This window comes from Rhea pennata, chromosome 12 (assembly GCF_028389875.1).
Source record: "Rhea pennata isolate bPtePen1 chromosome 12, bPtePen1.pri, whole genome shotgun sequence".
NCBI lineage: Eukaryota > Metazoa > Chordata > Aves > Rheiformes > Rheidae > Rhea > Rhea pennata.
In genome coordinates this window covers 12,666,475-12,810,653 of record NC_084674.1, presented here as the reverse complement: position 1 = coordinate 12,810,653, position 144,179 = coordinate 12,666,475, and the positions used below count along the sequence as shown (strand labels likewise).

General features: G+C 43.9%; 1 non-coding gene across 1 annotated transcript; it reads left to right on the top strand.

Annotated features, from left to right (window-relative positions):
* The first annotated feature begins 44,989 nt into the window (after positions 1-44,989).
* On the top strand, positions 44,990-45,072 carry TRNAL-UAA (transfer RNA leucine (anticodon UAA)). The gene has a single exon. It is a non-coding gene; the product is annotated as a tRNA-Leu (tRNA).
* The last annotated feature ends 99,107 nt before the right edge of the window (positions 45,073-144,179 follow it).

Below are 144,179 nucleotides of genomic sequence, written 5' to 3'. Positions count from 1 at the left end.
TTTGCAAGGATCATCATATCAGAGGAGCCATGGACACTGGGCAAAACAGCCTGGAAGTGCTTCCCAAGAAAATTTCACTTTGTCAGTTTCCTACAGTGATATACATCGGTATCAACCTTGATGAGCCTGATTCACTCATCACAGCCTCTGGGCTGCTCTATCCTAATATCTACTCATTTTCCCCCTACCAACTGCAAATTTTTGGCCCCATTAGACACATTTCAGGTGAGATATTCTCCTACTTTTCTGCTTCCTTCCATTCAACCTCATTTCCCCAGCCTCCCTTCTTCTAAGAGGCTATGACATGCAGTAGGTCACAGTCAAGACCCAGCTCTTCTCCAAGACTTTGCCTTTATTCCTAATGGAGGCCTGGGGCAGACCTGTGCTCTAAAGCAAGCCATTCCTCTGTGCAGGACTTTGTGTCTCCTGTTTTCATCTTGGAAGCTGTATGCTCCCAAGGCAAAGCTAAGGAGTATGGCCACACTGCACTGTGACATGTTTTGTGAGGTTGCCCTCAAAACCTGGCTCTCTGTAGGACAAACATACAAGCATGACTGGGGCAAAGTTCATAGTCACTATCTTGCCAGTTTGTCTGGAGAAAATGTCCATTTGCTTTCTGCAGGCAGTGGGACCATTGCTTATGAAAGAATGGAATGTGGAAACACACCTATTACTACCACTCAGAGACAGATACAGAGAGGCCAGAAAGATGTCTGGATGTATTTTTGCTCTGTATCTCCTCTTCCGTTCCAAAAGCTTATTCCCTCACGTGTCTCAAAAGTTTCATCTTTTTTATCTGGACTGTAGAGACAGGAAATATGTCTTCCTCAGGGTTTTGTACAGCACTAGGCTCACTGCTGAAGGTGTATCTCAAAACCTGTCCTACATTGCTCCTTACAGACACAATCTTCACCAATTCACACCTTCACAGACAGTTTCTGGACATGTGGGTGTCAGCGGTTCACTCACAATGCTCCTTTTTCCAGGAGAGACTTGGATGGAACTGTGAAAAGGTTCCTGACTGATGTTGTATCTTGGTTAAATAGCACTTCATGAGCTTGTCTTGGACCGGCTATTGACAGCCATCCTTTCTGAGCGAGAGAGAGTAATTCTTGTGCAGGAATTAGCAGTCAGTGCACCTGTTACTACAAGAGACTCCAGCTGAAAAGAGAAGAAGAAAAAAAAAAAAAGAAAAAAAGAAAAAAAAGAGGCAGTTCAATTTAGTGCAATTATCTCAATTTTCCCAGGATAAGGATCCTTGAGATATTTATCTGATTTACAAGGGTATGCTGTGAGGCAGCAGACACAAGGCCTTAAAGAGATATTCATCAATTCCCTGTGTGTGGTAGAGGAGAAGAAAGAAACTAGTGAGTGAGAAAGAGACACTGAAAGGAGAACCATTGGGGGCCTGGATCGGGGAGGGGAGGGATGCCTGCCACTCTGATGTTTACCCTTGTGATGAACAATTGGTGGAAACCTGTGCTGGCCATAAGAAACGCTGAAGGCTGAATACTTCAGAGAGGCATCTGGGCAGAAAGAGGCGTAAACTTGCAGGGATGTAGCAGTGGCAGAAATCCTGCTGCAGACTGGAATGCCTTTAAACTTTAAAAAGTTTACATTCCAGAACACCTGTGTTAAGTACTTCCTGCAGAATTCCTTTTGCTTATTTTCCTTTGGGAAAATGGTAAAGGTTAGATTCATATCAGGCCTTGGGAACTTGTTGGAGAACAGAGTATGACTCTGATGTTGTGTCAATTTGGCTGCAGTGAAACAAGATTTTGGTAGGATTCATTTTGTCTAACTGCAGATGTTCAAGGCTCAGGAAGTGTGTAACTGTGTGACTCCCTTTTAGAAAAGGCATAAAAATAAGCAGAGAGCATGATTCTCCAGACACTGTTAGATGTTTGCCTCAGACTGGTAGAATATGCTTCTCTCCACTGTCAGGACAGTCGACCAGTAGCTCTCATCACGAAGTGCCGCTGGACATTAGGCTTTGCCTTTCTTGCCAGTGCCGCTGCTCTACCTTTTTCTCCAGCCATCCAGTCTTTCTTCTCTGTTGCTAAATTGTGTTACCTCATCCTCTGCTTAAACTCTTCAACTCTCACCATTTTCTCATCACCTTTGTAGCTGAAATGATTCTGGGGGTCCTCTGCACTGTGGGGGCTGCAACTTTGCTCTCACCCTCATCCCTATTTTCACATTAGTTGTATAGGGAAGCAGCTATGAAAATCTTCCTTCTTTCCTGAGACCGTAGGCACCTTGTTGCCACCTCTGCAGCTCTTGATACCTCTCTTTCCTTGTGATTTGACAATAGAGAGACAGAAAAAAAAAGAAGGGATTCAGTGGAGAGGCAAGTGAAAAGGGGAAGTGGAAGAGGAGAAGGAGAGAAAGAGGAGATCAGAGAGGATGAGAGCAAATGCTCGTAGCTTAACTCAGCTCAGGAAGTCACCTAGGGGAGTCATTGACTGAAAGGTCACTGACCCTTGTGAGTAAATTTCTGTAATAAACTGGAGAAAGTACTGGCAGGCCCAAGTGATTTAGTTTAGAAATTACTGTAGTTCAGCTCCCCTCAAATGCAATTCAGCGGGACTGTTAGCAGGCACAAAACCCTTGCCAGCCTTAATATGGATTACTTTTCCTTGTCCCTTAAGTTCATCTCTTTACAGCATTGTTATGTTCTCATAAATTTGTTGCGGCATGTTTGCCGGCAGCTGGCCCATCGGAAAGGATTTGTGTACACCAGAAAAGCCTCTTGGATAAAGCTCTCTTTGGAAACATGCCTTTATAAGTCCCTTCAGTAGCCACATTGCTCTGTGAAATAATGGCTTCGTTAAGGACCACAAATTTCACTGTCAAAGATCTGATTGAAGCAGGACCCTTCATTGCTGCACATGGTGGACACCTGTATGTCATTGCTTGTTGTGGTTCTTTCGTCTCCAGCCCAATTCTGTAATAGCTGAGTTTTTGATAAATGAAGAGCAGCCTTAATATGAGGGGAGAGGTTTTCAAATCACTGATGTCAATGAAGTTCCTCATGCCATTAGAAAGCCGGGCAGCTTACCTGCCTATGGCACATTAAAAAATTCTCATCTGGGATCTGCATGCTTATAGAATTACTCACTCAGTTCTGTGGGTGGACCTTGCTGGCGTGGAAAGGGAATTCTTAAGTTGCCCTTGGGTTGAGGCGGTCCATTTGCTTTGTATTGTATTGCATGTTGCATTGTATTGGTATGATGTTGTATTTTGGTTCTGCATATTGATATTATGGGTGTGAGCTATTGGCTGTTAAAAGTCCTATAAGGGTGAATGTGTGTCAGATGTATTTATGCTTTTTATGGGTCTGTGTAGTATGTTACATTGTAATCTTGTTTGTGTAGTGGGATCCTGCTCTGTGAATAGGAGCCAGAATATTGCAAGCGATAACACAGTGAGATACAGAGGATTTACACATATATCTATATTCACCTTCATTTTGGCCCATTTACCCACCATGTCCTCTAGTACAGATTGGAAAACCCACCCACACATTCATCTCCATACATCCTCGCATTTAAATTAAACTGTCCCTATTGCCGATGTATGGCACTTTCCTTCTTATCTGCATGCTCATACCTGTCTCCAAGCAACTCATGATCTACAACGTTTGATCTATGAAAGAGTCATACTTTCCAAAGGTAGGTAACTCAAATACTGGAGGCATCATGCTCACCTTAGAAATGATAACATCCTGGAGTGTCCTCATGAACTGTGTTGTGTAGCAGCTGTTGAGTCATGATTTTATATTATTTTGGACCCTGCAAAGGGTAAGAGGGCTAATGTCAGTCTCTTTGGATGTGAATCTCTATAGCCTGACACATGTTGTTAACATGATGCTGTTTTGATGAGAGTTGAGTGTGAACACTGGGATGGCTGAATGGAGAGGTTGATGAAGCAGCATTTAATACCCTCGTTATCCAATTTTGGCAGTGATCCAAGGGGTATGGCAGTGGGGAAATAACCCCACCAGACCTAAGTAAGCATTGTTCAGCTCCTAGGTAAAGACTGCAGAATCAGGCAGAAGAGAAAAGGCCCTTTGCATCAGAAGGAGCCTTGCGGGGCAGCCCTGGTGTACTCTGGCAGGGGCAGTTAATGTGAGGAGCATTCTTAGCCCTATGTATCAGGAGTCTGCTGACTTCCCATGCAGTTTCTAGCTCCCTTCCCTCTTTCCGCTGACCATCCTTTTATTAATAAAGTTGTACAGTATGCTTAAAAAAAAAAAACCCAAGAAATTAGAAAAAAGAGGAAAAAGAGGAGGAAAAAAATCAAAGAACACTGTGTTTCTTGTTGTTTGATCTTTGAGGAATGTTAAAGAAATCTCTTAGGCCTCTGTCTCCCCTGGTAGTGCTCGTAAGGAGATTATGGGCCTAGCGTTTTCACAGGAAAACACCCGGCCGCTGGGCCTGGCACACTAATCCAGACAAAGGATAACAGCAGCCTAATTAATTCTCACGTCTCGGAATCTGATAACAGCGCTGTACACAGACGAGTCCGTAAGGACTTAATGAGTTTAATCGACTGCACTTGATGATTTTATTTGAAACCTTGTGCCACAAATTAAACTATTAAAAATGCACTTGAACTTGATTGGCAGCTGTAATCCAGACAAAGTCTACTTAATCCACAGAGGCAGGGAGCAGGGCTGCCGTGCACCTTCCCTGGCACTCTGGAGTGAGGTGAGAGGGAAGGTAGGAGCTGAGGTTTTGGACAGGGCATTTGGCTGGTAGGGAGGAAGGAGCTGAGCTGGAGAGAGGCAAGAGCAGGAGATGACATTTAAAAAGGATGCAAAGGAGTGGAAAGGAGGGGAGTGGAGGGGACAGCAGCCGAAATGTGCACATGGAAATACTCAGTCACCCTTCTTCTGGTAAAACTGAAGGCACTCTGCAAAAAGTTGCCTCTGTCCACACCTACTGTCTCGTGCATCTGTGCATAGACAGATTTCCATTCATATACAATCTCAGTAAGCTGCGCATGTAAGCTGTCACTCACATGCATCTGGTCATGCTCATCCCATACTATTCCTATATATAAATGCCCATATACATAACAGACATGTATGAGCATTTATTTTCTCAGAAAAAGGCATTAGCTGAGAAAGGAAATAGTGTAGAAGTCTGCTTTGAAAGTCCCTTGCCCCCCACCCTCTTGCACTTGGAGTAATTTGCTAAAGATTTTCAAAATTATAAACCAATTTGGAAATAAATGATCATGATTAATGGCGTATTCTTTAAGAGGTGTCAGATCTGTAATAGATCTGTAATCCTCCTCATTATGCAGGAATCATTAGCAGCAGTAGGTGTTAAGAGACTACATTAAAACCAGAATAAGCTCCAGCTCTGTCTCCGGAGTGGAATAGGTCAAGTTTTTGTTGCTATGGCTTCTTTACCTACAACTCTACTCATAATTGGTAGAAGGCAGCATATCTCGCTGCCACTTGGGTTTCACAGTTTACACATCTCCCTTATTCCACAGTAAAACACATGCTCTTTGGCAGAAAAGTCTTCATCAACTGAGTAGTGAAGGCAGCAGAGCAGCCCCCATCCTCAGAGAGGCTGGTGGCTCGTCTGTTTGGATAACTCATTTCCAGCTCTACTGATATTGACACTCTCCTGACTGTCCTAATCTGCGGTATGCTGGGACTCCTGGGGGTGATGTGAGTGAGACGGGATTTCTTTGGAAATCAGCTCTTTGGTCTGTGGGAGGCAGATGAGGAGTTAGTGTGAGGAGTGGAAAGGACTGTGCAGGGCAGATGAGGGCAAGGTGCTCAATGGAGAGCACCTACTCTGCATGCCACTAACTTTACCCAACACAGAAAGCAAAACTATGCAAACTAAAGTACTCCTAAGAGATACCAAGAGTAGTGTCAGTGTCCTTGATCTCTGAAGTAGCAGGGATTTGTTAGGTGGAAATAGGCAGATGATCCTACAGTCCAAAGCGCACATCTTACTGTGAAGAAAAGTAAAAATTAATTCCAGTGATTCCCCTCAATCAGAGAAAATACCCTCCTGACCTTAAACCTTGTGAGTGGTTTAATGCATTGTACATGAACAGGACAGGCCAAGAAGGTGCTTGAGAAATTTTGTATACCCCGCTGAGTACCAACACATCCTGCCCAGAGCAGAGGGCAACCTACTCATGCTTCCTCCATACAATTTGAATAACATGCTGTGATTTTTTTTTCTATTCAAAAATAGCTTAACTCTTTATGTGATTACTCTGAGCTTGCTTTATTTCATTTTTGTATTTAATGCCAAGCTTTCTGCAGCTGCTGGCAGAAGTGAGTATCTGAAGCTACTGGGTTGCAGCATGCTGTGATCTTGTGAGATCCATTTGTATCTAAGCAGGTTTGGATCTGCTCAAAGGCTGGGACAGGAATGTGAGCAGTGGAAATGGGTGCTGCAAGTAAGATTATTGATTAGTCATTTGGTGATGCTCTTCCTAAAAACACTGAAATCCTCCTGCTTCTGTTTCCAAGGGCTAGCCCTCTGGAAAGTATAAAAACTGATAATTTAAGCTGCTGTGCATCCTGACTAATTCCATCAGTCCTGGACATAGTTCCATAGTTGTTTTTTTGCATTTCTCACCTTAGAATGCACTGTAATGTTGCTATTCACTGTTAAACAGATGCCGTATGCGTTCCCAGTAGTGGCTTCATTTTAATTTTTTACTGAAAGGAAAATAATTGGCATATCTTTGACAGAAGAATGCTTGAGGATATTAATGGGGGAGAGCAGCTAGGGAATGGCAAAATATTTTCGTCTTTTCAGTGTTCTTAGTGCTTTGATTAAACAGACTAATATTTCTGAGTCTGTCACTTAGCATGAACAGCAGGGTACTTTGTTATCAGGTAATTCCCTGCCTACAGTGGCTACACGAATGGTTGTATGTAAATCATATAGTTGATAATACTCCAGTATGGAAGACAGATGCAATTGCTAATTATGGAGTATCAAATGCTCTGAAAGGCCGTGGAACTGCAACATGTTATCGGCCCCTGTCAAATCACTAGGGATCTCCTCCGACCTCGCAACTTCCACCATGCGGGACATAGCTGTTGAGGGCAGGAGGAGCAGCATAGGAGAGAGCCTCCTGCTTCTGCGGGTGGGTATGCACAGACACAGTCAGCAAACAGCTGGGCAGCCACCGCACGCCGCGCACTCTCGGCAAATATTTACCCTTTGTTTCAATCCTGACCTCCTCGCCTCTCCAAGATAAATAATTTAGTGTGGAGGCCTTGAAGGTTAATCTCGCATTTATTTAATGTTACAGGACACTTGACTCACTAACAGCTAAAAGCCCTGTATGTCAGTTGTTAGTTTATTTAATCCAAGTGCCATTTTCTTCACACTCTGCATTGCTGAAAGGAAGGAAGGATGGAAGAGGGGGAAGGAAGAGTTATCTTTATGCGGCTTTGAGCTCTGGCTGCTAATCCCGTCAGGAGCAGCACCCTGGGGAAACCGTCAATCTGAACTACCTCAGCCCAGTCAGGCATGTCATCCACCAGTCAATCCGAGTGGCTGGCTCCGAGCATGAGAGAAGGTGGGAATGTGGAAAAGTGGGGGCTGTGACACTCCCAGCACACCGGCTGTGAAAGAGCTGCCTGCCTTTGCGCAGAGCTGACAGAAACGGCTAGTTTGCCCAAAAATGAGAAAGTGAGGTGGGAAGAGGTGAGATGGAGGGAGGAATAGTGGCTGTATCTTCCCTGCTGAGATGTTTTTTCTCTCCTTTGTGTGAAAGCATCAGGTTGTCTTTTCTAGGAAATCTCTGCAATGTCCTTGGAAAGCTAATGCAAAGGGGAGGGTGGCTGAGAGAGGTGCTGGGTTTGATTTACCTGGCTTGAATGACATTCTTAATTTCTAACAGGCCAGGCAAGAAAGTTCAGGAGAGTCGCAGGTGGTTCATCACTTTGGGGCTCTCCTGGAGCATGGCTTATGCTGCACGGCACCTCTTTCTGCTGCCAAAATCTTCAAGGAGAGAATGGCCCAACTCTTGGACTTCAGTAGAGGAAGGAAACAGCTCATCGTCTAAGAATCTCACACTCAAGATTTTAAAGAAAGATTTTAAAGAAATTGCTTGACAGTGACTTTCAGAGAAACAGTAGTGGCTGGAGGAGACATTTCTGCCAAATCATTCTTTTTGCTTCTTCTCATTTCTTGAGACACATGAAAACAAATGCACACTCCTTCCTGAGACTCTAGTATAGCTATGCTCTTCAGACGTAGTTGGGTAGCTGGAGTAAAAGCCAAGCACATGGAGCAGTCTCACCACTGAAGTCAGTCTAGCTTTTATAGTCTAGTCTGCCATTTTGATTCAGAAATTTGACATTAACTGCTCATTCCCAACCAGTAGATGTAGTCAGTAACTTGGGAAGGGAGCAGATGTGTGATTTCGGAACAGGGTACCTTTATGCTTTCACAAGTAGACTGACTCCATCAACGGGAAATGAGGGAGCAAGTCTTCTCTGATTATCATTAAGTAGGCTAGTGGCAATATCATGAAAATATCGTGGCTCAAGGCTGCCCTCCAAAGGTCTGGTAGGAGAAGTCTCCCTCCTCGCCCCAGTCGTGCCTTGCTAGCCTTTGACAGTCTCTTTGGAAAGCTCTGTGTTTATTTGGATACACTCCTCACCTCTTGCAATAATAGCTATGCTCATCTTCACTTCAGAGCCTCTTGTTAACTTCTTTCTCACCCCCGTTTCTAAAGGCTTCCTAAGGACAAATTGCTCCAATCTCTCTAAAGCAAATAATCCTACATCTGGTAGCATTAGGGCTAGCTAGGGAAGAAGAGGAGTGTCAGAGGATGCTGGCAGTGCAATCACACCCTAGCACAGTCATATTTTCACCTGCTCATGTGGTCCAGCACAGCTGTGACTTGCTGGTAATTACTCGCTTGTAGCTGGTGCGAGACTCCCAGTTTTAAAAGCCATCTGCTTACCTCCAGGTCTCTGTTGTGTGATCTTGCATTTGGAGTTCACCTCTGCAGTTTATGGCAGTTTCCAGAATAACAGTCCAGCTGGAGTTCCTCTCAACTTCCATCCTGGGCTGGCTGTGTCTCCTTTGAAAGGACATTTTACATCCTTCAGTAACTGCCAATGGGAGCCTTAATGGACCCTGGCAGGATTTGACCCAAAGGGAACAGCCATGTGTGGTGGGCGTGAGATTTGAGTATCTCGGTGCTCATTTGTGCAATACAAATCTCTTCAGGTAGAGATGTGGTCAGAATGACCTTTCCCATGAGATTCAAGTGGTTCAATATTAGATGGGAAATAGCACAAGATCAATGTGTCTCGTGGCTTTTAATGCCTTAGTCTGAAACAGGAGAGGCAGTAATATATATATATATATATATATATATATATATATATATATATATATATATATATGTTTGAGTCTTTTTTTCCTGCTAGAAAGGATGCTAAGATGTATTTGGATTTGTGAATAGGCTTGGTTTTGTCTGAGGCACTAATTTGGTTAAATTCCTCACTCATTTTGATTCCTGTGGCACACGCTCATTAGCACATGAACACGGAATCTCTCCGGGGATAGATTCAGAGCACCTAAGTTTGGCTTCTGCCTGAATTACCTTCTGGAGGAATCCCTTTCTGTACACTGTTAAGAAAGATCAGTTTCAAACTCAGGTGCCTAATACTAGGACAGGACAACAACTCTCCTTCTCACGTACCCTCTCTGCCCACCTGGTCTTTGGAAAGGTTTTACCTGGGCATTCAGTCTCTTGAGCCAGAACTACTGGAAAAAAAAAAAAACATATCGTAACCTCTACCTGCTTAATATATCCTCTTATGTTGGAGGGTGTTTGAACTGAAGGTTTTCCAGGACAGCTGGGGAATTCACAACCTTGATCTGTGTTTGGATCCCCAGACCTTTGAACAAATACATACGTACACATACACGAATGTGTTATTCAGAGTCTTTCATGTCAGCCTTTATATACCACTTCCAAGATTTAACACTTTAAGTCACGACAAACACATGTCAACACCCTTATAATCTAAACAGCTCCCATCAAACTGGCACTCACTCTCATAACATCCTGCCACCTACACTGGCGTGCATAATGCTGCCAACCTTTTGGCAAGCTCTTAGCTTTTGTAGTAGGATGAGGTGATTGACACTGCTTTATGTGTCTCGATAATGGAGAAATGCACCATTTAGAGCGATCAAATTCACATCAGTGTCTCCCCAACAAGCCTGTTCTGCCACCTACCTTTTTCTTTTTTTCCTATATTTAAAAATATATCAGGCCAGTCAGAGGCAGTGACTGAAGGAGGTGGCCAATTCCCCTTACAAGCTTCTTGTGGAGGGAAGCACCAGGCAGCCTAGCTCTGAACTGGAGACTGGAAGTATTCATAGGATTAGGGACATATCTAGTTGCCCAGATCCCAAAAGCTAATTAATGTTTTTTACAAAAGGGGGATTTTCTTTCTGAGGTTGGAAACGCATCCTTGAGTCGGGGAAGCTAGAAGAGCTCAGGATTCAAAGGGAAAGTTCAAAGTTGTTTTTTCTTTTCTTTTTTTTCTTCCTTTTTTTTTTTTTTTTTTTTTTTTTGTAGTAGTTGGAGTTCAGAGAGGGGTATTTATACATCTCTGTGTTTTTATACAGCTCTGCTCCCTGTCCTGACTCTGCTTTTCCTTATTGATTCTGGTTGTCATGTGATTTCTCTCTTCTATAACTGAGGAAGAAATGATTGATAGTAAAGTCTTGTAGGGATGCTCTCGAGTTAGTGCTAGCCTTACCCCAGACAGGGGCTGTAAACCAGTCCAGATGCCAAGTGGAGCCACTGCAGAGGCACTGAAGTGGCTGTAGGTACAGGGCTGTTGATGGTCAGGGCTGCTGAACTGACCAGTAAAACTTGCCTGATTTTTTCCCGTCTTTTTCTTCTTTTCTCTTACAACCTAAAAGCAGAAAATGCAGAAAGTAATAGCAGAGAGCAAGTTTCATGCTTAGCTTTACAAACTGTCTCTTCTTTGGCTTCTTCTTGAAAAACTTTGGCTTCTTCTGTAGACCCAGCTTGATGTGACTGAACTTTTTTTTAACCACTGGTTCTGCTGTTATGCCTGACCTCAAGGGCAAAGTCCTTTCTGCGCCTGTTTCCCAGTCAGCAAAATGAAACACACCATAAATAACATAAATAACTTATTGTGGCAAGGTCAGTCATGGGTCTTGGGGAGTATCGGGGACCTCAGTGTTATTTTGCAGAGTTACCAGTGCTCCTGTAATGACCCTAGAGGGACAGTTTTCTAGCAAGAGTCTGTGTGAGCTCTCAAATGTCATGGTACAGGTGAGGTGTGACTGTGCCTGGCTTGGCGGGGCTCCGTGGTACCCACAGGTCAGCAGCCACTGTAGCCAGCTGCCCCGGTAGTGTGCAGCATCCTGCTGCGTGCAGCATCCCTGTCGCTGTTTACCAAGAGCTTTGGGCTCCTCTGAGATGGAGGCATGCAAGCAATTATCACCAGAGCTGAGACAGAAGGGCAGAAAGCGGAGGGTTGGTTTGTTTCTGTGGATCTAGGGCTGTTTGCTCAGCTGCATCTGTATCATTACTAATTATTAAGACATTTATTACTATACTTTATTTATGTGTGTGAATGCTTGTTTAGCTTTCTCTGAAGCCTCTAGCTTTAGTTGCTCTTGGAGGAGTGTTTTTGGATCATAGCTCTCCTCAGCAGGATGTTTGGTGATTCCTAATGTTCCAGTCAAGAGGTAGGGAAGTGGGTTATCTTGTTCAGGACTTATCCACTTCATTTATATTCTTTTCTTCCCAAAGCTGAGATTTTCAAGTTACCTAGCTGAGTCTGCGTGTATAAAATAAGATTTGCTGAGCCTACAGGACAGCTGATGTTCTCTTCATTTTTTGATGTGTCCCTCACCTTATCATCTGTTTTAATCAGGCAGTCCTGTGTTTGAGGGGCTTCACTCATCTCTAAATCCTCCTTAAGTGCTGGAGCAAAGCGGAGCTGGCTGGTGTCAAGATGCTTGCAGAGGGCTGAGGAAAGGTATGGGATTAATGAAAGAGATTTGTTCATACAAACCTTTATGAAAAATAGAATTGAGGCTTCTCAGGTGCTGCGCGGACTGGGGAGATTAGCCTGGGAATATCCGTGCTGAGGCTCATGGCTTGCGCCAGGGCAGGAGCGGCTGTCAGTGGGTAAATAGAGAAGATGCAAGTTTGATATTAGAAAGGGAGTCTTCATGTGGAAAAAGGTTTGCAATATATTCACTTCCGCCCTAGCACTGCCAGAAATTGTCTCTCTACTGCCACCACTCACTAGGGAAGCGCGTGCAGGGGAAGGGTATTTTTTCTCAGGGACTTTCTCCCTGGTCATGGCTTGTGAACTATTTCTACTGGACTGGTTTAGTGATGTCCTGGTGAGAAATGGGTGACATCATTAAAATAATCTCCATGGCAACAGCCAAAAAGGATAATGATAGAATGGCTAAAACAATGGTGCCAGAGTCAGGACTGCTGTTTTCCATTTCTGGTTCTGCCTCTGAATCACAGTGTGACCTTGGGTAAATGACTCTAATGTCTGTGGTCTGGCATTTATCATCCTGTCCCCTAAAAAAGTATTTAGAGATTGAAGATTAAAGACATTTGCAGGCAGAGTGGGGAAGCAGCTCTAAAAACTCTCTCTGATATCTGAGACCTTGGTATTGAACGTGTTCAAAATGGGCTCCTGGGGCACTGTTAAAGCTGGAGGTGCTTCAGTGAGGAAGGGCAGTCAAGAGCCCAGGGCTGGAGTCTTGAGGCTTTGCCCCAGAACTGTGGCCAGAGCTTGTGCAAGCAGCAAGCTGCTATGTGGCCAGGAAGAAGTGGCAAAGACCCTGTTAGGTGGCCTGTTAGGTGGCCTGGTGAGCACAGCGTGGCTGGGGCACTGATGGGGTGGGCATATTGGCTATAGTTCCCCTTGCCATCCCTGTAAACCTGTCTCTGGCTCCTGCGCAGAGTGGCTGGCTCAGAACGGTACTTGCGCACAGGAAGGTGGGTCGTGTTCCTGGCAAGGTCTGCTCAGCACGTGCTACTACCTGTTGTTCTGCTTCTTCCTGACCTTTTTTTTTCCTTTACCTTTTAGTATCTTTTGCCTCTATGGGACATTTGCTCCTGCAAAAAGCAGACAGCAGCAGTACATCACTGTGCCTCCCTCCCAGGTTCGGAGGTCTCTCGTATGACCTCTGGATTCTCCTCTGAAGCCAGATGTTTGGCTCAGCATGTGGGCTCTTGGCAACTAACAGCTCCAACCCTGGAGATGGGATGTCCTGCTACCAAGTGTTGTGGCATTCAGCTTGATGACTAGGTGCCTCCTTCTCTCTTTCTTCACTCTCTCTTTTGCCTGGTGTCTTCCAGCCCCTCTTCCCTGATTTGAGAAGCTCTAACAGGCCTGACCTCACCAGAGTGTTCGGAAGCTTTGCGGCTGTGAGGTGACATTATTCAGGAGGAATAGGATAATTCTGTGCATGTTTACATACATCTGCATTCCAAATTGGCTCCAATTTGTGCATTTGTCAAAACCAGCATGCTGGTATTTTTCAGAAATTTTGCTAGCTCTTCCTTTCCCTTAACCTCTTATGCACAGAGCAGAAAAAGGCTTCAGCCCTCAAGAAAAAGCAGAGCTCACACTCTCAAGCCTCTTGCCTATCCTAGTGACTGGAGGGACGTCCATTGAAAAACTTTCAGCTAGGTGCAGAAAGATGGTCTTGGGGCTCCCCCACAGGAGTTTCTCAGCTTCTGACACAAGGAAAGAGCTGTGGTAGTCCTTGCTCCATTGTGAGCATGAACATATGGGACAAATTACAACTGCAGTGGAGCCCAAACAGTTCATACAGTAAGGAAGGTGATCCTGGCTGGTCCATTCATTTCTGCATCCTGCTCTATCTTGATCATTTAACAGCACAGCAACCAGAGGACTAAGCTGGCAGAAATGTGTCGAGAATCTACAAATAATTTTCCCTGATCTTTTTTAAGCAAGTGTTTGAGCAACGGTTTAGTGACTGCCTTTTATTATTATTATTATTATTTGCTTTATCATTTTGAAGGTGCTACAAATTTATTGTGGTTAAAAAAAAGGAGCAAAAATAGGCAATCTGGAAAGATTTGGGGGATCTCAGAGCTAGTGAACGTGGTGCACCCAATTCCTTAGCATGTAGCCTGAAGAAGCTGTGCTTGGGCTGGGATTCTTGGTGCTCCGCTATAGCATGTCACCAAGAACTAAGGTGTCCCTGTGGGATCTTATGGCACGAAAACTGTTTCAGGAAGGCTGGGCACCTCAAAATCATGGTCCTTCTGAGAGCATGAGTGGAGTTCTGTAAGTGTGGCATGTGATTCCTTTGGAGTTCAGCTCTGCTTGGGTTACACTGTGAACTTGCAGGGGAGCTCTGGGTTGGGAGGATGTGATCCTATATACACAGACTTACCAGATATGGAAGTGGGAAAAGGCCAGGCCAAGATATAGTGCTGGAGCTCTGCTCTCAGGAAAAATGATTTTGACTGGTAAAACCAAGTTGCCATTACAGTATGGCTCCTTCTAACTTTTGGTGCTAGGTACTGGAGAGGTTACAAGACATAATATGCAGACACCACTCCTCAGCTTTGATTTACTGGGATATAACTTTGAGAATTGAACAATAAAATAACAGGAGGCCAGTTCTCAAGAAAGAACGGGTTGAGAAGGATAAGAACAGCCTTTCCTGTCAGGGCAGGAAACAGAAAAAAATAGATCTGGTATCTTATCCCCTGGAGAGCAGAGCTGAAACTACATCCCTTCTCTTTTCTTTTACTGCAGTGTTGCTCTGATTGTTGTGCTGATTGCCTTGATCCATAAGGACTGTAGGAAAATTTCCTTTTGATTAGCTCTCCCCAGCCTAGTTCAAGAAAAGCAGGAGTCCTTTGACAAGCTAAGTAGGTATGAGCAAGTTCACCCCAGGCTTTTCTAGCCTGCTGAGGGACGAAGGTGTTCTGTGAAGCCAGCCCTAGCCCCTGCGAGGAGGAGGGGGGCAGGTGATGGGGTAGAGATGGCTTTGCTTGGAAGCTGTTGGTATATCAGTTGTGCTGTAAAACACTTGAGAATGGCCAAGTGTTAGAAAGAGCAAAAGGTGAGTGCTAAGTGGAACGCAAGCTGATACCAAAAGTGATACCAAAAGCCATGTTTAGGTGGCACTTTTTAAAAGACCCCTTCCTAGAAAGAAAATTGCATTAGCAAATAAGTGCTGGCATTTACCAAAGACTTTCCTTAACATTAGCTGCTTTCCAGTTGCTTGTGTCATTTCTTCTTCACTTTTGTGGAATGTGCTGGAGCCATCCTTTAGTACGTCTGACCGGTAATTAATTAAGAGGGGATCAAGACTGATAATGCTCTGTAATCCCTTCTCTCCCATCATTTTGTTCAGTAATCCTTTTAATACTAGCAATTCTGGTGGTGAGGAGTGGAGGGGAGCTGGAAAGAAAGGGAAGCTTGAATTGTGGTGCTGTGCTAAAGATGGCAGAGCTCTGCTTGCAATGCCAGAGCATCTGCCTGCCTCCCTCCAGTGTGAGGCATCCTGAAACGCAGGGCAACTCACAGACAAGAATGGGATAGGAGAATTTACCTGTGTGGAGGAAAAGCAAGGAACCAGAGCTCCCTGTCACAGTGGGACCTGGAAAAGGCAACTACCATCTGAGGAGATCTGATGTCTGCAGTGGTTGCTGGTGTTGGCAACATGTAGGATCTGGGGAAAGGAGCCCTGGGATATAGGGACTGCGTGGGGCTGTGGCAGCTGAGAGGACCTGGCAAGGTGGGGAGTGCAGAATTGCTGGTGGCTTTGACTGTGCAGGATGTGTGAGGTCAGAGACCATGTGTTCAGGGGCAAGCGATTTAAGAAATGAGAAAGCCAGTGTTTGAAGAGTTGTGACACTCCAGTGACAGCTCTAATAGTCCTACACTTTCATATGAATTAGCCAATAAAAGTACAGTTACTATTGGCCCTCCTCTCCTGTCAGGTCAGGAGGAAAATGGAGGGTGTTACCAGAGCCCATGACAAAACATTTGGGCATTTCGAAAGCCCATGGCTGCCAGCACCGCAGCAACATCCAATTTACACAAAGTCTTTCAGGTTCCACAGCCCAACATCCCCATCTCCCTCTGACTCAGCCTCTTTAAGTGCGCTCTTCCATGACAGCTGGAAGAGGAGATGTGAACCTGCAGATTACAGGGACTAAGTGGGTCTGAAGGGCCTTTTGTTTGATCAGAGCCATGGTTATTACCCCTGACAGTCACAGGCAAGGAAGTCTCCAATGTGTGTTTGACTGAGTTAAGGTGCCTTTGATGCAAACTTCTCTTCATCCCATTTAAACTGCAGATCATTTCCATTCACAGTGAGGGGAAACTAAATAATTCAGTGCCAGACAGCAGCATCAATGCAGATGGGATGCCTTTACCTAGCAGGCAGTGCAGCTGTGTCTCCTTCAGAGGGAGTTTTGAGAGCCACAGCATCTCTCTGGGCTGGGTGGAGGCTTTGACCTGCTCTAGTACTTCTTGCTGGAGCAGTTAGAAAAATCCACGTGATGCTTTATAGACTGGTCGAGGACCATTTGCTGTCACAATCCCTGAATCCCCTTTCTCTGTGTTTAATAACACAGATGTTTATAAAGTAAATGCCAGCTGATTATTAGAAAACATATTTGCTGAGCATGAGCAACTTTGTAATAATCAAACACCACAGATAAACACTGACTATATGGTTTTGTAACTTCAAAGATTGAGTTTATAATCTATTATGTACCAAAATAATACATTCTCAAAGAGTAAACCCTTCTGCCTCTAGATGATGGTTTAAATCTGAGTTGACACTCTGGAGTTGTTGATATCTGGTGCCTCTTGCCTTGTCCGAGCTAAGGATGGAGATGTAAACCCATTTTCTAGGTGCCAGGCATTTTATTCAGGCTGCCTACTCAGGGGTTTCTAATTCTTCCCTCCCCCCCCCCCCCCCCGTGACTGTTCAGAGTGTTAGAGTTTGGCCCTGTTAGTGATAATGTCTGCAGGAGCTTTGGCACTCCTGCCACTGCCTGTGTCAGGGTAATTGCTCTCTGCTGACAGGACAGACAGAAAGTGTAAGAAACAAGTGCTCTTTCTCCCTGTCCCCAAGATGTGGAACCCTGTGGCTTTTGAGGACCCTGGCTTCACAGCACGTGATCTACAAAGAGCCCCCACATGTGGATGATTTGAACCACTGGGGATTTGGAGACAAATCTGAAGTTGCATGTGGGTGACTCAGAGTCCTAATCTGTTTCCTGTGGTCTGTGGCAGGACCAAGTTAGCTCAGCTCTTAGGGAAGTTCTCATCCAAGCCTTTTCTTCAGTGATGGCTGTGGGTACCATGCTGAACAGCCTTAGTGGGGTTTTTGGCAAAGAGTTTATCAAGCCATGAGGAGAGAGATGACTATTCAGATTCATGTAACTATGAAGATCATGCAAACTCAAGTGCTTTACTGCAGCTGCATCAAGGGATTTTCATCTCTGTGTCATGAGCCCCATTTTAGCCTAACTTTCTGTTTATATTATAACCTCAGTCCAATTCACTTGCAGCCTACCTTCATTGCACGTGGTTTTGAGACAAGACCACTGGCCAGCACGTGATCTTTTCAGACTAACTCATGTTCACCCAGAAAGGTCTCACAAGATATGTTCACATTCCCAGTGAAATAAGTGCCAAGCCCTGTCTATCCTCTAATTTGTCACTCCTGTGGCAAGGGGCCACCGCAGCCTGAGTCCCATGGAGGACAGTCTTAAGCCCGGTTCACACTGTTGAGACAAACAAGATCCTATTGCTGCCTTCCTGCCAGAACATATCTAGAGTTTGGCATTTCTTGAAAGTTTTGCCCAAGTTACAGCCTAGCTGCCAGTCCGCAGCATGGACAGAACCACATGCTGTGTGTAGTGCCCAGCAGCTGGGACCTTTCCCTGCATCCTGCTCTTCACCTTGCAGTAGTGTAGTTCACAGTGTTTGGAGATGAGCAAGGGTATTTGCTGACCAGCAAAACCTAACTAACTGAGCAAGCCTCTTGCAGGTTTGCAATTGCTGAATGGGCATTTTCCGGCCCAAGGGGAGCCATTTGCTTCAAAGTAGTCACCTGTGGGTCCCTTTCACGAAGACCCCTTTGTGCACAAGCAGGAGCTCAGCTCTCTCAGTCTTTGGGCAAAACCGTGGCTTTGCTGTGGGCTTTTCTCTATGCATCATTTAAAATAGCACAGAGAGTTAAGCATCTGTTTTTAAAATAGTTTTGTTAAAAAAAAAGAAAAGCTTTCTCCCTATGGCAATCAAAGAAAGAGAGAACAACCTCCCTCCAGCACCTGCGAAGTTATAGACGAAGGGGGTTGTGTGCAGAATAAATGCGATGCCTCGGCTTGACACTTCTGACAGGGTCAAGTTTTCCCTGCACCATAATGAGATCTTGTTAGGAAAGTGAGAATGGTGAGTGATGCTCTTTTCTCTTGGATCTCTACATTTCAAGGTACCTGTGGAAGGAGTGTGGTTGGGGATAGGAAGGAAAAAAATTGACATGTTAGATATTTCTACCTTGGGCTTCAATGTTCTGAGAATATAGCAGTGGAGGAAAAAAAGAAGGGGGCAGAGGTAGCACGAAGCCAGACAATCTCTGAGAACAATACATGTCTCTCCCCTTTCTTTTCTTTTTTTTTTCTTTCCTTTTTTTTTTTTTTTTTTTTTTTTTTTAACCAGTCTTCACCGGTGCCTCTGTTAGATGTTAGCTTCAGTTTCCATGATGAGGAACCCAGGATGTGTATTGGCAAAAGCCTTGCTTTCCTGGCAATAAGAATGCTATAAAGATCTGGGGGATCTTCTGGCATCTAAGTGGATGAGGAGGGGGAAAGACTCCAAACTTTCAATCAAGGCTTGCCAGCTCTTTTCCATTTGAGAGGAATAAGGCTTGCCTTGTTAAAGGCAAAATGCAAGTGAGAATGGGCAGCATGCCAAGAGCCATTTGAGAGGCAGGTGAGACTTTCTGAAGTAAGAAATATCCATTCCACTTTAAATTGAAGTGTGTTAAATAAGGATGCTGTTTAGCACTAATAAGGCAGGCAGTGAACTGGAGAGCACAGCTGGGGTTACGGCTCTCGGCTAACACAGAAGCCCTGGATTCAGATTCGGCCATGGGTCTTGCTGTGTGCATGGAAATGAGCTTCAGGCAGGTGTTGCCCTAGTTCCTCGGGATGCACAACAGTAAGCAAAGGCATGATTTGCTTGACTTAGCTTTTTCTGAGTAGTTCACCCCTAGGATGGGAGTCATGGGGGGTTGTGGAGGTCAGGGCTGAGAGCTGTGTGGGGAGAGCTCAGAGAAACAGGGCTGGGTTTGGGTCTGGCATGACAAGGAAAGCTGCAGGACCGTACTGCAGGAGTCGAGCTTCCTGTGCTGAGAAGGGGAAAGCTGGCAGAGCACATACTTATATTATTCAGGTACTTTTCTCTACCTGAAGGCCCTAACCCTCAACATGAGAACTGCTCTCCTTCTTTTGTAATTTCCCTGCTTTTCCAAAGTGCTGGAACATAAAAGAATACATGTAAATTAATACACAAATCCAGGTTGGAGATTGTCACAAAGGGACAGGTATTGCATAGTAATTAAAGAGCAAGAAATTCTCCATGAGATGTTTGTGAGTTTACTCTAAATAGTCGATTGTGTTTCTTAAATATGCTGTAATTACTGTAACTTGTGCCAACTGACACAGCTTGGCTTAGAAATTAATAACGCCTTACAGGAGAGTCCATTAGATCACCAGAAGATCGGTGGGATAATTTAGCATTTTAACAGTAGTGTTTGACTGTCTGTTTATTGATTTTGTCCAAGAAGTCAGCTCGGTGGTGTCCAGTCAATAGGGCATTAGAACAGGGGCATGAGGCATGACTCCCGTCTCCTCTGCCAATGGGGGCAAGTAGCTCAGCTGGTACACGCAGTGACATCCTCGACCATGCAGTGGGCTTTGTCTGGGACAGAACTTATTCCCCTGACTGCTCCCTGAATTTTACAGGCATAGAAGTGAGGTGCCAGGGCAGATGTGACTTGTTGGGGTCATGTAGCTCTGCCTGAGCTGAGAGTAGAAGCCAAGGATCTCATGTCTCACGTGAGTGTGCTTGCTCTCTGTATCCTTGGTGCATCATCAAGGGGAGCTTGCAGTAACCCTCTGGCTGGCCTATGTGCTTTATCCTGATATAATAGATCCCTGAGATCTCTTCTTTGCTGAATCCTCCTACCTCCATTGTATGAAGCAGCTTTTCATATTAAGTGGGAGGAAACATCCGCTGGCTATTTAAGTACCTTTTCTTTATCTCATGTTACTGTACAGAGAGAGATTCTTTGGAAAAAAAAAAAAAAAAAGCTATTTATTTCCATCCTTGCCGGCATTCCAGAAAACATTAGCTGCAAAATATGTGTTTCCTTTGAACAATACAGGGCCTAGAAAATTACACATGAGAATAGGAGGTTGGCTGGGCATTATTTTGCTCTGAGTCAGGTTCTTAGGGTGAGGGAAGTTGGGTGTGACATGAGGCAGCTCCTCTGGGTATGCCTGTAGAGCTGTAGGAAAGGGCTAGGGAGGACCCTGGAGAATGGGCCCTGATTGTCCATGCTACTTTATTATTTTGCTTCCTGGCTTTGTCCTGGACAGTCTCCAGTATGTCTCTGGGCAATGCTCAGAGGGTAGCTCAGTCCAGGAGCTATGCCCTAAAGGCAGTGTAGGTCAGACTGCACAGTCCTCTGCAGTCTTCCAACACTGTCCTGGCTCTGCAGTCTCAAGAATGCCCAGAGATTTTCTTGCTGTGCTTCAGGCCGTACAACTCACACCCCATGTTTCCTATTGTAGAAGATACGCCTCTGGCAAGGTTCTGTATAGCCCTCACATTGTCTCAGGCATTTTGAATTGCAAGAGTATGCACAAAAAATAATTATTGTCTTAGGGTGTCCTGGAGGGGACAGGTCCCAGACAAGACTGAATGCCAAGTGCTACACAGAGAACATGTTGCCAGCTTGAGGTAGAAGGACATGAGACACAGACTTACCCATACACGCTGGCCTTGCTTGACCTTCTGTTATTTAGCAGCATAGAGGTATCCTCAATATCTGCACTGACATTACCTTAAAATGTAAGCTAGGGAGAACTGCTCTGCTCTGAGACTGGAAGGAAAGAAATGCCTTTATTGCAGCTTGGACCTGTCCTGCAGGCTTGCAACACCAACTAAGATAAGGCTCTTACGTCTAAGTGATGGTTGCAGCATCTCTTCATGCTTGGTTTAAGCCCTGATTTAAGACCATGACAAGCTATTGGATTTGAGATCTGTACTTCCAAGCATTCCTTCTACAATTAGGTATTTTTGTATTGCCTGCCTCTCCCTGTGAACAGAAAAAAAAAAATCATTTTTTTTTCTTTCAGAAGTCGCTGCCCTCCAAAATGGAAAATTGGACCTGGGGACTAAAACAATTTCAGTTGTTCTATTTATTCCATGAGGTGTATGTGTGTCCTCTCTTACGTGAGGAACAGGAACTTCAGAAGACTGCTTCTTTTAATTGCAAATCTACTGTTCATGAGAATTTATTTCTTTTTCCTCCTGAACAAGATTTCATTCTGCCTTCAAAACCACAGCCTTTTGGATCATGCAGGCAGGATGTCACAGGATTATTTTTACTCAGGAAGGGAGGCCTGCTTCTCCAAGAACACTTTTATCTTCCCACCCCTCTTGCTGCACTTCTCCTATCCTTCAGACATAATCTAAGAGGCCCTGCATCGCTGGAGCTCAATTTAATGCCAAGCCATAAATTGAAGAATCATAAGTGCCTATCACAATGAAATCCTGTTTGCAGATTAGGGAGTCCTGGCTGAGGAGCCCTAGAAATGGAACTAGGGGACTGGACTAAATCAATTTGATTCACCCAAAAGGCAGAGCCACTACTCAAATGCTTAAAACAGGGAAGAGCAATATCTTCCATTACCACGCACCTAAGCAGTGGGCTGAGCTGTTCAAAAATGCAGCCTGACCCTTTGTATCAGGAATGTCACGTGCTCTTGCTTGATTCCCTACCTGCTTCTTTTATTCCTTTTCTTTTCCTCCCCTTCCCTTTCCTCAGTTTGGGTAGTATTTTTAGGCTCCAGACTCTGGAAGAAGTAATGATGGTCTTGAAAAAGAAATCCTTATTTCTACACAAATCCTAGAGCAGAGCTGGTCCAAATCCACATCAGGTCCTTTGCATGCAGGCCTGAAAAGTTAATGCAACCTAAGTTCTCTTGGGAAAGGGAAGGAGTCATCTAGATTGGTGCTCTTCTAGAGAAATATTTTATGCGGGGGATTTCACTGGAGCCTCATGGAGGAGAAAGGTATCAGAATTAAAGGCTATAGAAAGAAAGAGAATGTATTGTGCCACCCTTCTGCCTAGTGACTTTGTGGATTATCTCTCTCTCGCAGGAGAAATCAGTGATGTGATGCTTGGGCATGTGTTAATTTCATGCTTCATGTAGCAGCTCCGGAGTGGAGGGCGATGAGGAGGAAGGCAGACCAAGCCACAAGCCTTGCACTCCTACGCTTCAACTATAACTCCAGCATTTGCTCATGGGGTAAGACTCTACTTGGAATAAGAGGAAAAGGAAGCTCCCCAGAGGCCCACAATGTCTCCGAACAGAAGTACTTTGGAAATACATGCAGCAATGCAGCTTCTCTTTGAGCAAAAGAATTCCTGCAAGAGGACAAAGAATGCAAGAAGCTATGAGGAAGTGCCTCCCACCGCAGCGTGGGACACTATTCTACTACTTGACCCAGAATTGCCTGCATACAGACTGGGAAGAATATTTCTTTTTTTTTTTAAGGCCAAACAGAGTAACAAAAGGCACCCATACAAGACGTACAGAGGCAATTTTGCATATATTTCATGAAAATACTCTAATATTTTTGTCATTGTTAGCCTCCAGTATATTGAGGACTATCTGCCCAGCTGGGAGGTGCAAATATATCTGTTTTTATTATATCTGTAATCTTTTTCTTTTCAAATGGATTTGGATTATTTTATTCTCAAATGTAGGTCTAAGCTGGTGTTAGGAGTAGCATTTGGTAGTCTAGCGGCCTGTTTTATGCAGAGAGTCAGACTAGCTGCTCTCTTTGATTGTCTTGTCTACAAGCTAGGCAGATGGATCTCTAACACAGTCAACAGCTTGAACCTCTTTCCTGAATCTGTGATCTTTTCTGTTCGAAACCTGCATTCACATTGATGTTTTCTTAATTTGTTTTTGTAGGTATCCTACGAAGAGAATAAGCCTGACATACTCGTTGCCCAAGGCACCTCTTAGAGATCCTCTCTCCAGTATAGCGCTAAGTTCTTGTACGGATAGAAACAGCCTCCAAACTCGCTCCTTCTGTTCCCCCTGCAAGAAACAGCTGTTATTCCAGGAAGGTGAATTTGTCATTAAATCAGGCAAGTTAAAAATCCTTCCCTCCTGAAATGACTAATCCTTGCAAAAACCTTCTTTTCTAATCAGTTCACTCAGAAAAAGTATTCGGTAGAAGCATGTTACAGGACTCCTCAAGCTATGATGTTACATGTGATTTAGAGGAATGTTCATCCTATGTCTCAGAGCTAAGCATATGCCTAGTCCCTAGTCTTCCACAGTCCTGATGATGGAGTTTTCAAGCCTAAGCAGAAGAACCAGGTGGAGCACCCTATAGGCCTCCCATATTCTTTATATTACCCATCAGCTTCCTGGCCAGCGTGACAGTTACCCCTCTATGCCTGATGTAACTAAAAGACCAAGGGAACAGTATTTCCATGTCAAGACAAGCACTTCTCCGCCAACCCTCCTTGACCTAATACATGAGTCCTGCTAGATCTTGAGACAGTGAATGATTTTTCTAAGTAGTATCAACTGTATGGAAGAAGCACAGGGTAAACTTCTCAGTTTCAGTGATACTGCAGCTGTGTCCTCACATGTGCTTTAACAGGGAAAATCCTTGGCTGTAAGTGTCCAGCTGTAAGGGCATAGCTATAAGTCCTTGGAACAGCAGCATACTGGAGATGTGTCTGGGCTCTAGTGGTTGAGCTGTGGAAGACTGGAGCTCTGTGTGGGCTACCTGTGTTTCTACAGCTGTTTTCTCAGTCTTCTTTGAACTCCAAGTTGTCCTGGTTACCCTGCTAGTGGTACCTGAGCTAGTTGGTTAGATATGTCTAAAAACACTGTTTTGAGGTCGGCTTATGACTGCAGCATGACTAGATTGTCAAGTGTAAGCAGGCTGGGCCTGGGTGTCCCAATGCAGTGGTAGAGCTAAGGGATGTGCAGGCTGGCACAGTGTGTGTGTGTGTGTGTGTGTGTGCGTGCGCGTGTGTGTTAGAAATCCATAGCCCATGGAAGATCCTGGAGCAAACCACAATGCCTGTGCTTGCCCAGGATGGAGTTCCACAGAAAGCAGCACTATGTACACTCCTAAATAGGCTCATACAGCTGGATCTTTGATGGAGGAAGTGCAGGGAGTTTAGCAAACAAGCTGTGTATACATGCACATATATATCCCATACTTTGGAAAATGCTCTTCAAAAGCATCCTCTGTTGTGTATCTCAAACCACAATATCCTTGGAAATTGCCCCTCTGCCTGAAGACTTTGCAAACAATAAATAATGGCCTTTACTCAAAACATTAACCATAGCTAGTAGGAGATGCTTCACCACAAGGCAATCAGCAAAGCAGACTATCACAATTCAGATGTGGCTAGATCAAATTCTAGGCAGTATGAGATGTGGAACAAATTACAGACTAGATCACATAAACCACAAGCCACATTAAAAGTATATGAGCTACAATACATATTCTGCTCTCACACTTAAACACAATCCTGAAAGAAAGGATTTCCCTTGCTTCCAGCCCTTCTTCCCCTAAAAAAGGATTTCTGTCTCCAGAAAATGCAATCTAGCTGCATGAAACATCTTGGGTACTGCAAGCAACTTTGCATAACAATGTCATGTCAAACAAATGCCTGCCTGCTCCTTGTCTACTGCCTGATGTATTGTGCCCCAAAACAGTTTTGACTACCTGCCACCACAGCAACACCTGATGGCTATGAAATTAGCAATTGCAGAGGCAGCTGTGAAAATGAAAAGTAAAATGGGGTGGGAAAAGGAGGGGAAAAGCCAACTGATAAGGCATGGATGTACTGGGAGTATGGAGGGAAAAGGAAAGTCAGGTGGGAACAGGTTTTGTCTTCCACTCCCTTGATGAAGGATGATGTCTCTCAGATGACATATAAACGAGCAATGTTGGAAGGGCGTTCTGACTATTAGAACTGTTAATTGATTCATTAATGATGCTGGTCAGCACTCTATAAGGAGGAAGATTGCTTTCAATTCAGCTCTATTGGTAGCTGTGGATGTGCGTGCAGAGAAGAGGAGGAAATCAAAGGTATTTTGGTACTGAAAGCCTGATGTTTGGGCAACGTGAAGATTCTGGTAATACCTTCTTTCTCATGGGTGCTGTGTTAGGCCACAGGGAGATGGGGAATGAAGGCTTTTCAGCAAGTCTAGTGTAGATGTAATTAAAGTCTTCCCTGCCACTGAGCATATAGGACATGTTAGCAGAGTAATTAAATTTTGTGGAGTGCCTCTTTGCTGGGAAGCTGCAGGGTGAGTTGGTGGGAGGCAGGGAGAGCGGTGGTACTGCCATATGCCTGCCTTTGGGAGGGAAGGTGCTGCCACTCACCACCTTGGATCCTCACTCCAAATTGCTCCTTGTGCTACAAGCTGAGAAAATAATTAAGTGGTAGTTCATTTGCATTATTTATTGCATTTGTACATATGAAAAGATAACAAGGGAGCTGGTCAGAATGTGGAGATGTAGCTGATGCAAAAAGCATTGCGTTTGTACAGGAGGGGAGACAGCGAGAATGACTCTTGAGGGAAAGAAGACAGAAGGGAATGCAGGGAACAGAAAAGGTCTGCTCTTGCAGGCATGAGTGAAATAGATATGGTAAACATTTGAATTCTCCAGTTAGTAGAGTTGCAGGAGGATGGAAACTGCTTATGAATTTGAGCCAGTGAATATCACTGGTGGGAAAAATAGGGAAGAGGTTAAGAAAGGCTGGAAGAGTTGGTTAATCCTCATTTAAAAAAAGAAATTAGTAAGGTTAATAACTCTGATGAAACACCTTTTTCAGGATTGAATGAGTTATTTCTTGCTGCCACCTTTTTTCTTCTGCTCAAGATACTCATAGAGCAAGCTGTGGCTTGGGAAGGAGGAAAGAGTTACTGTCTAATCTCTCTGCAGTGATTTCTAGCTCTGAAGATATCGTTTAGGACAGCAGTGAGCAGAGGGGGTAGTTTTGCTTCTGTACTGGAGGGCCACGGCCTTCCCCATTCAGAACAAGCACGTGGCAACTTTTGAATGGCACAGGCAGCTGTGTTTGAAGAAGTGCTCTCTAATTAGCCTCCTGCTTGATGGGCATGACAGCCCATTGTGCTCGCCCCAGCTGTATGACTGTCAGTCTCCTGACATTCTTTGCAAGCTCAACTGTGTGCTAGGAAACGGGTTCCTCCGGCAACTCCGTCTCCCTCCTTAGGGTGCTGCCCCAGTTGCATATTACAGCACTGTCAACTGGTTGTGTGGGGAGTAATGTGCCTCTCTAAGAAGGGCTCATGGGCTTGAATCTTGGTGCTGGGGTCATCACTGATAACTTTGCTTCGTTTGAAGATGTAACTTTCTAGATCAAGAGGGGTGAACTTAAGTGGATGTACCAAGGCTGGATAAGAAGAGTTAGAGCTCCTGTTCCTCGTTTGTGTGAAGCAGAAGCTTATTCTTCCCTGAAGAATCATCTTTGGTCTTGCCTCTTCTGCAAAGCCTGAATGCTGGCATCTCTGAAAGTTATAACTGATACTTTATTTTTAAATATTCTGGTCTGCTTAGAAATGTAAGGAAAAGGAGAAGGGTTTAGACTGAGACTTTGCATTTTGAAAGTCCTCTTCTAGTATAGACACATTGGAACTGCTTAGGCATGGGGAAAATACCTCTGCAACAACGTTAACTTGATGCATTGGAGAAACAACCCTACCAATTTGTCTATGTGGCCCAGGATCATCTCAACCAGTTTTGAGGCAGAGAGGACCTACAATATTCTGGCCATCTCCTCTTTTTGCTCCCTTCTGATGAAGGAGATTGGTGTTTTAAGTAAGATAATGATGCTGAAAAATGGGCTCATAGCAACTGTCTGCAAGATGAATTTTGCGTGGCTTCATAGTTGCTTAGCATCAGCCTGAACATCTGAGCTAGTCCTCTTCTGGAGATTCCTGTGCTTCAGCTGAAGGGAGTAGCTGCAACTGACAGTGAATCTTCATGCAATCACTCCAAATTCTCCCCTTGTCAAAACACTTTTTCACTGAGGACAAGACATGCATGCCTCAAATACTCTCGAGCTAAAAAAGCCCTTATAGCTTTTCATGGCAGAAAGTTCAGAAACTTCTGGTGTTCTTTTCTCTTCTGTTTTAATTAGAATTTATAGACTAGAGACTCCCAATAAGTCATTAAAGCACCTACATTTAGCATTGAGTCTTCCAAAATACGGTCTTCCCCAAAGGGCTTGCTCATCTTTTGAAAATGTTCCCCTTGATTGTTTCTCTTGCTTCTCCTGACAGCTGCTTCTTTATCTAATTGCTTATCAAGAGGAAAACTTCTCTTGCACCTCATCTCAGCTGTCTGGAATGTAGTTTAAGGTCATCAGTCTCTGTAAATAGGCAGTAGTATGAGTGCTTTAGAGATTTGGGATGGGAAGGAATCCAGATCACAGATGCTGCTTCAAACCTCCTGGCTTTCAGAGATTGACCAAGTCAGTGTGCATGGGCTTCCTTGGCTGTCTGGGGTACAAAAGGGACCAAAAGGCACGAGGACCATCTTGCCTGCGGGCTCTGGCAGCCTGCTGCAGCTCCAGTGCTCACTTTGGGAGCACAGTGAGATTTGTGTCAGCTTAGCCTGGTGGGTGACTTGTGTGCCATTAGGTCTGCCATGTGTTGGGAAATCCAGGTGCGATTTTTTAGGGTGGGATTTTAAAAGACACTGTGTCCAAATGTAAAAAGAGACTTTCAGAGGTCTCATACCTGAGAAGTGCTGCCAAAAGCCATTGCCTCATATGAGATGCCTGTATCCCATAGCATTGTTTAGGGTCCTCCACCCCAACACTTGCTGGCTTAATAAAGGCAAAAGGCAATACTTTGTGCAGCATCTCCCCTGAAGCAGGATATAAAAGGCCCTGGCAGTGAAGAGAAATTCCCTTGCTTGAACTGCAAACCTGAATGATGGTGATAGGCTGTTTAACTGAAGTGTGCCTCTCTCTTTGCTATGTGCTCAGGAGGACTGAGCTGCAAATGTTGCTGGGCTGTGGGCCACTTCCCAGCTGTGTTAGAGATGACATGCAGCTGCTGGCACATGATGGAAGGCTGGATGGGAAGGAAGTGATGGGATGAACCAGCTTGGGTGGGGTGATGCAGCAGAGGTAAGCCCCTTTCCTCCAAAGAGGTCTGAGGTGGTGTTGCTGGACATGCCTACATCTACAGAACTCCCCATTTCCCCTTTGCACAGCTTGGATGGTGAAAACTTCACTTATAATTTGCTTTGCAACATCCCAGCCTGGTAACTGCAGCAGTGAGAGAGAGAAAGAGAAATATGTAACTAGGTCAGTCTGCTCCACATTACAGCTTCATACTTTACCCAGGGAGGAGTTGTGGTCTTTGCCCGCCTCTTACTGTTCCCATTCAGTCACTTGATGGGGTTTCTAGCTACTTTGAGCTTGCAGCCTTCAGACTGAGACTTTTTCTTTCTTTCTTTTTTTTTCTTCTTTTCTTTCTTCTTCTCTCTCTCTCTCTCTTTTTTTAACTTAGCTTCCATGTTCAACTCTGCCTCTTTCAACCTGTGTTCAGAGGCTCAAAGTGGAGCAAACCTTTTGCTGTATTTAATTGTAAAAGTTCCTTCCCTATAAAAGTCTTGGCAAACTGGGCTGGCTCAGTGGTTAGTGCTTTGCTCTCCTCCTTGCAGGGGCAAAGTTCAGTTATTTAGCGTCTGTCTGCTTGTTCCATTGTCCAAGAAGGAGTTTTTAATCACAGTAGGACTGCACGGTCTGGCTTATTCACAGCAGGGTTATAATGCCAATTGCCATTAGGTCTCTTGTTCAAATATGGCCTGGATCATTAGCAGAGTTTTAACCATTTTGTGGTTGGGGTAAAAAGAGTTGTTGGGCTCAGCCTGGTTGCTAGCAGGTGCATGTGTCTGTTCTGTAAAATGCACCCATTCAACGAGCACCAATTGATTTCCCATTCTTCCTTTTGTGTTTCGCCCCACGTGATTATGCTAGTCAGCAGGCTCTAAGGCATGCACGAGGTCGAGCTCTCACAGGCATTGTTGGAGGCAGTGGAGATGCAGTCAGGAAATGGTGTGACCCCATGCATCCAGAGGTAGAAACAGCCCTGGGTGAGTATGCTCTGCTCAGAATCTTCCCCTCTTTTTGGAGCAAGCAGAGCCTCCCCCTTGCATACCCACCTCCCTGTGACAAGCCCCCCCCCCCCCAGCATTTTGGGTACCCATCCTCATGGTGGTTTTCACTGACGTCTTACTGCTGTGGTGTCATTTTCCCTTTCTTCTGCCTCCTTGTGCCAAAGTTAGCGAGATGAGGTTACCCGACTAAGCTTCCTTAATTGGCTCTGAAAACGCTGCCTGTTCAAAGTCATTGATATTATCAGTATGAAAGTAAATAGAGATGGCACATATGGGCTTTTAGTAAGAAGCATGCTAGTTATGGAGAGGTGTTGCACTACTCATTCTGGGCTGGATCTTGCCCTCTGGCAAAGAGCACCATCCTGCCTGCTGACATCAGGGCTGGAGATAGATGCCACGTGCAGGAACGCTGAGAGCAGAGCAGTCCTTAAATCACTTCATAGATGTACGCGGGTGCATGTGGGGAAGCTTTTTCCTTACCATGAGATTGGATCTGAGGGCAAAAGACAGCGCAGGTTAGGGGAAAGCAGCAGGGGTTATTTGGAAGAGGGGTTCTGCTCATCAAATATTAGCATACGTTTTAGAAACACTTTTTTTTTTTTGTTCTTAATAGATCTCTTACAATTCAGGCTCTGACAGTATTTGCAAACCGTGGGGAGAAAAAGATTTAAAAACAACAACAGCAGAAGAGCATTAGCAGGAAATAATCTCATCAGCCCCAACTCTCCAGCGGTGCTGGAGACAGGAAAATGATGCCTTTTTATTAGCCTTATTGTCTTTAATTAAAGCATTCAGCAGAACCCTCTGATAATGGACTGCAAGTGAGGTCGGCAGCATTTTAATAACACAATACAAGGTTCAATTAAGTTCTACTTTTGTAGCTTTTCATCTCCAGTTTAAACAAGCTAGTGATATATACAGAATGATTACCTTTCTGAGCTGGGTGAAAAGCAGGAGGGTGGGGGGCACAGAGACTTGGGAAAATAAATCACTCTCTGCTATATACCTGATGCTATAAAAACATTGTTTCCCCACATTGTTTTCACCCTCAGTGGCCTGTAGTGCCCTACAGACACCTCAACTAAGATGGGCTGGCTGTAATTTGACTGCTAGACTAGCGCCATTAAGTATGGTGCTCTCTGCCGTGTTTCTATATAGGCTTCCTAAAGCTGAACCGTTAAAAAACACTTTTGATGGTTGCACTGCCTAAAGAACTCCAAAAACCATGGAGATCAGATGGGGTGAGGGGTGGAAAAAGATCAAAGATCCAGGTATAACTGTTTAAGCAGAAAGACCGTGAATGGTTGACAAGCAGGTGGTATTTGCTACTTCTTTTCTCTAATCTTTTGAATTATTGGTCATAAAACGCCCTGCAGTCACACTCTTGCTGTGTCGGAGAGAGAAGTCAAGAAAAGACCCACATGGCTAACACTTAACTTTATCTTCACCATTAAGTAATGCTAAATTAGAATGAAATCACTCTGGTAATACAGGTGACAGCTATATGAAGACCAAATGAATTCCCTATGATCAGTGCCATTAAAAAGAGAACACTGGCAGAATTCATGAAGATGGGACACTTAGCATGTGTATAACTCATGCACTCACAGAGGAAGCTCGTGGTAAATCTGGCCAGTGCTTTATGTGAGGCTAAAAAAAAAAAAAAAAAGTGTCTTTTAAAGCTTCTGTTCAGATTCTCATCTCTCTAGCCCTGATGTAAATTTGCAATAACTTAATTGCACTTATAACCCACCTTGGGGGAGAGGATGAGACATGAATGTAAAGCAGGTGCTTTATTGAGGCTTCTGGATGGAGATGCTGGGCTCTATTGGAGCTGCCAGGACTCTGATAGATTTTTGCTTGGGCTGCGCAGCCAAGCATTACCACCCGGAGATGCTCGTCTACAGCCCAGAGCAGGTGCTGAGCTCGGGCTGGTGTGACTGCTCCCCCAGTGCCAACTCCCAGTGTCAGATAGGTCCCTGCACAAGAGATGCCTACAGACACTATTTGCCAACAAGTCAATATAGAACTTCTGTGAGATGTGCTACTGCTACCAATTACAAAAACCATATATAAGAAAGCAAACTAAACTGCATTTGATCTCTGGCATGGCTGCCCTTATACTGATACTAGGGCTGGGTCACTTTTTGCTGTGATTGTCAGATATAGTTAATTAAGCAATTTTTGGATAGAGTCTATTTGGGTTTTTCTTGCTGGGATACTGAAACTTACAGAGTTTGCGTTAGTCTCTCTGAGTTTACGGCACAAGAAGGTGCTGTGGGGAAGGTAAAACCAAGGTCCTTCTCCCCTCTACGCTCCCCAGGGCTACCATCAGGCTATGGTACTCCATGCTGGTACAGTCATCACAGAGAAGTGATACCCTGTGTGCATAGGCAAAATTACAATTTGAGATAATTACTTTCTACCTCATTACAGCCCAGTTTTACCTGAATACAGTTCATTTTGTATATTTTTACTATATGCTCTGTTAAACCAGCTGTTCTGCTCCACTCTAGAAGAGCTTCAATAAAGTGCATTTCCCATACAGGTCATATATTGCTTAATTCATCCTTTTGGGAGAACTTCCAGACAGGAAATGTGGAGGCAGTGAAAGCTCTCCCAGCAGAGCACAACAACTTTTAAAATTAAATCCAATTCTGACTCCCACTACCTGCCATGATAAAGTAAATAAAAAGAAAAAGCAAAGGACTATGTTTCACCGAGGACGTTGTTTCAGCTAGTGTGTTGCCACTGCTGTGGCGTGTTCCATCTGCCCTGTTGAGGCAGGTAGCTGCCTGCTCTTCAAGGAAATGAGTTCTGCAGGGTAACTTTTGTGGTTCAACAGCCAGTCTCTTCTGTTTTGTTTGGCTAAAATAGCAGGGCCGTGCCATCCGTAAACTGTCTGCCTGATGTATGAAAAGCAGGTATGATGTTCTGGGTTCCTGTCACTCCTGATGTTAAAGGTTGTTGGAAAGGAAGAATGCATTGAAATTACCTACAGGCTCAAATGACCTCTGATAGATTTTATAATTAGGCGAGGCACAACAGGGATCACCTCTGGCCATTCCCCTTGAATCACATACTCCACTGAACTTGTCTGGGCTTGTAGAGTTAGTTCTGTACAGTTATGGCAGAAGTCACTTCTGTGGAGACCCAGTTTGCAGTGTGTTCCACATGGCTTTGCTATTATTGTGCCCTGACTGCTGCTGAGACAATTTCTTGCCTATTAAAATGCAGTTATGGCCTGGAAACTGATAGTATAAGAATGGCTTATCAGTGCTCCATAGCTATTTGCTCTAATCATCCATACCAAAGGCCTGAGAATGTTCCCAGTGAAGCCAATAAGACTTTTACCATTGACTTCAAAGGCAACAGAGACCAATTTAGCTGCTGCCACCAGACAAAGCAGGTTAGGATACAGCTGATACTTCCACAGCTAACTTGGCTCTGAAATTCTGACTGTCTAAATGTATTTTTGCTACGTGGGATGTTTAAAAATAGACAAGACAAGGTAGTAGGGAAAACAGATTGCTGGGGATATTCTTTCCTTGGTTGGAGAAATGGACCAGCTGAATCTAGCAAGGCTTTTCCATCTCAAATGTGTGTGAACGTATGATTTTTTTTTTCTTTTTTTGTTGGTAAACTAAGCACTTCCAAGCCAGAGGCAGCACAGAAAGCCGCTAAAAGCAATTTAGAGGTGCTGGTATCATAATTTTTCAATCCAAGAGGAACTTTTATTTTTGCATATATCGTAGGGCTCTGAAAGATTTCTCTGGATCCAGTGAGACAGAGTGTCTGAGCGGAGACAATTCCATTGACAGGAATCATAAGCCATAATAATGCAAATGTCTTGATAGGGCTGTCCCCCCAGTCGCCTCATAGGAGAAGGATATTGAATGAACCACATTGGGGAAGATCAAAGAGGCATCTAAAGCTGATAAATCACCAGTAATGAGCGACTTTGCCTGCCCACATATAAGCAGACCAGCAATGTTTAGTAGATCAATGTCTTGATCCTTTAAATTATCCTCAGAACAGTTACTTCTAAGGCAGGCAAGGTGAGGCTTTTTGATTTTCTCCTCAGCAACATGGAGGATGTGGTTCAGGACAAATGGCTTCCTGTGCAGCAGTGATCATAGTATAGCTCTGTTTGACACTACCATGGACTTTATCAAAACCTGATCAGGAGCTCTGATCTTTGGAAAGGAGAAATTAACGCAACTGAAAAGTAATAAATATGACCAAAAGTCAAACGTCTCAGACTCCACATAAAGATAGTTCATTCAGCCCACCTATATTCCCTGAAGAAAGCAAGAGGGCTATGTGAGTGGTAGAGGGAAGGGACATGTAAGCTGAACAGATAACTTTTGATAAATGTGAAGCTAGCCCAGGAGAAGACATGAGGAAGGAGCACAGACCTGGGTGGTGATAACATAGAGGCAGGGGCTTTCTACACTCCTTGTAGCATGGGATTAGGCATGGAGAATGCACTGCCTTATAAACTGAAGGTACCCCACACTTTCCTTGGGAAACTGTGGAGAATACTCACTCATTGATGCCAGCTGCTGTGCCTACTCAGCCCTGCTCTCGCAGTCCAAGTAATCCAGGCTGCATCATTACCCTTCACGAGGAAAGACTGTGGCATTCACCTCCGCTCCTTCAAACACTCAACTGATGCATTGAAGAGGACTCAGTATCAATGTGAGTGTTTCATTAGCCAGGTTTCCTACCCAGGAGGAGAAGCTACTACTACACTGACCTTAATGTGAAATTAAAGCAGTTTAAGCAGGTAACAGCTAGACAGCTGGGTGCACCCATGTGATGGAGACGTTTGTCTCTATTTGCAGACAAGCTGTGTATGTGTTTCTATTTTGCTCAACTTCTGCTGCTTGCTTATTTAGTTAATAAGAGATGGCAATCTGCCTCTTACAGCCATGCAAACAGCAGAGCAGAGAGAGCTTGAAGAAAGGCTTTTGTTAAACATTCACAAGTCATATGGTGCTAGCCCTGTTTTGTCTGCTGCCACTAAGCTGGGAAAGAGCTGTAAGAAAGACCTTTGCTGCTAACCCAAGCTTCTGCTTTAGTAGGGTATATCACAGAATGGCTGAGGTTGGAAGGGATCTCTGGAGATCAGCTATTCCAACCCCTCTGCTCAAGGAGGATCATCCAGAGCACATTGGATAGGATTGTGTCCAGGCAGGTTTTGAATATCTGCAGAGAAGGAGACTCCACAACCTCTCTAGGCAACCTGCTCCAGTGCTCTGTCACTCTCACAGTGAAGAAGTTTTTACTCATGTGGAACTTCCTGTGTTTCAGTTTGTGCCTGTTGCTGGGCACCATTGCAAAGAGTCTGGCTCCATTCTCTTGACACCCTCCTTTCAGGTATTTGTAGATATTGGTAAGATCCCTTCTCAGTCTTTCCTTCTCTGGGCAAACAGCCCCAACTCTTGCAGCCTTTCCTCATAAGAGAGATGGTCTAGACATCTTCATAGCCCTACCCTGGACTCTCTCCAGTAGTTCCATATGTCTCTTGTACTGGGTGCCCAGAACTGGACACAGTTATCCTCTTCTCCATCAGTCTGTATACAGGACTAATTTTTTTCCATCTCTGACTCTCACAGATGTGGTATAGGTTTATTCTCAAAAGACTGGGCAGAGCATTGCCAGCTCCTCTCTGCAAATATATCCATGTCTCCCCAAATGGGTGCTCAGAGGAGCTGGATGGGGACAGCCATGATGCAAGTGTGGCTGTCCCTCAAACCAAACAGGAGAGAGGTGGAAATGGCCAGACCTCTCTGTCCAGGCTAGTGCTTTAGAGAAAGAAAAGAAACCAGACTTAATTACAGAAGAGTACAGCATGGACAGATGCTGCAAAACATCTCCCACTTTTGTTTGTACAGGGAGACTAATGTGATGTTCAGGAAAACACTTTGCCACTGCTTTTCCTTCTGTCTCTGTGCCCAGCAATGCTTTCTAAATTTTGAAGTATTAGTCTTAATGCCTCTTGCTCTTACCAGTCAGCCTTCGGGGCTCCAGATGCTACCTGAGAGTGAAGCACAGCTGCTGCCTTCGAGCTGATCAGTCTTTTCCTTTTGTGGCAAAGTTGCTGACCGTGATCAATGTAGGGCCAATCCTGCAACGGCTTTGTGCTGCAGGCGTTTACCAAAAAAAAAAACCACAATGGGCTGAGATTCATGGACTCATTTCAGGGACCATCAAGGAAGCAGGAGATGCTGACCTCTAACTGGTTCTGGATCTGTATCACAGGCATGTGTTGTAGGCCTGCAACTGTGCTTCCTCATTATAGTGTAAACTGTTGTCTCCTCACAACATCTCAAGTACCAGTGTCTTACAGCATACAATGTGAATGTGTGAATTGCTGCCCTGGGTGCATAGCTCCTAGCATTCTCCCTGTAATCCCCTTTTTGCAGAACAGGTCTTAGTGTCTAGTTCTTGAAGACATCTGTGTTTTTTTTCCCAGCCCCTTCGTATCTGGATCATTTCTTCCCATGGTGCAGGAGACTTGGATGGTAAATGAAAGAGCAATGAGAAGGAAACTCCTTGGGAGCTTTGTAAAATTAAACAGGTAAGACAACAGTGAACATCTCCCAGCAGACTGTGACCCACAGCGTTTTGGGGATAGCAGAAGTCTGACGAAAAAGAGTATTTATAGCGGTATTTTTTAAATATAGATCCCATTTTTTTAAAGAATCTGTTAGGAACCACAGTCCCTCTGTGCTAGCTGCTGTACAAACACAGAACAAGAAATAATGTGCACCCACACGAGCATGGCTTCTTGCATGTATACACAGTAAGATGTGTGCTTTAGGATCTTAAGTTTAACAGTCTGTTATGGATCCATAGGTCCTTCTGGAGCACGCAGGAGCAAATGCTACCTCGTTTATGCTGCCCTTAGCTGCTAATTAGGAGTTTTTAGGACATACAATTTGAGGTGTTACCAATTAGCTCAATTGTGAACTGAGACCAAAACTGTTATTTGCTTTGTCATAGGAATTGAAAGCTAAGGAAACAAATACTAGTGTCTTTTCACTCTTTCCCCTGTACTTTAGCACGGCTGTGCAACAAAATAATAATAATAATTTCATTGACTACTTTCCAAAACTCCACATCTTCAGCAGCTTTTTTTTAAAAAAAAAAAAGAAAAAAAAAGAAAAAAAATTGCCTAATTATTACAAACTCAGGCTGTAAATCCCAAAAGAAAGACTGTCTTAAATACCTCCAAAACCACAGAAAAAGAAAACAAATGAATAAATGAAATATGCTAGGATTTGCCTGTCTGTTGTTTGTGATCAGGAGATCTGAAAGAAGATACGGAAGGTAAGTGCTTAATGCCCACAGCATTTCATAGAGGCTTAGTATGTGTTTCTCTGTGGCTCCTTGGAAAACAGACTGTCAAAAAAAATTTAGTCATAGAGAAATGGCAGAAATCTGAGGAGCATTTTTTTTTATATATATATGGAGGTTTGGTTCCAAATTTTCCAGCATGCCATGGGCACATTGGATTGGGGTAGTCCCTGCTTTTATTCTGGGGGAAGCTTCCTTTCTTCAGCTGTGACCAGCTGGTCTACAGGTGACCTGTAGACCAGCCTCTCAAAGGTCCGTGCTATTCAGGATGTGGACAGCTAGGAGTGAAGGGCTGGAAGGACAGGGAGCTGAGAGGATGTTTTAAGTGAAACAGGCAGAGCACAGAGAAGGGTCTCAAATGCTGGAGACAGGACAGGCACTGGTGCTGCAAGTGTGCAGGAACAAACAGCTCATGAAATTCCCCCCCCTACACTTTCCTTCTCTTCAATAAGCCTCCATTATTCCACTGTGGTATTAATAAAATAACACCCTCCCCCCCCCCAAATAAACACACAAACAGACAGTATCCAGTTTCCCACTACCCACAGGAGGTAGTGGGAAGCCCACTGAAGCTTCCCTTTCCCACAGGAGGTAGTGGGAAGCCCACTGAAGCATGTGAGCTCTTGCCCTTCAATGGCTTCCTTCAAAGGTCTTATCCAATGAGGAGCAATCCTGGATTTTGTCCTTGTTGATGTTTTTTAACAAGATGGTCTCTTTCAAGTCAGCATAGAAGTCCAGCTGGGAACCCATATGGAAAAAATATATATATTCTATAAACTTGTTATCTCTATAAAACTTCTTGCACATTCTATGTGTGAGCTCACTCTGTACACCTACTCTTCACCATAACCTGATTTTAGACATCGCATGACAGATAGTCCCAGTGATACCTGTCAGTATTTCTATATATCTACTTGTAAGTCCTTCGCAAGGTATTTTGTGCTGTCTTTTAAGGAGAAAAGTTTTTCTTGATCTTTTGGTAAGTCTTTGTTCACCCATTGTGGCCTCAGTTATCACTGATCTCTGTATGATACTGTGGGTGGAGGCTCAAACTGGCACTTCTCTGATTTTTTTGGCCTAGATCTCCAGAGATCTCTTCCAACCTCAACCGTTCTGTGATTCTGTGATTATTTGTTGGAAAATACAACCTAGTTACTTGTAGACAATTTCCAGTGGCTGCCTTTAAAGCTCTGGTAATGGGAAAACCTGGAGGTATTCCAAGATTCGATGTTGTGTTGGACTTAAGTCGTGTTAATGTTGGAGCTATGTGCCAGCAGATATGCAGTCAGTTACTGCAACACAGATGAAGGGGGTAACTTATAAAGGTGTTGCAAGTTTGTTTAGGGTATGTACCCACATGCTCAAAAATAATGGATTGGGAGAAGTTAATAGGCCTTTTTCTACTCTCACTTTTGCTCCGAGTGGACTAATGCTAGGCAAAGTGGTGCATACAGACATTAAGGAAATGCCTGACCTCTACTTGAAGTGAAGCTACTGCTAAAGGCATACGTACTTTATTTAATCTAGGGAAGGTGGAGGCAAGAGGATGGCAAAACTTCATTTTAATCTGAGCTCAAGGTTGGTGATGGGGAGAGGCACATATGTGCTGATAGAGCTGCATGTGTGTGCCTAGGTCTCAGGCCATGCTAATTCCAGGGATGTGCCAATGCACTCCAAGTTAAGATTGCCAACGCACGAAGGTTGGTGCTCCCAGTCCACAAGAGATGCTATAACATTGCCAGCTGGATGCTCTCTTTGATACAACTATATCCCCTCACTTACTACATCTATTCACTTGTCAAGAGCAAAAACTCATTTCAACACTGTGGATTCTAAATTTTCTCTGATGTAATTGTTGTTTGACACTGCAACCCTTCCAAGCACCTTACATAAGGAAAAAGAGAGAATTAAATATGAGAAGTCTAAAAATAAAACTATTAAAAGGAGACAGAAGCTGTTTTGTGAGCAGCAGGAATAATGTGGTGCCTCTGGGAGAAGATGTGGTGAGCCAGAGGAGATGTTCTGCTTTTAGGCAGTCTTTTATTATGTCAGTGAAGTTCTGCACTTTTCTGAAGTTCTTAGGTGCAGCTCTTTTAGAAATCAGTCTGTTCTTTCTTTTTCTCTCGCAAAACAGCGACTTTCATAGCATTCCCCAAGCCAATCTTCATTTACAGATTGTGCAGCCAAAATTTCCCTTCCCTAATTAACACAGAATGGCTTTTGAAGAAGTTTTAGCTGCAGAGAACATCATATTTAGCTCTTAGCCTGGAGCCAAGCTCTGGGCTAAAGAACGCGTGTCATGCAGATGTACCTTGACATCTGGGATGTGACACGTTGCACACTATCCCATTGAGATAACAAGTAGTAGTGGGCACTGCTGATGCTGCAGGTGGAACACAGAAGGCTTTGCCATTCATTTTTGTCCAAGCTATGTAAATAATTACAGGAGACTTCTTTGGCACACGCAAGGCTATTGGATCTCTATTGATATTTGTCCATATAGCTCAATTGCCTCGTTTCTCTTCTGGGTTGCTTCTGAAAGCCATGTACTGCAGTGTTTCTTAAGTTATGACCCATAAAGAATGGAGTTCTCTGGTAAGCCTTTCTTTCCTGTTGCTGGCTGCTGTCACTTGAGAAGGCAGCCAAAAATACACAATACGTAGATTTTCCTGTGTGCTTTTGGAATGCCCTTATTAGAGCCTGACTTACAGAAAATTGGTCACCAATAAATGCTGAAGTTTAGTTATGGAGACTAAGACTGGGAGAGGCCTTTGGAGGTCACCTGTGTTAAGCTGGGATCAGTCAGGTTTCTGTATGAATTGCTTAAAGTCTCCAGTGCTAGTTGTTCCACCTCCAGAAACAATCTGTTCAGTGTCCAGCTCTGTTTGCTGTAAGAACCTTTCCTACAGGCAGATTCAATCTCCCTTGGCATTAGTTATTTGATAACTAGATGTCTGACCTGAACTAAACAGAAGAGCTCTACTCCTGTTTATTTCTAAAAAGCAGTGTGTTCAACACCTCTGTAGATGGCTCAGATAGCGTGAAGCTCTTTCTGGATATTTCTCTTCTGCAACGACTGTAGAAAAACTCTTGCTAACTGCAACAGGCAAGGATAGACAAACATGCACTGAATGTCTAATTTATTTCTTCACAATTTGGGCACTGGAGTCTGAGGCATCAGTATCACAGAGCTGCAAACATAGAATTGTTCTTGAGCTTTCTTTCTACATAAGCCTTGACTCATTTTCTTTGCGTGTATGTGATGGTGCTTGGAAGGGGGATGGAATAGTGACTGAGAAACGCGCCCATGATGGTATCTTTCACAAAATATAGTCCAGGCTAAGAATAGATAAAGCCTTCATAATTTACATGTGCATCCTGTCCAGAACATCTCTGAAAATAAGTGAACATGAGTGAATGATGACTATGAAATGCCAAACCATTACAATTCACTTCAGACATCTCATTCTGAGCCAATTTAGTGCCAGAGTAGAAACAATGATGTGTAGCCTAGGTAGTTTGAATCCTCGAGTTTGTTTGAGGAATTGTCTGTTGATCAAGAATTGTTTGTGGAAAATACTAGGTGAATAATTTAAAATAACAATAGCTTGTGGAAAATTGTAAACAGCTGAGAGATCATTTCTGGTCAGGAGAATCTAGACAAATGCATTATTTGCTATGACTTACTACCTTAGCTCTGGTAGATACAATGCTTTCAACTTTCTGGAGTCTTTTTGTTGTTGTTTTTGAAAGAATTTACTCAACAAAGAAAACATATTCTCCCTCTGGGATAAATAACCTCCTGTAACTACACAACTCCACTGGTTTTTAATCCAGTCTGTGCGCCCACAGTAAGAGGTCTTTGGTTTTCTGGCCAAATACCAGGATTTGCAAGCTTCATGGAAAACCTTTCCTCTTGAGCTATAGAGCACCATAAGGTTTTCAATTCTGCAGGGGATGACTTGAGCTAACAAGCAGTGGGACATCATATCAGATTCTGCAGAGGGTAAGCTTTCAGGCACAAGACTACAATGTATGTTTTCTAGCCGTTCTGTAAAGAAAGCCCTCTGAATCCAAAGTGAGGCTGGCTTGGTTTCCTGAACTGCCTTTAAAGAGGTAGGAAAAATAGGAAAGAAGAGTGAATGAGCTTCTGTGTTTGCTAACTGCCTGTTTATTCTGAAACTAAAGTAAAAGTTTGAAGTTACGGGTTGGACATCAATAGCGTATTTAAAAATTGACCAAGTCCAAAAAACTTCTTTGTTAAGTGCTATACAAACTCAACACAGGAGCCCTGTCACTATAAGCAGAAATAACTTTTCACCTGCTGGGCAAGGTGAAGCAAAGCTATCATCTGCCACTTAATCTAAGATGACCCTCGTAGGGCTGCCAAACTTCTGACTTGCTTTGTGCTCCTGATGATTGTAATCTGCATCCTAAATTGCTTTCATACTACATGACAGGTAGAAGAGGAGAACCCTGTCCTGCTTCTTTCTGCCAACCAATATCTAAACTCATGCAGTAGAGATTATTTTAGCCCTTGTACTAACAAAGCAGAGGCTTTATTCTGGACTGAAATCTTTCAAGTGCCATTTTTACTCTGCTCTGCTCATGATTATAAGGCTCTGGATTTTTTGTTTCTTAACTACCAATCAGACCCTTTCCAGCTGCAGTGATAACCGTGGGATGATAGTTGCCTCCAGTGGCTGTTTAAATTAAACACAGAGTGCCAGGAGATCTGTTTCTGGGGGAGAAAAGGTGAGAGAAGGAACTACTTTCCAGTTAACGTTGCCAACGTGTTTCTGAAGCTAAGGACAACACTCTTCTGACTTCTGGACATTATTAATGTCTTTCATTTACAGAACATGTGTTCAGAAAGTCTGCAGCCATTTCACCTTCCAACTGTCATTCATAGGGATACTGCAAGTGAAGCACAGCCAGCCTGGTTTGAGATGTGCGCAGGAGATATCCAGAATGCTACAGGTAATTCAGCTGGTGTTGCATTCCCCACCAGATGCAAGACAGAGGTGGATCGATCTTGCCTTTACTGGGGAATGCAACACCAATTGAACTGGTCATCTTTGGAGACTTTGGTTAGGTTGTGGTCTGTGTTAGACATGTGTCTCCCATCGTTGCCACCACCTCTTCCTGCTAAACAAAACTTTTGTGTTGTTGAGGTGCTTCTAGCTTAGCATCTTCTGAGAGTATTCAAATGTGACCTGCTCCTGTGACTACTCAGGCTGGCACCAGTATTTGTGCCCCTTCCTTTGTCCCAATAGGTTTTCTGATGTGCCAGTAAATTTGATCAAGGCAAGGGAAGCTGAGCTGTCACCACTCCACTGAAGGCTGCACATGGAGATTGCCCCAAAGGTTCAGCAACAGAAGCATAGCAACAAGCCATCATCTCATTCCCCCTGTCCCTTGTCTGAGCCACCCATGGCAGGGTGACTGCTGGTCAGGGTGTCTGAGGAGAGGGGACTCCAAGAAGGCCAAGGAGGCTGAGCAGCTTTGGGAGAAAGGGCCAATGAGGCCAGCAGTGCCTGACTGCATGCTTGTGCTTGAGCTGGCCACTGTTCCTGCAGCAAGGCTGATTTCTGTAGCCTCCTCCTAGTCAGAGTGATGACATAGCTTGTAAATTGAGCAAGCAGCTGGGCTGTGGCTGGGCACTGGAGGCTGGTTCAACACAGAGGTTTATGGGAACCTGTAGAGATTTGGAGAGGGGAAGAGGCTAGGAGGCAATGGTCCCTGATGAGAAGAGCAGAAGTGTCATGCAGATTTTGCTGTTCTGGGCCAGCATAACCTCCTTTGCAGGCACTAGGGAGATCCCAGAACAGACACAGGGCAGCAAGCATCAGCTGAATCTGCTCTCTTGTGCATCTATCCCAGTCCCTCCTAGCATTGCCTTAAACCTGCCCTGGAGGGGTGACCTCACCAATTATTCAGCCCTTGGGCTACCTACGCAGGCTCTCGATTCAAGTAACTCTTCCCAGCCTGGACCTGAAGGGTTAAGGTAAGATGTTAACTTCAAAGCTTAGTGCAGTGGGCACTATGGGGATCTGAGCACTGTGGGTCATGGCTGTGCTCGAGAGCAGCTCCTTTCTCTCCACAATGTAAGAAGCAGATGTGGCATAAAAGCTTTGTTTCGGGGAGAGCATGATTAATTTTGCTTCTTAGAGAATGACAAATATATTATATTCACTGTCATGCACGTGCATTCTCTTTGCCTGATGGGTGACCCCTGTCTTAATGCCAACCGTGCAAGGTCCAGCTCCATAAATGAAGAGGAGAGCTTTGCAAGCTCATTAATGCTTTGAAGTCTTTCATTATGAACAGATTTTTCTGGAGCTGGCTAGCGTGACACCTGTTGCTAGCATGATTTCATTTGATATTAATGCAGATGCTGCATATAGAGGCATCTGAGGGTGCTCAGCTGCAATTCTGTACACAGGCACCAACTCAGAGTGTTGCTGTGCCTGAATGGGAAGGGCAAAAGGAAATAGGGGAAGTTGCTGTTCCCTCTTGGTGCCTGAAGAGGTGAAATTTCCTGCTGGCAGAATTTATTGCTTGTGAATAGACGAACCCAATGCTCTCCTAAGCTGAGGAACTGCAGAGTCTCCCAGTGTAATGTCTGGGGATCCCTCTTCCTTGCTTTCCATGGCTCTCGTGTTGTCTCTGGAGGCCAAGGTGTACCCTCCTGGAGGAGGAGCTCTTTTGAGGCTCAGAAACACCCTTTTTCTGGTCAGTGGTTCTTATCTCTGCACCAGTGAGCTGCAAGCCCTCCAAGCAGCTAAGATCCCCCAGGGCAGAGCCACGAGCAGTCTCCAGACAATGATGAGGGAATTACTGAGCTTCAAGCAGGACAGACCCAGGATAGTTTGGCCAAGCACCACCACTTCCTCCTCCTCACTCCCAAAGAGATATCCCTGTCTTGGGATGTATTCCTGCTTGTCTTGGCATTCTGGGATCAGAAAAATCTTTCCATGATCTGTCAGATCTGCTCAGGTGTCCCACATTATATTTTGAGGTCTTCTCAGCCACTCCCACAGCTGAGGCTGCTTCAGTGAATGGACTCCTCTGGCAAAGTAGCTGCGTTACTGTAAGTCAGCATCACTTGGGGATCCAGTGACAGGGGAAAAGACTGGAATAGGTTTTGGTGTTCCCCCAAAGCAACAGCAGCCCGACACGAAGGTGCTGGCCTGGGAAGAGTCAGATGGGCTGAAAGCAGAGATAAAAAGCATCAGCTTCCTGTGGCTTAAGAGCTAAAGGTCTAGAATACAAAGGTGTTTTGAGGCTGTGAGTTTGAATCCCACATGATTCCAAAGAGGGAGGTGTTTTTTGTTTTTTTTTTTCTAGAGGGCAAAAAAGCGCTCTGTGTCTAACTACAAACAAAAAGGACCCCCTTTTCCCTCTGACTTTTACCACTAAACATTCCAGTTGAGTTCAAATGCAGTCCAGAGAGGTGAGGAGCAGGACCTAAGGCACAGTTTAACTATTTGGCTTGTCTGGGTGAGCACTGAAGGGCTCTCAGAGCAGCTCCCTCCCCTGCTGGGCACTCAGCAGAATCAGGCCAAGATGCTACAGCAGTTCTCTGCCAGCACCAGGGGCCCTGGAGGTATCAAGATGTTTGCGGTCCTTGCACAAGGATCTGGCATGGTGCTGCAGGGTCTGTGCTGCCCTCCATGGCCCACAAGGCTCTGTCTCTCCCAGTGAGATGTTTCCCTTGTAGCGGGGTTTGACAATGGCAGCTGTGTCACAGCAGTTGGGGTTCAAACAGGGTGCTGGGTGGACAAGCTGCAGGTGAGCAGAGACATGCTTCCTGGAGATGGAGGAGCAGGACATGGAGGCAAAATTGTGAGGTTTTGAAAAACCAGGGAATGGAAGCATTTCTTGTGGGAGGCAAGGGAAGGGAGTGAGGGGGTTTGTCATTATGCTCTTTCAGAAGCAAGTTTGTTGGGGAAGTCAAAGAAGAAATGAGGAGAAGAGGGTGTCACTGGGCTTGAGAAAGTCAGTCCTTCTCTGGGTCCCCCTGAGGGCTGGGCAAGTTGTGCAGCCCTTAGGGTGGGAGGTGGCACACCTGATGGCAGGCAGCCCACCAGGATGGCCGAGTGGTAAAGGCGTTGGACTTAAGATCCAATGGGCACATGCCCGCGTGGGTTCGAACCCCACTTCTGGTAGGAGCCTTGTTTTTCCCTTGGCCCTGACTGACACCACTGAAGTGGCCAGGGCACTGGAGTGATCTCCCCCGGGGCACCTGTCTGTCTGCCCTGCCTGCAGGGGCTTGCAGTCCAAAGGGAGCCAAGGGAGTGTTGAAATCATTGTGGGCTTGAATCCAACTTGCTCGCAAAATAGAAGCCTGTTTTCTCCAAGGCAGAAAAAAAAAGGAAGGGTGGGGGGCAGGGGAGGAGGGGAACATTTTAAGCTCCAAACAGCCCAGTCAAGTCACAAGGACAAGCTCTGCCCCTGCTCTGCTCTGCGAGCCCAAACCCATCACTTGGCCTTATCAAAGGCATCTTTTAGCCTTCAGAAGTTAGGAACTGCAGAACCTGCCCCCAGAGAGTGCCAAAAGCCCCAGGAGCTGACTTTGAGAGTGCACAGCATGGCAGAAGGGGGCTCCTGATGTTGCAGGTTAAATAGAGGAAGTTCTTGAGAAACTGAGAACAGCTCCTTTGCTGTATGGAGATGTGCTGTGCCATGGTGTATCTTGAGTGTGTGCCTATAAATGCTTGCAAAATTTTAGCTCTACTGTTTACATGTGGCCACATACACACAGAAGGCCCGTTGCGACCACCAGATATTTCCCTTAATAAAATATTAGCCTGCTGGACCCGTGGAGATGCATTCAGCTTTTCGTTTGGCTGCTTTCCTCCAGCCTGAGGCCAATTGGAGATATCCTACTGAAGGGACATGATTTGAAGTGATGGTGTTAATTTAGTTAATTAGAATTCCTAGGTAGCGTGCGCTCCTTGCAAATCAGCTTACCATTGTAGTATCACTGGAAAGAGTTATTTGCTGGTGCATGGGGTTATGTATGAATTTATGATTATGATGTAGGACCATTAATTTCATGTTTGTGGCAGATGATACAGCTCAATTAAAAGTTGCATGTTAAGATCTTTGGCTCTCTCTGATATATGAGAATCAGATTGTGGCCTGCAGGAAGGATTATAGGGCCTGTAATAGCAGACATATAACAATTGGGGCAGGACTCTGAGGAAAGGACTCAGGAGGAATTATTCTGCTCCTCTCTCATTTGATCAGTAGTGGGAGTGAAATTCTGTGCATGTCCACTAACGCTGGCTTGTTGCAACTAACCTGTCATTAAATGATGCAAAGAATGACAAATACATCTTTGAGAGTATCCCAGGGGATTTGAGCAGCTCTGCAGGTCAAACCTTTTACCTCTGATGGCTTGGAACCAGACTCCTGTCTGGTTTGTGTGTCAAAGTTATTTGGTGGCCTCTGCTGAGTTCAAAGCCCAAATCACCTCATTTGAACCTCTTTGTTGATCCATAGTTTCAGAAAGCTTGTGTTTTTTTTCTCCCCAGGGGTATGGGTTCTGGTCTATTTCTGATCCTTTGAGGAGGTTTATCCACTTCACAAAACTGTTGGGTACACAGAGCATCATTTGAAGACACCCCGTGATGAATTAACAGTCTTTGTATCACAGGCTTCACAGACTTGGCAGATTCATATGGACATGCAGGATCAAATGCTAATTTACCTCAGGACTGAGATCAAATGGCAGAGAGCCATGAAAGAATGCAGGACTGGAGATGTGGGGACTGAAATAGCAATAAGGCCACTGGCCAGGGTAGGTTAGAGCAGTGGTGCACTGGTAAGAGAACTACTTTCCACCAGACCATGGCTTTCCTTCTTCTCACCTTTACTCTCCCAAGCCACGTATCCTCCAAGCGTTTGACAGAACTAAAAAGAGCAACTCGTCCAGTAGCTATTTCAATGCATCATATTTATTAAGATCATTATTGCGGGTTAAATATCAATAGTTTATTAAAAATATATTTATTATAGATTAACTATATAGCATACACATCTGTTATTTTGTGGTTAAAAGTAAACCTCAGTAAAAGGTTTTTAATAATGAATTTGTATTGAAGTAGTGTACAATAAGTATCTTTAGCAATCTTGTTCTCAATTTTACGAGACAGTTTTATGTTCAATAAATACCTAGAGATTATTAAAAACATATTTATCAAAGATTAACAGTGATGAAATAGATACAATTCTAAGCTGCTAAAGCTCAATAAGAGCACTTATAATAATCAATTCTTATATTAAAACACAGTAACAACTGCCTTATTTAATCTAAATGAAATGGGTTTTGGGGATCTTTATAAGTGTCATTTTTTTTGCTGTGTGTGACTACTTGCAGATCTCGGATTAGATCATCAGATATTTGTACTTAAAATAAATCAAGTACTTAAATAAAATCAAATCAATCCTAGAATAACATAGGCTGTTTTCAGGATGCAGGACCAGAACTTCAGTGGATTTAGGGCAAAACAAGCCCGTTGGCATCTGAGGAGACAGTCTAGCTTGCCCCAACTTTGGATCCTAGAAAAATCCCTAAATCAAATTTATCCTGTAGCTCCTATCACCATCTCCAGCCACATGGCTTCCAGGACTGGGAGTGTGGAGCAGCAATTCACAACTTCTTTAAAATCACAGATGCACCTACACTATTTTGGATACAAAAACCTACAGCCTGTCTTGATTCCCATTATTATCTAGCACTTGGAGGCAGAGTGATAAAATGAGCCAATTACCAAGGAGGTAAACAAAATGTTATTGTTTTACTATTGTAACACTCCTGTTATAATTGCCTGCTGGCAGGCGGGGAGAGCTTTTGCCTGTGCCTGCCAGCAGGTGTGGGAAGCAACCAGGAGCTTGCTTTTTGTGGGAGTGTTGTGGGATGCCTGGGTGCCTCAGCACATTGGTGGCCTTCAGACCACAGGCTGGACTTCTGGAGGACTTGGATTCTTGAACCCTCCTGACAGCAGGTATGGGGTTTTGGAAACCTCATAAGTCAGCCCCCAACCTATCTGGAACTTTTGCCTAATTCCAATGTTTAGTGGTGTTTTTATCTCATGTCTGGGCCTGACCTTCTACATCAGTGCAGCTCAGAGCCAAATCTAGGTGAGGATACAAAGCACATGCACACGGTTTTGAGAAAGTTTGCATGTCGTGTGCCTTGAGCATGAGCTGTGCCATAGCATGTGGTGCTGTGTGGGTTGCTGTCTCCAAGATCTGCAATGCATTGATGTGTATTGTCTTCTTGTGATAGCAGGATCTCAGAAAATCATCTGAGAGGGGCAGGCACCCCCTGCATGGCTAGTCAGCACTAGTCCAAATAGACCGTGAGTTTCTTAATCTACCAATTGCCTTTTCAACCCCTTCCTTGGTTGGGAGTAAGTGGGGAATTTCTGGTCTGTATCAGCTGCCGGTTCTCCTATACCTCCTGTCCTTGGGCAACCCTGTCTACACTCCCGCTGCAGTGAGACAGTAAGAATGCCTGGCTTTGTGGGCATAGGGGATGGGTATGACTCAGGAGAGGGCCCATATCACAGCTCAGGAAGATTTTGCTGGCTTAACTGGGTAAGGACAGCACTTCAGCAGTTTCCAGTGCTGGCTCCATTGGATGTTGCAGGCATCTGCTGTTGTATTTTGGCAAGGTCTAGTCTGCATAATGCCTCCAGCAATTGTCTGTTGTCAGGAGCTCCTGACTTCACTTATTGTCCCACCTGCAGAAATACAACCAGAATAACTTACAGGCTCTCTGTATCTCTAATGAAATCATGTGCTTCTCTGTGGACTTCAGAGAAGTTATATCTGTTTGTATTCCGAGCAAGTTTTGCTACTATACGTGTTCTTCTGCCTATCCACCCTGAAGAGGATGCCTAGCTTGTGTGTGGGAGTTTTCCAGCTTAGCAGAGAGCTGCAATTACAGAGGTGACCAGAGAAAGAAGGCAATTGGGCATGCACCAGTGCCTGTAATAAGAGGTAATGACTCTTCTGGGTTCCAGAGCAATACAGGAGATCTGGTTTTAATAAATTAACAACCTAAAAGTAACAGTCTTAAGCAATTAAACTCTAGAATGAAGGCAAGCACCACTAAATTTGTTTTGGAGCCAACAGGTGTTGGCAAAGACAATCCCTGAGCAGTGAAGAAGGCAAAAATAATAATAAAGTCCCAGAAGGATGGGAGAGCTCTGTTCCTCTCATGCATGCTGGTGGACATCTCTTCTTGTTCCCCATCACCACCGCTTCTTCTACTAGCCCCTGGTGACCTGCTTTGGAGTCTCCTTAAGCTCATCTGATTCTCCATCATCAGCGGCATCCTCATACCTGCTCTTGCCTGGTAAGTGAGGAAATCATCACTGTGAGGAGGGGGCACTGACTGAGAGATGTGAAGTGCCTAGGAGCTTAGAGATGGCTGGGAGCTGAGGAGGGGACAAGTAAATAAAAAATATTTCTAAGCCTCCCTGTCTAACATTAATAGCCTGTATGGAATCCTCTTTGCCATAGAATTCAATTTATTTCCATTTAAAGGCTGTTCATCTCAATCAATGCAGCTAATAAATAGCTGCTGATGGCCATGACCCTCTGGCTGAGGGAAGAATTTATCTTCTGAGCCAATTAAAGGAATTGAACAATTCCTTTTAATAACACTGCAGGATTTTAACATGGGGGAAAAAAAGGGAAAGAGAGAAAGAAATCTTCCTCCTGAGTCTTGCAGAGCAGGGTCAGTCAGGCTGTGGCAGGGTCGGGATTAGATGCTTTAACTAGCCTTGTGAAGCTGGTAGTGGAAATACAGCGTTCCCCATGTAAGCACAGGAATGCTCTGCTTTTCTGATGCTAAAAAAAAAAAAGCAGGGGAAAAAGAAAAAAGTGATGGCAATTTTTGTTCCCTTATACCCAAAGCTGTAAAGGATGTAGAGGGATTAGTGATCCCCAGTGATGTGATAGGAGAGATGGGCAGGACAGGACAGCTTTGTTGCCTCCTATACTGTTGAGATGTGCAGGATGCCCCTCCAGGAGAGAGAATTTATTCATGCGTCTTGAGGGCGTTAAGAGAGACCCAAGGGCAGGAGGACCTCACACACTTCTTCACTCAAAGGGCAGGCAGAGTTTGCTTCTCTATGGCTTGTTTTCCCCAATCTCTTAGTGGCAAAACCCCATGCTGACCCCAGCGGCTTGAGTAGCTGGTGGATGTTGCAGAGCACAGGGAAGTACCTTGTAAGCCTTGTGAATTTGCATAGCTGCATAGTGAAAACAGGGCCTTCATCAAGAAGCAGTATAGGCATTGGCAGACTGACAGGTGGCAAGGAAAGCTTAACAGATACCTGCTGAGGTTTTTACAAAACTGCATAACCTTAAGTGGCAGCAGGTCTTCTCCACTCCATTGCTCTCCTGTCACTGAAATCTCACGAGTCCTGTTGGCATCGGATGAGAGCATCTGTCAAACACGCAAGTCTCCTTCTAACGGTCCTATGCTGTAGGGAAATCTCTTATCTTCATTTTACAGATGGCAAACAGAGGCACAGAGAGGTTAATTGACTTGCCCAAAGTCAACGCGGGAGGTCTAGAGGTGACGCCAGATCTGTCGAATCACTGTCTTCTGGCTTAATCATAAGACCACCTATCTTTATCCTCTTCTCTCTCAGGATCCCCCAGCAGCTGTGAGAACTCATGCACTTATGTTGGCCAACTATAGGCTGAGATAACATTGGGAGCTGGGCATTTTCAGCAATGTTTTCTCAACCACTTCTCCCAAGAGGGCATTAATTTTGACCTTAAGAGGATGAGGATTTATTTTATTTGCTTTATTTATTTGTTTATTTTTTCCATTTTTTTTCTTTTTTCAAAAATTCTTCTGCAGTCTCCTTTAGGAGCAGCAAGATGAATGTGTTCGAGCATGCTATGAAGAACAAGAGCATTCATTCTTTGCAGAGGCATTTCAGAGATGCTGGGGCGGAAGGACTTTTCATCACTGCTTTGATAAAGAAAAGACATTGTTTCTGAGTTTTAATGGACCCCTCCCGCCAAACTGACAAGCAGATTGAACCTACAGATAGAAAAAGGCAACCTTTATTTTCAAGTGATCACCCAGTTATATATCCACACAGGGCGCTAGAGTTTCCTCATTCATAGCCTTTCTGTGTAAGCAAGTCTGTGCGTGCAGGGCCATTGAGAAATGCAGCAAGGTGCAAACATTTCCATCACAATGTCTCTTGTTTCTGAAGTGTGAATGGAAGAAGCAAGGAGTCCTGGGTAAGCTGTTGATGAACGTGGAGTGTGCATTACATTCCCTCTGAGACTGGGAAGGAAATCACAACTGTAAGTCCGCCTCTTTCAATTTGCAGGCTTTTTGCAACATCTCTGTTCTTTCTTCTTGCTCTCTCGTTTTCATTTTTTATTAATTATCCAGTGACAATTTTCCCAGAGGTCTCTATTTTCCATTAATTATTAGGAGGACTACAGGGGGAACATCAAGCTGTTGGAAAGCTCCCTTTGAGAACACTGAGTGGGAGCATTTTCTAATGCCTACATGTGTATCTTTCTGACATTTTTTCTTGTACAGGAGGCTAAATAACCTGCCTGGGATGCAGAAGACATTATTTGTTACAGCAGACCATGTAGAGTATGGAAACTTTATTTAAGTGCTGTATTGTAGGCCCTAGAGACTAACGTTCTGCTTGCCCAGAATTATCAGCATGCTCTGAACATGATTTATTATCATGTACCACATTTAGGACAATTCACAGACAGAAACTAGTGCCAGTGTAGGACTGTGCTGCGTGTGCATCACTGTTTCCTATTGCTGAAGATGTAGATATGGCAAGAGAAGGAGTAATGTTGGCCTGAAATCTCAGGTCCAGATGGTGATTGTTCCCAACACAGATGAATAATGAAGGTGGAAGAAGAGCATCTGCTCTTCCTCTCCTCCTGAAGCCACAGCTTTGATAGTTGTATGTTCTGCACTCCCATAGATCTGCTGAGATTCATGGAAATTTCTTGAAAGAAACAATTAAGGAGCTTAGTGTTAACACTGAAAGTCTCCCTGATTTAGCATTCCTGTTTGAGCGCTGTTGGTATTCAATGTCTAGTTGAAAGCATGGAAGCTGATAGTTTGATGATCTTGGTATGTGGATTCCTTTCTGCAGGTTATTGCAGGTTCCTTGCAGATATTTCTCAGACATCTGGGTATTTAAATACTGTGTAATTAGAAGGGCATCCTCTATCCATGGTCTGGTCTCTGGAACAAGCCAAGAAGACCCAGGATGTTCTCTAGAAAATCCTGACCACGCTTGCTGAGTCTTGCATATGCTGACATGTGCAATATAAATTTGATGGGTTTCCAGGCCTTAACTTAAGGATCTTACATTGCATTAATGAGTGATACTGTGTCCAGTTCTGGTCTCCTCAGTACAAGAGAGACATGGAGCTACTGAAGAGAGTCCAGTGTAGGGCTATGAAGATGATCAGAGCTGGAGCATCTGCCCCGTGAGGAACGGCTGTGAGAGCTGGGCCTCTTTAGCCTGGGGAAGAGAAGACTGAGGGGGGATCTTATCAATGTGTATAAATACCTGAAGGCAGGGTGTCTAGGGGCCGGGAACAAAATCTTTTCAGTTGTCCCGTGTGACAGGACAAGAGGCAATGGGCAGAAATTGAACCGCAGGAAGTTCCACCTGAACGTGAGGGGGAATTTCTTCCCTGAGAGTGATGGAGCGCTGGAACAGGTTGCCCAGAGAGGTTGTGGAGTCTCCTCCTCTGGAGATCTTCAAGGCCTGCCTGGATGCAACCCTGCCTAACATGCTCTAGGTGACCCTGCTGAGCAGGGAGGTTGGACTAGCTGATCTCCAGAGGTCCCTTCCAACCTTACTGATTCTGTGATTCTATGATACCTGCCCTTGCATGCTAAGCCTTGTCCTCTAGACCCCATTTGACTTTCTGCACAGGAGAGCAGTGCTTAAACCTGTTAGAGGCGCATCCATAATTATTTCTCCTGCAAGGCTCGGTTCAGGTGTTGCATGGTGGTAGCACTTTATTACACGTCAGTTCCCATGCTGGTTTACAACACCGTTTCTATGGTTACACACCACCCTCTGTAACCCAAAGAGTCCATAAAGAGACAGGTTTGCATTTCACAGAGACAGGAGCTGTCATGCACAGAGACTGGCTTAATATCTGATGAAGAGTGAAGCACTAACCCATGGTCAGGCCCTGTTTGTGAGGACTCTGCTCTACAAGCTGCTTTTTATGTTGGGAAGTGGCAGAGGTCAGAGGTGGACGAAGGTGGGAGATTTTGTCAAACCCTGGGTAATTGTCATGCTGTTTCGCACAGCCCAATTTCCCACCCTCAGGTCAACAACAAATTTATGTTTGCCAGCTGTTGGAGTTCATTGCTAGGATGAGACTGGGATAACTGACTATGGCAATATGAAATGTTTTCGCTAAGAAACACCCAGAAATGGCTAACATGGTGCTATTTGGCTCGTAGAGAAAGCCAGAAGTTTTCTGGAAGGAGGCTACCACATCCATTGGATTTGGCTCCAGTTTATCTTTCCAGAATAATAGGTTTGAATGTATTTTTATTTGATATTTTGGAGTGGTTTGTTTAAGGTGCCTAGAGGAAGAGAAAGGCGATTCTGATGAATTTTGGGGGAAGGATCAAAGATTTGATTTGGAAAACATGACTAGTTCAGATAATGAAATTTTATGGGAATAATTATTTAGCAGAATACCTTATAGTGCTTAGCTGTCTGTCTAGTTGGACCAGACTGTACAAATCAGATACTGTAATCTGATATTTACTTGCTGTAAAAATGGCCAACTATTTGTATGTACAAGAACAGTGTCCAGAGTAGTTGAGACAGCCTACAAAAAGAAAAGATTTGGAAAGCGTCAAGGTGAAGCAGATTAAAACGTTATTTCCCTGGGGAGTGTTTTTTTTTTTTTTTTTTTTTTTTTTTTTTTTTTGTAAAAATAATAAAAGCCCAAGCTCTCTCCACCAGAAAAGAATTCAACTGAAACTGTGAATGTTTCAGGGAACACCCACTGCCACAACTATATCAGAAATTAACAATCTTGACAAATTATTTTCAGCAAATGCCATATAGTGTACAGAAAAGGTCCTCCAGGTTGCCAGTAGATAAGTTAAAGATCAGTTTGAAATAGTATATTGCTGCAAATAAAATCATCTGCCTCTGTGGAGGCAAATTATGCTGTGGGGAGGAAACAGCCCTTCCCTAAATGGTTCGGATTTGTCCTCAAAACAAACGATGTGCTTGGCCAGCCACAATGTGACCAGATAATAAAACCTGGGAGGAAGCTAAAAGAAGAGCGACTAGGCCACCCCTTCTGCCTTCTGATCACTAGAATGATCAGACATTTGGCAAAACTGATTTATGTGGGAAGCCTCAAACTGTTAAACAAGGCTATGAGATGACAACGTGTACTTCTGTGTGTGCGTGTGGAGAAAAAAGCCTAGAAATATCTGAAGGGTGTAAACATGAAGGAGAGAGTTGTGGCATCAAAGGGACAGTATGTGGTATAGGGTTCAGAGCTGGCAAATTTCCTTGCTGTTTGGAGTAGTAGATTGGAGATAACTGAGAGGCAGAGAAGCATTATCGTGACTATATTTCACTTAAGCCTGTTCCTCTCTGACTTGATTTGTCATGCCCTGCTCCTGCCTGAGACTGGCATCAGAGGCTGCTTCTCTAAAATACTATCTGGAAGTAAGGTAAGACAACAAAATATTTTTCCCTCCTCGTAGTTGCGGTGAGCTCCTGTGCCATGGGACAAACCTAAGCCCATTGAAATCAAAAGGACTTTTCCCACAGGGCTGTAAAATGAGCTGTGAACCAGCCAAGAGTCATTTGTCCTTGTAACTGTTCCCTTCTTTCTCAAGTAATAAGACACCATATGGATCATCATTATCAGACCCCAAGACTATAAAGAAATTGTTACATATTTGCTATAGCTCTCTCGATGTATGGCTGGATTCTCAGCTGATAGGAAGCAATGCTGATTCATGGCAGCTGAAGAAACAGCCTCTTGTGTTCTGTCTGATCTTCTCATCTCATTGAGCTTTCTAAGGATCTAAATAAATGTAAGGGAAATGCGACCTTGCTCAGCAAATTGTTTTGGGGACTAATGTGCTGAGTGATTTATGGACAAAGAATTTTTTCTTTCTTTCTTTCTTTAATAAAAAGTGCTTCCGTTCAGCAGCGTTGATGGAAAGCCTGCGAGGACCCATGATAAGTATGTAACCAGAACAGACTCATATTAGATATCACTGTTACAAATCTATTAGTCCCACACATTAGAGCATGCGCTGGACCTGATGAGCTACACTAGTGGGAACATGAGTCATTTTCTGAAATAGATGTAGCTTGCAAATCTTCTGGACTGTTATCCAATTCCTTTTCTTTCAATTTAATTAGGATATAAAACAGGGCCCTAAGAGCTCACAAGAGTGGAAGGAACTCCTTGTAAAGAGTAGGGAGCCAGCTGTGAGCATTTCCCAGCTGCTCCATTACTGATCCGACTGGCTTTTGCCCACAACGTGGTTTTGCTGTTGCCCCAGGGAGTGATAGAGACAATGACTCTTAATGTTGCAGTAGGACAGGCTGGTGGGCACATTCAGACTGGCGTGGGCTCCTCAGCTCTCTTGCCTAGTGTCACCACCACAGGGGGCACATGGCACCTGGCTGGGGCTGAGCCAGGGCCTAGCAATGCTCTTGAACTGCAGAAGGGTCTGCCAAAAGCTCCCTCGCAGGGTAACTTGATGACAGCAGAGAACAGCAATGAGACAAATCAGGTTGTGGTTCTTTTCCAAGCACATATGCAGAACACCTCTAATGAGCACAGACGAGCCCCTGAGATCTGTGATGCTGCTGATGAATTAATATAAAATCAAACCATACACTTTAAAGACAAGAGCATCCAGCCCTTCTCATAACTGATGCAGGACATGTTTCATCCAGAGCAGATCTGCTATCATTGGAGCTCATTCTGTTCTTGAATTCATCTGTTCTGTACATTTGATGACAGGCACAATCAGCATTTGGCTTTGGAGAATTCAGAACCTAATTCCTATGAGTTTTCATGTCTTCCTTTTCCTTGTTTTGATTCTTGTTTGTCCGTTTGTTAGTTTGTTTGGTAACATATTTCCTGTTTGAAATAAAAATAGCAGAGAGAGATAGGCACTTACTTTTTTTCTGGACGGATTCCTTTGGATAATGATTTATTTCTTTTTTAAAGGAGGACACCTGGTTTCCTTATAAGTGAGTGTTGGCAGACTGGGAAGGTTGGGGGGGGGTGAGGAAGAGGAGGAGAAATGCATCTGTTTAGAACAAATGCAACACTATAGGAAAGCTTTATAAAATGATTCAAAATTGGCCTGATTGTCTGATGCTTTAAACATATGGTAAGATCCTATATATATTATGCATGAAAACTGTCTGCATGCACATGGCAGTCATTCTACAATGTTTTAGATATACTCTGCCAAATCCTGAACTTCTCTGTTCTTATTTAAACTGCTCCCAGTGAAGACAATGAACATTTGTCTAAGGTTCTCAGCATTTGGTGTGGTCTACCCATCCTCCCTCATTTTAATCTCAGATGGATAAAGATTTCTGCATTGCATCCTTAGACACCGAATGCCAACTTTTCTGCTCCAGAGTGTGTGTAAAGTTGCAGCAGGAAGCATGTGGTGCTGTGGCAAAGAGGTAAGTCCTCCATGGCAGAAAAACGCCTCATCTGCAGCATTGCTTGCAGGCTCTGATGTAATGCTCATATACCTATGTGTATTAGCTTAGGCTCCTGCTAGTAAGCAAATAGTAAGTGCTAATAAGTACATTACATGCCCTTTTCTAAGATCAAAAAGACAACTTTCCAGACCAATTGGGCAGAGCAGGCATTGGAGTCTACTAGGATACACAGTGAGATCTCAGTTAAATTTCTAGCAAACCTTGGGTTTTCCATCCTACTCTGATACATGCCTTTTTTTTTTTTTTTTTTCTACTTAGCCCTTATCTGACTGAGCTATATTTCATGGTGAGAGGAAAGCTGTTGTTCTGGGGAGAACTTCATGTCATCTTTGCATTGCTAGGCCAGCAAGAAGTTGGATGATCTGGGCTAGGGAGTGCTATTGCAGTTATTGTATTTCTGGACTACAACCAGCACTGTGCCGGGGTGTGATAAGTGGGTAATTTTGGAAGAAAACATGTCCTTGTCTTCTAGAAGCTCTAGAAGGGTTAAGAAGAGAAGAGAACCAGATGTTATTCTTATCAAGTAGCCCAATGTCTTCACTATCTCACTTGGGCTCCCTCACTACACTGAAGTGTTTGTCCTTTACTGGAGGTCACAGATCAGCTGGCAGCAGGTCTTTTTACTCTGTGGTATTTCTTACGTTACTTTAAGTGGTGACAATCCCAAAATGCACAGACTGGGCTTTCTGGATCAAGACAAGCAAAGGTGCTTCAAATTGTTCAGCTAGTAACATTACCTGTAGTTAAAACAGAACCTTCTGTCACCCAGCAAGATATCGTTTGTCTGTCAAGATCATCCCTGAAGGCCCTAGGCATCCAGAAATAACATGGAGGATCTTGTAAGAATCTCTCCACCATTAGCTCTGCAATAGAAAATTTCCAACAGTATGTCATCCTTGACAAGTGTAATTATGCCTAATGCTGTGTCAACACTTCGTAGTTTTGAGGAACTTACTGTCAATCTGATCTATGTCCACCCACATCTCCACTGGAGAGTGCCTGAAACCAGTTAACACTTCTTTTAAGATGGAATTAGCAGGAAGCCTGCATGAATTCTAGACATTTGATTAGGAAGGCTATCCTTCCTTTTTTTTTTTTATTTATTTTTTAACAGTGAACAAAGAAAGCTGTTTTTGCTGTCTTCAAACTTCCTTTCCTCCTCTGACTAAAATATTACTGAAAACTTCCAGGCTCTTATCAGCTGTTTAGGGAATTCCTGTTTTCTTCTTTCTGTCAATACACTCTGTGACCCTGCAGAGTTGCCCCCCAAATCTTACACAATTAGACCCCAAAGGATGATTCAAATTCATATTTAATATTGGGTAAAGAGAAGCCTTTAGATCAAACATCCCCACTACTGTGCAAAGCAAGTCTCTGAATGTACCATCAGGCAAAGATCATTAGAGGAGCAGAGGATCTAGGATTTAACACTCATCCAAATGAGTGATGAATAAATACTGCTTTCCTTAAAAAGCCTTCACATGCTCTTTAATCCATCCAGAATGTAACAACTGAGGGCTGACTGAGACACAGCTTGACTGGGGATAGATGAAGGGACAGAGAGGAAGCTTAGCACAGCTAGCCCAAACTGCATACACTTAATGTTGCCTATCTCAGAAGCTTTGAAGAAAAAGCGCTTGTGTCCTCGGTGGTCCTTTATGGCAACTTTTGGCATTAAAGTTCACATGAGAGAATTATGAGCTCCCACTATCAAGTATGGAGATGGGATCCATTGTGCTGATTCCCATGCTGTGAAGATTTAACATTCATCACGCTTAGTTCTGCAGATACACTGTGATGTGTCCTTTTCAAGCTGCAGCTGACTACACTGAAATCTTGACTGACACCTCTTATCTGATAAGGGCCATTTTTCTGCTGGCTGTTCTTTAGAGTGATAAATGTCAGGAGTTTCGGAGTTTGCTTGTATCTAGGCGCTCCATCTGAGACTTTGGGCAGGTAATTATCCTGAGACAGTGGGACTTTGTCATGAAATTCACTGCTGTGCTCATATATGGAACTAGTTAGCACAGGGGTCCAGGATTTGTAGTATTCAGGAACTGAGAAGTATGAGAAGGAGGGAAGGATAAAATTTGAATAAAGATTTTTTTCCCCAACTGAAAATGAAAGAAAATCTTTTCTGACATTCTGAAGTTGTCTGTGTTGATCACCTGGGCAGGCCATGAGTAGGAATTGACCCAGCACCCTCCAGATTTAAGATGTCAGTCAACCAAGCAAAGTGGCTAACTCTTCCAGAACAGTGTCACAGCTGGAGCAAAGCGATAAACCTCTTATGTAAGGGAAGCCATAAAGGGAACAGAGATCTATGGCTGTTAGTGGGTTCTAAACTGAAAGCTCTCTCCCCCCCCCCCCCAACCCGTACATCCTTAACACATTTTGTCCTAATGAAAGCTGCAAGGAGGGAAGGTCTGGAAAAGTACAGATTTCTTCTGACTTTTTCTTCTTCTCTGTCTCACTCTTGCTCTTCCAGGTCTACTTAATTCTTCACTTCCATCCTTTATTATCTGAATGCTGAAAACAGGATTCACTGAAAGTCCCATGAAATTTTGACCACAATGTTTCTCTTGTCTATTGACTACTACTCAGGTGGTAAAATTATTCAGTCACTACGGAATAGCGTCCATGCCATCTCCTTCCTCGTACTCTGAGTAGAAAGGTCCCTCACTCATCTTTAGTGGCTGCCTGAGCCCTCCAGGTCTCAGGCACAACCCCGAGGGAGATGTTTTTGACAGGCAGATTAGGCCCAGTCCAGTGTCAAGGATTCACGACTCAGGTGCGAGGTGGTCAACCTGATTTTAACCTTTACCATACTGCACTCAGAGAACATTAGCACTTTTCCAGCACTACCCTGAGTGGCCAGAGGATGTCAATGGCTGGATGGAAAATCTCCTGGGAATCAAGCCTCCTAGGTTGATGGGCAGGTGGGATACCATCTTTCCCTAGTGCTAATGAGCTCTCAGAAATTAGGGATGGCAATTTCCTAGGGGAAAGAGAAAGAATTAGGTGTTGCCTTGTTCATTCTCTTGTTTGCTCAGTGTGGGGATGCTCCCACCTGTGTCCCAGCACTGTGTCCAGTGCAGATGAAATAACTAAGGTCTCTGGCTAGAGTTAATATTAGCTTCTTTTTCTGCAGTGTGCCCTATGCCAACCTCCGCGAGTACATGGGCTCTCTGGGCACTGCAGGAGGAGCTAAAAGAAATGCCTTTTGTCCCTGGTTTAGAGGAGAGCTACCAGCCAATGTAGTGTTGAGGTGCAAATGGGAAGATGTAGAAGAGCTGGAGATGCTGCCTGGCTCCCAGTGATGCAAGTAGCCAGATCCTAGGGCATGGGGACTGGGTTGAGGTGATACTTGCTGCATGGTGGAACCAGTTAGGGCAAGCATTTGGAGTTGCTCCTGCAGCATCCCTCCCCAGCCTGGATCCCGATGAAATGTGCCTCTGTTTGGCTCATATGGCGCTACTGTGAATCATGCGTGTGATTAACACATCCACTGCTGCCAGTCAGAGGTCCTCCCTTCGTCATGCAGACACATTGTAGCTGGTGAGTCTGATGCAATAGGATGCCCTGCTCACCCATTCCCAAGGCATCATGGAGCATGGATGGGCAGAAAGAGGAAGCTGCCTCCCTTTGGAAAGCCTGAAAGCTGGGGCAGTGCTTTTAAGGGTACTCAGTACCCTTGTGTTTGGCTCCACATGCCTCCAGCAGCACCATGGCACCAGCAGCCCTGCCGGAGGCCAGCTCTGCAAAGGAAGCAGCTCTGCCTCTGTCGAGGCACAAGAACTGTTGATCTGTGTTCAAACTCCTGAGTCAGTTCATTTAGGAGCTTGAGGGTAACAGTCACTTCATCTGTTTTTTTTCATCTGTGTCTTTGTTTGCTTCCCCCTCCTTTCCCCTCAACACACCCTTTGAGCTGTTCTTTAATTGAAGTAAACACAGCAGCTGCTATAGTATGTGTTGTTTTTCCCATTTTCCCCTGTGAGTCACACATTTCCTTCCTTAATGTCTCTATCTTCCATCGGTCTGTACTAATGAAGCCGCACATCTCAGCTGCTGAATGCTCAAGTTCGTCTGCCTGGAATTTTCTAACACATTTAAATTCATTTCCCACTTTCCCCTTTACCCCCTGCTGCCTTTCTCCTATTCCCATCCCATCTCCATTTACTTTCTAACCCTGTTTTTGCCTCTTCCCTCTTCGGATGCTCTCTTCCCTCCATGCGTCTGACTAGCTGGGGTGAGTGGAGGGGCCGTGACTCCCAGTCCCATGCTGCCATGTGCTGAGATGGGCTGTGCTGTGACTCCCTGCCTGCAGCCCCCTCCCTGCCTGCTGCCCTCTGCATTGCCCCTTTCACTTGGTCTTTTTTCCCCTGAAACCAGGGCTCATGGCAATCCACAGAACAGTTTCAAATCAATGTTTAAATTGTCCCCTCCTGATTCTGTCTAGCCGTGACCTCCGGCAGCCTGTAAGACCTTGTTCTTCAGAGCAAACTAGTTTGATCCTCTACCCGTGCATTGGAGACACCAGCTCTACCACCTGTGTCCTGTGCAGGCTCTCCCTGAGGCCAGTGGAGAAAGATACCCCTTGCCTGTATATCCTGCATGGGTTTCATCCCAAAGCACATAGGTGGGGGCTCTGGCAAATGCCAGTGCCTCCACTTCTTTTTGTTTTGCTTAAGCAGCTTGTTCTTTCCAGAGCCTTAGCTGATCCAGGATGGAGATAGTAGTGCAGGACTGGGAACTGATTTGCTTGTGCACCCTGCGTCCTAGGGAGGTCTGAAGCACAGAGAGGTGATGGCATGAACCAGGAGGCTCTGCCTCTGACAAAGCCAATGATATTGGGTCACACTGCTGTTTGTGATCTCCTTTTCCGGAACAAACCCATTTGTGAATATTTGCCACTCAGGAGTGTCAGTGCTAGTCATGTTTTCTTCTTCGTTATCATAGTTCTCTGTGAGTGTTGGTGGACACTTCCCACCCCCCTTTTGACACTAAGCTCCTGCTGATCTCTGTTTCTTTCATAGCCTTACTCCTGCTGAAGACAGGCAGTGGTGGTCCTTATCTTTAAAAGCTGGGGAACTGAGGCACAAAGAAGCAATGCTCCAATTTGAAAGTTAGACTCAGAGTGCATCACCTGTGACATGTCAGCTGCTCCTCCTCTAGAGGAGCCTAGGACAAATCAGCACTGCAGTCTCAGTTGTGGCCCTCAGCAATGTCAAGGAAGCTGAAGTGACTCCCAGGAGTCTGTTTTTTGATAGCAGTCTTCATGGAAAACCCCGTTATCGCAAATGAATCTGATCTCTTCCCGGCTTCTATTCCTTTTGCTCTTCTACTGTTTCACTGGCTCTTAGTTTTAGGAATAAGCGGAAATGAATCTCTGGCATTCAGCTGCAGGGATATGAACCTATCCTTGAATTTTGCAGGTTAATTCCATCCTTACCACTGAAGATCTGATTCCCCCAAAAGAAGAGTAGGGTTAAGATCACTTTGGAACCGTACTAGAACAAATGAATGCAAATCCTAGCAAGCAGAAAAAATCACCTTGATGGAGCTCAAGACACTGCTTGCATGATCCTGGAGAACCAGTAGAAGAAGCCAGAGTTATGGACACTGGATGACTGCAGGAATTTTGCTCCTGATTTAAATTTTGTTATGCTTCTTTCATTTGAAAATGAAGGTTCAAAGGAAAAAGAATAAAACAAAACACACCAGTGCTTTCCTCTTTGGCTTCAGGGCCTCCTGTTGAGGCTCCCTCATCACCATAGAGATAATATTGCTTGTTAGGCCTAAGACTAGCAGTTGGTATTCAAGTGGACAAAAAGACCTGAACAAACCCATTATAAATCCCCAATTACTTTCAAACCATCAGGCTTATTAAAAAATGTAAATACCCTCCTCATTCTGGCAGAGACTGTATAAAAATGCATGAGGATAAAAGTCAGCAGCTGAAAAGAGTTGGTTTCTGAAACAACTTTGCTAGGAAAATGGTAGAAGTTGCTCCCAGATTGCAGAGGGAGGAGATAATACACTACTGTGACTTATCCTCCTTTTTTTTTGCTTATAGGACCTGGCTTTTAACTGTTTCTAAACCAGCTCATACTTCAGTGTTGGTACCTTTTTTCTATCCAGGCTTTTACACCTCCTATCACGACAGGCCAAATCCTGATCAAGCTGTGGCATTCCCTTTTCTGCAGGGTAGGTTTGACCACAGCCACTGGCCACTGTTCCCTGTCCCACTCCTTTCCTGTGGATGGAGGGAGGATACCCATCTCCAGACCTGCCAGATGAATACATCTTCTCTGTCTGTCTTCATGGAAAAATCACCTTCTCTGTAAATACTTCATATAAATTTTGTGGATTAAGCTGTTTAATGAGGGTTTGAAGGAAGCGGAAATGATCAGCCAACAGCTCTTCAAATGAACATCAAAGGTAGGGCTCATTTTTTTCCCCTCCTTGGACCGTGTTTTCTCATTGGTAATTCTCCTGCTAAAACCAGGAGCTGAAATCATATTCCAGGGCCCAGAACCACATGCAAGTGGGCTGCAGTTCCCAGCATCTTCAGTAATTTGCTGTCTAAGCCTCTGGTCTCTCTCATCCTTGTGTGTTGGCATGTTGCTAGTGCTACCGTACCCTGATAGGCCACTGATTTTAACACATCTTTTCAGCCTGATGCTATAACCGGGTATGCTATTCCAGTGAGGGGAACACTGGAATTAATTTCCATCAGCTGGCACTGTGAGTCTGCTTCCAACTGCAGGCGCCTGAACGAGCCCTGTGTTTTTCAATATTTATTGTTCATCTAATTGGAATTGTTTTTCTATTAATATTTATCTTCTGCTTTTCCCTCTCCTCCCTCTTCCTCAAATGGAGGGAATTCTTCTTGTTCTCAGGTTTGGTCTTGTTCTGTCTGCACAGACATTTCTCTTATAAGTCTCTCCTTAGTGCAACGCAATAACATCTTATTTCCTTTCTCACAATTACCCACTCCTGGATTCAGGAAACATTTGCTTCAGAATCTAAGGTTTCTGAAACATGCAGCAGAGCTGGTACTAGCCTTGCAAGCTGGTCAACTTATTTCTGAGGGGAACCAGAGTTCCTTTAATTTTCTTCAACATGAATCATGTTGAGGTCTTATTTTCCCACTGCTATCCCATCCACAGATACCCTTGCCCATCCTTAGGAAAGGACTTACTGAATAAAGGAAACTTGGCCTTTAATATGTTAGTACCTAGCAGACTCAACTGTGGTCATTCTGATGGTAGAAAGGAGGCAATACTCCTAAAAACAGAAAAAAAAAAGCAATATTCCTGGTTCCACTGGCTTTACAGCCAAAGATCTAGGATTTAAGACAAGAGGAGAATGACTCTTGGAGAGCCCTGAAAGGCAGAGGAGGCAGCAAGAAAGGATGTGGAATCAGAATAATGAAGTACCCTGGTAAAGAAGTTTTCATGGGCACAGATAGCAGAGAGGACTTGCCTGGAAGTAGGACACATGGGCAGGGGAATGGATGGGTTGTGTCACTGGACACAGCACTGGAGTTTGGGATAGGGAAAGGAAGGGTAGGCCTTGAAAGGGAGAACCTCAGAGGTGTATGTAATAAAAGAGAGACAATTTAGCTGTTTAATCAAGAAAAACTGAAGAGATGATTTAAAAAAAGAAAAAAAAAAAAAGACTAGCTCTGATCAGTCATCGGCAGGGATTGGTTTAACATGCTGTTACCCTAGAATTTCACTGGAAACTTAACAGGAACACAGACTGCTGAACCTGAGACATCAATTTTTTCACTATGGAAGAGCTGTGAGCTGAATCCCCCTTTCTGATCCATTTGCAGATGCTTTGTCAGAAGTTATATTTTGGTTTAGATGCTTAGGAGAATTCAGTATTTTAATTTATGAACATTTGAAGGCATCCCCATAGCCCTGGCAGTAATATTTTCCCAGGGAAGCTCCTGTTTGAAGCAAGAGCATAGTGGAAGATGCAAAGGTGAAATTCAGTCTTGTCGTACAGTTCTGCTGCACATCACCTTGACCTCTGGCAATCAGTTCCTGGATGCGGAGTGGTTTACAATATCCTGGTGATTGCCTTCTTAACCCAGCAATCCTGCAGGGGCCTGCCATGAGCTGTGGCCTGGCTGAGTAGCTGAGATGTTTTCTGCCTTGAGATTTCAGAGGATGAATTTCCAGAGTGAAAGGACAACAAGAGTTGACTCGATATTAATGCCAAACTTCAAATGTTTTGACTATAAAACTGAAACACCATTACCTATTCCCTGCAGAGCTCTACTCTCTCTCCACTCTCCTCCCCTTCTCCTCTCCACACTGTAGCCTTTTGTATATCTTAGGCATTAATCCCTCGCTGCCGGGGTGTGTAAATTAAAGAATAATAGAGCTGCAGAGGCATAAGCTCGCAATGATGGGGAATGTGTTTGTCTGCTAAGAAGCAATTTCAGTGAAAATTAACTCAATTTCATCTGAAATAGTGAAGACCGGCATAAGCTGGCAGATCCCTGCGGACGGTAAAATTACTTCGTCAAAGCTCTGCTTGCTTAAATTAACCAAGCAAGCACTCCAGGTTATTGGTGAGATGCAGCTTGTAACTAGGTTTTAATAAACAAAAACAGCTTTTTGGATAAATAAGGAAAGTACAAAGCATCTTATGTATTCTGCTGATGTTTGCATCTCTGTGTCCTCAACAATGAGACCTTCTCATTCTCCAGGAGATTCCTTTGAGTCTCTTTGTCCAGCTGGTCTCTGTTTAGCACCTTAGCAAACAGCTATGAATCAGAAAGTGATTTTTTTCTTTCTTTTATTTTTTTTTTTGGGGGGCGGGGGGGGAGATGGTGTTGGCTAAACCTTTTCCTAGCAGCTAATAGACTGAGCAGCTAAGTTTGCAACACTGAGGTGCAGAGACAGCATCAGCTTTTAGAGTTATCTTCGTTTTTTTCTGAAGTCAAAAGATGACTATTATTGGTTAAATTGCTTCACCTCAAAATATGATGTGGTGTCAGAACATGAATTACTCTACACTGTCACTGATACAGCAGATTCTCCAGCTGAGTACGTTGCTGCTAATGGGCCAGTCAGGATGTGAGCTTTCTCCTCTGGCTCAGGTCCAAGGGAAGTGAAAATTTCTTCAGAACAGGAGGACTGGTTCAAAGACCAGGTTGTAAATCAGCTGAGGATGTGCCATTTTTTATGTTTGAGGGTTTTTTATATATATTTTTGCTATTAATGGCAGCATTTCTAAGGATTGTATTTTACAAAAGGACTTGGTTGTTGGATGCTATGAGCACTAGGAAGGCAAAATGCCTGTAAGACTTATTCTTTTACCTCCCAGTCCACCACTGCCAGGAAGTAAGGTGGTTTCTTTTGGGTCTCACCCCCCCCCCCCAGCATTGTGATTTTGTTTCTGGGAATGGCGATCACCAGAAACATCATACTGTTGGACAGATGCATAAAGAGGTTAAGAACCTATTCACTGGAAGTGAATAAGGAAAGGATTCTCAGCTCTGAAAAAATTACAGCATCTCCATTGCTTCTCTCTCCTTTGGTCCTCTCTCCTTATAAAAGGCCATCAGGATTCAAAGAGCACTCAGTATTTAAAAGCTTTGGACACGTGATCTGTACCCCTTACCATCTTAGCCAAATTTTTACTTCTGGCACTGGGGGCTACTTTCATTTCTGGCTCCAAATCCCCACTGAATGGGACCATTAATGGTTGATCCAAGGAAAAAAGAGTTGCAGAAGTGGCAGATTATCCAAACCAGAGTGTGAGGTGGAACTGAACACACATGATTTATCCCCTCCACACTGCACTCCCTGGACTGCTTATTTCCCCCCCCCCCTTCCTTCCTACTATAAATCTCAGTATCTGCAGAGGGGAAAGCAGCTGTGTAAAAGATTTGCTGAGCCATCCACTCATTACAGTGTTTCACTGGCAAAGAAATACTTTCTCTTACTGTTGCATATTTATAATTTGGAGATTGCTTGTTAGGACAGTCTGAGGTTATATTTTTTAGCTGTGCTGGTTTCAAATGTCAGGAGAAGACACTTGGTTAATAACCCACTCTTACTGCCGTGAACTGTAACATCCTAACTTGGGAGACAGCTGGCAGCCCCTCTCCTTATAGACAAAAACACAGGATAGAAGATACAGGACAGACTCCATGTAAAATCATCTCCCTTTGATAGGATTAATTGCAGAAATGCCGCCAACTTGTCATTAAATTCAGCAAATACATTTGGAGCAATGAATAAATTGCCCAATGAGGCAGTGGCTCATTGGGATGAACGTACCCCACTGAGACCTTTCGTCACCATGCTCCTGCATTGGATTGTCAGTAAGTTTTACTTCTCTTCCCCGTTAATGCAGTGACTGTGGTCAGAAAAGTGCCAGCTTTAAAACAACAGCAACAAAAAACAACCAAGAGAAAAAGAAAAACACCATCACTATCACCAGCTGGGCTGGTTCCTTTTGCAGAGCTCCTATCTGCTCCCTGCATGCTGCTCCTGTGTTGTATCTGCTCTGTTCACTGATAAGACCCAGTTCATCTATTGTCAGCCCTGCTGAGCCAATCTAGCTGCATTCGAGCGAGCGGGATTTTGTTCTGCATCACGTATCAATGACAGAACTTCCAGCTATGGCCTTGCTTTAAAAACCTTGCTGGTGAGGGTGCATGGAGCTCGAAGAGCAAGGCGGATCTCTAAGCACAAAAGGAATTCAAAGTGGCTCAAAAATAGGCTTTGAAAATAGAGCAAATGCTGTGGAGGCCACCAGGAGAGAGTAGATAAACATGGGGCACCAAGATGCTGCAGGCTGAGCTACTGTATAGTGCCATACCTGGAACAGGAGTCTCAGTGGATACAAAATGTGGTAGTACGCCTTCTATGAAACTAGAAAAAGCATGATTTGTGATTAGGGAACAGCAGTGACACCTGAGCGGCTGGAGTCTAATGCAAGTGATCTCAGCTCTGTGGTCCTTTTCTTTCAGTGTTTGCCAGTCACCCTGAGTGGAAAGGAGATTTTGCAAAGGAGTATTGAGGGCCTTTAGGAGTGCAGGGAAGTCACCAGGGCTTTACACCTAGTCCTTTTAAGCCCTTTGAAAAATCTCCCCCTGTGATGTGGCTGTCTCTGGGGTGAGGAACTGAAGGGATCTGCCTTTCATTTGTGCATCAACAGTTTCAAACTAAGCTGGGCTGCATCACACCTCAAAGAGCAACTATAATTTGAATAATAAATAAAATGCAGCCTTCAACTACAGTTTTATTACTGAGGCTACATATGTTAAAAGCAAATTACTTTGGTACTCTTGGTTCAGGAGAGTCAATATGCAGGGGAAAAGCCAATTGCATAGGTGCTTTGCAGAGTATTAAACTGTTCAAACTCTAGTTTTTGTGTATTTCACCTTTAATGAACCTGCCCTTTTATGAGTCAGCACTGATGGGAAATGCAATGGTTTTCTTTCAAGAACACCTTATGTTTCCCTGCCTGCCAAGATGTCATTTCTTTGCTCTTTGCTTCCTCAGACTGCCATACTTTTCTACAGCTCTCTTAGACTTTCTCTACTCAAAAGATTAACCCCACAGTCTCACACTGGATGACTTCAGCTGAAGAGAAACAGCAGTACAACATAGATAAGAAAGTAATTGCACCCTCAGGAAGCACAAGGAGTGTCTGCATCATATACACTTGCTTTACAAAACAGCAGCTACTTATTTAAAGCAAGTAGCCTTTGAAATCCAAGGCAGGGTAATATGGAAATGCCATTACAGCAGTTGCCTTTGTTAGATCTGTATAATGGCTACTTGGGGTAGTTTCTATCCTCGCCTGAATTTAGTTTTCCACCATCAGAGGTGGGAGAAAAATCAGAATGTGTGAAATAAGTTGTAGCCAGATCTCAGGATAAGGGCAGACCTAATCTAGGCATGTTTCCCCAAAGAGGTCTACTGAAGCTCCCTAGAAGAATGAAACATTCCAGTGCTTCAGTCATGTCTTAACGTGAAAGCCTTGTAGCTAAGCATCACAAGAAGCGACTCACTGGGTACTTCTAAGGAAAAAAGGCACCACCTCACGTTTATGTCCTTCACCCTCCTTCTGGAAAGACCATCCTAGTGCAGAAGAAGATTATAGATATTCAGAAAAAGGATTAGACAAAGTCGTGGAAGAAAATCCTTCAAGATTTATTGATTACAGAAATCCTTCACTTCAGATGGGAAATACCAGGCCTGAGGTCTTTGGGAGCAGGTGGAGTACACAGCAAAGCAGCATTAATATCCTCACCCTCTTCTTGTGCTCTTCCTTGCCACTATCAGAAACAGGACAGAAGACTGGGTAGATGCTTAGCTTTGCTCACTGCAACAATCCTTCTCTTCTTTGAACCTCAGAGGTAAAAATAGTCAGAGATTTCTAACTTGATTCACACAAAAATGTCTTTCAGATGAAAAAAGATTTCAATTGCTTCCAGCTTGGGACCAGAGAACTAACACTGATCATGAAGTGGAAAGCTGCACCTCCTGCTTTAACTAGTCGCTCTGGTCATCCTGTTCTCACTTTTTTCCCTTACCTGGCCTTTGGTTTTTTTTTAAGCCTCTAATGAAGTGTAAGTATCCAGAACGAATGCACGCCGAGGGTGACAGGGAAATGTCCTTCTGATCTCTCCTCTTGAACGAAGGTTTGGAACATTTTAATAAAGTGGATTAAGATCTTGGACACACAAAGTAACCTGTTTCCCTGTGACGGTTGCTTTAATCTTCTCCCTGGGCTGCTGACAAAGGCTTTCCTTAAAGAAACCTCCTGAACACAAAAGAAAAAATAAAAGAATAGCAGAATAGACAGAGAGCTGCAAGGTGTTTAAAGGCACCCATGAATTGAAGCTGCTTGTGTGTTAATTGTGTTCTCTTTTCCCATAGCCTGTTTTCCTCTTTCCCTTCTGATTTTGGATCAATGCTAGAGACTGCAAGTCTAATGCAAGGAAGGAAAAAGCCTTTGATCAGACAATCTAAGAGGTAAAAGAGATATTGAACAAAAAGTGTGGTCAATGAAATACTCAATACAACAATTAAAAGGTGAAACTTTTTCTTTCCTTTTCGAGGCAAGATACACCTTTGCTTTGCTGGAAAGAGGTGGGTGGGAGGAATTTTTCCCATTCCGGTACCCAATTGTCTCCCGGACCTATTCAATTTCAAAGAAGAACGTGGTCTGGTCCACTTCCATATTACCAAATACACCTTATAAAACTCTCTGGTATTTAAAGCAACACTCCTGGTGTTTTCAGCTACAAACTTTCTGTTATAGTAAATTAATAAATGGATGTAGAAAAATGGCAAAGTAAATGGCTATACAGCTGAAAATTTGCCCGTATGGGGAACTCCATTGTTAATGGATCATGACGTGCTGATGAGAATAAAATCTGAGTGAGCCAAGTGACTTGATCCAGTAAGTTCATTTATTTTTTTCCTTCTTAACAGTCAGAATTGCTAATATAAAACTGTGTATCTTAAAAACTGGTTATTTTTCCCCCCTTTTGCTAGAGTATTTTCAAGGATGGGAGCATCTCAAGGTGTTGCAGTTTGTTCAGCTGAAGCCTTAGACATGGACATCCCGAACTTCTTCAAGCAGCTCCGTAGAAGTCAGTGGCACTTGGCAAGAAGGTCACGTTAAGCACTGCCATGTGTCTTTACAGACTCATGATTTTGGCTAAGTCCTGCAGTATTCAGAGAACTGCTAGTCTTTTGGGCTACATTTTGAGCTGAATTTGGTTCAAAAACATGGCGTCTTCTTCAGCCTGGACCATGCCTATCCCGACCCAAGGAAGACACCGTGCTGCCTTTACTGTGATTCTGCAAGGGCTCTAAAGGGTGTCATCACAGACTGTCTCTGAACATGGCAACCAGAAGGTATGTGTGAGTCAACTCCTTTGTCCATTATGCAGCCACAAATATCAAAGCAGCATGATCCCTAGGGAGCCTTATTTATTCTTAATTCTTCAATTTAAACTTGACTTTGGTGCCTAGATCTCACAGCAGAAAGAGAACTAAAAAGTTTCTACATATTTCTCTCTCTCTCTTTCTCTCTCAGTTTTAGTTGTGTCTGCAGCCATTTATAATCAACCATCTTGCCACAGATCATGGTGGTCAAATGAAAGTTGGGTTCATATTTGAGCTGCTTGTAGTTTTGTGAGATGAAGTCTCTCATTTTTGCCTGCTCACTCAGAGAGGTTGAAGTCATTCCCCTCCCGTCCTTGTGAGAGTTTTGCTTTCTGGGTTTCCCTCCAGGCATCCACTGCTTGCAGAAGAGCTGGGGCAGGAAGGGTTAACTTCCCTTTACCGCAATCCCTGCCAGGCACAAAGGTTTGCCTACACTGCTGCTTCCCTTGTTCCACTGTGTAAAGGGAGAAACAACAACAACAACAAAAAAACAAAAACAAAAAAACAACCCAGAGATAAAAACCCTGCAGGTTTTATAGATCAATTGCAAAAGAAAAAGCAGGAACATTGCACAGAGGGCTGGGAGAGAATAGCCCTCAGTTGGTCAAGTACAAGTTTTCCTGTTCACGGCTTTGCTGTATCCACAACCCTCCAGTAAACACCACTCTTGCTAGTTAGTGGAAGCTCTTACGTGCTTGTCTTGCTGTTTCTTGTATACATGCTGTGTAGCTTGCTGTCAGCTTCCCATAAGAATATGTCCTAGTTATACCTTTTAAAGTTGCCTGTTAGGCTCTGAGACCGCATTGCCTCAGGGTCCCTGGTTAGAGCAGAGAGCTGAAGCACAGAGTGGGCTGGTACTTCTCCCCATCAAGGTAAACCTATAAGCCTCAATGCTAGTTGCTCCACAGGCCAGGCCCCCTCAAAGGTGCAGTGCCAGATCTGGGCTGGAAGAGGGGAGATCAGTGTCCCTTCCCCCCCACTCCCCCACTGTCCCCATCTACCCCAGTTTGTCCTCCAGAAAGCTCAGGTCTGTGTTTAGCTTCCACCTCTCAGAGCACTGCACCTTACTCTTGAGAAGCACCTGATTTTCCTGTCACCCATTTATTCCCTTCTCTCCCACTTTGTAGGGCAACCAGCAACTCCACTATGAACAACTCCACCCAGTGACACCATGCTTTTGTGCCCTATTTATAAGCACAGATTCACAAACTGTTTCTGATATTTTCTTATGCTCTTTTGCCCTTTCTATCCACTCCTGTTCACGTCTTGCCCATCCCTGGCTTGTTTTCTGCACACCACCTTGCCCCAGTTTGTCTTTTTTGGGGTCTTATTTTTTCTGATTTGCAGAAGAACAAGTCCAGAAGCTCAGTGATTTTTGTTTTCAAGCACACATTTTGTTTTGATAAACGGCATTGTTTTGTCTATAGAAAAGTATTAACTGCTTACATCTATTTTCTCAAAGACCGCACATGAATATTAAAAGGGATTTATTCCTACAATGGCTTCGGGCAGCTGAGTAATCCATTATATGCTGTCATATCACACTGTGGTAATGTGAAAAGCTGGGAGTCCCTCCAATAATATTTATTAGCAAAACAAGCACATTTTCACTTTACAGGTTTTTCTCCCCTTCCTGTGATGAGTTTGCATATAAAACTATGCACTAGTTTCTTTAAGCCATTGCTTGATTTTAATTATGAGGGTGATGTTAATGATGATTTAAAACAATAAGTGAATTTCACACAAGTTATAGTGATTTGGTTTATTATATTTATTTTAATATATGATAGGATGCTCAATTTAAGGCCCACAAGCTATCTGGATAATTCATTTGGCCTTTATCCCCTTCCTTCCCTCTCCGGGGTCTCTTGTGGCCACAGCAATGCAGGATCATGTGTGAATGGGTTGCAGGCCACCTCTGTTGCTGCATGGTCTCCAGTCCTGCTATGGACATGAGGTAAAGGAGGTTAGGGGAGTGGGAACAGCTTGCCTAGCTCTCCCCTAGCCTCACAGATGCAATGGACATGTGGCAGCAAGAGGCCCTCACACATCAGCTCAACCACTTCCTTTTGCCTTGGAATAGCCATACATGGTGTTGAGTGGGCTGTAATACCTGTACAGCCCTCCCAAACCTTCCTTCTCCTGCCTATGTCAATCCCAAAGCCAGGGATCTAAGACTAGTTTCAATGAGTGTGGTGAGACTTGGTTCTGCCTTTGCCCTATCTACTGCCATCACAAGTCTGTGCCCTCACTGTGTTCCTCTCTCCTTCCCTCCTCGCTAGCCAGCTGCTCTGCAGTCATTCTGGTTGCCTTTCTCTGGTGGACCTTCTCCACTGGATGGAGTGACCTTCACACCTCACCTTGCCTTTCGTTTGAGCTTTGGGTTGCTTTATGTCCTTGGTAATATAACTGATTAGCAGTGATGTCTAGTCTTTACCTGTCCACCTGAATCAGAGCCCAGCAGTTGTTTCTGTTCCCAGCTACACCAAAACTCAGCAGAAACCACCCCTGTGTTACTCCAGGGTGATCTCCCAGAAACATGTTAAATCATTAGGATGGACTTTCTGAATTACTTCCTCATTCCCTTGTTGAGTTAGCCAAGAATCCAGTTAGGATAGCAATTTCAGTGATACAGAAACTTGTTCCACTGGGACTCAAGCCAAGACTAGCTCCTTATTTCACAGAAGTTGTTGAGTTGCTGCCAGAGGCTAACAAATGGTGGTCAACAGTGATCTGACCTTCCTTTGAACTCATGATCCTACGGTGCTCCATTTATCCAGAGCCCAATGATGCCAATCGTCAGCTCTCCTATATCACCTTCAGTTAGATTTGGCCATGCTGTTCTTGAATGCATGCAGACCCACAGAAAAATAATCTTGCCTTCATCTCTAGCTTGCTCTTTGTGATTATATGTGAGGTACAAGCAGATCATGACTTGCTGCTGACAAAAACATGCAGCCTGTAAATAGTCCACATCATCCTATATGACAGCTGCTGTTATGCTGTACTAGGTGTGAGGACTTTGGAAGTAGTGTATAGTATAAAAGGTTTTCTCCAGAAAAGAGATCTGAGATGTGTTTGGTCGAGCCCAGTTTATAAGCCTGAGCTTGCAGGGTAGCCTAGAACAACTCTAATGAGTAAGCATCCCAATGGGTTTGTGTGAAGTGTTTCTTAGTCACTATGGCTCGTCCAGGAGTTTATGCCACCTTTGAAACTCTGCAGCAGGGAATGATCTTTACCATGGCAGTGATGGGGTGGAGGGGAGGCTAAAGAATGGGAGGAAAAGGGGCTTAGGGCATCGTTATTGTCCTGTACCTTGTATCAGCTGACTCCAGCCTTTTTCTGTGGACTGCACAACCATGTTTGACTCTTGCCTCCTACACATCTAAAAACCTGTCTCTTCCTTCAGTTGTCCCTGACTTGTTCAATGCATTAAAACGTCTGCTCTGAGACTGTGCCACAGCAAGTCAGTTTGTTTGCACATGGTCACATGTGTGACAGAAATCTGCAGGTCCTGCTGTGCATGTGTGCAGATGCAGATGTTCTGTTGAACGGGAGTGTGCACTGAAACAGCAGGGTTCACCTCCATGGTCCTTTTTTAACTCATTCTTCAGCCAAAACTCCCTGGCCTGTACTTGTGACATAATGATCATCTCCACAGCAACCTATTATGATGATATAAATAAACCTTTACGACATTATTACATTGCACAGAGGAAAGACAGAGAGTGATGAACTACAGGGGGTTGGGAGGCAGATATAGTTTTGCAGCCAGCCACAGATAATTCTAACTCACCGTGAAGGGAGTAATGACCCTAAATTATATGCAAACAAATAGGATGTTAAGATTGCTTATTTCCTAATAATAATTATTAAGAAGAAGAGCTTCCAGACAGTCACTGGATAGGGAAGCATCTTATGGCCCGGATGGTATAGTGTTCAAACCAGCAAACCAAACCAAGCCCAAATTTTTCTTGCTGGGCAGTTGCCCAGGGGCTGCCCAGAACTGGTGAGCAAGCCACCCATTTTCTTGCCTTTTATAAAGACTTTATTATAATGTTTTGGCTGTGGATTAACTTATTTGGCTCAACATTGAAGTGTGACCAGATTATACAGACTGGATGGTTTGGAGAGGAGTTGCCTATGTTCTTCACATATCTTTGAGTATCCATGCACTGTGCTTTGGTCTGGGAAGTGGGTTATATGTTGAGAACTAACTGTGAGCTTTTAAAGGGTGATGGCTCTGAACCTTCTCAAAGAGTCTTCAGAGAAGGACAGAAGAGATATGGACAATTTCCTTGTATCCTCACTTTTCCAAATGTTGTGAAATGCTGTGTCCCCAAAGGTGTCTCTTGCCCATCCCCCTTAATCCTGATATTAGAGTCATTTGCTCTTTTCCCATTGCACTGGTCTCCAGTTCCTGCCAGGTAAAGCCTCTGCACCTTGGCTTGCTGCATGTTAGCCAGCAACTATGACTGACCAAGGTCAGCTGGTCCTGCTTCCTTTCCTGCGTCCTTGCCTGCTGCCTAGCTACTGCTGGAATCTAAGTGGAATCAATATACCACACTGCATAGCTTTATTAAACACATCTATTTTCTCTGGATGGCTGCAGAGGACTTAAGTTTCCTGTCCTACTTGTAAAACCTGGCATGGATTTTTTCTTATTCCCTCCCTCAACAATGTTTCTCCCACTGAACTTCCTTCAAAGTCCCAGAGTAGAGCAGGATGTAGAGTTGTATTTTTTTTCCTATGACAATATGATATAATTAATCCCAGCGTGACCTGGCTACAGTGTTGGCTCATTTTCCTTGTCCAGCACCAGTTAGCTTTATATCGGTTGTGGACCTTGTTCCCAAGTCCACAAGAGTGCTGGGAAAATAGAGATCAATTGCCTGAACCCTGTTGTGGACACAGGCAAGCTGTTCTATGAGGACTTACTAGCCAGCAGCTATTTAGGTAGTGGCACTGCAGCAATTCTCAGTTGGAAGAGGCTGATCTGTGGCAGTCCCCTCTCCACACTGAGAGTGCACTGATCAGGAATATAAATACCGTTAATCCCTTGCGTTAATACCAGCAGCTTTGATCATCCTTCCCCATTATCACCCCCTTGCTGTTAATAAAAGTGATAACCGTGGGGGAGAGGAGAAGGGGGACTGGACTAATCAGTTTGCAGTTGGCAATGCTGCAAGTAAACTGACAGGTCTGGAGATTAGGGAGCTGAGGAAACCCTGGAGAGATGCTGTTAAATAAACACTTTTGTTCACACAGGTCGGAAAACCAAGACACCCAAGGCAACTTGCCTGGCTGTTTAGTGACAGCCCCATTGTACTACAAGGAGGGAGCCTAAGATCAAATTTCTGGCAGGAATTCTCTCGTTTTCCAATGTCTATTTCAATCCCAGTGTCAGCAGCTGGCTGGCTGGTTTCCACGTTTGCCTGAGTTGGTGAGGAAAGGGCAGAGAGGGTCATGTATTTCCCCCCACTATTAAAGCAGTTTATGGGATCCTACTTCTTCCGTCTCCTCCAGGTTCAGACGTGCCTTGAGCTCCACAGTCACCCTCCATTTATCTTGAGACCTCACCTATGAAAATCACCCGCATCTTTGGAGAGTCTATACTTAGGTGGAGAGGGGGGAGAACATCTACAGGAGTCCTTACTGATTGCTCAGGAACAGTGGACAAAATAGATAGTGATTGATTGGATATGCTCTTGCTCATTCATGGCGGCATTTTCAGGAGGAATGGGGTAGGGGGAGTCACTAATTTGCTCACCAGGGTCTTAGTTTACCTTTGAAAAAAAGATAATTGAGTATATTGCCTTCATATTCAAAAGAGAAACGTACTTTGAAAATGGCCACTTGTGCCTGTGTGTGTCTGTGGAGGGCATGAAAATAAAAGAAAAAGGAAGTGTATCACTAGCACATTAATTCCCACCTCTCCAGACAGGTGTTTAAGTGGTCTGTTATAAATAGTTCTAGCATCAACTGCTGTGGGGCTGAAAGAGTAGGGACATCCCTGCTGCAAAGGTGTGAATGATGTATTGGAAATGGAAATCTCATTCTGAGCTTAATGGGTGACTGACATAGTAGATTTAGATATTGGACAGAACCCGAGAGAGTACTAACGGGTTTTGTTTTCATGCTGATTGTTGTTGATGAGAGGATCTGATGGGTACCAAACCCAGTCATGGAGCAATCAGTCATGGGGAGTCTACGGGAGCCGTGACAAGTGTCAGAGACACTGGGAGAAGGTAAGAGAAGGTAAGAGAAGAAAGCCCCCCCTAACAACTACACCTTCTACATCTTCCTCAGACACCGGCCTCTTCTCTTCATCTTGAAGGAAAGCTGGTTTCATTTGGGGTCACTGTTTTCCCCATTCTGTTGCACCTTCTATCCATTTACCCCTTCAGAAACATTGTGCAAACAGCTGCCTTTATAGAGATTGATCTCTCTTCTTATCTTGCCTTCAACTTACTTGCAGCAGCGAAGACAGAACACTGAGTCCCTCTGGCCTGTTTGATCTACTACCTTCCGATTGAGACTGCCAAAGGGGTGGAAGTAGGGCAAAAAGGGGGAAGGCATAGCCTTCGTTTTCACAGAATTACATAGAATCATAGAATCACAAAATGGCTGAGGATGGAAGGGACCTCTGGAGATCATCTACTCCAACCCCTGTACTCAAACAGGGTCACCTAGAGCACGTTGGATAGGATCACATCCAGGCAGGTTTTGAGTATCTCCAGAGAAGGAGACTCCATAATTTCTCTGGGCAACTTGTTGCAGTGCTCTGTCACCCTCACAGTAAAGAAATTTTTCCTCATAGTCAGGTGGAACTTCCTGTGTTTCAGTTTGTGCCTGTTGCCTCTTGTCCTGTTGCTGGGCACCACTGAAAAGACTCTGTTCCCATCCTCTTGACACCCTCCCTTAAGGTATTTGTAGACATTGATAAGGTCTCGACTCAGTTTTCTGTTCTCCAGGCTAAACAAGCCCAGCTTTCACAACCTTTCCTCATAGGGGAGATGCCCTGGTCCCCTAATCATCTTCATGGCCCTACACTGGACTCTCTCCAGTAACATCATGTCTCTCTTGTACTAGGGAGCCCAGAACTGTACACAGTACTTCAGATGTGGCTGAGTAGAGAGACAGGATCACCGTCCTTGACCTGCTGGCAACACTCTTCCTAATGCACCCCAGGATACCATTGGCCTTCTTAGCCACAATGGCACATTGCTGGTTCATGGTTAACTCGTCATCCACCAGCACTCCCAGGTCTTTCTCTGCAGAGCTACTTTCCAGCAGGTCAACCCCCAGCTGTATTGGTGCAAGGGGTTATTCCTCCCTAGGTGCAGGATTTTACATTTGCCTTTGTTGAACTTCATGAGATTCCTCTCCATCTGTCCAGGTCTCTCTGGATGGCAGCACAGCCTTCCTGTATATCAGCCACTCCTGCCAGTTTTGTATCATCAGCAAACTTCCTGAGAAGGCACTCTGTCCCTTCATCCAGGTCATTGATGAAGCAGCTGAACAAGACTGGACCCAGTACCGATCCCTGGGGGACACAGGCCTCCAACTAGACTCTGAATTGCTGATCACAACCCTCTGAGCTCTGCCCTTCAGCCATGCTCAATCCATCTCACTGTCCGCTCATCTGATCCACACTTCCTGAGCTTACCTATGAGGATGTTATGGGAAACTGTCAAAAGCCTTGCTGAAGTCAAAGTAGACAACATCCACTGCTCTCCCCTCATCTACCCTGCCAGTCATTCTATCATAGAAGCCTATCAAGTTGATTATCAGGATTTCCCCTTGATGAATCCATGCTGACTACTTCTGATCACCTTCTTTTCCTCCACATGCTTAAAGATGACATCCAAGATGAGCTGTAACATCACCTTTCCAGGGATGGAGGTGAGACTGACTGGCTTGTAGTTTCCTGGGTCCTCCTTCTTGCAGTTTTTGAAGACGGGAGTGACACTGACTTTCTTACAGTCCTCAGACACCTCTCCTTTCTCCATGACCTTTCAAAGATGATGGAGAGCAGTCTCGTAATAACATCTACCAGCTCCCTCAGCACTCATGGGTGCATCTCATTGGAGCCCATGGATTTGTGGAGGTCAGGTTTGCTTAAATGATCCCTAACCGAATCCTCCTAGATTAAAGGAAAGTCTTCCTTTCTCCAGACCTTCTCTCTTGTCTCCTGAGTCTGGAACTCCTGAGGGCTGGCCTCAGCAGTAAAGATGGAAGCAAAGAAGGCATTCAGTTTTCTGTGTCTAGACTTGGGCAGAGGTCCATCAGTGGAAACACAACTGACTTGGACTGAATGCAAACCAGACAGTGGTACCTCCACTCTGCAGAATGGCACCCTTGCTGAACCATGTCCTGCATCCTGAGGAAGTGGTGCTCGTGTCTGTCCATCATAGTGAATTGCTACAGCTAGATAAAGGCACCATCTGGAGTCTGCCCAGAATTCCCATTCCTGGCCATGGCTTGCTCAGCCTGCTCCATCCAGAGCCTTTTCCCATTGTATTATTTTCACCTTTTCCCTGTTCTGCTTGCATCAAGCCTGGAACTTTCACAGGGAAAGCCAAATGGGCTGGGACTCATTTTAACAGCAAAAGGGAACTTACAAGAGCTTCACAAACTTCTGGATGGGGCCAGAATGTCTTTTCTCTGTGGCAGCTGGTTGGAGATAGCAAGAGCAGGATTTGCCTGAAACTTGGATAATTAAACTCTCAGCTGCTGAAGAGCTACCTGCCTGGCTGCCAGATAAATGCTGTTTCCCTTGAATTAGTGTGGAGCCAAAGTGACATCCAATGGCTGGTTAGGCTCATCAAACTGGCTGTTCTCTACAGCTATCCTGCGGGATAGAGCCCAGGCGGACATTTGCCAATGGAAAAAGACAAGTACAAATTCTAGGCACGTATCATCCTGCTGAATTTATCACATCTGCAGTTCAGGTACTTTTAGACTTCCTGATGTCATAATACTTCTTTATACAAGAGCTTTCAGGGAAAGCTCCCAAATATGCATTAGACAGAGATGTAATAAGACAGGTCCTGTATATTAAACAGCTAGTGCCAGCTCAAATTCAGTCTCAAATTTAGGGTTGAAATGAATGAGCTATTACAAAGCCTGACACCAGCAGAAACATTTTTGTGGTCTTTATTTTTTGGATGGGAATGGGAAGAAAAATTATGGGGGGTGCCATTTCTCTTAGGGGAAGGGAAGTACCACCTGCAGAGCCTGCAGACAGGGCTGTAAAGTGACAGTCTAAGAGCTAAGCACTGATAAACGCAAGCTTGACACTGAGCCTCATTCCCCAAGCTGAGAGAAATGGAAAATGCAAACAAAGATGTAAAAGAGTGGATAGCAAATTGCTTTTCAAAAACCCTTCCTGTTTCAGTCATCTCAGGTACTGCTGGATTCAGAGTCCCAGAAGTGCAGCAGTGATTTTTAAGCTGACAAGGTCCCCTATGCTCTACCTGAATGTGTTAGGAAAGTGAATTATTATTGCAAGGGCACTGACAGGAGGTATGCAGTTTTTGTTAGATGCCATGCAGAGTCCCTCTTTCCTAAGAAAGAGCAATCTTAAGACAGATGGACAAGGCTAAAGAGCCACCCAGTAACAGATGACACTGAGAAACAGATATAGGCACCAGCAGTGGACAGGTTGCCCCCCAGTCTAACTCACCCAATAGGTGTGGTGGCAGATGTTCATCATCCCTATGAACAAGATATCTCAAATGAATCCCCCCTCGCCCAGGGAAAATGCAAAGTCACCTACAGCCTGAATTCTTAAAGTAAAAGGTCTCCTAGTGCTATAAATTGGAATTGTGGGCCCCAGTGCTATAAATTGGAATAGCAGCCTCTGTCCACCCAAAGGAAGAACTATATAGCTCTAATATGATGAATTTTCCTGATTTGACTCACAGAAAAGGTTGGTGTTTAGTGATGCTGCCCAATGGTCCAAGGAGTACATGAAAGTAGAGCTTTCCTGGCAAGCTGGGGTGCTGTGGGGCTCCTCTAGGAACAAATGCAGTGCAGGTCTATGACAGGGCAAAAAAGCTGGAGGGACTGAGCTGCGTGTGGCACAGCCCCCCCACTGAGCTCTAAAAGCGAGGGTGAGGATCCACACTTGATGTCAAATGATGGAGGAGGCTGTGTGGGCTGACAGGAGATAGTTCCTTTCTGTTGTTATTGAACATTACTCACTGGGGCTGAATGATCACCTGATATTTAAATATAAAATATCAATAAATCAGTTGGAAGTGTGCCTGCCAGTGCCTGATGAACGCATGCTGGTGAGGACTATACTCAGGGCTGCCTACTTCTGCAGACTCCCACTGCTTACCTGAACATGCATGGGTACACACACACATGCACATGTATCAAGTGCAGAGGCTGTGCATGAGCAGATCCGAATGGCTACTTGCATTGTCCTTTTGTTTGAGAAAGAAGATATAAAAGCCTCCAGCTCCAACAATTCAACTCTAAGCATCTATTTCAGCACAAATCACAAACACTTCAGTGCTGGGAACATGTATTTTTCTGCACATCAAAACCTGTTCTTCCAAAACCATGTTATTGACTGATCAGCCCAATTAGTTGGACTTTCTTTTGTGAAGGATGAGCTGGAGGTAGGAGTTTTTATTTGCTTTTGCTGCTTTTAGAGCTGGGGAAGAACTTCTCTCCCAGCAGCAGTCTGCTGGGCCGCTGGTACAAAGCCTTTCAGCTCATGGCAATACCATGAGAGCTGATTACATGTTGACTGACCTGCCTTGACATTTAGACATTCAGTAGAATCAGGTCTTTGCTAGCAGTAGAGACAGCTTGTTTGCCTGACCCTATCAGGGGCTGGGAGGTCAACTGAACTTGATAAATGTCAAGTGGCTCTGCTATACAGAAGTAGGGCCTCCTGAGATCTTCCCTAGCACGACTTGTGATTGGGCCCAGCTAAGCTATATGTTTGCATTAGAAAGAGCCTTTTTCCTAGTGAAGGACTTTGAAAGAGATCCAAACTGATGTGCTGAGGGTAAGGTTGGCACTGTTCTCAGAGCAGGAAAACTGGCAGCAGCTAGCTTTAAACATGTACCAAGGACTTCAAATGGCCATTCCTTGGTTTGTGTATCTCGCTTAACTCGGACAGCCTGTTGGGATAACAAAGACACTACAAATCAAACATTTTGCCAGTAGCAGTACAATAGCGGCCATGTGCCATTGTACTGAAGCTCTATCCAGTTAGATAGCCTACCTCCAAGATCAGTCAACATCAAACACTTGAAGGACAGCATAAGAAAGTTGAAGAACCCTCCTTAAAGAGTAGAGATCCACAGTCCTCTGTGGCCAGGAGGCAATGATGCTGAAGCAATCAGCACATGAAGGGCAACATCAAATTCTGCTCTCCTGTAACTACTCCAGTTTTAACTCCACATCTAGGGTCTGCTCTGACAGCAGAAATTGCTCTGCATTCCTGCCATTTCATAGCTGCATGATGCCCTAGTATGTGAGAGTTTTTGTTTAGTACTCAGTTTTAGCCTCCTTGGAGGGCTGAATTTTCTCCTGGTGAAAAGTGGCATAGCTCCATGGAAATGCAAGAGTTGTGCAGATTTACTTCAGGTAAGTTGCTGGCTCAGTTTCTATTTTGTGCTCTGGAGGTATTTTTACTCTGCATCTCTGCTGTAGCCCCCAAGCAAACTCAGTTTTAAACTTAACACCATAGGGGTCTCCTAGTTATGTCCCTGGAGTGACATCAGAATGGCCAATGGTATGACAGTGTTCTCCCATCAGCAACAATTTTGGGGAAACTCCCTCAGATTGTGATGTGCAGGTGTGGGAAATCTGACCTACATATCCCCTCTCTTTTCAGTCCTCTTTGAAGCAGAAGACATCTTCATTCCTCTTGGATGGAACAACAGCAGTCTGATTGGTCTGGAAAAACTTCCAGCCTAGATAAAGTATGAAAAAATAAACAGAAAAGCCTGACCTTCTACTGGCCTGTTCCCTTGGTAACCATTACCTTGCTGTTATAGTATTCAAAGACAACTTCTAAATTTTTCAGAAAAAATAACAAAGAGCCATTCAGGCTGGGTCAGAAGGAACTGAGAAATCAGTTTTTTTCACTCCCTGGGTAGAGAAATGACATCCAGCAGGAGAGCACTGGTATGGGTCTCCCAGGCAAGGTGCAGGCTGCTGTTCATTCCTTTGGAGACCATGAGCTCCTTTTGAGGAGTTATGAGAATGAATAAGGCTCTTTCTCTCTTCCCTCCCAATTCTCCTCTTGCAGAGTTGAGTTATAGGATGAAATCTGGTTTGTGTTGGCTCTCTGGAAGCTCCCTCAGGGAAGCTAAGGTTTTGTCCCTTGAGCTTTTCAGTGGAAAGGTTCTGTCTGTCCCTAGTTTGGCTTCTTGTAGAACATTGTCACTGCATGATGGTCTCCTTTTGCTCTGGTCTCCATGTAGGGTAGCAGACGGGCTCTTCTGCATCAGGCCAGTTGTGAGTTCTGAGTTGCAGAAGTGGTGTTATTCATGTGAAACCTTGGTCTTCAAAATGGACTTTGGAGTCTAACATTATGCTTTGTGCCATTATGGGCCTGCTTCTTCCAAGCCCAACCACTGATGTGCTGCACCAAACTATACCAACCCTGACAGAGGTTAGCCCAGTTAGCACCTCTATGGAGATCTCCCAAGAGGACTTTTTCATGTAAAATTTCTTGGAAAATTCCACCTTCCTTTGCTTTCTAGTGGCATGAGACACCAGAAAAAAAGGCAAGTAAAACTGAGATTGCATAATCATGTTCACAGAGAGGTTTTGTTGAATCCAAACGGTGTCTTATGTAGTCAGAGTGCAGAATGGGTATCTCTCAGCTGCTGCAAAAGAAGGGATGCAGTGGAAACATCTTTTCTAGGTGGCTGCCTGGGATCATCTGTTTCTCACTGGAATACACAGGTGCAGCAACCTATAGTAATTGCCAGTTACCACTGCCTTGTGTCCTCCGTGCATATTAAAAGCACATGCCTATACAAACCTCTACTCTGTCACTGCAGATATACAATACATATCAAATGTACTCCTGTATTTATTCATAGATACATGCTCATTTATCAAAGAGGTAATATCTGTTGGTGTTAATATAATAAAGGATCTCTCAAAGTGGTTCTGCTGGGAACCCATATTCCCCAAGGTTTGTAATGCTGTCATGAATATGACAGCAAGTCATCATGGGATAATGCTACATCAGATGGCAATAATTGTGGGGACATTAAAGGCTCTGTATGGGCCGATTAAGGGACATGGGAATACTAGTATAGTGACTTCCACTTCTACCTTTGGGAGCGCATATAGTTACATTTTAGGCATCCTCTCAGTTTTGTATGCCATAAAAGGGGAAGATGGAAGAGACAAGTGACATTTCCCTGCCTTGCAACAGGTATTGATAAGCAAGGAAAATCAAACCTATATTTGCTTGAGCTACTGCTGTGTGCTTGGCCACACTCATCGTATCAGGTTGAGATGTTCAGGAATTGGTCTGTTAGGGGAACTGCCCAGACATGACTGAACTCCAACCCAAAAGCTCAAGTTTGCTTAGTGATCCAAGCTTGATACCGTATTAATGAGACTCATCTGACGCTGAGCATACAGATGGAGTGAGCTAGTGCCTGTATGTATGGCTGATTCCCTGTCTGACAATTCCTGTCTGGCTGATGCCTGTATGTAAATGAAATGGAGGCAGCTGGACTCATACTTGATATAATGCAGTGGTGGCTATTTGAGCCATATTTCTCTCTCTGTCCAGGAGAGTTTAGACTCCTTTTGTTTGAGCTGAGGAAGGTGGCAAACCAGTGCTCTGGTTTGTATTCCTTATGCATTAAGACTGTCACACATGGACTTGGTGTGACCATGTGGGTTCACTGAGCAATGACTTCTTCATGACGAAGCCTGCATTTAAAGAAGCCCTCAGATCCCTGCTCAGGTGTGCAAGGAGCCTTTATCTCCAGCTATTGTTGCACTGCTGGATGATTTATGATTTCGTGCTGAAAACATACAAGATGCCTGCATTCCCATGTCCATGAGGAGGCCCGTCTCACATTTGTCACCAGGAGTTCACCACTTGGGAGTCTGCTTAGATTCTTATCTCTGTCTGACAGTGAGATATTGGCTGCAGTATGGGGTCACTTCCTTGTACTTATGATAGGCCATGAGATTCTGACAGTTTCTTTCTGATTTCTGTGTTTTTTTCTGATTCCCTAGCAAGTGCTAGGTCTCTGTGAAAACACTCACAGATCTCAGCACTTTGTAAACATGAAGATAATTTGGATCAGGGTTGGTAGGATTTGCAAAGTTTCCTTTGGGACAGGAAAATCAATAATCAATAATCGCAGCAGTAAAGCTGTTTGTCTTCCTTGTAGGAGCAAAGCTGTTTGATTAAAGTGTTTGGAGACCTTTGATGCTGGAGGCTTCAAGGTCCTCAATTAGTGTGGCATCTATCCTCAAAATGCCTTTGCGAGGTTGGAAAGGGCTGGTATTCCCCACAGGTTTACACATGGAGAACTGGGACTCAGTGACTCACTGAAAGTCTCCCAAGGCATCTGGAACAGAATGGATATTTTAACTAGGATTTCTTTAGGTCATTGTTTCTTTCTGCCAGATGCTTGCAAGACTCAGTCCTACTGTTTTTTTTCCCAGTATCACTGCCTTATACACACAGAGGGTACTTTTGAAATGGCCTTGATATTGCCCGCCCTCCCACCGCCTAAGAGGCTGGGATGAATCATGAATTTCAGCAGACAGAAGACCATCTTGAAACTGCTGTCACCTGGCAAAGGCTAGAACAACATGTGTATGAACCAGCCAGCTGCAGGCAAACCCCACAGTGGAAAGTTTGCTACCCCTTACCTGGCGTGGTGACGAGTGCACCACATCCTGGAAGGATGGCTGCATCGCAGAGAACTTCAGTGCCAGCCAGCCTCTGTGGTGCAAACAGAACCTGGTCTCAGGGAAGGCTTTCAGGCAGCCGGCTGGCAGAAGAGAATTCATCCAGATGAGTTTGAAAATTCATCTGCACAGCTGATATTGCTGGAAAGCAGAACTGGCATGGGAATAGCTCACAAAGTGAGAAAGCAGGGGAATTTTCAAAAAAGCCTTTTATCTACCAAATAATTCAACCAGCCTGGGTGAGGCAAGAAAGAGATGGGTGCACTGAAGCAGAGAAGGGAAAGGGGATGACTTCTGCCTCTATTTATATACCTGAGAAGCTGACTTCATGATAAATAATTGCAAATAATAATCATAATATTGAAAATGGAAAGGGCAAAGAAAGAGCAGCTCCCTCCTTCCTCCTTCACTAGTGCTGGTGTTTCAGATGTCATCTGTATATGAATGCTGAGCCTGTTTCTCGTGGAAGGAGAATGGCAGTCAGTGTATCTTTATCACAGTATCTTTCATGCTCCAGTGAGCTCCATAGCCTGTGCAGCAGCAGCAGCACAGAGGGAGATGCCAGCCTGTCTCCCAGTGAACGGAGAGGTTCGCTGGGATGGGATGAGGCAGATGGGATGAAGCCTCATCAGATGCAAAGAAGATCCCTTGGGTGTTTTTGAAAGTTGGCTGCTGGTTATTTTCTGTTCCCCTTCTGCCTCATGCCAAGGCATCCGATGGCCTCTTGCCTTTCTTCTGCTGACAAGCCACTGTTTTTCTGTGTAGAAGATTTATCAGGTTCATCATCTTCTGTGGATTATAATGCATTTTATCCTTTTAATCTGCTTCCTGCAACCCCAGTGCCTGAGCCTGCACTTGGAAGGGAAGATTGAAAGCACAGATTGTTTTTCATAGTGGAAAAATGGTGTTGTGCTCTACTGGAGCGGTGAGGAGAGGCCTCTGGCATGGTCAGAATGCCAGAAGCTCATTTTGTGGATGTGTTTGGTTCTCCTCAACCCAATCATCTGGGCCAAGGTGATGCAGTGCTGAGGGGAGAGCAGCAGCGGGACAAAAGGCAGCTGTCTGAGTTGTCTGAGGTAGCTTCTAGGCAGGGCAGAAATCTCCTCTCAGTGAAGAAATCTTTTAATTTCCCAGCACCCTCAAACCGTTTTACTTTCCATTTCTGTCCAGATGGAGGGAATGCTCCAGAGCACTGGAAGAGGTTTCCCAGACTTGTGGAAGATACTGAGTCCTTCCTTGGAGATACTCAAAAGCTATCTGGACAAAATCCTTGGAAATGTGCTCTAGGTGACCCTGCTTGAGCAGAGGAGTTGGACTAGATGATTTCCAGGTCTCTTCCAACCTCAGCCCTTCTCCGCCTGTGATTCTGTGTATGGTACAGGGCAGACAACCTGAGACAATCCATTTTTAAACCACAGTCAGAAGGGAGCTTTAAACTTTATGATCACTGGCTTAATTCATCCTCTCTGCACCTTTGTGAGATGTCCTGTGTGTGTTCTTCTTGGCAGAGGGAGACCTGGTGAAAAATGGATTAGCAAGCTGGGATTTTGAAAACGGTGTTCTGTGGCTCTGCAATGGGGATAGGTAGGGAAAGCGCCCTTTCAGCACAGCAGTTCACCTCACTGTGGCTTCAGGAGAGAAGTGTTCAGTAGTAAAGGGAATCCAACTACGAGAAGCAATTACATCCCTTGGGAGTGAGTTAGGACCAGACCCTGATTTGCCAAGGCACCAGGAACCAGATCTCAGTTCCCTGGGAGGTCTTCAGCAACAACAGGAATACAAGGGGCTGGCAGTTATGAACCCCACTTTCCCATTAGGGTTAGCTCCTACTCTTTTCCTCAGCATTTCCTTTTTCCATGGACTTGGAATTTCACCCCATTTCATCAGTTTTTAATTTCTGCTCTAGTTTTCAGAGCAACTGGAATCAGTGAGAAGAGAGTGTCTGGTACCTCAGAAGAACAGCTGACAAATGACATGATCCCAGGTAATGCACCATACATCAGGCACTGAGTGCAGAAATACTCACTATGACCCTGTGCAAAGTGAGCACTGGAGAGCTGGGATGTGGAAATATAACTCTGAGTCCTTTGGTTTAATCTGGAGTTTATTGGCTTTTTGCTTTTTCACATTGGTGGAAACTGAAGGAGACAACTGTTGGAATACTTTCTTTAACTATTGTTTCTCAGATTTCTGCCCTTGAATCTTTCCTTCAGCCCCCCTGTCCCAGGCTTTGAGCATGATTTGTGCACTCCATGGAGAAGCTCTAATGAGTGAAGTTCATTCATTATGTCTGAAATAGGATACGTGGAGGAAGGAAGGCAGAGCAATGGGAGAGCAGTACTGAAGGTGAATTAGTTGACAGGAGAAGTATGCAGAAGACAATGAGGAGCACTTGGGACTTTGGATGAAAAGTAGTTCATCCCTTCTCAGCCCATTAATAAGTTAATAACTTATCGGAGATTAACTTAACACCTTGAGGCACAGAAGACATTGCCATGTTCTCACATTAGCTTGGCTCTATTGTAATTCCTTTATCTTACCTTTCCCCCCCGCCCTCAGCTATTGCATACTCACCTGGGGGCCACACTGATATAACAGCGTAAGATTCAATTACAAAAGACTACAATGTGAGTGCAAAATTCTCTTCCTGACATGCTGAATCAGTGCTCATAAGGATTAATTATTGAGTGGCTAGCAGATTTTCTCTCTTTTTTTTTTTTAAATTGCAGCAGAAAAAAAAATCTATAGCATTTCCTGTGCACAGAGAAGCCATGCTCCTGAGTAGGATATACCCAGGCTTTGCAGCCTGTGGAGACAGGGTACAGACTAGAGGAATGGGGACAGGAGAGGGGGAACAAGGAAAAGATTGGATGTTGGGAAGGGTTCTTTATCACAAGAGGGGTTTTTATCACAAGGAGAGGGAGAGCCTCTGTGTGGGGAGAGATAAAGGCCTGACCACCGGGTCTCTGCGCAGCCTAGATGGGGAATATTCTTATCAGCCCATTTGATGTCTTCCTGAGAGTCTCAGTATTGTGTCCAGTACTCACACATCCTATCACCAGAGCTGCTACTATTGCGAGCTTATCTCTTTGTTACAGGAGCCTCCATCTCCAGAGTATCTAAGCACATTTTACATGGTATCAACAGAGAGAACAGAGTAGCCCATCCTTTCACTGGCAGCTTCAGAGAAGCTGGGGTTTGAGGCGACTGGAAATTCAACTCTTCTTTTTTATCTAGCTGAGTGCTTGCAGATTAGGGCTTTGAGACAGCAATGCAAGACACTCACGCTGATGTTCTTTATTTTGTGAATCAAAAGATAATTCCAGGATCCAGACTGGTTAACCTGCCATCTTTTATCCACACAAAGTCACAGAGGTAACATCTATTGATCCTCCTCTGTTTTGTCTACAGATGGGTAGGTACACTAGAGCCAATGGAATATTTTTACTGCATAGATCCAAATTTTGCTCCCAGATTCCTATGAGCAAATCTAGAGAAACAGTGCTCAGGACGTAGAATTTGCCCAGGACACTCCAGCAGACAGGAAGGGTTGTCCAGTTATTTCAGCTGGAGCTGGACTAGGCTCAGAAATACCACTACAGTATATTAAGATGACAAAAACCAGATGCAGTTTCCTCATATCTCTGTCATTCCCCTCTCATTCTATATTTAAACATATGTATTCTGTGGAGATGAAGACTTGGCTTCAGGACACATGCAAAACTCTGTTGCCTTTCATGATTTTACTCTTGGGTTACGATGCACTATGACAAAATAAACACCATGTGTGTGAGAGGGAGTGAAGAAGATGACATCAGGATTAAAAGTAGTGTTAAAGGAGACAGACTTGCTTTTCACAGATGATATTTGCGTGGGTAACACAGGCTCCAAAGACTTCTATTGCCTTTCTTCTTTGCCAACATTGTGTGCTAAGCATTAAACATATGGCTTTACTTTAACCATGGGCCAGGGCCCCCTTGCAGGGTGAGGATTTCCTGCAGTTACTGCTTGTACTCTGCAGATGAGAAAGTTTGGCAGAAACAATAGGTATGAAGTGTGGATAGAATCCGATTAGTCAGCAATTACATCATGTTGTATAATCTGAGTGTCCCCACAAATGTCACACCCTGCAGTTTATTGAAAATAGCATGTGAAGCAAGAAGAACAGCTGATCTAATATACTTATGGCTCAAAGCTGCAGGAGCCAAACAGAGACTTATTCTCGGTTTTAACTAAAGAGGACAACACAGACATGTTTGATTTGATGATGGATGAAATCTTAGAGGCTAAGGATCAGGCTAAATCTGCTTTTTATAGGCAGAATATATGACACTCTATAACACTTTTATTTGGGATAAAACATGAAATTGCATAGTATATCCTTTTGTTCAGATCTGTATGGATTCTATTTAAAATCATGCAATGAAATGAATGTCATGCTGGTGAAAGATGGCGTGACATAAGCATGCTCTTCCTTTGCACAGCAGCAGAGGCAGTGCAAAGACAGCTTCACCCCCATCCTGGACCCAGCACTGGTATATACATCAATCCAAAGTGATGAGTTTAGTACGAATCCGTGACCTCATCTTTCCTACCAATCTCTGCTGAGGTAGACACAGTGCTGTACCTACTGCTTTTATTTTATTTTATTTTATTTTATTTTATTTTATTTTATTTTATTTTATTTTATTTTATTTTTCTGCATGCCAGCTATAGGCTCACATTACATATGACCTAGCAGGTATCAGACCATGGTTATTCCCCTTTGTTCCTTAGTAGATGAATGGGATTCTGTCTGATGACTAAAAAGAAAAGGTGTTACATCTTATTTCTTATTCCCTGAGGCATTGATTTGGGTATTCTATAGAGTTATGGATCTGAGTGGATATTGCCCTGAGGTCCTTGTCCATTCTCTTGGTATCAGAAAAAGCTGCAACGTTTGACCATTATTAAAATAAATCAAATATGCCCTCATGAGCCAGTTGCTAAAGTACAAAAGCCCCTCACCTCTCCCTTACTCCTTCATTTCTTCTCTTTCTAAGCTTGGTGTCGCTCCCCTAACTGATGTTACAAGGCTTTGTGTTTAATTAAGAAATATTGTCCAACCAATGGGAAGCAGGAAATGTTTTACAAATAGGAACAATTCTTATTCATTATCCCTTAATTGAGGCAACAAAAAGGTGCTGGAAAACATCCATCAGATGCACATTCATGTACATCATCAGAGAGGATTGGATTTAGGAACTCACAAAAAGAACATCAAATGTTCCAATCAAGAGTTATACAGACAACAGTGAAACAAAGAATTGGAGACACAAATACATCAGAATTAGCCCAATTACAGATTATATGCTTCTGGAAAACACATTCCTTGGCTCTCTTCCAGGATTTTCTTATTTCACACTCCTTTTCTGTTCTTTATCTCTGTGACACAAAAGTCAATGTTACTTGTATTCTCCTGTTAGCCCTTGAGCTATTCACAAGGGTAAAAGGTATCCTTCCTGAGGGTGTTAGAGAGAAGTGTATTGAGAAGACCTCAGTAGCAATCTGGAAACTTTTGCCCCTGTTTGAACTCAGGGTACTCTGAGGATGATAGTTTTTTCAAATTTTCCTCCCTTCGTCCTTCATATTTTGAAGTTTGGCTGCTCTGTTAAGCCACTGTTCTCAAGCAGAAGAGATAAATAACATAAGAGAACCAGCTGAGGGAAAGATTTTGAGCCTGGAAGGCCAGGAAATCTCGTTACCAATTTAGGTATGCATTTTATATGTTGCTTGGCCTGTTTCTGAGCTCATTTACACTCTAATAGTGTGGTCCCCTGCAGAGTTAGCCTTTATTCCCATAGGTCTGTTAAACTCAAGTTCTTTGACTTGTCATTTTTTAAAGGTGCCTTGAGTTTTAAATGAGGGATAGAATATGCCAAGGACCCTCAAGGTACCTACTGAAATGTATGTGCACCTCAATGCTTGCTGAAAGAGAAACCATCACCTGGAAAAATGGCATCACACATCAGTGGACTGTGATAATGACCAAAACGTGTGAGGATACTGCTCCTGATCAGTACCCACAGCTGTAGAGCAAATTATTCTTACTGTCTTGTCATAGATACTTATATGATCTCCAGGACACCTGAGCATTATGCAATCTCTAACATAGCTCTCTTCACAGGCTCCTGGGAGACACCTATCCACCTTTAACTCCTTGTCTCCTTCATACCATTGGGAAGATCAAGGCAGAAGGAGGCTTCCCCTTGAGCTGCACACATTTCACTAACTTTATCTATCTCAGCATCAGACGTGGAATTCAGGCCCTCATAGCTGATGGAGGGAGATAGGAACCTCCAGAGATCAAGTCTGCTCATCCAAAGAACAGTGAGGAGGATTGTTGCCTAGAGGAGAGCTTAGTGGACTAAATACCTGATTTCTAGGGAAGGCGAGTCTTGAGAGAAGTGTCCAAAGCAGGGTCATATTACAGGACCACCATGAGGCCGTGGGGACATGGCTGACTATTTCATGAATCCACATACTGCAGTAGGGTGTCCTCTCACAAGCCAGGTGATGGCATGGAAGATGCCACTGAGAGACCCACCTTCAACTCTAACAGGGTTTTAGGCTGGATGAGGAAGCCTGGCAGGCCATTTGCTCAAATCTCAAGCAGTCCGTACAATATTCAGGAGTTGTTTTCCTCCTTGAGCTGCTCCAGGGAGGATGAGTGCAGGAACCAGACCCCAGTGTGGCAGGAGCACATAATGGCCAGCACCCGGTAGCAATGAGGGCTTCCACCCATGGGCTCAGAGGATGAATAGCTCTATGCCCTGTCTTAATTGGGAAATCCCTGAAGCAGCTCTTTATCTCTGTCTTTCCTTCAGTGAAAAATTCCCTCATCTTTTTCCCTCTTGCTTCCTCTGGCAGTTGCAATTCCCGTGTTATTTTCCTTTCGTTTCCCCACAAGCCCTCCCTGCCTTGTTTTGAAATCCCCGCTGCCTACCACAGAAAGTGTTTGCTTTGTAACTGGCATTTGTTGATTTTCTTTAGGTGGCTCAGGGCTGCAGGCATTCCTCATTACTTTTTTATTAGCCAATTTGAATACTCATTTAGCATCACTAAGCGTGTGATGGTTTTTAATTCTTCCTTCAGTGGCGTTTGTGTAGAGACTGTCCTTGGTCCTCAGTAATAAACCAGGATCCCACACAATGCAACTAAGGTGAGAGATGATGGCTCACAAAAATAAGACCGGTCTGAGCTTGTTTCATGTAGACAGCAAGTCTTCATTTTGTCCCTCTTCCATGTACAGTTGGACTGCCAGAAATTGCAGTGGTGCAATACGCAGCAGGATAACACGGTATGTTCTGCTGGACAAGCAGCTTTCCAAGATACTTCACAAAATTAAATAGTATGAAGTGGCAAGACCGTAGACAATATAAATTACTGAAATGGTAGAATTAAGATAGTTAATGAGGAATAGATTAAGTCATCCAGCTGTAAGGCTAATAATAGCTAGAAAAAAATAAGTATAGCCACTATACATTTTAAAAAAAGAAAATGTTGCATTTTGGTATCCAGCTCCCATGCACTGCCTTGGACCTGGTTTTCAGGGATGCTAAGTACCCAGACTGGACAAAATAAACCATAAGGTTTTCAGTTAAGAAGCCAGACTACAGGAGGGGGTGTAGAAAAGGGGAACATAGTGTGGAGGGAGCTGGTTCGGGCATTTCTCAAATTTCAAAACTAAATAAAAATGCCATGTTCCAGGGACAGATAGTCATGGTGCAATATAACTAATTTCTGAGCTGAGCTGGATGCCCAGGTCTCTTTCAGCCCTGGTGGCAGCCGGCCTGGAAGGCTCTGGAGGCACTGCCTGTGTGGCAGAAGGAGGGAGAAGGTACACTCTACCTGTCTGTGCTGGTCCTGATCTGTGGATAAATACAAACCTTTGGTCTCTCAGCCTGTTAGTCCAGCAGTTTGCTCAAGCACTAAATCCACTCGCACACAAAAAAGTACATTCTGCTGCTTTTTCAAGTGTCTTGGATTCTTTTGTGTACAAATTTACAAATGAACTGCTTGAGTGTTGACTAATGCTGCAGCCTGCAGTCAAGGTAAGAGCCCATTTATTTATAGGCTCTTCAAGGACAAGAAGATGCTGTATTTGTACAATTTTCTGGTAGGCACACAGAACACAGCCTAACAAGGAGTTACATGCCTCAGCCGCATTTCAGAAGAGGACGATATATGAGACCCTCAAGGAAAATACACACTTTAGCCAGTGTCTCCTGGCAGGAAGGTCGTGTTATGCCATCAACTTTCGAAAATGCCAGAGTTGAAAATGTACAAAGATATTTTTTTCCCCCTGCACTGTAACTTTGATTGGGTGTGCATCCAAGAGGCTACTTAAGACATCTAACTGAGCCATGGTGGGATCAGGCCATCTGAGCTGTTGTGTGTGCACAGCACTCACTCCTTCACATGAGACTCAGTATTTGCAGTTGATGGGACTGTCTGATCCCATGATAATAGGGAGCTTTCTTTTCCTATTTCCTGTTGATATTTACTTCAAAGGTATATGACCACACAGATCACTGTAATAACAAGAGCCCAAAAGAAGAATTAATAAAATACTGACTGAGTTTCACCTGAGATCTCATGGTACTTGACAAAAGAAAAGGACCATCGGTTCTCTTTCATGAGGGCAGAAAGGTGAAATGATTTATTTATCCACACTCATGCAATCAATCAGTGGTAAAGCAGGGAGCTGGACCTCTTCAGCTGCGCTTTGAAGCTTCCTAAATGTCCGTTGGAATGGTTCTGAAACATCTACCCTTCAAGAGTGCATCCTGCCCCTGCCCATTTGTACAGAAATTAGTTGTTGGATGAAATGCTTAACTTTGCAGTGGACAAGGTTATGGCAGTCAAAGAGCAAGGATCTGCCTTAGAGCACATAAGCCTAAGCTTATGGCCAGAGAGATATAAGGACACACATAAAGGGCACCTATGAGACAGAAAGGAAAGAATATGAGAAGCTCTGTGGATTTGGGCCTGAGAACCAGTTATTTACATTCACTCCCCCTGCATTTAGAGGACTTTATATTAGTCTGCCCTGAGTTGCAGCTCACAGCTAAACACTGTAGTCCTGGGAAGAAGACTGGGGGCTCTGGTGGCAGGGATGCTGTCACTGGAGGAGGCAGGCTGGCAAGTTGTCTGGTGTCTCTCTGCAGCCAAGCAGGGATGCCTGGCCCCATTCAGGGTTCATCACCAGCATAAAATAAAGGGCCTGAGCATGGCAAGGGCTGAGGGAGACAGCAGACAACTTGCCTTTAAATGTGGGACGGAATTTACTAGCCTTTGGTGAGAATAGTAGACGAGGGCTTCTGCTCAGATGGAGAGGCAACGGGGTGCTCTCCCAACCCTGAGGCCCATGGAAACTTTGAATGGATCTAAGTGAAGAGTACTTCTGCTGTGCCTGTGGATTTATGTGTGAGTTGGCTGCCTGCATTTCCTTTCGATCACGGTGTATGTTACAGATTTGGAGGGGTGAGAGATCTGAGAGCACTGTGGGGTAAAGGGAGAGGAGCAAGGAGAAGAAAGGCCATAAAGCCTTGCATCACTTCATCAGTACAGCAACCTTCCAGGTGCTTCCTACTTAGGATACAGCCAGTGCCTCAGCAGCCCAGCAGGCACCTTGTACCTAGTGTACTTATTCTAAATATCTAGCCACTGCCAAATATTTAATTATACAGGGGAAAATATCACTCAGGCTGAGATGTCTTGGCTTCATTAAAGAAGATGCAGAAAGCATTGAGCTCTCTCCCTGGGCTCTGTGAAGGAAAATCCTGCTGATGGAGGCAATCGAATATGGAGGGGCAGGAGAGGTATCGAGCACCAGGTTAGCAGCAGCTTTTAAGACAGACATGTCTGTGTCTGGGCATTAGTCAGCGCATCAGTGTAACCAAGCTTTCAGGCAGTTTAAATAGGTGCTGTGAGCTGATTGCAAAATGCCTTGTATGCAGCCCAGAGCCCTTGCTCTACATCCCCACATATTTCATTCATAGGAGGGAGATGGCAATGATTTTGCCATTCATTAACAACAAATAATACCTCTCTATCCATCTTGGGTAAATGCAGCTGTGGAATTGCTCTTTCACTTTCATTTTATAGGGTTCTCTGTGATAAATTTAGGTTGTAAAGGGTGATTAAGACACTTCATTATGTTTTAATGTGTCTTTAGGCCTATGTCTAATAGTAACACTCATCCTGGATCTCTTTGGAAATAGCCTACTGCTGCTTACCAGAAAAATCTATGTTATGGGATGGGACACAGCTCTGGCTGGGCACTCCTGGACCTCGGCAGCACAGCGGAGCCTTGCCTCACAGTGGGCAAGGTGGGACATACAAAATGCTGTCTCCACTGCTGGAGACAGCACAGATCAGTGCCTCATCCAGGCAAGGTTATTGTGGGAGGATATTAGGTTGGTAGTCTCTTCCCCTTGACCTCCAACTTGTCAGTCTCAGAGCAGAGTAATGCAGATAATAGTGAGGCCTGAACCACCTCTGGCCCTAAGTCCTTGAATACACTGTCAGATTTTTTTTTCTCTAACAAGCAGTTCCTCAGAACCTCGTATGAGTAGGTCTAGCTGCTAAAATGTGAGAGAGTATTTGTTCCATTCAACTTTTAGCATCTAATTCTTCCAGGTTTCCTCTGTTGTCACCAAAGAGACAAGCTCCCTCAGAGAGGGAACCCAGATTAGACACTTTGAATAATGCTCTGGAAGGGCCTCTTTAGATACTAGAGGAAAAAGTACACAGAGCTATCTCTCTGGTCACCTGTGGGAGCGTGAATACTCCCCTCTGAGCCTCTTTTGCAATAGACATCACTCCCTATGTCTGCAGCCTATTGGGGCCAGGAAAGCTGAGATCCTTATGAGAACAGAGACCTTTACAGAGATATGGCAGCCTCTGATACACACCAGTTCTTCATCCACCCTTTGCTACCTGCTTCTTGATTGCTATTGGGATCACCTGTGTTTTGAGCAAACCACTCTCTCACAGTGTGTCTCTGTTTTAAATATATTGCCCACCTTGTAAATCATGAAGGAGATATCACTATTGCTAGGGAGGATCAGGACTGGGGAAGAAATAGATCCAACAAACTAGTAGTGGGGAAGTAGCTGGATGTCGCTCCCCTAATCCATTGCAAATGTCTGGCAATATTGCTGAAAGCAGGGAGAATGAATGTGGGTGCAACTGGTGCAGTGGGATAAGGCTGAACACAGTGCCAGAAGAGAGATGGAAAAGATCAAGGAAAAAGGTATGTTTCCATCAATATTTTTCTCCAGCTATAGTGGTGGCAGTCTGTAAGCAAAAGGGAAGAAGGGGTGTCCAGCAAAAGCCTGAGGGAATAAAAGGCAAGTCACAGGAACAACAGCTTGTGTTAGACTGGTCCTGGCTACTGCACATGTTATCATTTCTCCAGTCCCTTTGTCAGTCACACCGATGCTGGGGAAAAAAGCCTGTTGCTACAGCACGGGCATGCCAGGAATGTATGAGAGGCAGTAAGGAGGACTTAAAACATGGCAAGGAGGTCCCATATTGCTGACATAGGATATGTAAATTTGGCCCTGGTCAGTGTTAGAAAAAAGAAAGTCTTCAAGAGAACTCTCTGCTTATGGAGCAGTGAGGAATTCAGGAGTCACTAAAACTTGAACTGCTTAAATTTCACTTGCACTGAGGTTTGCTTGGTACTCATGCACCCATGCCCAGGAGAGCAATCCAGAAAGCCTGTATCCTGTACTGAATAACCCTGAAGATGGCTAATTCCTATTTTGTGCTTCACTTAACCCAAATCTTCTCTAGACAATGACACATAGGCATATAAGTGCCCTGGTTTGGGTTGGCAGGCAATTATTTCATGCCTGAAGGGAAGGAGTTCTCACTACACTGAGCTCTGTGTTTTCAACAGAGAAGCCATGATAGCTCTCAGGCTTTCTCAGTTGTTTGTCAGTCACCTGGCTCTCTTCATGGACTATATAAGGGGGTCAACTACTTCATTTAAGTGGTTTCAATTGCCCTGCTACAGCCAAGTGCATAGCAATACATAGTGTAAAACCTAAGATAGGTGCTGTTAAAAACTCACAGGGAGACACTCATGGTTTAGATACTTGTCTACGTGGGAGGGAACTCACCTGATGACAGAAAAGGCTTGTAGTCCTGTTCCTGCATTATCAGCTTCCCAACTGATTAATGAAAGTTGTGGGGAAGCATCATGTTACCCTTAGAGGATATGTTTTAGTGAGGTGAATGGTGCAGTGAGAGTCCTCTAATACAGCCTAAGGACTACTGAATCATTCGAGGTGATGTACTGAGGTGTGGTCACTATTCAACTTCCAAACTGATCACTGCTCAGGATTTACAGACAAAAAAATATATTTAATTAGAAGAGAGACTTTGCAAAAATGTTACAAAGGTACAAAGAAAGATGAAACACATCCTTAAGGTCACATACGTTAATAGGACATTCCTTACCTGCTGTGGCCCTTGTGAACCTGGGAGAGGCCCCACAGTGTTTGCAGTCTGCCCCTGGGCCTGAGGGCTTTCTGAGCAGCACCTTCCTCATGCAAGTTGTCTCCAACAGTGGCTGAGACTGTGGAGAATAGCTATTTGGGGCCACCTGCCTCATTACCTCTTCTGCCTTTTCTCTTCACATTTATATACTATCCAGTTTCTGTTTTTTTGACTGGGTATTGGGATGCCACCTGGTAACCCAAGAGATTAAGTTACTGTCTTCCTTTCTGTTCTCTCACTTAGCATTTCTATTATATGCCTTAATTATTCTGACTTTGTGCTGCTTTCAGCTGTTATAGCCTGCTGAAGATCTATCAATAATGTTTTTTTACATAATATTATGAGAAGTTTTTTGTGTACCATCATCTTTCTATATTTGTAGCTCTTTCTCTGTAAGCGTCGCATAAAGACTGAACATGGTACTAGAGACAACAACATTGGCAATGGAGTGTTTGTGCTGAGAAAGCTCTTCCTTCCCTTTACATACAGATTTTGTTTTGGGAAGGATCCTTAACACAGGCAGACAAGATCTTGCCCACTGGTTTTTGGGTTAGAATTAAAGCCAGGGTCCTAAATCAGTCATGACAGTCAGACCGAAGAGGGCTGGTGTCCTGCTCAAAGGCTGGCAATGGTCTATTGGGCTAAATCCTCCTGGCAGTTTTAGATAGCCATGGCAGGCTTCTTTACTCCCTGTGCTGAACTGCTGTGTGATGTTGCCATACATTGTTAAATGAGGACATCCTGGAAATGCAGCAGTGGATGCATTTCAGGGGTGGACCATTCAATGTGATATGTAAAGCTTCAGGATGACAAGCTGTGCATCAGCCCATGTGTCAATCTTTGGGACACACTTTTATGCTTTCTGAGAAGAGCAGGGCACTTGGCGCAGTCCTGGAGAATGCCCTTCTGGTCTCGTTAAAGCCTGTAAGCATCAAATGCTCTCATTCATTTACAGGAGGGTGATAAACAGCCTGGGAAATGCCTGCTCCAGTCAGGACACGTTCTTGCTCTTCTATGAATATGACATCCTTAAAAGCATGTCTGCTAATGCCACATGGGACCTGGAGGAAATCCCATCTTGGTCACTTTGGTGCTAGATTTCCTGAAAAGCAGCTGGCTGCAGAAGATGCTCAGGTTGTGTGTTTATTTTTTTAATACAGCTATTCCTGTAGAAAATAAGTAATTTAAATACCACCTCCTCCCCAAATCAGCCTAATCTGGGAAAAATCACTGCTCTTTTGACATGGGTATGATGGATTCATGATTATTATGACAGTTCTTTGCCTTGTGTTTTGACCTGCGCAGCTGAGACTATGGATCAGACAGCAGGCTATAACCGTTGCCACATTGCCATTTATCTTTGGAACAAGCAGGACAGAGCTACCACAGAAGCAAAATGTGTAGTATTAGCCTGCTTCAGGAGAGCAAGGTGCTCACTACCTGCTGTGGCTCCCTGTGAGTGGTGCCCAGACTCCTGCTCTCTCAGGGACCCAGAATTGCTTCAAAATCCCCTCTGATAAAAGGGAATGCACTTGAGCACAACAGAGACAGCATCAGTGCAGGCCTTGATCTCACATTTAAGGCCCTTTCCACTGTATGCTCCTGGGCGACTTCAGCCAGTCTGTCTGCCTTAATTTCCCTCCTTCCCAGCCCATAGGAAAACCAGAAGTCCTTCTCAGCACAGCCCGCTAAAACTGGTGGGAAGCGCTGGGAGCCACACGAGCTCCACTGAGGAAGAGCAGCTTTGCGGTGCTGGGAACTTGTAGGAATTTGCAGATGGTCTCTTGATGAGAAGGCAGAAGCTGCTGATGTTCCCATCGGTTATTTCAGCAAGCAACGGTTTAGATGCTTCACCAAGATGCTGCCTTTGTGACACTATTAGTGCTCCGCAGCTGTTCTGGCATTAGCTTGCATTGGAGGCACTCGATGTCTACGTGCGCTATAAGAGAGCAGCCAGCTACAGGACTGCACATACCACCTGGGTGGGCACATGTTCCCATGCGCACAGTGACCTTGAGCAGGGATCGTTTCAAAATTCCCATGCAGCTGCTGTTTTGCATTGCAAGCCATATGGCTGGCACTGTAAACACTGGCTCTAATTGTAGCTCTCAACCTGCCAAAGTCCAAAACAGGGAGATTACTGGGGACAGAGACTGGGGGTGGGAGGAAAAAATCAGATGTTTGCCTGACAAAGGCCTGCGAATAAGGAAAAGGCAAGAAAAATAGCCCTGAAATACGGTGGTATTTGTCCAGTAAAAGTAACTTTGTCTCTGACCTCGGGTGCCTGATTCAGCATTTTTCATGTCAATGTTTTAAAATAATAAAAGTGAGAGGGCACCAGGTGTGTGGGAAATGAGGGTAAATTTGTCTGAAAAGGCAGGGACGTTCTTGTTAATGAAGGACTGTAGAAAATATGTTCCTAATCAAACTGCTAATAACAACCTTGTTTCTATAATCTGCCTCTTCTTCAGTAAAGCAGGATTTTGTGTTGCAGGGATTTGGGGGTTCAAAGGGAGAGTAGGCAATAGTTTCAGATTGCTCAATTCTATTAGAAGAGCATGAGGAAAAGGTTAGTCTTGCTCTTCTGTTTCATCTATACCTAGGCAAAGCTGATGCTATCTAACACCCTGGACAAAATGGAGATGGTTTTCACCTATTCTATATAGACTTAAATAGTCAAGATTAAAAGCAAAGCATTGCTATGCATAAGTTGTTTTTTCTGTCTTTCCCAAAGGAAAGAGGCATGCAAGCAGCCTCTCTAATCAGATGAAGGCATGATGATGTGTCTCCTTCCTTTGGTGAATTTGGTGCTGCATCTGGAGTTGTCTCTTTAGATGCACCAGGTAACCAAAAGTAGGTGATGGTGCCTGTTAGCCTCTCACCAAAGGACTTTGATGTGGAAATCCATGCACACATGAGTGTGAGAAGAGTGTTTGAGGAAGGATTTATTAAAAAGTTTTGTCACTATTATAGGATCTTGAGTGGGTTATGAGTAGTGGTTTGGATGTCAGGTATCAAGTTAAGGGAAACTCAGATCATGAACAGGAGAGGCCAAATGATGTACCCACTCTGAGCAAGGAGGTATAAGGGTGAGTGTTGGAAAACTCACTCGCCTCCACAGTTCAGTCCCTTTGGATCCATGTAGTGAGCTCGGGCTATCAGCCCTCAAACTCACCCAGTAAATCGCATGTTGAGAGAGGCCAGACTAAAGCTGGCAGAGGCATCAGGATGCAGAGGCTCCCTAAGTCCTGTCAGGCACCAGTGAGACCTGATGCAAATGCCAGGTTTACTCTGGAGATGTAACCACTTCTGCAAGGTGGGAATGAGAGAAATTCTTCCGCTACTCCCAAATAAAGCCAAGATAACCAAAAAGGCTGTGGACAGCCTGCCCTGGGATTGGTTTTGTGAAGTGGGTGACTCAGCTCAGCCTAAAACACTCAAAGTGTCCCAGTTATCCATTTTTATCATGGAGCCTCCAGAACTTCCTAGCACAAAGAAAACTATATTTTGGCTGTTTCAAAGAGAACTTTAATTAAAAAATCAAGGAGAAAAATCTCTATCAGGAAACAGAGAAACAACAAAACAGGTAGACCCCTCTATCTCTAATTTATGTGGATTTAAAACTAGTACCAAGATTGGCTTAATTACCTGGGAACAATGTATTTCTCCTGGATTGCAGATCAGCTCGTTAACGATACACTTTTTTTACTTCCAGTTGAAATTGATAATACATCCCTCACTCAAAACATTGTCTCCAAATCACCATGGTTACTGCCAGGTTTTCCACAAGGACCCAGCATATTCATCTGTCAAGTATGCTAATGGGGAACGGACCCTGTCACACAAAGGAGCAGGCTATTCAAACATACACTTGGCAAATAATTGTACATGTCAAAAGAATGATGCTTGTTATTTGCCTAATATTATCCCCCAGAAGTGGGAAATAGTTCAGCTCTCAATGCAAAATGGCTTGCCCTTATCAAATAGGCAATTTGCTGATAATTTAGACTATTAGAGATCTTGGGGTGGGGAGACAAAGGGGGGGGGGTAGAAAATATAAGCGGCCTTTTATAATTGTACTGAAAGCAAAATGGTGCATTAAGTGCCCTGAAGGTGCAGTAACAAGGAGCATCACTGGATACGCTGCTGGCTGATTTGAGGGGCTGCTCATGGCCTCCTCTCCAACCTCTGTCAGGTAGCTGCTGGTGGGTGGTTAATTATAATTTAGAAGAAAGTTTTCTCAACTGCATTTTTTTTATTGCTATTTATCTTCATGATGGGCCAATTTCCAATTTGTCTATTTCGGTAATTAAGCCAAAGAAAAATGTTACTGCTGGATTCCTCTGTGTTTCTGAGATCCTGACGTTTGTAGCTGGTGATGTCGAGCTTGTGCAGAATTATCTGTGACTGAGACAACGGAGTGACCTTTTCTCTCCCTTTAGGGCATTTGAAGGAGGCCATTCCCCTTCAGAGCTGGTGTCCAGGAATGGCAGACCCAACTCTGGGGTCCAAGCGACCTGCTAGAGGCGGGGGTTTGTAACTGCTATCTGTAGATGCTCCTGCTCTTCTGCACCTCCTGCTTTGCCTAGATCTGCCTGTGTCCCCCGGCTCTATCTAAATCCAGGATAGATCCAGCATGTTTTTCTTCAGAATATTGCTGCACTCATAGGAGATCTTATCTGCAACATCCTGGCAGCTCTCAGCTAGTCTTCCTGCTTTGTGCCAAAGCACCTGAGGAAGATGCTCTGCTGCCCCAACCTACTGGGGTGAATGCTCACCAACGGGTTTGCTCTGCTGCAAACAAATACCTAGCGGGGGATGCCTGAAACCATACAACTTGTGACACCCTTTCCAAGTTATGGAGGAAGAATAAGTCAGAGCACTATTCTCTCAAGGTAGAGAACTAACTACTGGCTCTAAACAGTTTAAAGACTTTCAGTCTAGGATGTAGAAGTAGCAAATATTTAAACATATCCGTTTCTTTGAATGGGATGGGCAAAACCTCTCTTGGTATCACCTCAGGGCAGCTGAGCTTTGGAACACCATCATTTTTATCTGTGTAAACAAATAGGAGAGGCCATAGAAATTATTTTTCCTCTCCCAATTCTGCCTTTATGCTTTCTTCCTCAATGGAAATTGAATTTGTGCTGTTACAAGGTACTGGCTAGGGAGCCCTGGAGTCTCGTTAGCTCTAAGAATAAGTGTGGCAGATATTAGCTACCTGCCAGGCTGTGATCATGCTGTCTGCATGGTTTTTGGCTTCACTTGGTGTCAGGGTCTCTGTGCCACGAAGGGACAGATTTCTATTGATTTCAAGTGTGCACAAGTGACCAAATACTAGTGACTTTCAGCTTGGCAGTGGTCTGGGTTAGAGCCTGTGACCTAGAAACGAAAAGTACTTTAGCGGCTTCCCTTAATGGCACGATTCCCCTCTAGCCTTCCAGGGTCTGCAAAGAGCAGTGTTGCTTACAGGAGCATGGGATAACGCAGCACAATCATGTACTCAGTATGTGACATTATTTGTTGGATGTGGCTGAATTACAATTTTCCTCAATTGTGAATTCTGATCGCTGAGCTCCCTTGTGCTTTCTATAAGAGTGAAATGCAGTTTATTTGCCTTGAGGGGGATGGGGAAATCTCCCTTTGGACTGTGAAATCCACTTCTGTTTGTGCTGTAGAAGCCTATCCTTAAAAAGTACAAGAGGGAGATGGGGTGGGCAAGGGAAATGTATGGTCAGGAAATTGAATTTGAGAGGATGACTGGAAAATTTTGGGTGGGATGGGAATCAAGAAACTTATGATTTGATATTCCATAGTATATGTTGTACAAAACACTAATTTTATGATAAGCAGTACGAGGAAGAAGAAAAAACAACAAAGTGACCTGATCAGCTATTAAAATATTTTCAGGCAGTGAAATTAATACAGTTTCCAACTCATAACTTATTTGCCTCTGTACAAAATTAACATAGATAAATTTTAAAAAACAACCTAACCCAAGCTGCTTCATGATAAAATGTGATCATAGCAATAATAAGATGCTTCAGTACATGAATTTGGTGGTATTAATTCATCCTTGATGTAATTGACAGCACTCAGCCTTCAGCTTTCTGCCGAACAGCATACTACTGCTGAATTATTATGCCTGGCACTTCAGACTCTTCCACATCTCATTGCCTAATTGTGTTCTCTTCTAGCAGGTGAGTGTTAAACTCAGACATTAAAGGATCTCTGGCAATTACCTGAAGCTCAACATTTGATCTGTCTGAAAATCTTACTGATCCATGGGGGACTACTACTCCATCTGCAACCCAAGTGCTCCATCCTTGCTTATTGTGGTGTAAAGCAAGAGTCACTCTATTTCTCATTTTAAAGGTGTAAAGAGAGTGAATGTTAGAGGGAATTCAGGCCACAAATCCAGTCCCTTCATCTGTTCAGAATTAGAGCTAGCACTAATCTAGCAGAAGCTGCTAATTATGCAGGATTTACAGAAAAAAATGTATTACTCTGTCTTCTCTCTGCTGGTTTTACAGATGCCGTTTGACTGGTATTTCTGTGCAATACCTTGTAAAAGAAGTAGCTTTTCTTAGATTACTTCGCCATTGCATTACATCTCCTCTTTGCAGTTCACTGGCATGTTTCAAGTCTGTGGTCATTGCAGAGTCTCCATGGCTCAGTGGTGCTTTTGAGACCCTGGTTTGCAAACCAATCAGCTAAATTAAGAAGCTTGATTCTCAGTGTTGCATGATGACATCTTCAATTTAGCTGGTGCCCCAGTGAGGAAGTAAACAAACAATAAAAGTGTCACAATTCTTTCTAGTTCCATTAGACAAATAAGAAGTTTATTCAGTGTTTTGGCAAATGAAAATTTAAGCAAACTGTCAGAGGAGACATTTTCCCCATCAGATGCTTTCTGAAAGAGGATTATAACAATAAAGAGCTATCACCCACCATGTCATTATAAACAAAGGCTCCTGTGAACCCCCTTTATTAGCGATTAGCAGCACTGATTTTGGCATTGCAGGCTGAGCCAATGACAAATTAGAATATATTTTACCATGGGATAACTTATTACCTCCTTGGGTAGTGAGATTATTGTAAACAGTGGACACCCAAGAGCAGACAATTTTCACCTTTGGCCATTCATTCTCTGCCATTTAGAAACAGGCTGGTGATCCGTCTAGATCTATTTGCTGCCAGAGACCAACACTTTGTTATGCCTCCTGCTGTACGATTCCAGGTGAGACCAGTCATTTATACTATCTGGAATCCTAGATTTCTGGCATCTTTCATGGATAAGCCTTAAGGCTACTTCAGAAAGTGTTGCCAAGCCAAGAGTTAAGAAGCTCTGCTCCATCAGGGACAGACTGGGCTGTTAGTATGATGCTCAGCAAGCCAAGTGAATTCAGCCTTCAATGTCATGTGGTGTCCACAGGCTTGATGCAGACTTAGAGACCCATTGGCCTAATTGCAAAGTGCTGATCTTTCTGTCTTTGGCTCGTAAACACCAGGTTCCTACTTTTGTCCACCAAAGTCCATGCATATTTATTTAGGAGATGCATATGTTTACCCTTGTAACTTGCAGAGATATTTTGAACTGTCCTGAGGGGGCAAACAGAAAATGTCATACCGGGTTGTTACTGGGGCCTCGGATGGCAAACTACTGAGGCACTGGAGCCAGCCCTTCCAGTTTCCCAGATGGAGCCATTGTCTTTACTTCCAGCACAGAAAAAGCATGTCTTCCCATGTAAAGGAGAGGATAGTTTTTGGAATACTGCCCTGTAAGATCCCATGGTACTTAAAATGCATTTTTGGATCTTTGTGAGTGATGTGTGTTTCCTGGGCCAGAAATCTCATCTTCAGGTTGAAGGTGGAAAAACAGCTTGGGGGGAGGGGTGGAATGAAGAAAGCAATCCGTATTGTAATGTGTTCTTTCTGCTTCACCTGTAAGTCTTTGGGGTCCACCTGGAAAGGGATGGGGTAGGACGACTTGTTCCAGGACTGTTGGACCAGCAGTCATATTGGCAGGAATCTGGGGCTGCTATTTGTCCCTTCCCATACAGCCACCTAGGTGAAAAGGTTGAGATATTTTGGGAAGAGGGTAAAGGAGTTCAGAGGAAAGTAAGAAACTTGAGAGGCTGGAGGTGGTAAATCTCTGGAAATCAAAAGTAGAGCACCACCAACAACTCCTCAAAGCTATCTATTTCATTAGGGGCTGAAATTTCCAAGACGTTAATCAATTTTCTTCTGAAAGGTGGAATGTGCAGAGAACGGGCGTGATGGCAGCATTTCAAATGGAGACCACTGCCTGTGTTTCATGGTTCTTGCTACAGCATGTCCAGTACCTGACAGCTTCTACTCCATCCCTGCCTGACCATTTGGCAGCAACTAGAGATGAGAAGGCACTAAGTCTTTGTTCACTTCAACGTTTTGTCAGGTGAGAACTGCAGGAGGTTCCAGTGCTGAAGTGATGGACGAGATAAAAGAAGCAGAGGAGAAAGCACTATAGAGTCCTTGCTTTCCAAAGCCAGAGCAGCTTCTCCTGCCCTACTAGACACAGCTTTCAGAGAGTTGTTTTACAACCTGGAGAAATGGAGACTGCCAAAGTCAGTTGTTCCCTAACCCCTGGTCCGGTTGTTATCTGGACACTGGACATATCCCCGCAATATATCCTTCATGCTGGTGTCTCAGGGAGGCTGCACTGAATCCTGTAAATGTAAATGGCTCTTTCCCATTATCTTTTTGTGCACGAGAGAGGCAGAGAGAGAGAGAGAGAACAAGAAGAGACTGAATTTTGGCACTACTGCATCTGAAGCAAGATGAGCAGAGTCCTATTCACAGAGGAATGACAAAAGGAATAGAGAAACAAAATCCAACAAGTCTTGTAAATAGGATTTCTCTCATCTCATTTCAACTGTCTGCAAGTTTGGTCTGTGGTCTCAACTTGTTGTGTCATCAACATATTTCCAGACAGCTCCTTCAGAGAACTGCATCGGATGAATCTATCCCACCTGTCTTCAGATAGGATGAATAATGAGCCTGTAAGAAATCAATAATCAACTGTGTTCATGGTCAGTCTTTAAAATCCTGTGGACCTCACATATTTCTATTTTATCAGCTTTCCAATCCTTATTCATTCTACCTGTTAACTCCTCTTGCCTCAGAGTCCATCAGACCTCCAACTTCAAACCTATGCTTGTTTCCAACATCTGCTCTCCACATTGCCTAAATCCTCTTCCCACTTACAATGTCCAGTCTCTGGGTCCTACGTCTAACCTCCTGCACAGAAATTGAAGGAAATAAATGTCACTATGCTCCTTTTTGCCAAAGGAAAGAGTTAAAAACACTCATGCATGGCCAAAGAGGCAAACAAAACGCTCAGTTTGCCTCTGGTCCCTGGACATCCTAACTTCAGATGCTTCGTGTCCTTGACCTCAGTCCTTGCTGTAACAACACTGCACTGGCAAGTCCAGCATTTCTGTCCTGGTCCCTGTAGCTCCTCTGTTTTTCCATAAGCCAAGCCCCAACCTTTCCTCTAGTGAAGATTTCAAAAGACTTGGCAATTATCAAAACCTTCCTGGAGGTGAAGATGAAAATGCATTAAGGATGAAGAGACCTTGTGGCACTCCTGCTTCAGCTGGACATGTTTGTTGGCAGGGGAGAGAACAGTCCTCTTTAGGTCCAGGAAAGCCACTAAATTTTGTAAGAAACTGTTCCCCAAATACTCTGCCCCTCATGAGCAGGCAGAGAACAGTGTTTGGAGTGGGTCTTTTTTTAGCAGCAGAAAAAAGTCACAGTGGAATGAGCCCTGCCACTTGCACGGTGATATCATCAGTCTTTGTTTATATACTGAACTGACGAGCAATTAACTTTGAGAAAATACATTATATGCAGAGCATATGCCTGGTAATGCTGCTTTCTATTAAGGCTCCCTAACACTTCCTATTATTAGACTCTACTTTCTGTTACTTGCAGCTTATCCAAATCCTAGACATTTAGGCTGGAATCTTCCCTCCTGGGTGTTGCCTTGGGCTGGACTGGTTATATTTTGCGTGAAAAGTTTATGTATGCCCTTAGGGAATCCCCAGCATGGCTGTGCAATCTGTGCTAATGGCTCTGAAGGACACATAGTGAGAAGGGGACATTGGAGAGCTGGTAGACAATACTAATGCAAACAAGGCTATGTAATTAGGCTGAGACGGAGCTAAGCTGAAGGCAGAAGGGTCTTGTGGAGAGGCCTCTATGATTTCCCTCCACATGCTCTTTGTTCATAATAACTGGAAGAGTGATCCTTCCTTTTCTGGTCATGTCTGGTTACATTTTCTTGGATGTAAATTACACAGCTTGTCCGACCTCAGTGTCATCATCCCCAGCAAATTGCAACTGGTTCTCACACTGTTATTATGGAACTCATTGCTACACAGGAGAGTTATTCTCCCTCTGCCTTCCATTACCTACACCTCCCTGTGCTCCTGAAATAACAGACAGCTTTCATTATTGTGCAACTGGAAAAGCATGTGCCTCATAGGAGAACAATAGATATGCAACAGATAGGACTCTGAATCCCAGTTTTAGAAGCATGGATAAAGTTGATCCACAGAAAAATGTGGAAATGTGATTTGCTTTGTCAACAGTTCATCCTTAGTTGGAGCAGAATTGAGGTAAGAGGTTAAAGTGAGCTCCTAGCCATCATAGTTTGAGTATTAGTCCAAGGTCTAGAGCAGAGGAACCCTATGATTCCCATCAAGCTTTTTTGTCTGCTTGCCTTTGCCATCCAGAATACTCCATAACCAGGGGAACACTGTCATCAATATCTGGCAGAAGGGCTGCACTGGTTTAAGCTCAGGTTACACGGAAGTCACAAATCCAGAAGCCAGCCTCTCTGGAGGAAATTCCTGAGGATACCCGAGTTCTGGAAGCTCCTGGAGAATTCTGGAGGAAGGGACCTTCTGGTAGCAGTTCCCATTCACCTGGATTGCATCTATTGGGCTATTGCTACTGAGTTTCCATTGCCCCCCAACACAGATGTTTCTACAGGCTCTTGTCCCATTCCAGAAGAGGTACTTCTCTCACCCACAATCCTACTGTCAGAGCTCTGTCTTGAAAACAGACATACTGATAAAGCAGTTAATCCCAGGATTTTTTTCCCCCTATCCTTGTGTGAACAGCTCTCTGAAGAGAAGGTAAGGACACTGAAATCTACATTACTTTAGAAAAATATGAAATCGGTGCACTGAAGGGGAAAAAAAAGGCTAAATTATGGCTGCAGCATAGTACAGCAGCATCTCTGTTCCCTACATGTGGCACAGCCTGTTAATGCCTCCCATATCCAGCACCTCCCTCCCCATACTACATGAGAAACAAACCCATTATCTGAAGGACATTTGTCTAAAACTCCCCTTTTGTGCCTTGGCTATCAGGGGCCTGCAGCTGTCACTTCCCATTCTTCCTGTAATTGTTCCCACTACAGCTAATAATGCATTTATCAAGAAGGATTTATTTATTTATTTGTTTCCCTTTATTATTATTATTATTATTTAGGTATAAAATAGGTCTTTCTCTCTGCACTGCTCCAGCAGAAAGCTATAATCTTCCAAAGGAGTAGTGGCTGCTCTGCGCTACTGCCTCAGCCACAAGGAATTGGTTTATTAATACATTGCACCAGCCTAGAGCAGCCTCTGGGATGTGGGATTTTCACCTGACCATGTCACTCCTTCCCATGATAGTTCCTAAAGTGAAGCTCTCACAATGGGACAAAAAGCAATCCAAAAAGCAATTTGCTTTGCTGACAATTTCCTCTCTCCCCAGAGATCCTGTTGAAGATACTTGCGCATTTGAAGGAGTGAGGAGTCAGCCCTCCCCAAGTGTTTCCTGCCATAAAGATGGATCAAAGGACTGTGATGTTCTAGTCCAGGACTGTGGCATCTGCGACGCCAGTAGGTCACTGGTAAGGCAAGGGAGGGGTTGGACACCTTGTGAAGGGTGGCTCAGGAGAGGTGACTTTGCAAGCTCAACTTAGACAATTCAATTCATCATTCTCGCCTTTTCCTTCCATGTCTGTGTATTGGGCTTTTCTAAATGACAAACTTTGAAAATCGCTCCTTCTAAATGAGTACACAAAGTTTATACCCAGTGTTTGGAACAACTGTTGTGGTTTTGAGGGGTGAGTATTATACAGACGTGCATCCTGTTTTATTTAATTTAATCATTTCCTAAGCAAGTTGTGGCTATTTTCTGTTATTCATTCAAGGGCTGATGGGAAAGGAGCTGAACTACTAAATTTACAGATTATGGGTTTCCTCTTAGTCCCCCATCAAGTCTTTATACACAGATTCTTAGCCCCAAAAGAAGAAATTTTGGCTATCTCCCTCTTCCGTCCATGGGATATCATTTGAAAGCTGCAGTACTTCTAACAAGCTACAAGTGGTAGCATTGGGATGGGGCAGTGATGAAAGGCAAAAGGCTGTGTTCATGTGATTTATTCTTCCAAATTAGACATCAGAACTGCAAGGAAGAGAATGGGGATGGATGTGGCAGGGGAGAGAAGAAAGAAATCATTCAGTTGCAGGGATAACTTCCCTTTCATTTTAAGAAATGAAGCAGCAGTTTGAGACCTCATGGGACTTTGACGGAGAGGCTGGAGGGAATGTTCTGATGTCTTAAGGACATTGTCACCTCTTCAGCTCTCATGGGAGCAGCTTAATGTTTTCTCTCTCTTGGAACAGCAATGTACAGCTTGAAAATCAAGGAGATCTTTCAGGTACTCCTCTGCCTTTGCCTGCTCCCTCTGAATTAGTGGGGTGAAATGATATATATATAAAGGTGCATACGTAAGAGCACAAAGAAGAACAGAATTTGGCCTGTCAGATTTAAGGGGGAAGATCTTGACAGGTTTCTCATTGGTAAGGTCCTGGCCTACTAGTCTGCCTGCTTATTTCAGGAGCCAGCTTGCAACAAACAAATGGACCACACTCTGAGTGCTTCAATAGCTAAATTTCACATCCAGTTCCCTGGGTAAGAGCTGTGTGGGACTTTGAAAAATGAAAGTATATTTGGATTGTTAACTGATTCAAGGCTTGTGAAAATTTCCTCCCCGAGACATAAACACAGTCATGTACCTAGCAATGTTCTGCAGTCCTGTGCCTTGGAGTTATGAATCACCTTTTTATTGATGAAGAGTTAAAAAAATTCACTGAAATTCATTGTTCTGTACACAACAGGCATTGCCTTGCTCACCAGGTTGAGGAGTTTAACCTGACACTTGATTCTGACAAACTACAGTGGTGTTTATCTTCTTGCTGGCCCAAGAATTTGTGTTTCATGCTCAGGACTTGGGCCTTGGGACAGGATTCCCTCTGTTCCTTTCCCACCACCCCAAATTTGCCAAAAAGATCTCTCAAATGCAGAGTCCTGAGAGACATGCAAGCTGGTTATCTTCCACTTCATGGCTATTTTATTTTGTGTGTTGTTTTGGATGGCATGTGTGAAAAACCATCTCCTCTCTAATGAAGCATGAAGACCATCTCAGATAAGAGCAGTTGCCCTCCTTGAGTGCCTCCATACAGGCATTGTCCATTACTCCAGGACTTCAGCCTTCTGCCTGGGCATGTGCCTTATGCGCCTCATCCATGTGGTTCAGCAGACATGTTGTATGCTTGTATTACATTTGTGTCATGCAGCATCTTGCCTGCCTTAGGGGAAAGAAAAAAAACAGAGCCATAAACTAAGGCTGTGTGTGTCCTGAATGGCTAAATGCCTGTGGAGTAGTACAAGTTGTAATGGCTGAAAAGCATGTCCTTACTGACGTAACAGAGAGCATCTAGATTGCTAAAAGGGAAAGAAGATGGTCTCTCTGTGTATTGTGCTGTTTGGCTATATCTTTCTTTTTCCCAAGTGCAAACATTGCTATATTTGTTGGTTTTGGTTTTAGTACATTTAGTTTACTGGTTTCCCAGCAGCCACCCCGGTCCTTTGCAGCTGTGCTTGAGCGCTGAAGCTTTCAGAGCTAAGTTGCTCAAACCTGCTAGGTTCACACTGCCTTTACTCTTGAGCTCAGGGCAGTTGGTCCTGTCTAGGACTAGTGTGAGAGCCAGCAGGTAGTCTGAACTGAGGAGAAAATAGGCTTGTTTGTTAGCATGACCTATGGATGAAGTCTGTTGTGGCTTGGAGAAATAAGAGGGAGAAAAAAAAAATGTAATCAATCAAATCTTCTCTGTTTCCTAGTCTCTCTCCATGAAACCATTTCTTGGATATTTTTCAAACAAAAGTAGAAATTTTCTCTTTATATTCAGTTTCTTAAAGTCCTACTAGAAAAAGAAATTTAAATGTGAAAAGTATTTCCCTTGATATTAAAAGTAGATGAATTCATTCACGAGCATTTTGTGTTGAATAATTGCAGGCATGGGTCAGATGAATAATTTTGCAACTTTAAATGGTTTGTTGAGTGTGTTCAGTTTTAAAATACCTGAAAATGTTTCCCTGAAGTAGAACAATCTAATCTCATTGATTCAGAAACATAGTTGGATGTTTTATAGACATGCAACAAGCTTCTCAAAACATAAAATTAAATGGTTAACTAACCATTTAACTGATTGACGATCAGTCTCTGATTTATCAAAAAAAATTGATGACAGCTTTAGTTTTTAGTATGGTAAGGAGAGGACATGTGCAGAGCAGCCTGTGGGACATTCAGGCATGAGGTCACAGGACACGGCAGGGATATGACTCAGAAGAGTCTCCTGCACTGGGAGTTTGCAAATAGCCTCCTTTATTTCTCATCTTTATTCTTTTTTTTTTTTTTTTTTTTTTTTTCTTTTTTTGAAGTACAGGTTTCATCTCAAGGTTTAAAAAAGGAAAAACAGTGCTTAATCAGAGGCCTTTTGTCACAGGCCATTTAGATCCTAAAAGTAATCTTTAAAATCAATACAGAGCAGGGATCTCTATAATTGCTCAGGATCTATTCGAGCAGGTTTTGATGTGCACTGAACTGCCTTACACAATCAGGGCGTGTTTTTTCTCTTCTCTCCCCCTCCCCCCCCCCCCCTTTTCCTGCTTCATTTTCTACAGTTGGAAGGAAGATAATCTTGCACTTGCCTTCACATTCGCCCTAACTCGAGCTGTGCCTCTTTCACACACTGGGTGAAGTGTGATCACAACTAAGCGATGGCCATTAGACCCTATAAAATTAGGATTAGCCAGGATGACTTCCTGCATTAGATCAATTTAAGTCATTGGCTGGTGGGAAAAAAAGTGTGATTCTTTCCTCTGTTTGCTGGGGCATGGCTTTTTTGAGACAGCTTGAGGTGTGATTGTAGTTCTCCCCTTAAAATCATTGATTCTATTTTCTACCTGCCTCCCTGATTGTACCCACTGCCTTTAAGACCAAGCCTTTGGTTTCCCCCTGGGTTTGGATCATCTAGCTGCTATTAATACTTAGCAGGCAGGAAAGGGGTCTTTCTCTGGGGGAGACAATTCTATGGCAAAAAGATCTACAATAGGAGCAGGCTAAGGCAAGGAACCTGGGAAACTGTTTTGGCAGCAGCCTGTAAGTTTTCTGTACTAGAGTTTGAGACGGAAGAGTGCTCATAGTGCGCCCCAGGGATGGGCAGCTGAACGCAGGGACAGAGACCTAGTTATTTCAAACTCTGTTGCCCCCTGGGTTTCGGGGCACCCTCCCTGCCTTGAACCAAGTCTAGATTTATTTCCTTTGGACTCACAGGTCCTCAAATGTGAGCATCACTCTGTATGTGTTCCTGTTCTCATTCAAAGCAAATCAGGCCCATTCATTGAAGGTGTTGCAGATACCATACTCTAGGTTAGAAATCCCTCCTAAGCAGCTCATGAAATATCAGCACTGCACATCCCAGACCTGATGCTATCCACATTGTCAGTTTTCCTGGCACCAGCCCCAATTTAATGCATTGAATAGGCTAAGGGATGGATGGTCAGCAATGTTGAATTTAACTCCAAATGATATGACTGGTAGTCATTTGGAGGGGTGGCAATAACAGGCAATTCTGGGAAACAAGGTGGGTTTTCCCATCTGTGGCAGCTGCTTTATGTAAGCTTAATAAAATAGTAATTGTGGACTGAAAAGAGAGAAAATACCTGTATAAGATTAAGAAGATATTCACTGAAGTTTCCTAGCCAGGCCACAGCTTCTACATACCTATTATGAGGCTGTTAAACCTCACTAAATGTGTTTGCAATAACTACTCACTATTTCATTACAGAGCAATAACTCTCCTTATTGAGTCTAAATTAAATCCTTATTTGAGACACTTCATTTAAGGTGTTATTGGGAAATCTACCTTGGAAGAGGCAGGGCCAACCTTTGCTTTATGGCTTGCAAGATTAAATTATACACATGTGTATAAATGTCTAATTTCAGAGAATTTAGCCTAAAGGGCTGCAGCCCACACTCATAGTCCCCAGAGTCAGACTCTGGGCAAAGCCTGGAGCTGTTCATCATATTGAGACCACCAGAGCTCTTGTGACTGACCCCCCACCCCAGCCTCCTGCACTCCTTTTGTTTGCAGCTGTTGCTGAGTGGGGGGCCAACATCCCTCTTAAACCTGCTGACATGGAGTCCCAATAGCACTGTCCTCTTGCAAAAGCAAGGCCCTTGCTTTTCTGCCTTATCGATTTAAAAAACCTCCTAGCCCTAAATCCTGGTGGGTGGTGGGGGTGAGAGAGTCTCTGCAGGCATGCCTAATCTGCATGCTTAGGGTCAACAGTATTAATGATTTTATTTTGGGGAGCTGGCATGAAAGCAGCACAAGCAGCTTGTTTCATCAGGAGTGAGCAGGAGGGGAGTCTGGACAGGTTGATTTGCAATTTGGAGTATGAACAGGACCCTTCTAGCAGCCTGTGATGATGTGAGCTCTTCTGTTAGGAGGCAAATTCTCCTCTTGCACTTCATGACTGGTCAGCAAGAAGTTTTGCTCCAGGTGACATACAGCCACCTCTCCTAAGTCATGCCCCTTGAAAAATTGTGCCTGTGATTCAAAACTGAAGAAAATTTCTATGGTATTGATCAACACTGACTGGGAACATTTATTAGTAGATCTCAGAGACCTTTGTAGAGGTGTAGCTCTTCCCTGTTTTACAGCTAAGGCAATTGAAGTGCCATTTCTAAGCAGCGAGAGAGTGAGTGGTAGAGGGGAGATTCCAGCTAACCTCCACTGAATTGTTTCTCACCAACTCTTTGGTAGGAAAAGAAGGAAGGATCCCTTAAAGTATTTTCAACACTCATTTAAAAACTCAGCCTGTGCTAGTGTGTATTTAGAAATTGCAATAAAAGGGTACAGGTTGGCTCACAATATAATGGGATATTTTCAGATTTTTCTACACTTAGGCCACTGGTCAAGGTTGATAATGGTCTAACAGCTGTTCAAATGACCCCTTGAAAGAAGTTTGTTTGGTTTGCATCACTGAACAACTCCACCACAGAAACTACTTGCTCCCCTGTTTTTCCTCCCTGACTCTTTGTGGCCCCTCTTCTTCCCTGTAAATACTTTAGTGAAGTAGCATTTGAGAAAGCCACTAGGTTTGAGATATCTGCATGTTTGTAGCAGAGGGAAGTCCTTTAGGTTGAGAACACACAACTTTTGGAACAGAAATTACACTTCTGAAACAACATCTCCAGAAGGAAGGGGCAAAATCTTCTCCTTTTTCCTGCCACTTTTTTCTTTCTGCCGATAAGGTAGAAAGACCAGGTTTATGAGAATTACCTATTTAGATCCTTCAAACACTCAGAGGGAGATGTTTCCAGATCCTAGGGACATTCAGATATTTAGAAGAATTCAAACTCAGCAACTTGGATCTATTTCTAACATAAAGCAGAGAGTTCTGCCTAAAAGCTACCGCTATTTCATGAAGAAGAAAGAAATCTTGAATCTTGACAGTTCTGGGGCTGAGCTAACATAGTTATGCCAGTGGTTTCTCCTCCCTTTTAAACTCAAGAGCTGGTGTTTATACAGTGCTTAGCCCAAAGGGGGCTCATTCTGTGTTGACCCTTTGGCACTTCTGTACTAAACATGATTAATAACTGGACCCAGAAGGGCTCAGCACCCGCTGCAATTTCCCAATGACTATTCAGAAGGTGCTGCTCTTACAAGCATCTTGGCAGTGAATTATTTACAATCAGCAAAAGGATCATAGCGCTTGCCAGTTTATTAGATTTATAACTACCTGTATTAGGTCTGCTGTTTCTGTGCTTGTGCATGCTTGAGCGTGCACTTGTTGAGTTGTTTCTCTCCTGTCCCCTTATAGTTGGGGAAGATCTACTCACATGCATTTTCAATATAAACACATCACTTAGCAACTCAGATGTCAAAAAATCCATGAGAGGCAAAGGATTGTTACTAAGGAAGAAAAGTTGTTCAGATACCACAACAACGGATGCAAACTTTCATCTAAGCACAGGCTGAAAAACTAAGACCTGAAATTATTTGAAGGGTGAGAAAGTTTGGTTTTCTTCCCAGTTTCACTGGGAAGCTTGCCTGTGTGGGTTTTATTTGGAAACATGTGGCCTTCCTCCTTCTTTTATGGCATATGTGTCATTTTGGTACCCAAGGAACTCCAGATGGGTGGTTTGCTGGATATTGAGAAGGATTTTAAACACAATTCTCTCTTCAAAACCATGGATGGAAGCACTTGCCTTCCAGCTAATGCCGCTTTCCAGTTCCAACAGATCTCAGAACAGATGTTATTAAAGGCTCATCTTTGCCTTCTCTCTCTGATACATCGGTGCTATGATGTCACCAGTAGAGTCTTCACTACATCTGAAGGCACTGGCCTGGGGCTATGAAGCTCTACAACACCACCCTCTGAAGTGGCATAAGTGAGTGTGTTGCTGTTTCCAAAGGATCTGCTCCAAGGCAAGGAACAGGTGACAGGAACCTTTATTCATGCAAATGATCCAAGCAAAAGAGAAAAACTTTTTACAATTGGAACAAAATTGGCTGAAACAGAATGTTTTGCAAAGTTTTCTGTGAGTCGTCATCAGCTCTGACTGCTGTAGAGAGAACCAGTGTGAGTTGTCCAATAAATTGAATGGTTTAAATAATATATGGACTGTCTTTCTGGGTTGGTGAGAACAGCTGTGAAAGGCATTGACTTGTTCAGCCTGTAACAGGCTGTTTTCCTTTGCTTTAAAAAGTTTTCTTCACCAGACATCAAAATCTCACATATGACTTCTTGATTCTGCTTTGGAAGACTTCTGGCTAGACCTGAGCAGATTGGTGTGCATTTCATAGGTCTGTTTTCATGCTGTCTTGCTTGAGTTTGCAGATATATTTTTTTCTAAAGGTCATTTAAAGAATCAGGATAAGGAAAAAGGCTTTTCCCCACCAAAATGGCCCAATCCACTTTACATTCCCAGTCAAGCTCAGATGCTTTTTCAGACGGTTTATTGCTATTTGGACTAAAGTTGTGTATCAGGTCTAGGGATCAACAACCCCCTGGGCCATGGTTTTATATCTTCATACCCTGCCACCTTGGACTTGTGGTCCAAGAGAGGAGCCTGAGGAAAGTGAATGAAGAGGCCATTATTTCAGAGCCACTGGTGGGAAATGGAGCCACAGAGACAGTGACTTGCCCAAAGTGACAAGGACTCAGCATAGCAGAGAAACAGCTGAGTTTTCTTATTCCAGTGCTTTAATCCTGTCTCCTTTTTTATTTTTCTGCCATGTGGTTGCTTCAAGTCACATCAGGAGAAGATGCTTCCATGGGTTCAGCCATCTCTGACTGACGAAAGATGCCTTCAGAAGGACTGACCCATACCACCATCAGCTACACTAACCTGAGCTTGTCCAAGATCAGAATAAAGGAACTGTTAAGGATGCTGTCTTTCTCCACATTGCCCATTTTGCCTGCAATGCCTTCCTGGTTTCCTCAGGATATATCAGTGAGACCTATGTTTTTAGGCCTCTCTCCATAGTTGAACCAGCCCTACTTTCCCAGAGTGAGTAATAGCAACAGTGAAACCACAACATCAGGCACATCAGGGAAGAACAGCTACTCATGCAAGGATTCAAGAGCACAGAGTGGCCTGTGCAAAGGATAGAAGTCATCTCAGTCAGCTTTGCTTTCAGTATCTGCAAAGGTGTTAGTCATGCTAGGATCCCTCTATAGTCAATGGGGAGAAATAGGCTCTTAAGGATGTGATTCACTTGACCTACTTTAGGCATCTACTTTAGAAAGAGATGAATTGTACCTCTGGCTCCATTGACTATATATTGATGAGATGTCTGTTGGCAATAAGAAAGGAGCTTCGGGTGACTAGTTTAGATTTAGAAAGCCTGATTTTAATCAGATTATTCCACTCTATATATCCACACATTTGCCAGTTCTCCCACTTGTTGCTATGTAGACATTAAAGGGAATGCTTTTTTTACTTCGGGAGACTGCAAATAAATCAGATTTAAAAGCACTCGAAAGGGGCAACTGCATGAGATAGGGATAACATATGCAGGAAGCTGGGTAGGGAAAGGTATTTGCTTCTCCTCTCTGCATTTGGAAAAAATCTGCAGGAATCAAGGGCAATAAAGGTGATTTTGTGTCTAAAAATAAATATATGTTGGTGAAGCGAGCTTTCCTGGAGTTTTCTGGCAATTTGCCACAGAAAGGAAAAAGGTTCTCCCCTCCCCACTGAGACATTCTTCCTTGAAAGGTTTGGACAATTACTGCATTTTACCTTTTCAACCACAGTGTGGATGCTTTCTTCCTTTTAACAGTTTGTCTATGAGCATTTTAGCTTCAGCTTAATAAGAGAGGATTGATGTTCACACTTTATGGAGAGGTTGTGCAGGGCAATGTTTCTGCTTGTTGCAGTAAGAAGATTATTGAAAAAGATGCTTCAAACATGTGAGTAAGGGAGTAATAATAAAAAGCAACCTGTCTTTTTCCTCCACTACAGAAAAAAAAAAAAAAGAAAAAAAAAAGGTAGAAAGGAAGGCTAATAAAGCTTGGTGGCATAAAACGATTGTTATCATGAAACTCAAAATCCTACCAAAACAGAACACTACGCTGTATGTTCAACCTTTCCACTGGGAATAAGAACAGGAAATCTCACCTACTTGCCCTATGGCTCTGACAAGGGTGAGTTGACTGCTTCAATCAAGATCTACAGAAGAATGCCTCGTTCCATTTATTTATTTCAATTGCCACCTCCCTGAGTAGATCTGAGCTCCTGGAAGATGCTCTTATACCATCTCGAGAAGGCCTCTACAGTAACCAAGACATACTAAAGTAAATTTCAAAGGATGCTGTCATGAAACTGCTTTTCTTACTATTGCAGTGCTGCTTTGCAATTGCACAGGAAGACCACCACTTTGGGAGCCTGACATCAAGTCAATGTTACCAAAAGAGCCATGCTCAATACCTGGTGGAAGAAGGGTCAGTGAGGACAGTGTCTGATACACCTGCCCTATACTGTGGATTTCCTTCCCAGTCATTTGAACATACATTAGTGCTACTGCAGAAACATTCCCACCATTTAGATTCAACCATTAACAGGCAAATGTGTCTCTTACTGTCTTCTGCATAAGCTCTTCTGCAGTGGAAACCTGTCTCAACAGTTAGTCTTCTCATTCATTACATACCAGTGCTGGGAAATCCAGGACAGGATACACGGGCTTTTCTCCACTGAACTAATAGATTTGGTTTGACCTTGCTCCCTCAGAATTTGGTAGGAATTGTCAGGCTAGAGGCAGACAGAGCAATAACCTCCAGCCGTGTAAGCATAACAGGATAGCCTCTCTTGAACTCCAGATAGAAATCTGACATCTCTTCATGTCAGCACAGGGAATCCTCAGAATTTGAGATCAGTGGTTATGCCCCTGGAAATTCTGACTCTGCACTCAGGGCTTGGCTCTCTGCTTGATAATGTAGGGATAAAAAAGGTATTCAGTATCCAAGTCAAAAACACGAGTGTCTCCTAATCATCCCTCAATCATGCGAAAGTCACTTCTGGCTGAAATCTGTCTGCCCTTTCCTTTCACCCTGTCAGTGAGTTAAACTGGATCCTCTCAGATCTCTGTCTTGGTATGCAGGGTGATGAAAGGCAGGGAATGAAAATGCAGTAAGTAAAAGTAACACAAATTTATACTAGAAGAATTTGTTTTCTGCAGCAAAGGTACAGGATCTGCTTTTCAGTGACTTGCTTCTTTGCATCTGTTTTTATATCTTTGATCTCTTCCACTTTGAAAAATATCAGCAACAAAATTCATCAGGGCTGACCGCATAGTGAAATGGGTGGAGGGCTGCACAGATGGACTGCTAGTGCCAGAAAATTGCCTGATAAGATGGGTAACTGCCAGATAAGATGGAAGTTTGACACAGATCTGTAGATCTCAGATGCAGAAGTTTAACTTTTTCACTTAAAGGCATGCCTGTGTAGGTGAACCTGGTCAGAAAGAGATTCTGTTTCCAAAAGGACCTTTGTAACAGTGATTTCCCCATTCCTACATGAATTACATTGCATCAGTCAATTTTTATCTTTTAAATCACTCCCCAGGGCCATGGACAGCTCCACTTAAGGGATCTCTGCAGATTATTAGATGTAATATACTTGCAATTTCAATATCACCTCCTGCTTGGAACTCAGCAGCACTCAAAACTGGCATAAGTAGTCATGAAACCCTTGTTCTCATCTTACACCAGACAGTAAAATTAAAATATTTAGATACAAACTTAATTTCTAGCAAAGAAAAGTTAAATTGTGAAAAACAGGTTTGTCACCAAACACGGTAAAAGGGATATGGAGACCAAGCAAAGACACTGCCATGTTTGCCGAAGGATGAGTCCGTGCCCAAGGATAGCATCCTTGGCTTGTCATTCCATTCTCAATCCCTAATGGCTCCATTGTCTTCATGGAACTATTCCTGATTGATACTTCTTATCATTGACATGAGGATCTGCTCCCTTTACATTTTATGAGAAGCCGGGTAAAATAATTCCACCATTCCTCCCTTTTTATGAAAATGGAGCAAAGCATGGCACACAGACATTCAATCTCCCACTGGAGATAAAGCGCCTTCATTTACTAGCTCAGAAAATCAATACCTGTGATTTGATATGAGCATTTATTTTCACTTAACTCCTTTCTATCACTGAGCCATTGGGGGAGGGCAAGAAAGCTTCATTTAGTGCAGCCGGATTTGCAGCGAATGCTGCTGAGTGAACTGTATTCCACCGTGGACACACATTCATCCGTCTTGCTGATGTGTCTCCTTATGTGTCTCTGTCTTTCCCAGTGGGAACAGGAATTCAGTCCAGAGACGTGGCAACCCACAGACTAGAGGCTAATAATGGACTGTAGCTTTATTGTCTTGTAACTCTTTTATTATAAGCCTGAGAGATGACTACAAGGTAGCCGCTGTGTGTTGGTGGAGGACAGGGAGGCTCGTGAGTTCTAGAGAGTCATTTCTGGAGCCACAGAGTTTGATCTCCAGATATGAGACACACATGTTTAACTCAAAGAAACAACACAAAAAAAATTCTACATGGGAGCTGCATGGGAGAAGAAAAAAGGGGAAAGAAGAGATTTTGAATCAAATCCCTTCCTTGCAAGGACAGCAGAAGCCAGGGTTGTCTGCCAGTGTGTGCTGATTGTTGTAGCGTCTAACTGAGGAGGGCTACTGAGGCTGTACCTTGCAGCAGACAAGAGTCCCCTCCAGCCTCTTCATGAGATCCTAGAGAGATTTTATAAGATGCCTGGGGCCATTTTTAGATACTAAAGGAGTCATCCCAGACGTGTAGTCATGACCCTATGGGGGGACGATAACTAACATTGGCTACTACTTTGGTGTTGATGTGGAGGCATGTGGGTGGGTGAGGAAATAATAAACAAAAAAGTCAACTTGTCCATGTGTGAGGATGGACGTGAAGAGCACTGACCAGTGATGACCTTTTGTTTACATTTCCATCCAAAACGGAGAAATAATTGCAGTTTCTATGTGATGCTGCCTTCAAATTACACCCTCTCTCCCTGTTCTATTCAAGACCAGCCAGAGATGACATTAGAGTCTTGAATCAAACTAAGTGGTTACTATGGTGTCAAGCTGAAATTATGAATCTCAGAGCCCGCCAGCTTGGAGAAGGAGCAGTGGCGGACACATAATTAAAACGGAGAGAGAGAATAGAAGCCACGTTGTATCTGAATAGCAGTGAGATTGCACTTCCGAGGAGCGGTTACAAAAAAAAAAAAAAAAAAAAAAAAAGTGAAAGAAAAGAAAAAAGAAGAAGTGCTTAGCAATGCAGTTAAATGCATAATCAAGGACCAGGAACAATGCACTCTGCTGGTATTTTATTGCTAGGTTTAGCTCTGCCGTTTTCCCTTCTATTCCTCCAATGACTGCCCAGAGCCCTCCCCAGCATCCGTCAGCCCCCCTTGTAGTAAAAAAGGCATTAACCCAACAGCCTGAACACATGCTTTTAGAAGAACAGCTTTGTAAGGCAATGTGCCTGGAGACTGGATGTGACCCTTAGTGCCCTCTGACATGACACTTTCCCCACCAAGCAAGGCCACAAGCAGAGAGACGACTGAAGGTACAGAGGTAGGCCAAAGTGTTGTGAAGCAGGACTGATTTCGTAATTTCAGCAGTCATTAGTTGAGCTCATTGTGAGTTTGATAGATCTGCACTGCTTTGTTACAGTTAAGTGGACTGATTGTGGAACATAGAAATGTTTTTTTTGTGACATGACAGCTAATTTAGAAAGGGAGGTGTGCATGAGAGAAGAACATGCGTTGTTCCATAATTATGTCTCACTCCGTTCAAGCCCCCTGATGAACTCCCCGAAGAACATAACCAGCTTCGCTGACACCCTGAACAAGAATAAGGTGTCAAGATTCTCCCTGTGGGTTGCTATGCCGTGGGTGCCACCTGCTTGTGGTCTTTTGCACTTTATCCCTCTACAGCACTTGTTAAACGCCAATAGCAATGCTATTCTATTGAACCTTGCACAGCCCAGAAATCAGGCTTCCATCTATCCTTAATATAATGCAGGAACTGTGGTCTCTTCTCTGTTTCATGTCGGAGACTGCCTGTTCGGCCATGCTGCTGGGCTAGAAAGAATTGTCAAATGCGGACTGTTAGTCTGTGGACTAGAGCAAGATCTGACCAGGGACAGCAAATCACCTCAGATGTTCTTCAGACTCACAGGGTATTCCTGTCAGAGCCCTAAGGAATAAATGCACCACTGTACCTTGCATTACAGATACCCTTCCATATTATTTCTAAGGGGCAGAAGTACAATTAGTAGAAGATAAGAAGTCAGCGTAGGGTGTGCCATTCAATATAGTCAGAAGTGCACCAGCAGAAGTTGGTGTGGATGTTTGTCGACTATGTCAGGAACACTGTTTAACATGTATGAACGCTCTAAAGATTTACAAGCTCACCTTTCAACTAAGGTATGACCCCCAGGCCAAGCTGAGGCCCTTGTTCAACAAAGTGCTTGTGTATGTGCTTGGCATGCAGGTCCTGTGGAAGTCAGAAATCAGAACTTTAATGGTCTTGCAGTAGAGAGGAGTAGAAAAGACATGGAAAAGGAGCTGTTGTTTTTCACTAGGCTTAAAATACCTGAGCCGAAAGCTCTCAGGGACAGATCTGCTGAAAGAAAGAAAATATGCTCTTTCTACTCTCTCCCAGTCCTGGCTCCACCTATACAGATAATTAAAGGCTTGCAGAACTGGATCCCAACTCTAAAAGAAAAATCACGCATCTTTTTAATTGACCGCTTGTGTATATAATATAAAGAAATCCAGACTGTGGTTAGTAGGCAGCACAAGAGTTGCTTTCCATTTTTCTTCTTTCAGATTTTTGAGTCTGCATGTAAAGAGAGAGAGAGGGAAAAATAATTGAAATGCAAAGTTGAGGGGTGGGAAGCTGGCAGGAAATCCAGGAAGGCGGTCCTGCAAGCTCTGCACTGGGAAAAGTCCTCAAATGCAGCTGCTGCTTCATGGGAGCAGTGCTCTATTTTTAATGTGCAATGGCTGTATTTTCACTTTCAATTGCTGTCATTAAGAAGGCAATACTGACTCTTGCAATTATTACGTCAACATGGTTCATCAGAGGTAGCCACCTCCCGCCGTTGAACACCTGCTGGATGCCCTGCTATGTTTTAGAGGTCAAGTAAATCTACTCCAGTTATGTGAGTCTGATGGTGGTGCTGGGGCTTGCACATTCCTCATATAACTACAGAGCTTTGGATGAAGACCTTTGTGGCCCTAGGATGATAGCAGTTGAGCAAACCAGATTGAAGCCTCTCGAGGCAATAGATGAAGGGATTTTCTTGGCCACTTGGAACATCCCTTTGCAAATTTGACCTTCCTGTGAGCAGCTCCCTGGAACAAATATTCCCCCACCCCATCCCAAAAGAAGAGCTGAACTGATGGAGATGGAGCATGGTGTGCCATGGGAGTCCCTGTAATCTGAGTCAAGGCTCAGAAAGTGTTCCGGAGTTTGTGATGGGAGTCTCCAATTTCTGGGGCTTTTGACTAAGACAGCCTGTAGGATGTTTTTTGTTCTTCATGATGTGATGGATGCAGATCTTCAGAAAGAGAACACTGAACAATAATTAGGGATTGCCTAAGGTTGATAGCGAATGTTCCTTGGGAAGCTTGGGGTGTGTGGGGGGGTGCAACTTCTTTTAGTTAGATCTTGCATAAGCACCTTAGATTTTTAAAAGAAGGCTAGAAAAATATCTGTCAGGAATGACATAGGTTAATCCTGCCTTGGGAGGAGGTGAATTTATCCTTGCTCCACCCTATTTCTCCTTCAGCTTATACAGATTTTTAAAAATTCACTTCTGCTCAATGTTAGCCTCTCTAGCTCTTCTTTGACTTCTTCATGTTCAGAGAAAAAGGCTCCAGGCCTCTATTGTTACCAGAATCCCTGTTATATTGGAATATGAATGATATGATTAAGAAAAATACTCAGAAAATAGAAATATTTGGCCAACTTTGTTGAGCTTTAATTAAAATTAATATTATACCTTATTGGAGCAGAAAATCTGAAGCCTCACATGTAACTGAATATATTTAACCAATTAACTAAGTCAAACAAGGCTGTCTAAACTTAATCACAGACCTCGCCGTTCCCCTATTACGTCAAGTTCTGCTAATGCTGCTATACTTTTGACAAGTGGCCCCTGTTAAACGAACAAATCAATAATGTATTTGAGCTAGTGAAGAGAGGGGAGGAGGAACTGAGCACATCTGCAGTTCTGTGGTGGCTCTCCTGGAGGATCTCAAAGCACTGTGTGAACTCTCAATCTGTTAAACTTCCTGCAGTGAAGAAAGGCAGAACTAGGAGGCTGAATTAATCTTATTTACAGATGGCCTGACTGAGGCAGAGGGACAAAGGTCGGGGTCTAGACAGGGCTTGAGAAGCATGTCACAGAACCCTACCGTGCACTAAGCTTGTGGCAGACCTCATCCTGCATGAGGTGCCCATGGTCCTCGTAAGATAGGGTTCTCTTAGTTCCTACCTTACTGGGGTCTCCCATGGGACACTTAGATCCATCTCCTTCAATTTATTTGTGGTTTCCAATTTGGGTGCAAAAGTCTGTCTCCAGGACTGTTGAGATCAAACACTGGATCCCTTAAGATCCAGCTAGATGATCAGCCTTCTGTCATCTGCAATAAGACTCCAGATGGGCCTCCCTTGCTTGTGGCCCTCCCCAAAACTCTCTCCACGTTCAGTGTAAGTTTTATGGTTCATTCATCCTGACATGAAAATGCGACATAGGTTAGTCGGCCATCCCTATCCTTTTGGATCCCATCAGCCTTCCAAATTTTGGGGATTAGTAGAGTTTTTAAATGCAATGAAAATACCCACACTAACTTTTCTTTTGGGAGCTTTTTGCAGTAACAGTGTCAGTACTGGCAGTCTGCTCTTGATATTCATCCTGAGTTTTCTTATAGGAAAGGAAGTCTAGGGACATACTCATCATGACCTTTGCACAAAAAATAGAATATGCACTTCTATAGTTACAACTCTGGACTATTTAGCCTGAAATTTTAAATACCATTCCAAACACTTAAGCAATAACCTAGGTGTAGAGAGCAAGCATTTTTAGAGTCGTTGTACAGACTCTAAAGTTTAGACTGTGAGAACTCATGTGCAATTCACCTGATGTGCAGTACTGGATCTGTAGCTGAGTTGGGCAGGCAGTTCCTGTGATTCATTCCGCAAGTCCTAGACATTTTTTACTGTAATTTTTCCAAATAAATACTGTATCTGTACATTTTTATTCTTCCTCCTCATGGAAGAAATACACCAACAAAAGATGCTGAAGTCACTTATTTCCTATTTCCTTTTGCAGCATGATTAACAGATCTTAACATTCACAATGGGGATCTGGCTGTCCATGATGATTCCACAGCACCTTTTTGGAAGCCAAGACCTTAATTTACACTTTTGGCAGCACTAGAGTGAACCAGAGCACTTTTTTAACTTCAGTGGTGTCATTCTGGATTGTTTCCATCTGGAACCTGTGATGGCTGAACTCCATGAGGGCTCAAGCCCCATCAGGTGGCAACAGAGGGATAAAGAACTGCAATTGCACTCAAAGTGAAAGGTTACTTAGAAGAACAAAAGACAAAGATGACTCGTCCTCTAGAAAGTAGCCTCGTCAAAGGAAGAAAGTTATAACAGTAGATAAAACCATTATACATGAAAGGAAACTTTCCACTACACTGATACTGTGAAGTTGTGTTTAAGGACTTAAAGGTGTGTGGGGGCAGAGGTGGAGTAGAAATTAATACTAAGAAAAGAAGGATAAGTGAATTACTTTTTTAAGAAAATGAAAGAAAAACAGAATGGAGTAAGGAAAGAGTGTTGAAGGCAAACACTCCATGAGCTCTCATATTTACAGGGTGGGGAGCTGGAACAACTTTGTCATGAGGCTGAAAATCCCAAAGTGCCTTGGGCGACACCTTTTGTGCTCTGTCTCTGTGGGAAGGTGGCTTTATGAGATAATGATGTTATTTCAGCAAAAACTCTTTCATTCCTGCAGTGAATTAAAAGAGGAAAAGAAAAAGGAGGGGAAAGATGAAGAAACCAATGTTATTTACTCCTCTGCAGCTGACATTAAAGGCTCCTTTAAGGGCCAGTGGGTTATTAACTTCCTGTCGCCTGCCACAATGATATGCTGTGACATATTGTCACCGCATTCCAGCGAAGCCTTAAACATTAATTGGGAAGTAAGATGAGTGAAGCGGCTTTAATGAGATACCTTGTTGTAACTTCTAACTTTACACATTATTTACAGTGATTCCACTAATGCTTCCATCCATCAGAGACAGTGAGAGGGGTTGGGGAGGAGAGCAGGCAAGGGAGGGGGGAGAAGAAAGAGAGAGATCTAGGAAGTCAAACGAAAAAGGTAGGGGAGTAGGGCGGGAGGAAGCTGTGCGAAGGTGTGAGGTGGAGAAAGGAAGCACCATTCCCTTAGTGTATCTACCCCAGATTTACTCTCTTTCAGTCATTTTTCACCTTTTCCTGTAACCATTTTTACTGCAGGCACATGAGGAGAGAGGTTGTTGCCTAACACAGTACCACCAATCAGCCTATCTCTGAGCCCTCAGCATTGCTAGACAAACCCATTACAAGTGCCGAAGTGACCTGTGACATTTCCCTGATGGTCAAAGGACAGGCAGGTTCTTCTTGTCATGCTGAAGTGTCAGGTGAGCTCCGACCAGCTGGATGTCCCACCTTCTTCTCACAGTGGAGAGGAGGCATGGGAGGTGCTGGACTGGATTCACAAGGGGAATTGATGATTCCTGGCTTCTCTGAGCTACGGTATAAATATTGCTAGTGTTTGTAGGCAGGGAAGAGGATAGCCAACTTCAAGCGTTCACAAGCCTTGCAGTTTCTTATCCATGCCTGTGTTACTCCTTCCTTCTTTCCTAATTTCTTTTCTATGCTCCACTCTTCCTTGGGAAGCGAAATGAAGTTGCACCATATTCGTATTATATTTCCACCATCAAGAGTGGGTAGCTAGGAGCATGTTTACAATGTACTGCGGGGATCAGTGGAATGAGTTTGTCTTAAAAGTTTTACTTGAAAAATTAAAAGCCATATTTTCAGCATTACTTTGCTTGAAGCCATCCCTGTTGGAACATCTGGGCTCCTAGATCTGGTAAAAAAGTCCATCCAACTTAAATCTACAGATAGATAAAATAACCAAGGAATGTGTCAGGTATGGATTTAGAAAGGAAGTTGTGGAAAAACTGCAATCTCCCTGCAAGTACTGCCTAGTGAAATGTCCAAACTTCCAGATCTGCAACAGCATAGAAACTCCATAGCAGCACAGTCCTTTCTATCTGCTCTCCAGCTCTACTAATCTCTGTAAAGACAAAATCAGATTGACTGGGAACTAGTATCTGCCACTTTATGTGCCACAGAAGACCCTGGACTGGCAGCCTCAGAGCCTGAAATTCTTTGAGTATCTAGGTGAGGCCAAGGCTAAATCCTATTCCCATGCTATTTGCCCTTCATCCATTCCTGGAGTCAAAGTTGAGAAGGTAACAGATGAACCCAGTTTCCATTGGGTCTTTTGAACTTTTTTTTCCCCAAAACTGCCAGCTGATCTTGTGAACTAGGTGGATCTATGCTGAAGTAAGGGGGATTTGCCTCTATTTGAGTTAGAGCATTTTGAAGCAGGAGGAGGACCACAGTCAAAAGAACAAGGTCTGGCAGGAAAGTACTCAGAGCAGCAGGCATTTTGTTCCCAGCTAGAAGGCATTTGTCCAGGATTACAGGCTACATGGTTTCAGGATGCTCAGTGCACTGGCAGGTTTATGCTCTCTGTTCTGTTTGCCATTAAATCATTCCTATCCTTGTTAACAGTAAAGCCCCACAGAAGCACATGCCGTCACAGCTAATGGATTCCAGTTTTATTCTTAGATTTAAAGTCTGCCTTTTTTTTTTTTTTTTTTTTTTTTTTTTTTTTTGAAATACTGGTCTGGATTGCTGCTGAAACAGAGCAGACAAAGAGACAATTAATTGCAAGTAAGGGTGTATAAAAAGCACCTGGGGATAGATCAGCCAGGGGAAACTCATGGAATTTAAAAGCACATGCGCATGCTGATGGCCCCCTTTCCCATGAAAAGTTGAAAATCTGAACTCCACTCCCAGCTACCTGTCAAGGTTGGCATACCTTTAATTATAATGTCTGTGTGCTTCTTTAGGAACCATTTAATTCTCTCTGACAGCCACCCATTTAAAAATAAAGGCAAACACTCAGAACTTGGTTGCAGATTGGAGCCATACAAGCGATGTGCTAATTGCCAGATGTTGTTCATTTGACTCTGATCCATTACCAAAATTAAAAATGAAAGAAATGGAAGTGGGAGAAAGAAAGAAACTCACTCTACCTCCCCTCCACAAAGCTGTCTGTAGGTTTGATTCGATGCTGTTAGGTAACCTCACTGAACAGAACACATAGAGGTATTTCTGCATTAATAGCCTCACAGGCCAAGTCACTTCATGCAATGGACTGTGGAGCATCTCTCTTGGGGTCCGATGTTCAACGGCTTCCAGGGCTAGCAAGGAAATATTTCCTTACAGTGCAGCCGTCTGTAGCCTGTATTTGACATTTCCAGTAGCTAATCTGCTTTATCAGAGATGAAAAATTTCTATAACTGGTGGCTCAGGAGAGGAAGAGAAGTCAAAAAGTCGGTGTGGATTTAAAGCAACTCTCCACTTGGATGGCTGCTAACACCTAGTCCCAGCATCTCCTGGCACTGTTTAATCTGGGAAAGAGGATTGGTTAGTGCCAAGGGAAAGGAAACAAGGTCAAGGATAAAGACAGATAGCAGGCTAATCCTAAAGCCAATCATCTGGTCTGGATTTGGAGTTAGTGTAGTAGGTTCCCCAATGTGTTTTGTCTCTGTCAGTCCTAAGAGGAGTTGCATGTATTCACTGCTGATTCTAGGGGAGAGACTCAGGTGACAAAAGTAGGCACCTAAAACCAGTTAAAACATATGAAGATATATCAGAAACCTCTGCACAGGGCTGATATGATACAGGAGCTAGGGGAAACCTGACCTTTCTGGAGCAGCAGCATAACCCCATTCCCTTATAGCTGGGCTTCTCTACTCCCAGGTGGTCATTACATGAGGGGTAGTTCCTGGAGAGCAGGAATTTGGCAGCCAGTAACAGTAAGATAATCTTGTACCTGTCAATCTCTGGAGAAACCACTTCTGATCTGGGTTTAAGCTGGGATGCTTCTAGCTGCCAGTCTCCCATGACTGCAGGATGCTGACCTGGCAGACATCTGTTTGCAACAAAAATTGGTGTAGAAGTCTGGGTTACACAACATCATGCGTAGACATGGAAACTTTTGAATTTGGGACTTGAGCGTTTGTTATGGCTCTCAGGCCACATCCAATCTCTTTGGAGTCTCTTCTGCACAACCAGGCCAAACGGCAAAGTCGAGTACAAATAGCCAGGACTGTGTTGCAGCTGCTTCTAGAGTTAGAGGCACTGAAGACTTCAATTTTGTTCTAAGATAAAAGGGCTAGGGCAGCCTCTCTGTCAACTATCAGGTAGATCAGTAAATTAAATAAGCCAAAAAAATGGCTCTGACTCTCATTTCTTATGATTTGTTTGGGGTTAGCCATGAGGCTGGTCATCTGTTGTGACCAGAGGTCAGCTGTTAAATGCTCCAAGTTCAGTGCTTCAATCTTCACTTTCAAAATGAAATCAAAGAAGTAAATGACTAAAAATCCTCTTGCACAGAGGATTTCAGCATGTGGCCTGTTACTTCCTGGAAGGTTGCTGACAGCCTGTGCAGTCCAGATGTCATTCTCTTGGACTGATCAGTACCTTTCTTTTTTTGTTGGTTTATCAGATAAACCACTGACCCTACATTTTCCACTGGTTCATAAACCTCCTGTTATCAGGCCAGGCTTGAGGCAAAAATACACCATGAAGGGGCTGGGTCTCCAGAAGAAAAAGGTTGCTGCAGGAGAGGATATAATCTCATATGGGAAAAGGTGAATAACTTCCATTTTGAGCCATCTGCCTCTTCTCCAAGTTGAGGTTGTCCAGGTATGTTCAAAGACTAGTGCTAAAACATGCAAATAGGCTCATGGCTCACACATATTCAGTGAACTCAAAAGAGGCATTGATAAACATTGGTGGTTTTTTTTTGAATTACTCATTATTTTAAAAATAAAAAGTAAAACAGATGAGCTGTGAAGGAGAATTACAGGAAAAATTAGTTTTCTGTCATTTGCAGCTATTCTAATCCACGTGAAAAAGTTCTAAACTCCGATGTTTGGGTCCTCCCTCAGTGGAATAAATGCTGGGAATTCATTAAACAGACAACCTGGCTGTGCCTAAATCCTTCATCTGTCACAGGGATTTATTTTAGAAAGCTCTGCTCTTGCATGAGATATATTTGGATTTGGAGCACAAAGAGTATCTTCATTTAATAGCTCTCCATTCCTATCAGGTTGGCCTTCCTTGGAGCTGTCCTTTAAGTTCTCTCGGAGTGTATCCTCGTAACAGGCTCATCTATCCCTTTGTCAGATATTCTTTTAAAATAGCTTCTGTGCAATAAATTGGCTTAGTTTGGGAAAATTCCATCCCCTTAAATGGTCCATATGGAGAAGCAGAATACACTATTAACTATACAATAATAATGTTTTACAGGACTTTCTTTTATAGCTTTCTATGCATTACAGATATACTTTAATTGTGACCGTATTTTTAACTAAGCTGTAGCGTGTCTACTAAGCTATAGGGTGTCCTGTGCACACTTTGCTAAAGAGGTCCGCTATTTCATACACCATCCCATTTGCAGCCCTTCTGCATTTCTGATCTCCAAATTTGATGCACGGAGCATCTGATGGAGGAGGCACCGATGTCAAGCAGGGTCCTGATGTTAGGTTGCAAAGCAGCTTCTTCCAGGGCTTCCTTGAATACAAGGACTGCCTAGATGCGGCAGAGCTCACCAGGCAACCCACCAAATAAATCAAGAACACTTAACTGGGGGGACTGCAGCCTCACCGGCCCAAAGGAATACTGCAGGGCTGTCTTGCAAACACCTGAAATACTGTTTGCAGAGGCAGGGCTCATATCTGAGACAGGTGACAGATTGCTCCTTGCCCAGTGCAGAATCAACCCTGACAAGCTTGTTTCTTTAGAATCTGTGCATCAGTAACACATCTTTCTGTTGTCTTTCTCTGTATATACGATACTACATGCTGTATTTTGCTGCAAAAGTTGAGAGTTATCCTAAGGGCTTTGAGATGTGCATCATTTTGCAAGAGAGCTGCAATACTCAGTTGAAATACTCCCAACATGAGGTCTAGATGAAATGCTGGGTGAGCATAGGGGTGAGAGGGAACTATATTATCTTTTCTCCCTAATAAGGAGTGATACAGACCGAGAATATAACATACAGTTCACTTAACTAATTTTCTAACCAGCAGTCATTGCAATGTTCTCTCTAGGATTAGAAGGGACAAGGGAAGAGGCAGAATAATAAATCCAGACTGGCTTTTTGCAGGCTACAACCATATCATTATCAGAAGGAGTTTAAGGACATCCACTCTGGGGAGAAAAAATTAAAAATAGAGGCCATTTCAGCTCACCCCTGGCAGTACAATTAATTAAAACTAAATTCAACAAAAAATAAGTTTCATACGCCATCTGAATAAAATACCCCATCCAAACAGTATTCTCTGCAGATCTGGGGCTGTTTGTGCAACTGAATTGATTTGAATGGGAAGATCATCATCTTGGGATGTAATATATCTTTTTCCCACCTGCCACCACTTTCTGGCGTATTTCAGTCCATATTTGCAGCTGACACACTGCTCTTATCCCAAAGGAGGGGGACTCGGAAGAAACATGCCTTATAACAACAGGTGAACTGGAGATGGCAGGGTAAAGGCTGGCGTGGCTGCATTCAGCATGGGTCTGGGGGCACCCTCTGCCTTTTGCCAATTCTGCTTCCTGCTAAGCCATGCTGTTTTGGTGTACACCAGGCCTGTTTTAGCTAAGGCTAGTGAAAGTCACAGCACATCTCAGTGAGACATCGTGTTGCGCTGTCCCAGATGGCTCCACCTGCACAAAGCGGGCTAAGGGCATTTCTTTAATCTGCTCAGTTGGTCATTGCATGGCTACAGCCTGCCTTACCTCACACCGAGTGGGTGTCTGCCTGCTGCAGACCAGCCATTGGCCTTGTCCTCTGATCCTGAGCACTACTACATCAGCACAGCAGTGCCCTGGGCTCTCCCCGCAGTGTGGAGGCAGCACGTAGTCCTCAAACTGTAGTGTAACCGTCTAGCAGTGCTGCGAGGCAATCTCTCTGCAAAGCAGCACAAGCTTGCCAACACGAGGTCCACTGTCACCATGTGTCACCCAGCTCTTGAGACACATTGATGTTGGTAATATGTTTTCACTCCTCGTGGAGGAGAAGAAAACCGTGTCACTTCAGTTCCTGCCAGGTACTCAACACATTGACCACCCACCCATTCAAAAAAAAAAAAAGTTTTTTTTTTTTTTTTTTTTTTTTTTTTTTTTTTTAGGGGAGTTTTAATTCCTTTCTGTATTCTATTAGATTAGATGGTATCCACTTCCCTTAGGCCACAATACCAAGGACGTGAGTTTTCCATCTCTCCCCTATTCTTATAATCAACAGTCAAAAACCAAAATGCCAATGGAGGGGGAGAGGACTAATCCCTTGAGACAAATCTCCATCTCACAGCTTTGTTTGCGGGCTGTATCACTGGTGGAGGTTTGGCCATGGTAGAGTTTGATTACCTCTGGTTATAGCAGCTTAGACTTTTAACTCTGTTGGTCTCCATCCTGCTCCCTGGCACCTGTTGGAAAAAGTCCCAAAGGAGTAAGCCTCTGTCTCAGAGGTTTATCTCTCAGAAATCAGTACTGGTCTCCTGTCCATGCAGTGCTCGGGTTCTCTCTGTTTCTGTTTCCAATTTGTCAGGGAACGCTCTGCTGCCTCACACAATAGGCAGGATTACTGTGTTTTTCATCACCAGAACAGAGGTTTGCCACTTCCATATCTCCCACCACCAGTTTACTATGCAATTGCATAATTATTTAGCCATGTCAAAAGTGCATCTAGATTAGAGGAGATGAAGCTATGAGTGCCTTTGAAGAGATGCTTAGGAAAGGCTTGCTATGATACAGATACACCTGCAGGCATGGAGAAGAGGAGATGGGAAGCTTTTCTTTCAGACAGAGTCTCTAGAGGCTCTTTAGCCAAGAAAATGCAGTGGCATTATTAAAAATTATAACTGTGTCATGCAAAATTAAATGGCGGGTGCCAGGCAGAGTTTAGGGTGGAACAGGGGAGATGTGGATTGTTTTACTGCAGCTTATGGATATTAAAACTAGGCATTTAGGGCTTGAACTGAGACTAGCAAAGTCAGCTGGCATCTTTTCACTGGTTTTAGGGGCAGCTGGAACAGGCCCCAAAAGCTCAGGAAGATGCTGAATTCACTCCAGTGAGGCTACCCCTGATTTACATCAACATGCAGGAAATAAGTTTGAGATCTGTTGCTTGCAAATGCCTAGACATGCTTAGTTGTACTTCCCTTCAGGAAATAGAAAATAAAATCTTTTCACTAATATTCCTGTTTCTGTAGAAGTATCTCCAGATCCTTTCTGTGATTCCTCATGATACAATCTTCTGAAAGGGCGTGGGAAGATTAAAATTTGCAAACTTGATATGTAGGGCTAGAAAAAACGTCGTAGCCTGCTGTTTCTGGGATCCCGGTCCTAGAAGAGCATAGCACTTTGGTACGAGGATGAGAGAAGAGATGTGTGCTGGAGGGGCCATAAGGAACCTCTGGCAAGGGTGAGAAAAGAGAAATGCACTGTGTGAAAGCTAACCCACCTGCTGGTTTCTGACTGTGAAAAGGAGAGACTGAGGAATGGGCCTGAGTCAGGTGGATGGAGGGAAGGACCCCTCCCGATACTTCCTCATTTCATCTCACCCTGCAGCTGCCACCTTTGTCCAACCTGGCCCCGAGGTGCTCCTGATACAGCCTCATGCCACCCACCATTTGCCTTCCCTCCCTTCTCCTCAGGGTGCCGCCATCCTCACCAACGCACTCTTCCATCATGGGGTCCTTCAGCGAGCAACGTGCCAGTGCCCATCATGTGTTACCCTCGACAAATGCTGCATCCCTTTCCTGAAAAAACACAAGACTTGTATTTTATTTTATTCCTGTTGTGAACCAGACTGGGAGGCAGGACCATCACAGTCAGAGTCAGAGAGGCTAAACTGCTTTCAAAAGCGACTTAATAAAGCTAAGCAGAAAATCTAAAATGAGTTAAAGGAATCTAATGTGAATTTCTATTTTTAAATTCCTAACATTTATCAGTGTCTACAAGAGGCACAGTAACAGAAGTAAACATTGAATTCCACTGAGTCTGCTGGCCCTCCATGTACATTACTGACAGCTGAATCAGTCCCTCTTTCCATTGCTGGTATGTACTGTCTCAGGACATGTTAGATATCTGTGGTACTTTCTCCAGGAACTTTTCTCTTGTAAGGGGCAATGATCCTCCAGAGTCTAAATCAGCAGTATGAAGGCACGTTCTGGTACCCTGGAAAAGAGCATTTGCTGAAACCCTTTTTTATATGCTGTTCATCTCTGACATTCTCTGCAAGTCATACAACTCCTAACGCTGCCAGGAGGGGAGGGATAATCACCTCTGTGCTCAAGTCCTTCCTCCAAAGCAAAACGTTTCTAAAATTGGTAGCATAGAGGTGCCAATTGCATTTGAGATGTGTTAATGCTGGTAGAGTCAGAAAAATGAGTCTGGAAATGGCACCTCGTTTTTGCATATACTAAGTCTGTAGGCAAATTCCTCTCTGAGTTGTATCTGCCACATTGGCTGAAAAAAAATAAACCAGTCCTGAGTGGTCAGTACTCCAGTGCCTGAGAAGAGCCCCTGTTTGCAGATCTGTCTTGTCCATTACCCCCAGGATGTCCAGCTGTGATGGCTACTCTCCTGAGCATGTGCAGGTGCAAAGCCACTCTGCAGGCATAGTGCCCAGCACAGATGGAGGAGAGTCTCCAGGCATGGGTGGTCTAGTGACTTAATGCACTGCCAAGCATGATGCTATGGGTGGTCTAAGTTACCACATGATGGAAAGACAGGAACAGTGCTTGGGGCTGCTTGTTGAGAATGATGTAACCTGTGAATTATCAGGGCTGGAATAGAATAATGAAATCTTAGTGCAGGGGCTGTTCTTCAGGCACTGCAGTGTATGGTAGCTTCAAGAGCTTCACTAAAGTCATGATGATTTAGATTGTCAGAGGACTAGAGTGTGTTAAGAGATGATCTAGAACAGAAATGGAGGGACTGTGAAGAAGATCCCACACCCAGCTTGCTGACTTATTCTGGAGGCTGCAAAAAATTATGATACACTCTTTCAGCCTTGGGGAAGGACCCTTGTGACTTGCCTCTAATCTTCCCCCTAAAAACACTCCACTGAATTTTTGTCTTGCGAGCCCTTTTCCCAGTATAACATCCATCAGACCTCTGTCTCTTTATTCTTCCTTCTCTTACAAAGTCTTCGCTCCAATTCACTCCTCCAGATGAGACCAAAAGCTGCTAGCATTTATCACTGTCACCAAAGTATCCCTTTCTTCTGTTTGCTGACACTTCACCCACCGATCCCAATTACCGGCTGTCTTTTTTTTTTCCCCTTCATACAAATTCCCCATGCAACTTTGGACCATCAATTTTCAGTAAATAGGCTGTTTGCAAGTGTCAGGCAATGCCTTATCCCCTGGCTGACTGGCTGCCTCTGACACATGGCATCCCTCCTGCTCCCAGGCCAGATGAATGAAAGTTCATCAGGAGATCAGTGAATTAAGACGAAAGAGTTCATTTTCCTTCACAGATTCCTCCTGAATTACAGGAATCCTGTTCCTGAGTAGCATTAGAAGGGGCATCACATGAGCCCATCACATGAGCAATATGTGTTTGTAGACCATACTTAATGATGAAGCGCAAATGGCCAAAGGAACTGGGAACTGCCCAGGGAACCTTGAGAAAGGATGCAGAACATCATATATTTTTTGTGACTAGGCATATAGAGCTGATCAATATGACAAAGAGGAACTTCAGTGCAATCCTTCCTGTGCTTAGTCAAGCATTTATTTAACCACTTGAGCCCAGAGGCAGTCCCCTCACAAGCTTGCTGTTGTTTGGGCAACACGGTAGAGATGTCCCAGGTAAACACTGCTCCACCTGCACGTTTGCTGTGTGATACTGCCTCTTGTTTCAGCTAGGGCTACATTGTGGCAGTTGCATTTAAATGCTGAAATCAAATGAATATCTCCTCCACAGCCCTTTGCACCTTTCAGTGCAACCACATTACCTCTCTTCACCTTTGGCTTCTCGTGATTGACCAAAGGTGAAGATGGAAAAATATGGACAGGATTCGCTCGTTAAAACTCTGACAGTAGCACATTAGGATGCTACTAATAATCCTTCAGCTTTTTAGCATATGATAACTGCCTCTTAAAATATTAATCAAATCATAACATGTGATCCTAAAAATAGGCTTTCTGATTTCAGTCTGCTCTCTCCTTAAGGTTTCTTGGGCTGTTTCTAGCTGTTGTGGTTTAACCTTTTCTGGCATTTCATTGATTGTAGCAACTGCTTTTCCAGAAAATGCAAAATCTGATGCCCTTTCTCACTGTGCGTACACATACATATATGTATATACCTACATGTACATCTCTCTTTCCCATCCTTTTGGTGTGTGGATGTCTTCACCAGTACACAAACACATTAATCTACCCAAAGAGATTAGAGGAATTTATTCTAAAATTTGGTGCTGCATAATCCCGATCTCTCTTTAGCTCTTCCTTCCACCTTGTCTTTTTGATCCCCATCATGATAAGACAGAGATATACACACACTGGTAAGTTTTTGGAGCTGGCTGGTGCACATGCCTCTCACAGGTCTGGGAGCGTCCTGACTTCATCCCTTTCTTCCACTGCAGCAATGCTAATGGATGAACTTCTATAAATATTTGATTGACCTGTCACTGCCATGCTGTTCTCATTTATCACTTGCTCAAGTTGGATCTGAATTACTTTGGAAAATTTTGTGCCACCTTTACAGAGTATTCAGTTCTTCCTCTATCATCATCCCCACTGTCCCCTTCTCCACTCTGCCTTTGATGCACCAGGGCTTGCAGAAGGAACGGCTCCTGCAAGCGGTCCATCCTGAGCCAGGCGCTGCAGATAGCCAATGGGTACTTCGTGTAGTGGGACGGAAAAGGTGAATCTAAAGAGATGCCAAAATAATGGGCCTGGGGCACGGAGGTGGAAAAGGTTGAACCCACCCAAGCCTCAAAATGAAGGATTACATACTGTAGTGTAAAAGATCAAGAGCTCCTTTCTTCAATTTCCATAGTGCTGAGTCCCAAAAGAGGATTACAGATTTACAAGTAATTCAGGTAATTTGCTCGTCATGTTACCCATAGGAAGTGAGTAATTCTCCCGCTCTTACTGTTCTAATCAGAATCAGGGTATTTTACTAGCTAGGGCTCTGGAATATATTAGGAGATATAGTCCATATAATCAAATTCTATTCTGTTCATTTTCACTCCTGTCTTCTTTAGACTTTCACATTTGGGATGAAATCAGCAAATTTTAAGGCTTGCAGAGACTGAAATGACTGTTTAGTAACGCAGCCACTGAATGAACAGAGGCCAATGCTTTGCTCACATAACGAGTCCCTGGGGTGTTCGTGGCCCTTTCTTCCTGTGGCTGATGCAGAGGCCTTTTGCCATGTCCTCTGAAGTTTGCTAACCCAGCTCTGGTCTCCCACCTCCAACTGCTGTCACCAGCATCAGCATTTTCATGGCCAGGTTGGCCCCATGGTCTTCGCTGTTGATACCATGTATCATTTTAGTACGGATATATCCTGTAAAATCCTGAAATTGAACCCGCTCTGTAAGCTAGTGGAGACTCATGGTATAGGTGGCATATAAATCTCATTGCTTGAATTGCCTCTGCACAAATAAATCCTTCTCTCAGTCCTCAGAAAACAAAAGCCTGACACATTGAACTACTTCCATCATTAGAACTATCCCTCTCATTAGCTTTCACCCTCTGCCTCCTCCCTTTCTCATGTCAGCAATACGCTGATCCATCCTGCTTAAACCAGCTCTTACCTATACTCCAATTACTTTTTCATTTCCCCCACTGGCTGTTTTCAATACTATTATCTGCTGCATTTGCTAGATCTGGCTTTCAAGCATTTGACTGATGCTTGATTCCTGTAACCAGAACATGTCTTTTGATTGGACTGTCAATGGATTTCTTGGCAGAAAGGGCATTGGGCCTTGCAAATGTGAAACTGTATTTCAATCTCATTTAGGAGGAAAGAAAAAGGAGAAGGAAAAATGTCCTAAAGCCACATTTGCTCTCTTTGAACAAGTGTTTTAAGTAAACAAGCATTTTACCTTTTTTTAATAAGGTCATTTGTGACATCACTTTCTTAGCAGAAAAGGAACATTTTGTGTTGAATATTTTCAACATTGCAGTGTCCATTGTTATTTTGCAATGAAAAGCTTTTCCTGATTCTTCTCTGGGGAGGAAAAAAGCAGGGAGTAGGGAGGGAGATGGACATCTATCACTGCCTTCTGGCTGCCTGCAGTGACACCTTGCTGTAACAAGAGCATGCAAAGCCATCTCCTGGCCAGCCCTACACCTGCCTGTTCACAGTCAGAACCTCTCTGGACAAATGCACCTTTGACTTTCTTAAATAACAATGCAATTACCTTCAAAAGCTGGCAGCTAAAGTACATGCTGAGAAATGGCTACCATTAAGAAGAAATTATCTGTTCTCACAGAATGGCCAATTTGTTAACTTGTGAAGGAGGAGAAAGATCCCCAGATCATGTGGGAAGGAGGAAGCAGGTGAGGGATCAGTTATTTCCAGCAAGCCTGGGACCACACCAGGCAAAGTTCCTGGGATTCAAAGGAGTGAGCCCTGGGTGAGTCAGATCCAGTGTGTTTTGCTCCCTGTCCTGTACGGGGGTAAATGACCTGGTGTGCACCATACAATTCTCCTCTCATCATTTTGGTGATGGAAAACAGTCCCCCACCTATGGGGCAGCTGTCCTGCACAGCCATGCCATATGTACAAGCTGTTCATGACAAATCAACAAAATGGTCTTGTTGGTAGACTCCTGAATTCAAATATGCCCAACCTCATTGCTTGCCTGTGGCTAAAGGAAGGTGGCAGAGTTACTGGTATCTTCTGATCTTAAAAAAAGCACCTTAAGTCAGGAGCTGGGTATGCAAACAGGTCAAAAGCAGAGTAAAGGCAATTTTTGAGACAAGAAAGATTGAGGCATGAATAAATTACTTGAGGTTGACTTCTATCAGTCTGTATCTTTAGGGTTGGACAGGTGAATTCTCACACACTGAATACATTTTTCCACTGACTTATCTAGAGTTCTTTAATATATAAAGCCAATATAACTAGGATCGACAGAAAGATTCTGATTCTGCTTAGTATCAGAGGCAATCTTTGATATTACACCAAGTTACAGGAAGTACCATGTGATATTTTCGTATCTAAATGCAGCCTCAAGAAGCCCACCAGGGAATTATCTGGGAAGATACTTCAAACCATTGGTGCTGACAGGACTATGTCTGAAATTATTACCATGTTCAAACTTTGAGGCTTGCTAGAGACCTTCCTGGAAGACAAAAACAACCCTCAATGACTTAGAAATTGATCTGGTGGGGTTACAGTGCTAAATAAACAACAGCAGAATCAGGGAGCTTTGAAGATGACAAGTTTTTCTAGGTCACATTGTCTTTTTCTCCCCCTTGGCCAATACAGAATGTTTTGTAGAGTGTAGCCTTGAGACCTGCTTCCAAAACAGTCCTAAATGTTACAAGCAATGCAGTTTGACAACTGCTTTGCGGATACACACAGGCATTGGACTTGTAGGTGCTGAAACTGTTAGCGCGTAGCTGTTAATATAAGCTAGCATGTTTTGAATATTTATTACCTTTTTAAGAGGAATTAGCCTGGGAAAAAGAGAGCCTGGGAGTGGATCATGCAAAAAGTCTTTTTGTGAAAAGGGACAGATAACCTTTCCCTGCTAACAGTCCTGACTGTTCATTGCTTCCTTCCTCCCTCCCTTCCCACCTTGTCCCAGTCACTGTGAGACAGCTCAGAGATGGAAGAGCATTTGGGGCCGTGGAATGGATGCAAAACTCTGTCAGTTCTTCCCAGGGAAGCATAGGCAAAACAGAGCTTTGCTATCTTAAAACCAAAACGGGGGCAGAGCCCAGCCTGCCATGGGAGATGGGAGAAGGAGAGCACAGCAAATGCAGGGCAAAACCAGATGATGAGATCTCTGGAGAGTCAACTCATTTATCCTTTTTTGAGGTGGACAGGGCAATGCTGAAAGAGGAGCCCACTTCCTGCAGAGCAACATCCACCCTACTCACTGTGACCCTTTCTTCCTTCTGTGTCCCAGAGAGAGGAAAATCTCAGGTTAGCACAAGCTCCATGGAGAAAATGCAGGAACTGCTTAACCAATTGGGTTGTGATCTGTGGAGCAGTCTATTTGGAGACCTGTAGCTAGCAGTGTACCCCAGGGATCAGTAGTGGGCCTGGTCTTGTTCAGCTTATTCATCAATGACCTGGATGAAGAGACAGAGCGCCTCCTCAGCAAGTTTGCTGATGATACAAAACTGGCCAGAGTGGCTGATATACTGGAAGGCCGTGCTGCCATTCAGAGAGACCTGGACGGACTGGATGTATGGGTGGAGAGGAATCTCATGAAGTTCAACAAAGGCAAATGTGAAATCCTGCACTTAGGGAGGAATAACCTCTTGCATCAACACAGGTTTGGGGCTGACCTGCTGGAAAGCAGCTCTGCAGAGGAAGACCTGGGAGTCCTGGTGCACAACAAGTTGACCATGAACCATCAGCCATTCTGTGATTATGTGAATTTCACACGGAGAATTAACATTTTTCTGACATATGTGGTGGACCTATAAAAGGAATCTTTTTGCAAGGCAGGTTTCTGCTCAGACCAGTGTCAGCAGCAACAGCATACTGTAGCTCAGCCCGAGGTGCCTTTTCCTCTTGGAAAGCAGCAATTTGTTCAAGGACTTGTGTCACAGAAGCAATGACTTTGTTTTGTAATAGTTTTTCTTTTTTCTTTTCTTTTTTTTTTTTTTTTTTAATTACCTTCAAAGGAGCTTCTTCCTTCTCTCTCTCCTGATTCTTCCAATGAGGGCACCACCATACAGACAGCTCCAATAATGAAAAGGTAAATATGATAGAAAATATAGACTAGCATAGCATCTGTCATCCCCCTCTTGGTCTTGAAGGATGGATCAGCATGAAGGGACCTCAGAAATGGCAGAATGACTACATCTGTCAGGAGACAGTTCACTCTTCTGGAAGTACAGTAGTCAGGAAAACTGTGATTTCAGATCAAAATCACATTCTAGGGGAAGTGAAGGAGGCTCAGGAAAAGTGTTCTGGCTGGAAGACCACAGTATTACTTAAAAATGAGGCACAATTTTGTCTTCAATGATTTGCTAATAGACAGATACAATACTTATTTCAGTCCCAGTACCGGATTCCTACATTTTAGACACTGATATCCACCTTGTTTCTCATGACCACTTCAATATACTCCAGCTTCAGTCAAACTCACTTTAAAGCCCCTGAACTGAGCCCTCTTTCCCTCACAAGGAAAAGGTGATAGGATAGGAGGGAGTTTTGGGTGCTGCAGACCAGTTGCTGTACCGCAGGGTATCCTGAACATCGCGACAAGACCTGGAGGAGCTCCAGCTACTGCCTCTGTGGTGACAGTGGAATTGCTTCATTTCTCCATTGCTGCTATCCTTCACCGCTCAACTTACCTACCATGAGGTGCCACAGTGAAACACAATTCGGGGCAGGCTGACAGAAAGGAGGATGAATTAATACCCTGACAGCCTGAAAAGCAGCAGCAGGACAAGAGGAGGTTATTCCCCTGATACATCTCCTCCTCTCCCTTCCCCATCACACCAGCAGCCTCTTTAGCTTCACATGGAGGTTGTGAGGATTCATTAGTTAACGTTTGTGAAGCACTGTATAGCTGGAGAGAGCTACGTAAGTGCTAAGTATTATTATTAGTAAAGAGTTGCTGTTAAGGCAATGGATATGCTCTTAAGTGTCATTTCATATTTAATTAAAGTACAATAATTGTCTTCCTAAACCTGGAGGTAAATCTTTATTCTTTACACTTTCTTTAAAGAGACATCGCAGCAGAGCTGCTGCTAATGGGCCTCTTCCCAGCTGGCCTCACATGGGGAGCAGTAGGATCAGCTGGGAGTGGGGAGAAACAGAGGCACTAGGAAAGGGAGGATGATAAGGGCTTTTCCTCTGCTCCACCATACATCCATGCACACATGCTGTGGTCCTATATCATTGGAAAATCTGGGATTTGATGACTAAACTGCCCTGAAGGGTCAGAGTGAGGCATCTTTGACTTCCTGCACGCCAGCCTGCGGGGCAAAGAACCTGACAGAGCCCTGAGAGCCACTAGCAGGATCCTTGTGAAGGTCAGATGTCTACAGCCTTCCTGTAGGATGACCTCTGGGGTCAGGCTAGTTGGCAGAGCTGTTCAAGCACTACATGTCTTCTAAGTAACTAAATACAGTTGCAGTTATACACCTTGCCATTATTGGTGGAATTAAAAACAAAAAAGGGAGGATAAAGAAGCATGAAAGTACAGTACAGGGAATTTCTTTGCTATTTTTCAGAAAAATCTTTGCCAAGAAATGATATTCACAGAGGTAAGCTACAAATCTTTTACCAACAGAGGGAAGCAAGGAGAAATCATCTGTGGGGCCATCTGCTCCTTTAGCAAATGGGAAATGGAAGCCACCTCTCCCACCTCTTAGTGATGTTTGCATTTTCAAGAAAGACTAGGAAAGTAAAAAAAGAAGCAGTCCATCATTAACTCAGAAATAACCCGCCTACAGGAGACACTCAAACACGCCTAGGCCCTTCATAACTTACTTTC